The 121,896-nt window shown below is 50.8% G+C and overlaps 11 protein-coding genes across 14 annotated transcripts; 7 read left to right on the forward strand and 4 right to left on the reverse strand.

Moving 5' to 3' along the window:
- The first annotated feature begins 5,226 nt into the window (after window positions 1-5,226).
- On the forward strand, window positions 5,227-15,606 carry LPAR2 (lysophosphatidic acid receptor 2). The gene is made up of 3 exons (XM_074930074.1): window positions 5,227-5,288; window positions 9,408-10,150; window positions 13,894-15,606. Exons 2-3 carry the CDS (start codon window positions 9,418-9,420, stop codon window positions 14,193-14,195), a joined length of 1,035 nt encoding a protein of 344 aa, XP_074786175.1. The 5' UTR covers window positions 5,227-5,288; window positions 9,408-9,417; the 3' UTR covers window positions 14,196-15,606.
- An 8,998-nt stretch (window positions 15,607-24,604) lies between these two features.
- PBX4 (PBX homeobox 4) lies at window positions 24,605-38,796 on the forward strand. 2 transcript variants are annotated; one of them, XM_074929919.1, is made up of 9 exons: window positions 24,605-24,936; window positions 28,323-28,396; window positions 34,675-34,916; window positions 35,273-35,463; window positions 35,705-35,840; window positions 36,095-36,251; window positions 36,464-36,570; window positions 37,395-37,481; window positions 37,913-38,796. In XM_074929919.1, exons 1-9 carry the CDS (start codon window positions 24,728-24,730, stop codon window positions 38,003-38,005), a joined length of 1,296 nt encoding a protein of 431 aa, XP_074786020.1. In that variant the 5' UTR covers window positions 24,605-24,727; the 3' UTR covers window positions 38,006-38,796. The 2 variants fall into 2 exon arrangements, with proteins under 2 accessions (XP_074786020.1, XP_074786021.1); XM_074929920.1 differs by lacking the exon at window positions 37,395-37,481.
- A 64-nt stretch (window positions 38,797-38,860) lies between these two features.
- DSN1 (DSN1 component of MIS12 kinetochore complex) lies at window positions 38,861-43,011 on the forward strand. The gene is made up of 11 exons (XM_074929921.1): window positions 38,861-39,010; window positions 39,088-39,133; window positions 39,421-39,750; window positions 40,180-40,253; window positions 40,448-40,520; window positions 40,886-40,973; window positions 41,865-41,924; window positions 42,253-42,324; window positions 42,405-42,552; window positions 42,645-42,732; window positions 42,819-43,011. Exons 1-11 carry the CDS (start codon window positions 38,882-38,884, stop codon window positions 42,905-42,907), a joined length of 1,197 nt encoding a protein of 398 aa, XP_074786022.1. The 5' UTR covers window positions 38,861-38,881; the 3' UTR covers window positions 42,908-43,011.
- A 142-nt stretch (window positions 43,012-43,153) lies between these two features.
- MVB12A (multivesicular body subunit 12A) lies at window positions 43,154-45,128 on the forward strand. Its single transcript, XM_074930114.1, has 9 exons — window positions 43,154-43,249; window positions 43,336-43,431; window positions 43,561-43,648; window positions 43,744-43,870; window positions 43,956-44,090; window positions 44,244-44,314; window positions 44,650-44,714; window positions 44,790-44,840; window positions 44,937-45,128. The coding sequence occupies exons 1-9, from the start codon at window positions 43,169-43,171 to the stop codon at window positions 44,997-44,999; spliced, it is 777 nt and encodes a 258-aa protein (XP_074786215.1). The 5' UTR covers window positions 43,154-43,168; the 3' UTR covers window positions 45,000-45,128.
- A 304-nt stretch (window positions 45,129-45,432) lies between these two features.
- Window positions 45,433-61,966, reverse strand: ATP13A1 (ATPase 13A1). 2 transcript variants are annotated; one of them, XM_074929871.1, is made up of 26 exons: window positions 61,604-61,966; window positions 60,786-60,875; window positions 60,293-60,483; window positions 59,873-59,945; window positions 59,394-59,549; window positions 59,187-59,256; window positions 58,431-58,537; window positions 57,673-57,802; window positions 57,338-57,393; window positions 55,913-56,039; window positions 55,501-55,638; window positions 54,898-55,018; window positions 54,120-54,277; window positions 53,160-53,335; window positions 52,667-52,777; window positions 52,033-52,158; window positions 51,615-51,723; window positions 50,886-51,085; window positions 50,238-50,334; window positions 49,089-49,270; window positions 48,696-48,810; window positions 48,213-48,409; window positions 47,656-47,798; window positions 47,003-47,114; window positions 46,636-46,779; window positions 45,433-45,817 (listed from the first exon to the last, which is right to left on the reverse strand). In XM_074929871.1, the coding sequence occupies exons 1-26, from the start codon at window positions 61,964-61,966 to the stop codon at window positions 45,707-45,709; spliced, it is 3,603 nt and encodes a 1,200-aa protein (XP_074785972.1). In that variant the 3' UTR covers window positions 45,433-45,706. The 2 variants fall into 2 exon arrangements, with proteins under 2 accessions (XP_074785972.1, XP_074785973.1); XM_074929872.1 differs by having other exon boundaries at window positions 50,886-51,078; window positions 51,608-51,723.
- A 142-nt stretch (window positions 61,967-62,108) lies between these two features.
- CHCHD5 (coiled-coil-helix-coiled-coil-helix domain containing 5) lies at window positions 62,109-67,731 on the forward strand. The gene is made up of 4 exons (XM_074930122.1): window positions 62,109-62,155; window positions 62,249-62,389; window positions 62,515-62,666; window positions 63,312-67,731. Coding segments are annotated over exons 1-3 (294 nt in total). The 5' UTR covers window positions 62,109-62,153; the 3' UTR covers window position 62,666; window positions 63,312-67,731.
- A 3,304-nt stretch (window positions 67,732-71,035) lies between these two features.
- On the reverse strand, window positions 71,036-96,660 carry LOC141972232 (LIM homeobox transcription factor 1-alpha-like). Its single transcript, XM_074930096.1, has 9 exons — window positions 96,465-96,660; window positions 95,909-95,986; window positions 92,258-92,444; window positions 73,928-74,160; window positions 73,323-73,480; window positions 73,164-73,241; window positions 72,276-72,408; window positions 71,772-71,930; window positions 71,036-71,190 (listed from the first exon to the last, which is right to left on the reverse strand). Exons 1-9 carry the CDS (start codon window positions 96,658-96,660, stop codon window positions 71,036-71,038), a joined length of 1,377 nt encoding a protein of 458 aa, XP_074786197.1.
- Window positions 96,661-98,550: 1,890 nt separating this feature from the next.
- Window positions 98,551-101,814, reverse strand: LOC141972256 (hepatic lectin-like). Its single transcript, XM_074930134.1, has 6 exons — window positions 101,586-101,814; window positions 100,587-100,694; window positions 100,170-100,244; window positions 99,629-99,780; window positions 99,158-99,270; window positions 98,551-98,849 (listed from the first exon to the last, which is right to left on the reverse strand). The coding sequence occupies exons 1-6, from the start codon at window positions 101,626-101,628 to the stop codon at window positions 98,714-98,716; spliced, it is 627 nt and encodes a 208-aa protein (XP_074786235.1). The 5' UTR covers window positions 101,629-101,814; the 3' UTR covers window positions 98,551-98,713.
- A 1,945-nt stretch (window positions 101,815-103,759) lies between these two features.
- FBXL12 (F-box and leucine rich repeat protein 12) lies at window positions 103,760-106,605 on the reverse strand. The gene is made up of 3 exons (XM_074929969.1): window positions 106,501-106,605; window positions 106,353-106,425; window positions 103,760-105,437 (listed from the first exon to the last, which is right to left on the reverse strand). The coding sequence occupies exons 1-3, from the start codon at window positions 106,599-106,601 to the stop codon at window positions 104,676-104,678; spliced, it is 936 nt and encodes a 311-aa protein (XP_074786070.1). The 5' UTR covers window positions 106,602-106,605; the 3' UTR covers window positions 103,760-104,675.
- Window positions 106,606-106,656: 51 nt separating this feature from the next.
- On the forward strand, window positions 106,657-107,563 carry UBL5 (ubiquitin like 5). 2 transcript variants are annotated; one of them, XM_074930111.1, is made up of 5 exons: window positions 106,657-106,717; window positions 106,838-106,899; window positions 106,989-107,072; window positions 107,198-107,235; window positions 107,317-107,563. In XM_074930111.1, the coding sequence occupies exons 2-5, from the start codon at window positions 106,844-106,846 to the stop codon at window positions 107,358-107,360; spliced, it is 222 nt and encodes a 73-aa protein (XP_074786212.1). In that variant the 5' UTR covers window positions 106,657-106,717; window positions 106,838-106,843; the 3' UTR covers window positions 107,361-107,563. The 2 variants fall into 2 exon arrangements, with proteins under 2 accessions (XP_074786212.1, XP_074786211.1); XM_074930110.1 differs by having other exon boundaries at window positions 106,672-106,899.
- Window positions 107,564-107,837: 274 nt separating this feature from the next.
- On the forward strand, window positions 107,838-120,955 carry PIN1 (peptidylprolyl cis/trans isomerase, NIMA-interacting 1). Its single transcript, XM_074929926.1, has 4 exons — window positions 107,838-107,958; window positions 109,593-109,793; window positions 116,288-116,398; window positions 119,659-120,955. The coding sequence occupies exons 1-4, from the start codon at window positions 107,901-107,903 to the stop codon at window positions 119,766-119,768; spliced, it is 480 nt and encodes a 159-aa protein (XP_074786027.1). The 5' UTR covers window positions 107,838-107,900; the 3' UTR covers window positions 119,769-120,955.
- Window positions 120,956-121,896: the final 941 nt, after the last annotated feature.

Raw genomic sequence — 121,896 nt, forward strand, 5'->3', positions numbered from 1 at the left:
CCATGGCCTGAACACATTAAAATCAGTTACCTCATGCTTACCAATGGGCAAAGAGAATCCAGGCTCTGGTGGGGACGGCAACAAAAACTGAGTGGTTTGGGCTGCTGAGCGGGCAGCTGGGTCTGCCTAGGAGAGGCTGGTGTTAGGCCAGGCCTGCAGGACCAAGGCAGAACGGGGAAGGTTTGATAGCTGTTGCTGGAATGTGTTGATGGGGGGAAAGGTCTGTAAAGGAAGGCTTGTGCTGACCGTAACTTTTGCTCATTTGAAGTGTGTGTGTGTCTTTTTTTTTTTTTTTTTTTCCCCTGTGACCCCACTGGTGTGGGAGCTGATTCTTGAGAAAAAAAATTTAAAACTTGATTCAGTCCATTGATGAAGCAGTTGTGGGCATAACGAAACGTTCCCAGAGTGAGCTGAAATCTTCACCTAACTGGGGAAAAAGCCACGTTGCTGAGGATTTGCCTTGACCAAGACTGGCCAAAGGTCACCTCTCTGGAGGAAGTCACGTTTCTTAGAAGGGCCAGATATTCCCTTTTCTTCCTCAGAGTAGCTGTGTGTCAGTCCCTGATGCTCTTGTTCAAGATAAAGCTGCCGTTGTGCTGCATCTGCTTTCTTCTGTAGCTGGAGGCTTTTCTGAATTGGTTTTGTTTTTTTCTTTCTAGACTTAAGCAGAAAGGCATGTTAAATGCTTTTTATGACTCTCCAGCCATAAGCTGCAGGCATCTGACATTAAACCAAACGGAGACACGGGGGGAAGTGGGTTTTCGGAAATAATCCCTGTAAAAGCAAAGGCTGAGGCACACGGAGCGTGAGCGCCTGTAAAGTTCCCCGACTTTCCAGCGAGTGCCAACTAAAGAGGGAGACTTCATCTCGCTGGGTGCCAGCCAAGATCAGAGGAGTTCGGAGCGAGGCAGCGTGCGGCCGCCTTGCAACCGGAGCCCGAGCCCAGGGCTGCCAGCATGGGGTTCACAGGAAGGGAATTTCCACCAGGTTTTGTTTTTATTGACAATAGTGCGAAGTGCCAGATGAAATTATCTTTGGGTGAAGATGAGGCTGAGTCCTCCTTCACAAACACACCATCCCGACTTGATTTTAACCTCGCTGTGGCTTCTAATAATGTGACATCATTCAGGGGCCAAGCTTGTCTTTCTCTGAACTGCTGCTTCTGCCTTCAGCATTGCTTGTCTCGGGTAGGATAATCTCCTTCTTCCTGTGTGAATTAGGAGGAGCAGCAGAAGAGGGGCCCCTAGACCATCCCGACTCCAAACAAAACACCGCTGCAAATAACCCTCTTCCCTCCCCTACTCTCTTCTCTCCACTGCTGCGGAACAAATGTTTTCATCTTGGGGTGAAAAGATGGTGCGGGGGCAGTCAGCCCACCAAAACCCCTCTCCAGGGTGGTGGTTACCTGGGGAAGGTCAAAGTGCTGTTTGCCAGGACTGGGGTGTGTTGAGGGAATATTCCCAGCTATTTTTTCTCGGCTGTTTTCCCATCTGGTCTGACAAGGCAAAGGTGACAAGGACCAATGTTCTGTTTCGCTTCAGCGCTCTCCCCGCTTCAGCTGAAGGTGTTGTCCACAATATGGAAATGCTTTAATTCCAAGTGTCCAAACACAGCCAGTGCAAACCTCAGGAAGGTGAAAGGGGGAGAGGAATCTTCCAGGTTCTTTGTGATTTATTCTGGAGCAACTGATTGTAAATGGTTGCGAGCTTGTTGGAGGAAAAAAAAAAAGCCTGTTGTAGACAAGGCTGCAGCGGGCACGGATTTCTTCCTTACCTCTTTGTTGAAAAGTCTTCTTTGATGCTGAAGGCTTGCAAACAACAGCTCTGCTCCACCTCGGAGCTGGCTGCGTTTCAGCAGCAGTGGGTGTTATGAAATTCCTGCATTTTTAACGCTGATGTATACGCTGCTTCCCATCGAAAGCTCTGGCTGTTCGCTGGAGCTGTAGGAGCGGTGGTGGTGGTGTTTTGTTGTACTCCAGGGAGTGCTCCTCACTGAGGGTCTGGGAATCTCTGGGCCAGTTGGGACTTGGGAAGTATTAATTTGAGCAACTGGTTTTCTGCAGAGATCTGCTGGGGGGGGAGAGGATGACATGACTCCTTCCAGAAGGGTTTTTAACATTCCTGGGATTCCAGGAGAGGGGTCTTGGAGGAAAAAAAAAAAAACCTTCAGATTGTCATCTGTAGGAACAGTCACAGCTACGAGCCTTAAAGGAAAATATTGGCTTTAGGCTTGTTTGAAAACGCAAAATCTACTAAAACAATTAACTTCACTTTGAAAAATAGAAGTGTGATAAAGGGGAGGCAACCATCTGTTGTCTTTGGAAATGTTTCTCTACCAATTCTCTGCTGGGCACCAGAATGTGATCAGATCTGCTGGCTGCATCAAGATCAGGTTACTGGAGACTCCGAGAAGCCTTTTCTGCTTGGGGGGACAAGGCTGCACAACACCCTACGAGCCCCTTTGGAACTGGTGGAAACGGGGAACCTCATGGAGTGACTGGAGGGGAAGGGGGGAGACAGAGGGGCTGGACAGGATGGGTGTCTGGTCTCCTTGGTCCTGCCTGTAGCTTGTCCACAAATACCGTTGTGGGAAGATACCTGAGCTCAGTCTGTAGGAAATCACTCCATGGTGGCAAAAGCTGATGTGAGGCTTTCAGGTGGAATGATTTTTGACTTTGCTGGTAGCGCCCTGACAGGGCGTGTCAGACCCAAACTCATGCAGGTTGTATGGCTAGAGATGAACTAAATGGGTCTTGGTTCTTTCAAATATCCCCAGAACCTGAAAACACACAGAATCCCAAACTTCTGTTATGCAGAGAGGTCAAGTGTTGTTTTTTGGTTTTGTTTTTTTTTTTTCCTAGACAAAGGGATTAGAAAAACTGATATTAATGTCAAGACATTGAAACCTGAAATATTCTCTCCCCCCACATACACAAGCAGACACTGTTTGGGACAGGTTTATGCGAGTCTGACGGTTCTTGTATCCCCCCTTGTCCCCACTCTGGTGTGTGGGGACTGAGTTGCAAAAGTGCTTCTGACCCTTCGTCAGCCCCGGGTGCTCGGAACTCGCTGGGTCTGTCTGACGTGTGCCGAGCTATTGTGACGGACTGTTGACACTTCAGCTGAAACCAGTTATGCTGGGCTGTTTCCCTGATCGCTCTGGGTGTTTCTGTATGAAACCATCGCCTCTAAAACACTTGCTCAGAGCTGCCTTGGAACCTTAAAGAAACGAGTAAATCAAAAGTATTTTTAGACTGCTGCCATCCCAAACTGCACGTGCAGCTTTGTGACTGCCCGAAGCCTATCGAAGCCAAATGGTTGCTCTGACCTGGGTTTGACTCCTGGTGCACAGGCGTGGAGCGTTGGCTCAGCGACTTAAAACCATTGTTGGCAGCACAAGTGCTGGAGCGGCCCAAAAGCGGGGCTGGAAAAGCTGGGGGGAGCTGTTTTATTGCAGCTTGGATTTGGGTCTCTTTGGTCTCAAATTAATAATGTAACCAAAAGGATAATAAATACCTCGTGGGAAGGTGAAGGATCTGCCCTGTGTCACTTTAAGATGCTTCAAATTTGAAATGGCTTCTCGTACCTGTAATATCTGTCTAGTTGCAGTAAGGACTTCTGGCTCGCTGTGTTCTTGGGAACTTGGATGTTTTCTGTGAAAGCAAGCTTGTTAACTATAGATTTTTTTTTTTTTTCCAAGAAAAGATACTCTGGGATACCTGTTAGTACAACTTTTTGCTGCTTCTAAAAACGCATATGGAAATCCTGGGGAGGGCCCCTGTGTCTTGTGGGTGGCATCATCAGTCTGAAGGTGTGCAATTTGTAAGCGGGTGGCAATGATGGGCTCTTTCTGAGTTTTTTGAGCCCTCCTGAGCTTTCTGGTGTGACTCTGCCCTTTGGAAGGCTGCAGGGGGTAGGGGCAGAGTTTAGGGAGCCTGGTGCAATGTTCAGGTTTTGCAGGACTCTGTAGTTTTTCCCCCCTGCTATCTCAGCCTGGCCTGGTGACCCGTCTTGTCTTCTGCCCGTGTCACTGCTGCTCTGCTTCCACCGACTGCCTGCCCGGCTCTGTTAATGTGTCCTTGGCTCCTCGGCCCTATCTCCTTCCCCTTTGTGCTGGGCTCTTTGTAAATCCCCTGCCTGTTTTACATAACACTGCCGGGCTCTGCCAGGCTCTCCGGTGGATCTGACTGGCAGCAGATTAGGGTGATGCCTGGTGATAACATTGTTCCTTGGGAAACCCATGATGGTAGGAGGAGGGTGGGAGAGTAGGAAACTGGAGTCGAATGGAAATTGCTGGGGCCTTTGCAAGAGCAGCAGGCATAAATCAAAATGAAGGGATGCTGTGAACTCGATGGGTTTTTTCCTTCATAACTTGTGCAGCTCTGCTTTGTTAGCCCTAAGCACGCAGCTGGTATTTGCACAGGGCTTAGCAGGTGAGATCATCTCAGATGTCTCAAGGACTAGCTAGACTGACATATCATAAACATGAGCTCTCTTTCTAGCAGTGATACGTTTTTGCCAAGTTATAGCAGGAAAATCCTTTCTGCTCCGTGCCTCAGTTTCCCTTTGTGTCTTATGGCATCTCTTCCTCCTCCTGGTTTCTTCCCCATTTCAGGGTTTCTTGCGTGGCTGTGGAGGGCCAGATCCTGACCTGCCAGCCCACTTGAGGTGTGGGTGCTGTAGCTGGAGGCTGTGAACCAGCCTTCTGGTGCCAAGGCACGACAGCTCCTCCACCGTGGGATCACACCTGGGCAGTGGGAGGATCCACGCTCCTCCTGCGGTGGGGCGAAGGCTCTGGGGCAGCAGGCGAGCGTGGGAGAACCAGTACGGCAGGAGCACTGGGACCAGAGGGTGCCAGTTCCCACAGAGCAGCACCTTGCCGCTGGGATCGGAGCTAACTCGTTCCAGCCAGAACCGGAGATGCTCGGAAAGAGGCTCCGGCCTCCGAGAAGGCAGCGAGGACTCGGGTTACAGCTCCGGGGGCTCCGGGAAGGACCCGCCTAGGGGAGGACCCAAGGAGGGACGGGCTCGTCGGAGCCCTTGCAAACTTGCCTCCCGGGAGCCAGTGTTTCCGAGCGGTCCGTGATGGATTCTGGGGCTGGAACGCTTGTCTGAAACTTTCCTGTAAGGCACTTGGCGCTTTTTTTTTTTTTTTTTTTTTTTTTCTCCTTGGAAAGAATCTCTGCGCTCCAAAGATGGGGATCTCCTCGCTGGATAACTGCCCGGGTGTCCTGTGGTGGGGAGACCAACGCTGAGTGTCAGGTTTGGATGTGGTGCTTGTGCTTTCAGGTAAGATCAACTCTTTTTTTTTTTTTTTTTTTTTTTTTTTGAGTAAAAGGTTGTACTGTTTGTGGCTTCAAAATACAGCAGTGCTTTGGGTGTTTGGCCACGTAAATCCGTGTGCCGTGGACATGGGGAGAACAGGTTGGATTTGGGTCCCTGTGAGCCTTTATAGAGCCATTGTTCTGGCTTGATTGACGCTGATTGTGGTTATTAGTGGGAGCATAAATTCAGCCATTCATCCCCCTTCACCTCCACACTACGCTGCCTGGCGGTTTGTTAACAAGTGTTGAATGTCTTCCCGGCTCTCCAGGAGCTGACTAGCATTTTCCACTTTTGCAAGCAAGAGGAAATGGGAGAAGGGAGGACACTTACACCTTTACTTTCTGTGTTAGAGGACTCTGAACTTGGGAACCCGGGGCAGTAATTAACCGAGTAAGAAGGGAGACAGACGGTGTATGCGTATGGATAACGCTTGGCGAGGAGAAAAGATTAATTCCGTGCTGATTTTTTGTGTAGTGCTTCCTACCAAACTGCCAAAGCTGTATTTGATTTTAAGGGCTGGAGAGACTTGGGCAGAGTTTGAGGTAGCGTGATTAGAGAAGAGGTTCTCGTGTTTGTGTATTGCTCAAGGAAAGGGGCTGCCGAATTGTTGCAGCGCGTAACTAGAGGCTTGTTTTACTGAGTAAACAATGCTAGTAGGGAAAAATCTTGTCAGATCCTGCTGGGGAGTGTAAGGCCACAGAAGGGGGTTGCTCGGACACTGAACAATAGACTCATCCAGCTCCTTTGTGCATCATGGCACCAGCCTGACTTTCTATCTGCTTGCTGCTGTGGGCAGGGTGTTCCCCTTTCCCCGGCACTGCCTGGTGAATTCTGATTTGTGACATTGTCTGCCCTTGATGCCAAGCTCCAGGGTCGGTTTTCTAATTGCAGGGTAGCAGTGAAGTGGTGCAGGAGGTCCCAGAACCAGTCACCACCCTTAACCTGTCAGTCCCTCCTGGACCCCACCCAGCGCAGGGCACTGCTCGGGATCAGGTTGTAACCTACGCGCATCTGGGAGGGATTTGCAACTCTCAAACTTCTCCCTGGGCTCTGACCGGGTCTTGCCTAAAGAAGCATTTCAGACCTTGTCATTAAGGACAAATGCTGAGGGATTGTTCCTCTGGCTCAGTGTTACCCGTGCAGAACACAGCTCCTTTGTGGGTCCACCCAGCTCTAATCCCCATCCCAGTAAACTCCCATTGAACCAGTACTTGCATAATGCTCTCAAAGTTTGCTGTTTGCCAGGAGGAAGTTTATGGGACCTGTCATAGCTGTGGAATCTTTAATATATGCAACAAAATAAGCTTGGTCTCCATAACTTCGTGGCAATTTTAAAGCTACTCTTACCTGGATTAAATATGTCTTGGGTGTCAGCTCAGAAATTGGTGAGAATAAGACCTAGATCCATTCACACATTATTTCACTGTAGTGTTTTAACGTTCCTGAAAAATGCAGTCATAGTGTGAGCTTTGTGCTACACTTGAATTCTGTTACGATCTTCATTGTAGCAGTAAAACTTTTATAACTGAGGGGGGAACACTTGTGCTACTCCAGCGAAAATGTGAATGGGATTAAATGGCATTTGGCTTGTTCAGAGGCTGGACAATATTTAGAGGTCTCCAAACCCTGATACCACTTCAGATTCTCTCCTTTCCCCCTCTTTCTTCCCTGGGCATCCACAGGTGTAATCTTAAAAAGGCGATTTACCTAACTTCAGCAGCTATTTCCTTATTGCTTTGGGATTAAAGGTTTCAAAACCGTTTTGAGGAAACTGTTTTGCATGAGAAAGGCCCGGATTTGGATTTGGTGCCTGCCCAGATACACCCTGTGAAGGTGGTCACTACCTGCCTGTGATTCACAGCCAGTTTGGGCTGTTTTGGGCTTGTTTCCCTTCCTCCTTCCCCCACCACTTTCCCCTGTTCAAGCCAAACACTCCCCAGTTACCTGCCGGGTCACCACACGGTATCTCTTGGGACCCCACTTGGGTGTTTTTGGCCCCTGTTCTGCGCTTGGACCTCACGACCCCGGAGCAGCCCAAAGCTCAGGATCTACAAACATCCCAGGAGCTGAAAAGAGAGGAAAGATGGACTTGGGACATAGCACTAGCCTGCGACTCCATCCCCTGGGGCAGCATCTGCTGCCTCCTTTTCCTTTTTTCCCCACCAATATTTGTAAAAAATAATAATTCCTTATTCAGCAGACCTTAAAGCACATGTGTTCAGCTTTCTCACCCTGCTGTAGAGACACTCACGTGCCGCAGCAGGCCGATGCAGAGCCCATCAGGCAGCGGAGATCAAAAGTTCAGCTCCAGGTAAAACAGGGTTTCCCGGCACAACCACCCTGTTTGCACAACTCGGCGTGGGTGCAGGCAGCGGTGGGTGCGGTGCAGGTGAGGATAAACCCTGCCTGCACCTCCCTGGGACTAACAGCAGCCTCAAGAGCTCCTGCTGCAGCGTCCCGGAAAACTGCTGCCTCCAGAGTGGAGGAACACGCAGTTAATGAAAGGCCCTGAGCTGTGTTTTGGTTTTATAGGGGGGGTTTAAAGTGAATTGTGAGTCAGGCGTTTGGGGTTTTCTCCCTGTCTGAAGAGGACTGTGCTCTTGCTGTGTGGTCTGCGTTAAGCTCGCTCTAAAATGCGGATGACAGCCGAGCTGGTGAGAGGACGGGGAGAACCAGGGATTCCATGTGCAGAGCACACCAGGGTAAGGAAAAACTGGGTCATTTTTCAGCACCTCAGTGCCGCAGGGAAGGAGGCTCCAAACTGGGTTTGCCCATCCCGGCGGGGCCCGTGGCCAGCCCTGACCAGAGGTTTCCAGGCTCTTGGTTAGGGAAGGAACACGAACATCTGCTGTGGGGTGTAATGCTCAGGCTGCTGCTTGTCCCTCCGGTTTGTTTGCGGTGCTGTATTTTTTTTTTTATGCTGTCATTTTTTTTTTTTAGTGGACAAGTAACACGAGTCAATTACCAGGTTTAAATTCTGACTCTGTAAGGTAAAATATCCTTTAACTTAACGTGCTGCTGCATGCTTGGCTGTCTGTAGGACAGGAAGTTAGATTACCAGAGGTGCTTTGCAAATGAAGACTTCACATCGTGATCCAGGTGAGCAGCTTGTCTGGTCTTGCTCCCAGCAATGCCCAGTGTGTCAAAGAAATGTAAAAAGTCCTTCCTGAGGCATAAAGATCTTTTCCTGTCAAGTTTTTCTACTGAGTTCAGGGAGTTTTTGAATTGCAGCCTTGTTCCAGACCTGGAAGGGAAGAAGGGAGTTGCTTCCCTTGTTGCCCAGGTGAGTTGCTGGGTGACACTGGGTGCTGACTGGCCGGTGGTTGTGTAGCCTGGAAGTGCTGCCGGATTTCCAGGTGATCCCACTCTTCCAGAGATCCAGCCCCGGGGTTGTATGTGCTGACTTTGTGCCGCTGTTGACTTTTCTGGGCTGAGGAGTTTGTTTCTGCCCAGGTCTATGTGCTCTTTGCCTCTTGGCAAAGTTTGGGGGACGCTCACCTGTTGTGGAAGGATTGGGAAGAGCTGCCTGCGGAGCGGTGTTCGGAAGCAGCTGAGCATTACCCTGAGCAATAAAACTGCTGGGGAAGGATGAGCTGCTCACTGAACCAGGAGCTGGAGTCCTGGGGACTGCAACAGCTGCAGAGGCTCCCAGTCTTCATCAGAGCCTTGTTTAGTGACTGACTGATAAACCCTCTTTGCTGCCGTTTTGTTTTTACATTTCTGAAGTAGGACATCTGGGACAACAAGAATAGTTTTGTCTGCTGTCCCCATGAAGCTGCGTGGGCTGGACAGGGAGAATCTCTTATCAGATCTGGCAAACCTTATTTCTTCCCATGAACATTCAAGTCTTCGCTGCATCCTCACTATGTCTTTGAGGACAGATGAGGACTCAGCCTGTGAGACGTGTAGTTCTGTCTTTGAGTCCAGAAGTAGTTTCCTGTTGCTTGTGTGGTTGTTTGTGTGTTTCAAGCTCTTCCCCACCTCCAGCTGTGTCAAGGGCATTATCATAAGGCTCAGCACCTCCCTGGTTTGTAGTAGTTGTGTGTGCAGGCACGAGCTAACGCTACTCTCGTCCCTCTTTAGGACAGCAGCGATGAAGCACTGTTTTTACAATGAGACTGTGGGGTTCTTCTACAACAACAGCCGCAAAGAACTGACCACGTACTGGAGGACGAAGGATGTGCTGGTGGTGGCCCTGGGCCTGACGGTGAGTGTCATCGTGCTCCTGACTAACCTGCTGGTCATCACCGCTATCATCATCAACCGCCGTTTCCACTACCCCATCTACTACCTGCTGGGGAACTTGGCAGCTGCCGACCTCTTCGCTGGCATCGCGTACATGTTTCTCATGTTCCACACGGGGCCCAGGACAGCAGAGCTCTCCCTGAAGACCTGGTTCATCCGTCAGAGTCTGCTGGACACCAGCTTGACAGCCTCTGTGGTGAACCTGCTGGCAATCGCTGTAGAAAGGCACCAGACTGTGTTCACCATGCAGTTACACAGCAAAATGTCCAACCAGCGGGTGATGATCCTCATCTTCTGTATTTGGGTCACGGCCCTGCTCCTGGGGCTCATCCCGTCCTACGGCTGGCACTGCCTCTGTGCCCTGGAGAAGTGCTCCAGCATGGCACCGCTCTACAGCAGGAGCTACCTGACCTTCTGGGCCATCTCCAACCTGGTCATCTTCCTCATCATGGTGGTTGTCTACACGCACATCTTCATCTACGTCAAAAGGAAGATGACACGGATGTCCAAGCACACCAGCTTCCACCCCCGCTACAAGGAGACCATGATCAGCCTTGTCAAGACGGTCACTATTATCCTGAGTAAGTCCCCTTGCTCTTGTCAAACCTAAATGATGCTTTGGGCTGTGTGGGGTTGGTGAGGGACAACGGGGAGCGCTGGGTGGGGACGTTCTGCTGCCCTCTCTGAAGCTGCTGGGGCGGTGGTTGGGTTTGGCTGCTGAGGAGCTTGGCAGTTTCAGGACTCTGCATGAATTCCGAGTGAGCTGTAGTGGGTGGGAGTGACCTGGCAGGGGGGAGACCTCTCCTGAGTCTCTTGCCCTCTGAGATGGCCGCTCCTCTGCTCAGCAGAGCCTAGAGGATCTGTTAGTAGTGGGGCATGGTAATACCCGGCTGCTGCAAGTGCAGGTGCTTTGGGCACAGAAGTGGCTCTTTTATCTGCTCACCTCCACTCTGCTTCCTCCATGGAAGGGTGGCAGGGAATTAGGAGCTATAGCTGGGCCTTAGTCCAGCAGCACCACTTGGTACATCCTTTATTAAAGAGCTGGGAGAGGTTTGGGGCAGATGTTACAAGGTGATGGGGAAAGAATGAAGGAGTTGCCTCCAAATTCCGTGCTGTTGACTGGAACAAAGCACTGAACTCTGTTCAGATTTTTTTTTTTGAGCAGCTCAGTACCAGGGCACAATCTGCTCGGATAAATACACCCCTGGAAGCTCTCAGCTCTTAGCTCGAGCTGCTCCCTGTGAGCACGGGATCTCCAGCAGAGCACTAACTGTCTGTCAGGCTGTCTGCATCCAGTCTGTCGTGCAGATAGGGGCAGAGCAGTAACTGGAAGTGATCGGCGCTGAGGCTCTGCCTCTCCAGAATATTTAACTTTGGTTAAGCTCATCTAACAGCGGAGGCTGCTGCATCCCTTGTGCTTCCAACAGCCGATCGCTCCACGATTTCTTTAATCTGTTTTTGCCTCGTGCTTTAATGGTCTAACAACTTTTCTTTGAAGTGAAATAAATCAACACGCTCAGATCTTCCGCAACCCAACCCGACGCTGGGCTTACGGTCACAACCTCTTGCAAATCTTTCCTGATAAGCACAGAATTTGCTCCGTCAGGGAAACCTTGTGGCTGCAAACAAAGGCTACTCCCTTGTGAACTGGTGCTGACGGAGTGGGGCTCAGCAGGGGAGGGGAGCAGAGGGGTGGGAGCAGGATGGGGGGGTTGGCTTGGTGTGTCCCTGCTCGGGGCTTGCCGGCTCCTGTTGCAACTTGTGAGCGTCGAAACCGGAGTTTTCTGCCCGTTCCTGCCTTTCCTGTGATGTCTTCCCCCACCTCGCAATCTCTCCATCTCCTGCGTGCAGCTGGGAGCTCATTGCTGCCTTGGAGCTGATCAGATGCTGCACAGAGTCAGTGGGGCTGAAGAACGATTTACTTCATATATTTTGCACAGTCCCCAGTGGAGGGAAAAGGTTTTTTTGTTCCCTTTTTCTTCCTGAACAGTATCAGAGGATCACCCCGTGGTGTCGACAGGATCATTTAATTTTATGGGGCTTCACACCATCAGCTGGAAGAGGGTTGGCAGGGTGGGGGTGCTGCTGAGGACAGTTGTTTTGGGAGATCCCTTTCCTCTCAGTGTCCCCCCTCCTGGCTTGGCCTGCCTGCCTTTGTCCCCTGCCTTGGGAGGGAAGAGCTCGGCTCGGAGGAGGCTCCCAAGTGCTGCTGTGGCTTTGCAGGGAGTTGGGACTGGTGACTGAGGACGGACAGAGTGGAGAGGAGCCCAGTGTGGAGGTTAAGGGAGGATGAGGACTCATCAGGCCTCTGGGACTCCTGGAATCCGAGGGGTTTCCCCTTCCTCTGCGGAGCAGTGCCGGAGGGAAGCAGCAGTCAGTTCTGTACAGGTCCCTTGTGTGGGAGGGAATTGCTCAACTCGGGGAAAATACCTTTCTGTTCAGACTCAGCGTTCAGAGAGTCTGCAGAGGGTTTTCTCCCTCCCTGTGAAAGTCCGGGTGTAATTCCTTCTCCACCCTCGTTCCCGAGCCTTCTGCAAACTTGGACTTTGCACAGAGGAATATTTTGTGCCTTATGCATCCGAGGGTGTAGCTGGTGAGTGTGCGAGGCAGCGGAGGGTGCGGTAGGAGCTGTCTGTGGGTGCTGCTTCATCACAAGGCCAGCCTGGCTGCGGTGGATAATCCTGCAGGTCCTGGGCATTAAGAACAGGTCTAGGACCTGACCTGGAAACCAACCACCAGTCCAAGGTACATTTGGAAACTAGTAGCAGGTTTTACCACAGACCAGCTGAGTGACACAGGATGTGATGGTGACCAAACCGCGGGGCAGAGTCGTTTGTGACCATGTGGTGTTGGATTATTAAGAGTTCAGGTGGCTTCCTGAATACTTTAGCTTCTATTAAGGAGCAGGAAATCAGGTGGATTTGCAGGCGAAAGAAATTTTAGTTACCTCTTTTTGGTTTTCCCCTCTCATTTTCAGTCTGCCTCTGGCTTTACTTAGTGCTGCTGGGAGCCAGGCTCCAGAAAATCTGCCTTGCCTTGTGGTTGCTGAAAACCTGGCTTAAAAAAAATTACATCACTAAACAAGGGAGTCCCTTTCCCACAGGCTCACTCAAAATAGAAGTATTGGACCTTCCTTCATGACAGCCAGGAATCTGTTTTGTGTATTTGCTAAATTTAAACGGGGCAGAGCTGTGTCTGCAAGTGTGGGGAGAGCTGCCTGGCCCCGACGTGGCGGCTGCTGTGGTGACCACCTGGGAGCAGGAGTTGCTTAAACAAAAAGGGTTACACGGTGCAGTGACCTGAAATCAGCGGGGAGCCCTCCTGGAAACCCAGGAGATCCCTCCCACGTGTTCCTTTGACTTTTCCTCCATGCAGCATTTCACTCGGTGACAGCTTTCAATTCAGCCTCTCAGTTTTGGTGCAGCTCTTCTGGCTGTTGCTCTTTCCTGAGAGATGTTTTTCAGTGAAGGGTGTAGCTGCGAAGTTTCCCAGCAAGTCTTGTTCTCTTCCAGCCTTTCCCAGAAGACACAGCAGGGTGCAGCTCCTGTGCCTTAAGACACAACCCTATGCATGACCTCCAGCAGCACTGTTGGGCGAGTGCTCCCTTTACGTCAGCCTTCAAATCGCGACTGTAAGAAAGGGGTTTAGGAGCTGCAGGCACCTCCTACTCTGTCATGCAAACCAGTAATTACCCTTTTGCCAAGGAGCTTTGCAGGTGGTGGCAAGAATGTAGTATGAGCCCGAGTGAATCAGTGGTGGACTCTGTCCAGCTCGGGCCTGCTGTTGGCCAGCCCGTTGCTCAGCTATTTTCTGCTCAACGTTTAATTGTGTGAGAGATTTCATCAGCCTGCCCGAAGTGTTGGCCAGGATTTTTAACTCATGCTGTTAACTAAACCCCCATAAACTGTATGGGCGGTGGAGATTATTTAGTTCAAGATGTATCACTCTGACTCTTTCCTAATTTTATGGCCTGTTCCCCTTTTTTTGGAAGGAATGGCGCATAAATAGGAAACATGGATGTTTTATCTTTGCTCTCTAAATGCAACGATGGGATGAGGGGGGGAAGTGGAAGTACTTGCAAGTGTTGTTCTGAGTGAATGGGGTTGGGGGAAGCCGTTGTCTCCATTTTTACTATTTGCTGGTTGGATCTTTGGTCTTCCTCCAAAGCAGAAATACAGAGTGAAACTAGTTGTTTTTCTTTCTTCCCATTTTAACTTTTTTTTTTTTTCACAAGATAAATCACCAGTGATCCCATCTTGCTGGTGAGTGACTGGGCAGGGCCAGCAACCTGCTTTTTCTCTAACAGGGGTTCTTCTCTCCCCAGGTGCTTTTGTTATCTGCTGGACTCCAGGACAAGTTGTGCTCCTCCTGGATGGCTTGGGCTGCAAGAGCTGCAACGTTCTAGCGGTGGAGAAATACGTCCTTTTGCTGGCAGAGATCAATTCGTTGATAAACGCTATTGTCTACTCTTACAGGGACAACGAGATGCGTAGCACCTTCCGGAGGATCCTCTGTTTTGTCTGTTACAGGAATTCTAAATACACCCCCACGGTGGTGAAGTTGAACACCACAGACCGCAGGACACTTTCTCAGAACGGGCACTTTACCGTGGATTCCTCCATTTAGCTCTTGATCGGTGAGACCAGCACGGCGCTGAGCAGCGCCTGCTTGGGGTGAAGAGCAGAGGCCAGGAGCGACCTGCTTCTAAAGCAGTACAGACTTTTTTTTTACGTGCTCAAGCATCAATATTTCTCTAGAATACCCATCATGGATGAAGGACAAGATGTTTTTAAGGAACTGCTGGATGGTGCGTTATTTAGGCCAGACATACTTTTTGAGTCGCGTTGTTATTAAAGACTGCTATTTCTAATGCAAAGTTGATTTAATTTGGCAGCATCTAGGAGGATGCGATGTGCAACAGGAATCTCACGTGATCTCTCAACGAGCAAAGTATTTTCTCAGTACTTCAGTATTACTGCCTTCAGAACTAGTCGTTGCAGCGGTAGCGTACTCCAAAGAGCTCTTCAGCTTTTACGTGTTGCTTCCTAAACAGAGCTGCTTAGTGCTTCCCCAGAGAGCCTTAATCCGGTCGTGTTCCACGTGCTTCAGAAGGAATATTCTTCTTAAGGCCTCTTCCGAGAGGAATCTGTTTGAATTGCTTCCTGAGAAGCAGATTCCTGCTTTCTGAAGCGTCTGTTGTTGAATTTTAAAGTATTCCGGGCTTTTGGAGGATGCTTTAGGAGCATCCTAATTCTTTCCTAAAATGGAGAGTGGTGCTGTAACTAACTGCAGTTGTGTTTGTGTTCTGCTAAGTGATACCATGTGGGTTATTCACAAGTTCATTGCCTATTCATAAACCATCCCTCCACTCGCTGAAAGCCCTTGGGGACAGGTTTAGGTTAGATTCCAAGGCGATCAGTATTTTTGCCTTGGGTTTTAATGTGCAGTTTTGTACCTTTGCCCAAATAATGTGTTAACCGTCTGTTTTGAATGTAGTCTTGCTCTCAGCAAAGCACCATTAACAAATTAGCAGTATTAATTAATATTAGTGCACGTAGGAGCTAGTTTTCTGAGTAAGTCCACTTGCTGCATCTGACACGGTGTTAACTGTCACCCTGGATTGGGAGGCCACGGCTGGAGGGCAGAGGCTCTGCTGGTTGGAAGAATATTCACAGCTGAGAAACTGGAAATACTTCTCCAGATTTCTTTCTCTTTCACACTGTTAAATTTTAACAGCGTGAACGTGCCTGTGACAGTCCAAAATCCAGAGTGAGTTGTTTATCTTGGGCTTCTGTGAGAGCAGGGAGAGGCCAACAGAAGGCAGGTTTTGGAATATTGTCTAAATTTTTAATTTCAGAGGTTTTTATTAAAGGGCGCTGCTCTGTCTGATCAGCTGCTTGGCTGATCCCTTCAGCTGACTGTGCAGAGGAGACAATGTGCTGGAGGCATTGTAACTCAAATCTGTGTGGATGGACTTTTTCTGGAAAAAATGGTCAGGAAGTGAGTGTTAAGGTGACAGTCTCCTGATTGACTAACACAGTCTTGGAATATGGTTCCTGTCTCTGTGTCCCAGAGACTTTTTGAATAAATACTTTTTTGTCCTGGGTTTTAGAAAAGATGACTTGGAATTTTTCCCCTGTTTCCCCATTTGGAAGCCCTGGGAAAAGTGTCATCCTCCAGAGGTGTGTGGTGATGCTGGGAGGGCGGGAGGGACCCCAGTCTTGGTGCTTGTGGCCACTGTGGCTCGTGGTGCAGTGGCCCTGCTGCTGATCTGCCTTCTAGGTGGGTTGTCTCCGAGGTGCTCACAGGGCTCTACAGCTCTGGCTGGGGGGGCTGTAGCCTCCAGAAAGGCCACGAAGAGAACTGGAGGAAGTAATTTTGAGGCAAACCGGGGGTGAGACTACAGCCTCGGTCTGTTGCTGGCAAACACCAGCCATGGCTGTTGTGGGGACGTTTCACACCATTAAAGCGTACCAGGTGGTAGGGCTAAGAGAAGGCATAACGTTATTTTTATTGCCAAAGATGACTTCTGGTTACTTTTACTTTCCCTGGAAAATATCATGAAGACACAGGTACACCCTGCAGTGGGAGCAGGTGGTGGATTAGCAGGAGCTGGAGGAAGACTGGAAAGGTGTTACAGGGAGTGACGGAGGGGACAGAACACACCTGAACTTTCCTTTCAGCTTTCCTGAACATCCCCAGAGCAGGAGGAGCACGAGTCCTACTTCATGCAAAGCTGCTTTGACCATTCAATACATGCCAAGCTCTGCTTTTCTTTTATTAACAAAAGGGGAAGGAGGAAATATAAAAGTTCACATGGCTTAGGCGTGCGATTAGTGCTGGTCTGATTTGACGGGGGGGTGTGTGAATTATCTGTGCTGCCTTTGGGTGTGAATGAGTCTTTGTAGGGGGCGAGGTGACGCTTGGCTCCCAAAAGAACTGCAATTGGCTTTCAGGCCCTGTTGGGGTTTTAATAAGCTGTCCACGTTCTTCCCAGAGGGGTCTGGTAACAGCCTGACCTCTGCCCCTGCTTCTCGAGCTGCCTTGCAGCAGAGCTGCCCCGCGCCGGCAGGTACTTCATGTAAGTACCAGCAACAGGCAGACTTCACGTCACTGACAACAAACTCTGGCTGCTTTATGATCACCGTATAGAAAGGATTCTTTCTGATGGGTTTTTTTTCAGTGTTTTAAATGACTTATTTGAGTTCAGACTAAGTGCGAAACCATCGTACACAACACTGATGGGAAGCGTATCGAGGACTTGACCAGTTTGTGCCAGGCAGAACATCCTGACCCCCAGGAGGCTGTCGCCACTTTCCGTATAAAACCAGCCTCTGGATAATGGTAACAATGTCCAAATGCAGCCTGTGGGCTCCAAACTGCTTGATTTCACAAAGGTGAATAGCAACTGATTAGTGTAAGGAGAAGGGAAAAAAAAAAAAAAGTCCAAAACCTTTAATGGAGCTTGTCTGGGTGAGGGCTGGCACATGTTGGGAGCGGAGGTGGGTTGCCTGGAATTCTTCAGGGGGATTTCTCTTCCCAAGTGACCCGCAGATTTCTAGTTGTTTCTAGCTGGCTGTAACAGAGGAGAAAGCAGGAAATGAGGAGTCATCGAAAGTAGCCCATAAAGTGCTGTTTTCAGTGAGATTTGGAAAGAAACGGTGAATCAATGAGGCAGAGGAGATGGGAGAGGGACTTTAACAGCCTCCCCAGCGAGAAGATGGGAGAGGGGGAGACATAAACGGTGTTTATAGAACACGCATCCCAAGAAACAGGGTTTAGGCTGTGAAGTACCCCCCGTGACTTTACTTTCTAGTTTTATTTGGAAAGACAAAGCCTTGTCTAACTACATGGAGGCAGGAACCACGTCACACTGTGTTTTTCCACTTGTTGCGTCCTAAACAAGATGCTGCAGAAAAGGGTGTGGTGTTACCTGATTACATGTTCGTTTTCCAAAGCCTTTAAATATAACTTTTAATATTGTATACGGAGCTGGATGCTGCCAGGCTCTTGGGATAGCTTGGTTTTTTTTTAAATTCATGATCCATAACCTATGGTGTGTCCAGCTTAAATGTGGCAATATCCCTCTTTTCAGTTTGAGAAGACCCACTGCTTTTTTTTTTTTTTTTAAATCACAATATGAAACTGCCATTGAAGGGTCATTGCTGGTTTCATCAAGCTTTTATTTTTAGGAGGAAATCTCCCTGAAATTAGTGTGGGTGGGGTTTTTTGGTAGTTTTTTTTTTTTTTGAGGCATGTGAGACTGTTCTAGACTTATTGTGTGTTGGGTGGGAGGAAGGAAGAGACACCTAGGAACTATTTTAAAGGGATCAAATGTGGGACAAGGGAGAACACACAACTTGATCAAAGATCGTCCGTATGGCTCCAGGAATGAGGGGTCGTGCCTTGCTGCCTGGTTGGAATTCCTTAAGCAAGCTGCTGCCAAAAGTAATATGGATTTTGGTGTGTTCTTTGGGGAGGGTAGCACTGGAGACTAATACTGTAGGGACTGATGGACTCTGAAGGTTTATTTTATTGAAGAAAAGGAATCCAGCAAAACCCAACCTGCAGGAAGGGTAAAGACAGAATAAAGGGGGAAAGTGAGATAAATAAGGGGAAGCTGGTGATGGTGGGTTTTTTCTTTGTTTTTAAACTTCAGTTTGTCATCCCTCTGACCTACTGAGACATGCAAAATGAAAATCAAAGTTTTTGCATTGGCTGCACTTACAGTCTAGCAGAAGTTAAACTTTTTGGAATCAGTTAATGCTTTTCTGTCTAGGGCAAGAGTGGAATTTCCAGGCTGAGAGCTTATCTGTCATGCGCAAGGATGAGTGGTGTGACACCGGGGGCCCTGGTCTGCAGGATGGTATTTTAGTGCCCACCCCTACGTTTGTGTTGTGCTTCCCCAGCTGAAGGCTGGTGAGGGGAAAACAAGCACCTGGAAGCTTTTGTGGGGTGAGTTCTCCTTGGCTTAGGACACCATCAGGGCAGTCGTGAAGTGAAGCCCCATATCCCTCTGCAGCGGGTTGGCACGCAGGTACCCAAGGTAATTTAAGAAAGGTCACACTGATGGTGTAATCATGAGTTCCCGTGGTATTTCTGTGCAAAGCTTTTCTATAAAAGGCACGATGTTTAGCAGCAGTGGTTGGGTTTCCCAAGTCCATGCTCCCACACGGTATGGGAGCGTAACTTCTGTGAGCAGAAGGGAGAAGCAGCCGTGTTCCGTCTCATTCAAAAGCTCTTACAGCCCCGAGTCCAGCTTCAAACGGCGTTTCTGGAAGATGTTTCTCTTTCTGAGCTTGGTCTTGCCCAGGTTTTGTTTGTCCTTATGCTGTGGCTGTCCCAGAGAACAGAGCAGGCGCCAGAAGGAAAAGGTAAGGAGGGGATCTGACCTGCCTGCATTTCCCAGCAGGGAAAATAAAACCGTCCCTCAGTTGCTCGCACTCATTTCCCAATAAATCTCACCTCAGGCTCTCCCGTAGTGGTGACAGAGCATTCACCTGACTGCTTGCCTTGTACGTGGAAAGGAGTATTTGTTTGTTGTGTTCACCCTTTTCATAGCAGAACCAGCCTCGCTCTCTAGGCTTTTATTTGCTCACTGAAAGCAAGGAATATAAACCAGAAAAAAATACACCTAGGACTTCTCCGAAAGGATTCTTTTTTTTCAAATATACCTGTAGATACCAATAGAGCTGCAAAGTATCCCCATCACAGCCTTAATGTCCTGAGCACTACACGGGGCAAAGCCCCAAGGCAGCAGGAGAAGATCTTCCTCCACAGTTTCATAATCATGGGCTCATCCAGATTTTGGTGCCACCAACCAGAAAGAGGAGCTTGCACGCTGGATTTCGTTCTGGTATAGCCATTTTTCATAATTTTTTTTTTTTTGGTGCTACTCACCTCTGATTTTTAGCACTTAGCACCCACTTTTGTCCTGGCAGGGGTAACGCAGTGTGGTAGAGCAGAGGGCTGTGGAGACAGCGATGGCTAATTTGCTGCTGGGGTGTATGGTGGCAGAGAAACAGAAATGATTTTGGCACTGCTGCTTTTCTCGCTGTCTCTTGTGCCTTGGGGAGCTTCACTGAACTGCTGCCTGCTCTTATTTTCTCTCCGGCTGTCAGGGAAATCACACTTTTTATTGTAAATAGAGATCAAAGATGAGTCTTTATCTTGATGTTTTCTGGCAGGGGCTGCTGCAAGTATAATGCAGCTTTTGGTGCTTGATCAGTTTTATTTTATTCTTTGTTTGATCTGGCTGTAACAAGCCACTTCATTCAGAGCCCGAATCAAAGTAAAACCCATCAGTGTTTGGAAATGATAGAAATCAAGAAGTTTCCAAGAGCCACTTGACAAAGCTGAAGGTCAAAGCCAGAGCGTCCCAAGGCCAAAGCCAGAGCATCCCAGCTGAGCAGGGGTGGGGTGTCCTCGGGGTAGTGATGGGGACCTGTGTCACCCCGGTGCCACGTGTGCTCCGAGCCACAGACTGTGCGGTGGTTTCATCCCCTGTGGCAGAGCCCTGACATTCCTCAGGCCATCACAGGGGCGGCCGAGGGATATACGTGAGCAACTGGAGGTTGGAGCTGCAGGAATCACCCCAAGCAGAAGGTGGGAGCAGCACGGCTGCCCACACGATGGGATGCAGCTCTCCAGAGCCCATGGACATCTCTGCGAGTGCTGCTTGGAAATGGTGCATGGATGATTCTCCTTGGAAGTAGCTCACGAGTCCCCTTACTGGCAGGAAGACCTGGGCAGCTGCTGCGGGGATGAGGGGGGCTGTGGGGCGGCGTGCTGGAGCATTCCTCCGCCGGGAGGCAATGTAAGCCAAGCTTTTTTTTCCCTGCATGTTTCCTTGTTCTCCGCCTAATGCTCCGTGGCCCCTTGTCCCATCAGCCAGCTGTCCCGGTGCCACTTTTTAACGCTCTCATTAGCACCGCTCAGTGCCCTGTGGAGGGGCTGTGGCCCCCCGTGCTGTCACCGGTGCACGAATCCAGGAGTTGGGTGACATTAGTCGTAGCCTTGGAGCCTGTTGCCCACAGCCTCCCTGTTAGTTTGGGGCTGAGCAAAGCCTCTGACTGATCTGGGAAGCCCAGTTCACAGGCTCCAAATCTCCAGGACACCGACAGCAAGAGGTAGGTAGTCACAGATGCAAGAGCAAGGCAAGTGTTTCTGCCTCCATGAAGAGCACGCAGGTATTTTCCCACATGGACCTACAAATTAATTATCTTACGGGCAGAGGCACTGACAAATAAGTCTGGCCCTGATGAGCTCTGAAATACAGCAGGGGAGCATGCAGGCTTCGTGCCTGGGAGATCATCATTTCTGTGCCGCTGCCTCCCCCGCAAGAGCAGCAACCCTGGGTCTAGTGGTTAATTAATCCCATCACAACACCATCACTGGTCTGAGCTGTAGCTCTCGCCGTGGAAATGCCTAAAGCTAAGGCAGAGCCTACAGTGGGGGCGAACCTCCCTGGGAATTTATGCTCTGTGGGCTTCAGGCTCAGTTTATAACTTGTCAGTTGGCATCTGAAGTCCTGGGTTTAGTTTTAAAATGAACTCTTCCCCCTCACCCCCCCCCCTCCTTTTTTTTGTGCTGACAGGAGAGAATTCACTTGCTAATTATACCCCAGTCCATTTCCAATCGAAATGCAGAGGGCGATTTATCAGAGAGCTGGAGACAGCTCTCCACGTTCCCTTGGCTGCATCAGCAAGAACTTTTGCAAGACAATTTAATTTCTTGTCATCTTCTAATCCAGCTCCCTTTCCCCCTATAGTCAGCCTGTGAATGAAAAAAGATGGTTTATTAATCATTTTAGCAAAAGGCTGGGAAATACAGCGTTTCTTCAGTGGTGCTTGCTCTGTACCTCATCAGTCAGCATTCCCTGAGCCACAGGGTCATAAACATTCAGCCCTGTGACATGGGAAAATTAGTTCCCTCGTTGTGAAAACCTGACACGTGTGAACTCAGGGAGCCAGGTTTTGCTGCCTTTGGGGTCTTAAAGGCTCTTAACTCAGAATTGCATTTGGCCCCTGCCTTTTTATGCCAGAACCTGCTTAAAATAAAGCCTGAAACAGCCATGTCTGTGTTCTTTATGTTCCAAAGTGGGGATCGCTGGGTTGAGGGGGAGCTTCCAGCTCCTAAAGCCGGGCATGTGCCCAAATCAAGGTGTTAGGTTGGGAAAAAGGGAAGACCGCTGGATGCTGCAGAACTTTTCCACTAAGACGTGACACGCTCTGATCTCTCTAAAGCTGCAGGATAAATGCCACTGTCCTTATCGCTTAGGGACGAGCTGGGATAACGCAGGAGGAGCAGGGGTTGTTTGGAGCCAAGGCACAACCCTGGGACCCGCAGCGTTTCTCTGGTTCCTCTGTCACTGCTGCATTCTTCCCTGCCTCACTCTGTCTCTGTCCTCACCCTGCTTCTGCTCTGATGCATTTCCAGTGTTGTCCCTTCCTTAGGACACTTTTTGTATTATTCCACAGGAGTTTCAGTTAAGATTTCTTACCTCAAAGGCAAAATATCTAAACCTACAAGTCCAGAACCAGAATAGATCTTGGTTTTCCTTATATACAGATGTTAGAGCTCAGTTGGAATTACGCATATTTGGAAATTTTAACAAATAAGCTGCAGTTTGCTGGCCAATCCCCTAATGTGGTAGTAATGGTGGAAAGTATTAGTGTGAGCAAATGTGTGGCTTGGCCGTGCAGGCGTTGTCCCTCTAGACCCAAAGCCAGGGAGTTGAAAAGCCAGGGTTGCTTTAGCACCAAAACTTCATGATAACCCTAAACATACATACATACACACACAAATATAGGTGTATACATAAAAATAAAACAGTAAGAAGCTGTTCAGTTTCTGGGCATTAATGCTGCTTCTGGTTCAAATGTTGCCCAATGATTTTAAAAAAAAAAAAAAAAAGGAAAATATACCAAGATCGGGTCGATTGAGAGTGTTACTGTGGTTATTGTTTTCCCCTCTGATTTAAAGCTTTGGTCGGTTCAATCAATAAATGCACCAGTACTAAGAGAATAGTAATGCTCTGCCTGGAAACCAGATCTCATGATCTGGATGGAGGCGAGTGGAGTTCTGGGAACTTGGTACTTACATGTTTGTGTTCACAGATACCAGCAGTTTCTTGGACATTTTCTAATGTCACAAATTTTTGTCTTTTTTTTTTTTTTTTTCTTAACACAACAATTACCCCCCAAGCTAAGACTTCTGACCGTTGATTATGGTTGTAGCCTGGAATGTCAGTGGGTTTACGAGGTGCACGGTGTTATGGGGGAGAGAGAAGCTAAATGGGGAGAAAGATGTTTCCCTGCTTTGTATTTAGAGAGGGGCTCTCACCCGAGCTTCACCGGGACCCCCGAGGGGCCCTGCTGTCTTCCAGAGTCACGAGGATCCCCCACGTTACCATAATTGCTGGTTTTAGTAAACTTTTTGGGTTTTTTGCAAGAGTGTCAATGCGTTTGCTGCAGAGGACCCAAAAAGGCGTTTTAACTTTGTGAGAGCCCAGCAACTGCCCAATACGCTGCACCCGCTCTGCTGGGAACCCCCTTGGAGGGGAAGCTCTGGGTCAGTTTTCAGCACTTTCATCATTCATCATGTTGTCTAGTAGGGAATATTTTCTTTACAGAGATTTTGCTGAGCAGTTGGAGAAGCTGACGGGCCCGGCTGACATCGAGCCCCGGCCACCCGGCATCTGAGAGAGGGATCAAACCCATATTTTGTGTTCAGAAGCAGAAGATGAATGTCACCTGCCTGCTTTGGAGGAGGAAAGCAACATTTCCTGTTTGCAGAACTGATATTGTTATTTTAAACAGCACTAAAACTGCAGCACTGAATGTTAAATTACCCTTGCCTACGAGGTGACGGTTCAAGCGTTGGGGTGGTAGCAATCAGGAGCACAGAAGATGCTTCTACTTGAAATGCAGCTGTAAAAGCACGTAAATCCTGGCAGCACGTTACGCCGCTGGACTGTAAAACGCTGAAAGAGGTGAAGAATGATGACTGACACCGCCAGCTCTGTGCTTGCACAGAAGCATTTAAATACAGAATCTAAATTTGAGTTTTTCTCCTTTTTTAACTTTTTTAGGCAAGCCGAGGTCTAGCTGTAGTGCTGTAACTTTCAAGGAGCAGCTCAGGAATATACCCAAACTCCTTGCAAAGCTGTCTGGGTGACCCTCTGGAAAAAGTAACTTTTTTCTGCTCTGCTTTGTACCCAACAAACCTTTTCGAGCTGCAGACAGGCGAGATGCGCAGCAGGTTTGCTGTTGAGGCCTCTGCACGCTCGGAGCCACCCACGGTGACATTAAAGCATCTTTCCAAGGTGACAAAGCAGCGAGTGAAGAGGAGCTGAGCCCAGGCTGCGGTCCGTGCTGCCTGCTGATGGCAGAAGGCCGTTCTGGCACCATGTGGCACTCGTGGTGGTGTGTTTCAGGGCCGTGGCTGGGCAGAATAAATGGCTTTAGAGGTGACAGTTTCCTCAGGTTACTCACAAACACAAACAGTATTGGCAACAAAGAAAAAAGACACAGCCTTATTCTTCCTTCAGTTGTTTCTTACTAATGAAACTCCCTTAGCACCTATCTGAATAATTCTGTGCTCTTTGAGTGTAAAAAGCAGAGAATGGAGATGAAAACCGGTGTTTGTTCGTTTGATGCTTGGCCTGACATCAGGTACATGAGAAAACGCTGGCGGCTGGGCAGTACCCGAATCCCTGACCGCGTTTAGATGCGTTTTGCTGTTAAGATTGTTTATTGTCTGCCGTGACAAAACAGAGGTCAGCCAGGCGGGGAACCCCAGAACTCATGTGAGGGCAGTTTTATGAAAGGGCGTGGATTTGATCCGGTCGGTTCCTTGGGAAGCGCCCGGGGAACCGCGGGGCAGCAACCGGGAGGCGGCGGCGGCGCTTAAGACCCCGAGCGGGCGGCGCTAGGACCCAGCGCGAAGCGCCCGGCGGCCCCGCCCGCAGCGTGTGTGGGCGGGGCCTGCGGGGGGCGGGGCACGTCGCGGCGTGCGGGGCGGGGCGGGACGGGACCGGCGGCGGCGGCGGCGGCCGCGGCCGGGGGGGGGCTGCGGGCGCTGGGCCCTGTTGTGTGGGAACCGCTGGGGCCGCGGCGCTGCCCGTCCGCGGCGGACCGGCCCCGCCGCCCCCCGCCATGGAGGACCCGTCGCGGCTGCTGGCGGCGGCGCACGGCGCCGGGGTGACCCTACCCGGTGGAATCCCGCCGCCCCCTCCGCCCACCGCCGGGGATCCGGCCGCCGCGCCCGCACCGGGGCCGCCGCCGCCCGCGCACCACGACACGGGCGACGTCCTGCAGCAGATCATGGCCATCACCGACCAGAGCCTGGACGAGGCCCAGGCCAGGTACCGGCGGGCCCGGCCGCCGGGCGGGGAGGGGGCTCGGCGCGGCGGGGCTGCTCGGTACCGGCCGCCTTCCCGCGCAGCCCGGCGCCGTGACTCAGCTCGGCGCGGCGGGACACACACACACACACACACACACACACACGCACGGTCGTTCCCGGGGCCGTGGCGGGGGGAGGCGGAGCGTCCGGCGAGGAAACGGGGGGTTTTGGTGGGAAATCGCCCTCCGGAGGCGGAAAGTTCCCCGTCCGGTCCCCGGTGTTTCCGTGTCTTCCCCTCAGTACCGGCCTCCCGCAGCGGGAGGGTCCCCCCCGGTTCCTCGTCATTAATTTCCCGACTTTCTGTCCTTCTCGCCGCCCGGGTGATGTCAACACACAGAAATTGCAGCCGTCATCACCGGTGGAAACGGGATTGTCCTGCCCGATGTCACCGGGAACGGGCAGACCGGAGCGGCGGTTTCCACCGAGGGGCCAAGTTTGCTCGGGAGGGGAAGCGAGAGGAGCTGGGGGGTTCTCGGGGCACCCCCTGGCACAGGTGCGAGGGACTCTGAGGGTTTTTTTTTTCCACCATCAAGAAGTTTCTAATCACATTTAATGGCAAAAAAAAAAAAAAAAAATCGGCCTTTCCCCGGCCTGTTGACTTCGTTGGGATGTAAATAATTACACGGCAAAATCAACCCAATTCAGCATCTTCTGGTGCGTTTTTTGCCCCCGAGCTGCGTCCGGCCCTGATTGGCGCGGTGTAATTACACGTAATTACACGCTTCGCTCCCTCGGCGTGCACCAGGTGGGCAGCCCGCGCCACGAGGCGGTTGGGGAGAAGGTGCAGATTTACGGAGCGGGTTTATAAAAATCCACAAAATGGGGTTCTGGCTTTTTTTTTTTTTAATTTTTATTTTCCCCTCCTCAGTTGGATGTTGCGTGCGGTCGCCCCTCCCTGCCCGCGCCCCCATTTCCCTATCGCGGCGGTGCCGATAAAACTGTGTTGGGTGTTGTTTGGGGTTTTTTTTAATCTCTGCCCTAAAGTTTCACCAGTTTTGGGTACGCCTGTTGCTATCGTGCGCTGACAGCGAGGGCGCACCGAGGCGGCGGCGTTCCCAGGGCCAGGTACCGGATTCCTGGTGGTTGAGAGGATTCTGTGAATATGAGGAGAAACTGGGCATTCAAAGAATGTCATAATTTGGGTTTAAAGTCGACTCTTTCAGGTAACTCAGCTGCAGCCTGGAGGGCAGTGAAATCCGTGCGTGCTGTGGGCCACGTGTAGGACTGTTGCTCCTTCCCAAACCTTCAGTTTTTCTTTCCTACCGGGTGCTGTATCACAGAAAGAACTGCCCGCAGCTCCTATGGGTTCTGTAGGTGTGGATTTAGCTCTGTTGCATTAGGCCTGCAGTTTTCTCTCACAACGTCCTATTTAAGATAATCTTGAGCGGGATAAATTTGGCAGGAACTTTAGTTTCAAGAGTTGAGGAATGGGCTTTGAAAAATGGCCTGACCATTGTTTAAACTAAATTACTTTAACATTGTCTTAGAAACGCAGTCAGACTCCAGCTGGAGCACAGCAGGCTTTGAAGGCCCCCACATTTTAAAAGCAATTTTGGTGTATTTATGCATAAAAAAAGGCTTTTGTTTTCTAGACAAGAAGTTTGTGGGTTTACTTAGACCTCCCTAAGAGGACGTGTTGCTGAGGAAGTAAAACTCGGGCCTGGTTAAACCCATCACACAAGTGATACGGGGATGTGGATGGAGTGCTGGGACTTCTCACACCTCAGGAACACAGCGTTGAGTGCTGTATTTGGGGATTTTTATTCTTTTGTATTAAAAATTGCATGTTGTTGTAGGTTTTGTGTATTATTTTAATGCTGAGTGAACGTGGAGGGTTCTTTCAGTGCAGGCAATGAGAATTTTTAAAATCTAAGTTGAAAACTTGGGTGAAAGTTTCATTGAAATGAAATTAATCTGCCAGGGATGAGTTTAGTGCTGCTGTTAAACACGTTACCTTATACCTTAGTCTTCTTCATGAGAGTTCATGGCCATGTTAATTATGCAATTATCCCTGGGTCTGGTATCCACTGCCCTGTACCAAAACACTGCTTTTAAGACCCGGGTGGAAAGTACAGTCTGAAGGCTTAGGATTCATTTTCTCTCTCTCTCTCTCCCCCCGTTTTTTCCCTCATCAGGCAAGGACAATAGGCTGCACTAGGCTGTCTCCTCAGCTGCCTTTGTTCTCAGGCTGTTTGTCTTGGGCTTGATATTATCAAACATCTCCGTAGGCGAACGGGTTTTACACTTCTTGTGGCCATGTCATGAAGGAGAGTGGCCCATCGACTTCAGCTTGTGGGATTTTTGTTAAAAGCTTGCCTTCTGATACTGGCTGGCAGCTCAGCAGTAGCTGGGAGGAAGCTGAGCACCTGTATTTGTGCCGTTCCCAATAGCTGGAGAAGTGGCTGGCGAGCAAGGAGGAAGGTCAATTCGTATTTATATAAAAACCATGTTGAAACCCAGCTATAACGGCGATTTAAATATTATTTCTGAATTACAAAAGTGGTCACGTGAAGCAAAAGAGACTTTCTTGGAGGCGTGTGTTGCAGCTAGATGCTTCTTTCCACTGGAAGTCAGTGGAAGTTCAGCACCTGACTGCTGGTTGCCCCTGAAAATCGGCGGCGGTTGGGTGAAACCTCGGCTCCCACTTTTACACGGTGCTCACCACCCTTCGGATGTGTTTTCAACTCAGCAAAAGATGTAATTCTCTGGTTTGAGTAGACATTAGGATGGATTCTGTGTTAATGGTGTAATTAACATTGTCCCTTCCTGGAGAGAAGGGGGAAAACAAAGCAGCAAACACTGGAAGAGTTTCAAAAAGGCAAAATTAGGACGTGTGGTAAAACTTGTGGTAAAATGCTGTTAAATACAATGTGCTTTCCCTTGGATCCAGTGGCCACTCATGTGAACTGGGCGAGTCAGTGAGGGGTACTTGGATTCCATGTTGTTCCCACCGTTCAGGATCTATGTGCTTCAAAACCACCAGGTTTTTTTTTCTACGTTTCAGAGGGATTCCATGATTAGATTTTATAGAAGCGTACTAACTCAAGAAGGAACTTTTTATCCCCACATATAAAATAGGCTTTTGGTAGAACTGAAGGTGCTCACGGTTCCTTTAAGCAACGCAGAATTTTCAGTTTTAAGGCCTGCATATTTTTACAACCGTTTGCTCCTAGTGATGGCAGAGCGTGGCACTTAAATGAAATATATCACCAGAATTTGCACATTTCTGTCTTAATCTTATGCGCTAACCTGCCGTCGCTGAAGCGCGATCCAAGATCTCGGTAAGTCTTGGCATCTTTCGCCGCCTTTCCTGGTGGCGTTCACTCATTCTTCCTTCTTCCATTTCAGAAAACATGCCTTGAACTGCCACAGAATGAAGCCTGCTCTTTTCAGCGTGCTGTGTGAGATCAAGGAGAAAACAGGTGCGTTGGTGTCTTTTCTGGCCTCAGCTTCCCCAGACGCCCCTCCCTAGTCACTCATCAGCTTGGCTCTCCTTTAACACGGCCCCTATTTTCCCTGATAGACTCTACAATTTAAAGCTATTTTTGTTTTTTTACTTAATCAGAGAATCATTTAGGTTGGATAAGACCTTTAAGATCATCTTCTGTAAGCTGGAAATTGTTTTGATGTGTTTTTTACAGTGCTGTCTGTGTGCAGGTTTGGAGAAAACAGTGCTGCTTATTCAAAGGAGTGTTGTGGTTGTGTGTACGTAAAGAATCTATAGGTGTAGGGGGGTTGATGTCTCTAGATACCTAGAGAATCCTGAATAATCCTGCTGTTATGCTCTTTTTTCCTTTAAGGAATCAATACCCAAATTGTGGTGGTAGTAAGAGTTCAAAGTTGACAAAAAACTGTAGTACAGAGAAAAAGAGACAGTAAGGCAGAACACTGGTGGTACTGGGAAACCCTGAAGTAGCAGGAAATGGAGTTGATGCTCACGCAGCTTTTTTTGAGGAGCACTGGGGTTTGCAGTTTGAATTACCCAGTATACGCTCATACATGAACACTTAAGCAGTGTTGTTTGAATATCCAGTTTCTATAAACTCTAGTGAATTTTGATGGGTTTTTTTTAAGAGAATAACTACTTTCATTATATGTACCTAAAATGGTGGTGTGTTTTGGTTTTTTTTAACTTACAGCTGTATTAACATTTAACATCCTAAACCTACCTTTGTAGTATTTTTTTTTTTTTCTAAAATACGGAACCTTGCAGTGCTCCTCACTGTGCTGCCAAATGAGGGACCAGAGAGGTCTGTCCTCGGCGGTGCCCTTGTCACAGGAGGCAGCTTGGAGGCAGACATTACATGTTCATTTCAGGAGAGTTTGGTTGCATATATTGCCTTCTCGTGAGAGCACTTTGCTCCTGAAGAAAAATGTTGTGGTAATAAGTGCTGTCTGGGTGTGCTTTTATGTCTGTCTGTCTGTCCTTGGAGGATTGCTGTCCTTAAAGAGGGTCTTTCGTCTGTTTTTCTATACCAAAAGCTTCCTTCTGCCTTTTATTGATTGAAACTGTGACTTCTCGGAGCTAAATACACTTGCAGGAACAGACCCTGCTATGGCATTATGCTGGATTTGTTTTGGTCTCATAGGTTTTTGAATGTCTGATGGTCTGTCTATTCCTTATTTAAATTATGGGGAGCAGATGTTATGGCTTCAAGCAAACAAAAGCCTGGACATACTGTAGCACAAGGTTTTGGGCTTTCTTTGTGACCCAGGCACACAAGCTTCTTTTTCTAGCTCGGAAATCAGTTTCAAACATGTTCCTCCCCCCCCATCTTTCTTTCGTTCTTTGTTGGAGCGCCAGTATCATTCACAATAGCTCAGGATAAGCCGTGCGCTTTGCAACGGGCAGCCAGCTGAAGGGTGCTGAGAATTTCTCCCCACTAATGTTTATCAATTAAAAAGAAATGACAAAACGATTCTGTAATTTAAATAGATTTGGCCACATTTAATATTTTGGTCAAGACCTGGGTTCTGCCCCCCCTCCCAAAAAAGGTGTGGGGTTTTTTGTTTGGTTTTTTTTTTAAATTTTAAACCAGTTATGGGAAAAACAGGTATTTTATTTTCAAGTCTTAAATAACTGCCTGGAGCATATGTCACTATTTGAAGAGGCATCTAATCCAGGAAAGCCTACTTAGGTTTTTTTGGGAACCTTCAAAAGCATTTGGAGCATTTTTCATGTGTGCAGCAGATAAGGGTTGTGCTGGTTGGGTTACACTTCAGATACGACTCAAACATGGCACGATTCTATCTTAAAATCAGAATTAAACATCTGTTATGTTAAAAATGCACACTTTTGGTGCTGAATATTAAATTTCTGAGGTTTTCTTCTCGGCTGATTATACCGTGCTAGGAAGATGCACGTCTGTGATGGGCTCCAGGCCCCTTGGGGCAGGGAAAGTGTATTTCCACCCACTTTTGTGGAACGCGCTGCACAGTGGGACTCTGATTCTACATTTCTGGCCTGGGGTAGGGAACGTGTTTTTGCAGCTTTGTAACATCAAGTACCATTTCTGATTGTTTTCGTGGCGTTGCTAGCTGCAAGCCTCTGTCCTTCCTCGAATGTGCTGGCGCTCGGCTGGGTTAATTCAGCGGGCACCTTTTCATTTGGTTATAAAACTTGGCAAGCGGCGTGGCAAAGGACACGTTTCCTCTTTGTTGGGGAGTTTGTTGACATTCTTACGTAGCCGAGTCGTGTTCCTCAGTGCTCGGAGCCCCGTGGGCTTTTGTCTTCTGTTTCCATTCGCTCTCAGGATGTGCAGAGCTGTCTCAGATCTGGAGAACGCGCTCTCCGGTGACGGTGCTTTGAGACTGGCTGAGCCAGGCAGTGTGGGGCTCTGCAGTGGGGTGCTGCTGTCCCCACGGAGAAATGGGGGTGCAGAATCTGCTTGGTACTACACGAGGGGTGCGTGGGGTATTTGGGTAGCGTTCAGAAGGGATTCGTGATTGGTTTAAGTGACCTGTATTAAAAAAATAGACTCCTGCCTTCTCACCTAACAGTGGGATTTGGGGGCTGCCAAATCCAGGCAGACTTCTGTCTGACTAAAACATCAGGAGTCGGTATTTAGCGTGAGTTCTAGGATAAATATTTGCCTGTGTAACATAAGGGACAGGATCATCTGGGAAAAACTGAGATGTGGATGAGGAGGGGTGCAGGTCCACCCCGCAAGTGCCTACTTCTACTCTGCACGGGTATTTTATACATCACACAGTATGAGCTGTTCATTTCTGGGCCTAATACGGCAGGTTTTGGTTCTCATTTTGTGTATTCCAGACCCAGGAGACACATTTATCGTGCTGTTCTCCCTCTATCGTGTGTTATCGTGTGCTACTTGCTCTACGAAGGAAAATCTGGAAAGGAAAGCAAGTCTAAGCAAAGTGTGCATCACTTATTTTGGTACCAGTGATCTTGTACAGTTCATTACAGAACTGCTAATCTTTAATTAATGAGATGTAAATACATTGTAATGATTGCATTTGCATACTGAGTGAGGCTTCAGCACCTTAGGTTGTGATGTATTTTAATTAAAGATTAATTAGAAATGATGGGAATTTCATTTTGCTTAGTGTAATTATTTTACATATTTGATGAATATCTGGTAGGTGATGTGCCAGAGAATGCACAATATTATATTAGCACAGCTGACGGGAGTGACTCTTCAGTGGGGTTTTTTTTCTTAAACATCCATAAAAGTGATGGATTATGAAGGATTGAAGTGTGAAGGATTTTACTGGTTTGCAAGGACTTTCTAAATCATGCTTAAAACACTGGCTCTGCTGTAACTCCAGTTTCTCAGCCTCTTCTCTCAAAGCCTTGAGTATTAACGGAGTTGTGATATGTTCTTAAACTATTGTGGGAACTTCCAAAATTTGGTGGCCAAAATGCTACTGAGAGGGAGAAGCTTTCCAGAGGAGCATCCTCGGAGTACCAGTAGATAATAAGCAGCGTGTAAGGACGGGTGTGTGTAAGAAATTGGTGTTGACCGAGGGGCTTTTTTTTAATTGTGGTAACTTTTCTCTCTTTTGGAATCCTTTTTGTTTAATGAAATCTCGTTCTTCCAGAAGCCCCCCAGACTGCAAATTCCTGCGGGTGTAATTTTGGCAGAAATGGGTGATGCCTGACCCTCAGCGTGCCGAGAGCTGGCAGGGCAGTTGCAGTTACCCTGACAAAACTCTTAGTGCTTCTGGAATTGTTTTTTTCAGCCTGTCCAGAGACTCACAGAGGCTGGCACGAGTGCAGGGTTCCTGTAGCTGTGACAGTTTTGCTCACCCGTTGAGCCACCTTTTGAGATCAGCTGCTCTGCAGGGTTGTAGATGAGCAACTCTAGCTTTTCTCCGTGGAAATCAGAACTGGCTGCTGCTTGCAGCAAACAGAGTTATGAATTCACTGAACGGGTAGTTTTGAGTGAATCTGATGTAACTTCTTATTATCATTAGGTGAAGATACTAGGAGTAAAAATAAAGTTTAAGCAAAAAGTATCCATTCCAGGAGATGATGGCTTTAATTTAAAGATAATACCCGTGGCACTGATTTCTGTAGAACTTGCGTTCTACATGTATGAAGATGCAAAGAAGTTTAAAGTCAGCCTGATGGAGCGGGTCAAACAGAGCAAGCTTCTTGCCTGATTGATCCTTACGTCCACTCACCTTTGCAAAAGTTTATGAAATAAAACTTTGAACTGCTCGGTTGGGAATGTGGTTTACGATATGTTGATGATGGTGAAAACTCCTTTCTAGTTTCCTGTGACTTGCTCGAGCCAGCCAACCAGAGTCTTCCCTCGAGACTGAGAAGGTGCTTTCTACATGCTTTGCAGCAGTCAACTTGAGATGAGCTTATGTGTAATTGATGATAACTAATGTCTAATTACCATAATTAGACAAGTGACATAAAATTAAGCTGCAGCTGGGAGCTTGACTTCAACATGAGGTACTCTGATATGCATCATAATGTGCATAAAAAGATGTTTGGCAGAAGCACATTCAGATAAGAAGGTGACACCAAAATATCTGTTCCACTGAATTTACTCTTGCCAGTCCGAGTAGTTTAATGTGAGTTTTCTCAAAAAGACTAAGCAGCAAATGGCTTCTCTCAAACTCTCTGCTGGGTCTTCTGGAAGAAGAACTGGTGCTTTTTAAAAACAAAAAAAAAACAACAACAAATTTTAAAAAATCCCCTTTTTTTGGTTGTTCAATTTCTTACAACGTTGGCTCAGTAAAGGGTGTATGTAGTAGATGCTATTTTTTTAAAAAAATGTATTAATTTTAATTCCATAATTAGTTAGAAAAGCCACTAACTTTTAAAATAGTCAACACTTCCCTCATTGCTGTCTTAGCTTGAGCTGAGCAGTTCCCTGTGTACTACGTTACTCACCTTTTTCCGCTTGCAAAAAGGCTGGTGATGTTTTGGAGGAGGCCTGGATTCCTGGGACAGCACGAATTCAGGTCTGCAGCTGCTCCAGAGCACTCTCTTCATCAGAACTGTGTCCTAATTTCTGTATAGCCTGCAAACTATTAAGTTCAGCAATGTGACTGTAAGTTTACACTGTTCAAAATTATCATTGTTTTTTTTTAGATGAGCTATTCTTTTGCCTACAAAATGCTGAAAATGGTTACAAATGCTTATGTTTGATGTTTCTACATATTCATAGTTCTCCTGCCCTCACACTAGAATTTTTGCATAAGAGATCTTAAGTGTTTATCTTATGTGGGGAAAATAATATTCCGTTAACCTGCCAAGGACAATTTGGAAAAGGTCGTTTGAATTTTGTAGCTTCATAAGGTTAAGACCAACTGTTCATCAAACTAAAATTGTCTAAGCAATTAAAATCAAATTAGAAGCCAAAAAGCTGTTGGCATTTTTTTGTACCGACTCAGTATCTTGTGAGTTCTAATGCTTTTTAAAAAAAGGAAGTTCATAATAAATTGTCAAAAGATTTGGGAAATTAAGTTTTTAAAATAAAAATGCTTGGAATCAAACTTGAATAATTCGAGCATGCAGACTGCTGCAGACTGGGTTTGTTGAACGTAAGCTTAAGGAAATTGGTTTCTGGTGCATTTTTTCACATTGTTTCAGATTTTGATAGATTTTTAAATAGATTTGAATGGGTTTTAAAATTCAGCACCGTTAAGACTTCAGTTTGTAGCCTGCTGCTGCGGAGCACAGTGGTATCCTGGGCATGTCAAGTGGACAAGATCAGACTCAGGCCTTGGGTACAGATTCCCCCAGGATCTTGCACTCCTGTGGTGCTCCTTTCCATCCCAGCAGCTCAGGCCTTTTGTCCATCCGCCGTGGTCTGTCTGCAGGAGCTGGTGCTGAGTGCTGTGGAGGACGGGGTGAGGAGCCAGGCAGCAGGCTGATACGGGGGCATCTCCTCTCTAAAAACCTCCTCCTGATTTTTACAGGCTGCTAAAATACTTTCTGTTGTCATATAAACTAGTACGACCCCAAGGAGTCTACTACCTCCATGCATTTGAAAACTTCCCTCCTGTTTTGGTGCTTCTCAATCTAAAAGGTGTCCTGTTTGTTTGGATGTGTTGCCTCTTGGCTTTGTTAAACGCCCCCTTTTTTTTTTTTTTTTTTTCTTGAGCTCAAGACCTGCAAAAACTTCTGAAGGGCGTTTAAATGCTTTGCCAGAATTGAAGTGGATGCTTTCTCCTGTTTCGGAAATAATCTGTTGATTCCCTCTTTATATTTATCTAGTGTTAAGTATTCGTGGTATTCAGGAAGAAGATCCCCCAGATGCTCAACTAATGAGACTAGATAACATGTTGCTGGCAGAGGGTGTCTCCGGGCCCGAGAAAAGAGGAAGAGGAGGACCGATGGCTGTAGCAGCAACATCAGGTGGCTGTCCAAATGACAATAGCATTGAACACTCTGACTACAGGGCCAAGCTGTCACAGATCCGACAGATATACCACTCTGAGCTAGAGAAATATGAACAGGTGATCTTTCTGCATGGAAGAGTTTTTATCATCTCAATTAAAAATAACCGTTTTTTCCTTTGGTGTTGGTTTTAAGAACAGAACAGGAAGTATAATGAATTCAGGTGAACGCGAGGGTATCAAATTCAGTTGAAAACTTATCTCAGTGTTACGGAAGTAAGGCGAAGATAGAGGGACTGGACATCAAACTAAAGATAATAAATGTCTTGTTTATCTTTGTTGCCGTTTTTTAAGAGTAAATAGAGTAAAGCTGAAACATGGAAACTCCTCTAAAGTTTTTTGGATATATATTCGTGTTGGGGAAACGAATTCTGGGGTATTTTATGGTTTGTCGATACAAATATGTGTGTTTTCAGGCCTGCAGTGAGTTCACCACCCACGTCATGAACCTGCTTAGGGAACAGAGTAGAACCAGACCAATTTCGCCAAAAGAAATCGAGCGCATGGTGAACATAATCCATGGCAAATTCAGCACCATCCAGATGCAGCTGAAGCAGAGCACGTGCGAGGCAGTAATGATCCTGCGCTCCCGCTTTCTTGACGCCAGGTACGAGAAAAGATGGTGATTGCATCAGACATCTCGAGTCTGTCATTCCCAGTGTTGATCCAGTTTAAACGTGAAGAATCCGCTACCCATTCTGCTTTGACATCAACATCGATTTAATTCCATTTAATTCTTACATTCTCCTTCAAACCAAATGTATTTTAGAGGGGAAAAAAGCCAACAGTGTACTCCGTCCAGTCTACTCTGTAACACCATTTAAATAGGAATTATTCATATTTTTTAGGCGTAAACGACGTAACTTCAGCAAACAGGCAACGGAAGTACTCAATGAATATTTTTATTCGCATCTGAGTAATCCTTACCCCAGTGAAGAGGCCAAAGAAGAGCTAGCAAAGAAAGGTGGCATCACGGTTTCACAGGTATGGAGTGTTTTATCTGGAATTAAGCGACTTTTTTTTCCTCAAACAACGGTTTGGTTCCCTCCCCCCCCCCCCAGTTAGCAACAGACTTTAGTTACTTGTACTTTCAGTAGGATTTAGGTTATTCCAAAGGGTTTAGTAATAGATATTTTCTGCTTGAAGGCTAGTTTAAAATATCTCCTTTGCTGGCAGCTTCTGAATACGGTGGAAAATGGAATATTTGATCAGATGCTAACAGCGATATGTATCTCCAGGTTTCCAACTGGTTTGGTAACAAAAGAATTCGATACAAAAAAAACATGGGGAAGTTCCAAGAAGAAGCCAATATTTATGCTGCAAAAACAGCAGTGGATGCAACTAATGTCGTGGCTCAAGGCAACCAGGCAAATTCTCCATCTACACCAAATTCAGGTGAGTGGGAGCCAGCGAAGAGGCCGTGTGCTTGAAAGTCTTGTAATTATTTCTTGTGACAATTAGTACCACGGACTACTGGTGTTGGAAACAGTCGTAGGATTTCTTTTTCTTTTAAACTTAAATAATGTAATATTCACTGAAGAACCATTTTTGGTGGGTTTCATTTCTCATTAAAATGTTTGTTTTGTTTTGTTTTGTTTTTTTCCTAGCTTCCTCTGGCTCTTTTAAGATGACAAATTCTGGAGATTCGTTTATAAACTTGCAGTCATTGACTTCCTACCAGAGCTCCCCAGTGGGAGCCAGTGTGCAGTCGCAGGTCAGTATGGAAGAAAAAAACCCCATACTTTGGGCAGTAAAGTAAATGTTAAAATCCCATTTCTCTGTCCTTTATACTCTGTGGTTGACCAGGGAGGTTGTGGAGTCTCTGACCTTGGAGATACTCAAAACCCAACCTGCTCTAATGGTCCCTGCTTCAAACAGCAGGGTTGCATTAGACAATCTTGTTTTATTTTTTCTAATAATTTTGTTATCTTAATACCAGATAGGGATGGATTTCTCTGTCTGTAGCCAGCACTGGCTAGGATCCATGAAACAACCTAGAATCAAATTTCTCAAATGAGTCAAGAAACAAACCTGCTTCAGTGTGTATTTTCTCTTGGAAATGGAATTTTTTCTTAAAGAATTAACTGATAACTAAATTAACCTACTGCTATTCTTCCATCCCTTTAAATTTGCAATAGTAAAATGGGGTTTTCTCTTTTTAGAGTCTTGTCTTTTTCCATATAAATAGAACTTTGCTTAGGATTTGTGGTTAACAGCACTGTCAAACTCATCTTCTGCTGAATTTCTAAACATATCTGAACTGCAGAAAAGCTGTTCCTCTGTTATAAAAGCTGGAGGTGATTGTTCCTCTGTTATAAAAGCTGGAGGTGATAGGCTCTGATTCTGCCTGATAATGAAACAGCTATGGATAGCTCAGTTAATAGCAAGAAGCTGCAAAGAGAACTTGCTCCTTGCAAGAAAACCTGCCCCTTGTTTAAAGAATTTTTGGCCCAGTAGATACATAGCACATACTGCTGGTGTTTCTTTAACTTGACTTTTTTATCCTTATTGTTCTCGTTGTGTGGGATCTTGTTCTAGATGGATTCCTTACATCACGTCATACACCAGACGGGAAGATATGACACAATTGTGGGGAATCCTTTGTATACGACGCAGCGCATAGATGTAAGATGTACTGAGGTTTTATTTACTTAGAAACATAAATTCTACCTGAGATTAGTTAATAATCTGTGAATAAATGTTGACTTTTTAGTCCCTCGATGTGGGAATAGAAAAAGATGTAATTTAATAGACCAGCCTTCCCCTTCCAGAACCTTGATTGAAAATTTTGGCTTTGCTCACCAGAAGATTTGTGCCCTTCAGTTAATCCTTGCCATAAGGATGGCACTAGGAATAAGAGTAACATAAAATCTTGGGGGGGGGGGGGAAGAGGTTTTATGGGATATTCATGGATTGTGCTTTGCCAGAACCTATACATAGTTATTTCATTTCAAAAGCGCTGTCACTTGTAAGGTGTAAAAACATATAAAGGCAGATTTTGTTTGTAAATAGTTGCTTAAACATGTAATGAAACGATACATTTATTCTCCCTTCAGGCTAATGGCAGCTGGCAGGATGCTACCACCCCTTCATCAATCACTTCACCTGCTGGAGACCCTGGAAGTGTTAATTCGGATGCGTCTAATTAAGTTTTTAGGACCTATTGATGAGAGGAAAGAGGTCATTAGTGTAATTTGTCAATGTTGCTCTTTTGCCAATACTATTGTTTATACAACTTGACACACAGCTAATTACCTCAGAAAAAACCCTGGAACCAATAGACGATTGTGATTACAATGATACCTCTCTACCTCTCAGCCTCACGCAGTTGAGTTCTTTTTACTTATGCCCATTGGGATGTGAAATTGTTTTAAAAGAACTTGCTTCATTTTCCTAACCAAATTCATTTTTTTAAAATATGGATTTTATGGTAAGAATCTGAAAGTGTCTCTTCTAGAACTTGGCGTTTGTCTCAAGTTTTACAGCTTAAGAAAACTGACTTATTTTAATTTCCATAAAGTTTTTTACTATGAAATTTTTGTTCTAGTTGATAGCTACTACCAGTTAACCCCCCTGTATTGTAATTGTATGCGTTCTCTGTATTGTAATTTTGTATAGGAAAATAAGCTTTTCTTAACTAGAATTCATTCTGAGCTAATTAATCAGAACGTTGCTTTACCAAAACTCTCACTGGACTTTGCTCTCGGGTAGGACCTTCCATCCTGTGTCATTCCACATAATTCTAATTTAATGTCTAGTAAAAAAAAAACAAAAACAAAAACAAACCCAAACAACCCCCCCACACACCCAACACAAACCCACCTGACTTCCCCCATGGATAATAGGTTTTTGTGCATTTCCGCAGCTGTTAACACAGAGTCCACCCCTTTCAGTTGAGATTTTATCAAAGATAATAAACTTCCAAAGCCTTTTTTTTTTTTTATTTCTCCCCGTTTCGCTCCCCCGGGCTCGGAGGCCGCGGGGGTCCCTCAGGGGAGGGCGGAGGGGCGGGGCGGGCGCTGCGCATGCGCGGGCCTGAGGGCGCCTTCCCGCCACCCTGCGCGCGCTGCGGGCCCGTCATGGCGGAGCGGCCGGGGCTGGGCTGCGGGGCGGCCGCCGCCCCACCGGGGCCGTCTGGCGGGTCGGAGGAGGAGGTGAGCGCTGTGGGGAGGGCCCGGCTCGGCCGAGGGGGCCGCGCTGCCAGCCTCCTAACCGTTTTCCCCCCCCTCAGCGTTCCTCCGGCGGAGCCCGCCCCGCGGCTGAAGGTGAAGCGTCAGGTAAGGGCGGGCAGCGGGGAGGGCTGGGGAGTGCCGGGCAGAACCTCCCCCGGCTGAGCCCTGCGGCCCGGGGCCCGGGAGGAGGATCTCCGTGCTGGAAGGGAGAACCGGAGGCACCGGCGGTCTTGGGAGGCTGCCAAGCTGCGATCCAGCCATCGCACCTCAGCGCTGCTGTTGCTCCGAGCTAGAAAGCAAAGCGCAAAACCCAGGTTCAGTGCTTTGGAATCCCTGGAAAACTCCCTTTCTTTTTACCCTGCTAAGGCGTCCGTTATATCTGTTTTTCTCAGATCCTGACCCTGGAGAGAAAAAAGCGGATCATGAGCAGTTCCTAAAGCCACCTGGTGTACCCCCTATTAGCAAGACCAGTCCCCCAGCAGCTGTGAGGAAAAGATCCCAGGAAAGTCCCAGCCGTAGGAAAATCCCCCTCAGACCTAGTCCCAAGAGGGTGTCCCCCTGGAGGAGCAGTCCCAGGAAAGACCATACCCCGAGTTCCTTTACCTTGTCCCCGACACTGCTCAGCAGCCCTCCTCAAGACAACCGTCGCTCTTGGTGTCGTTCTAGCCTGAAGGGAACAAAACAGCGAAAATCTCTGCCTCCCTTTCACCAGGATGTCGCTGGTACGTGCTCTGCTTCTCCCCTTTATCAAGCTCTCCTGAGAAACTTGTCAGGCAGCCTGCGGCACGTTGAAATTTAATTTTGTGTGTGCCGCCTTGAGGGTGGTTGCAGCATCATTGTGTTATTCTAAACACCACTGACATCCGTGTTGGTGGTGGCCTCGGAGGTCCAGGTACTTGAAGTTAGAAGGAGATGCTGCACTAACGGCTTCTGTTTGTTGTCTCTGCCTTTTTATTTCTACAGTTGAGCCTTAAGCGTGACTTTTCCTTGGTAGGAACTTTGTTTCTTCCTCTTTTCCTTGCTCCTTCCATACTCTGGCAACTGCGCTCCTGTACAGCAACAGCTTTTAGTGTCTTTCTGGAACATTTCAGCTGTTTGTAGCTTGGTGTGAATGTAATTGTACTTAAATAATTTTACTCTGTTTTTTTCAGAATTAAGCAAATCAATTAGCCTGGATCTGCCAGAGCTTGACAGGCTTTCTGTGCTGCTGTTGTCCAGTTTCCAGGTAACATCCTCCCTTTTAGTGAATTATTTTTCTCTTGCCTTCCTTCTGCCACTAAACATGTGTTCTGATTTGTATAACTGAGCTGTGAAAGATGGGCTAGGGAAGGAAGGACTCCTCGTTCTGTAACGAATCCTCCCACAACCTTTGTCACAACCTCAGGAAAGGGTGCTAAGACCTTTTTTTCCATCTTTTAGTTTTCTGCACAGAAGCTTGAACACGTCTTGAAGCAGACAGAGGGCTTTAGCCCTGAGGCTTTCAAAGCTAACGGTAAGGTGTGGTCTGAGTCAGCAAGGGTAGTCCTCTATTTAAAAATCCTGATTCTTCCCCATTATCCTCAAAATGGAACCAATTATTGTTTTCTAGAAGGGGTGGGTGCAGGTAAAATTACACGAGTGATGTTTTTTAAGGTGCTGCACGTGACCACAGTTTCTGGGAGGGAAGGCAGATGGGTAAAGTAAACTGTGGCCATGGAGATGAAGATTATTCCTTTAGAAAGAGTCTAAGCAGTAACTAGGACACCTTCCGATAAGGAATCAGAGCAGTAGCTGCAGGTCAGGAAGCAGCTTCATTTCTCACTATTACTAATTTTCCAAGTTGTGTTTTATCCTGTTTCATTTTGTCTTCATCTCCAGCACGCTTGCTTTCAGAAGACCTGGAGCGATACCTGCAGAAGTTGAAAAGAGATGGGACACTGAAGAGCTGCATAGAAGACCCTAATGGGTAAGGACTGGCCAAGCTCATCCCTCATGGAGCTTAAGCAGGGAGTTGTCTCACTTTTGGGGGAGGAAGGGGCAGCCTGGACACAGAATTCATCTCCTGCCATGTACAAGGAGCCCTCTGCCAGCATAAACCCTCCTACCCCAGCTGTGCCAAAACGCTCTGGGTTAGTCTGAAGATTTGAATTAGCTGGCTTCCCTCTTCCAGGAAACTATAGCACAAGTGGTGAGGAAGGGCTGAGGGGCAGGTGTGCTGGAGATTTTAGTGGGGTGAAACTTTTAAGTGGGAAAGAAGTGATGGTGGTGTAGAATGATGGAATGATTGGGGGGGGGGATGTTCAGCCTGGGGAGGAGAAGGCTCCGGGTCAACCTCAGAGCAGCCTCCCAGTGCTTCAGGGGGCTACAGGAAAGGGGGAGGGACTCTTGATCAGGGATAGGGTGAGGAGGAATGGATTTAAGCTAAAAAAAGAGATTTAGACTCAATCTGAGGAGGAAATTCTCTGCGCTGAGGGGAGGAGTCCCTGGCACAGGCTGCCCAGAGCAGCGGGCGATGCCCTGGGGCCGTTCAGGGGGCTCTGGGCACCATCTTTAAGGTCTGACCCCACCCCATCCCATGATTCTATTTTTCTGGTTTTGCTTTACAACCTGCCCAGTCTAAATTTGAAGAGAAACCCCATTGCTGGTGGCTACGAGGATTTTTGGGGCTGGGGTCGCTGGACCAGCAGCACAGTGAATGCTCAGGGGGGCTTTACCTTTATGGAGGAGACTTTTCTTTTGTATATCCTGCAATTCTAAACACTTGCACGCTGACCAGCTCGTGTGATCCGCCTGTGGAACGTGTACAGACGTGGTAAATGTGTCCCTGTACCGTGCTGAGGCTGTGTCTGTGCTTCAGGGTTTTACTGGACACGGCTTTGGAAGAGTCAGTGGCCCAAGTGAAGGAATACAGTGCCAGGTAGGACCGGCTGTCTGCGCGGCCCGAGGGGCAACCCTGCCACGGTCTTGGGCACCTCTCCCTAGAGGCTCTTCGGGGGGGTATTTAATCCTTTGGGGGCATATTTAATTCTTTGGGTGGTATCTAATTCTTTTGAGGGGTGTTTTTAATTCTTTGGGGGGGTTATTTAATTCTTGGGGGGTATTTGATTCCTTTGAGTGGGTATCTAATTTTCATGGGGGGATATCTAATTCTTTTGCAGGTTATTTAATTCTTTTGGGGGGGGGTGGGGTGGTATTTAATTCTTTTGCTCTGGCCTTACAGCCCCCTCCCCACTCCTGCTCCGCAGGTTCGCTGCCGAATGTCAGGCGTGGGATCAGCTCTTGCTGCGCCACCAGGAAAGTGCTGAAGAAATGGCCAGGTTGGGATTGTTCCTCCCTGGTTTTCCTACTGTTTGGTGGTTAAAAAAGCCGATTTAAGGGCGCTCTGACGGTCTTGCAGGCGGCTGGAGGAGAGCAGGCAGACTCAGGGCCAGGCTGAGCCCCTCGGCGATCTCCAGACGTCCCAGGCCCACGTCCTCAGCACCAAACCCAACTACCAGCAGATCCTGGACGAGCAGGGGCAGGTTTTGAGGTGCCTGGAGCTTGTGGTGAGCTGGGGAAAATATTTTCTCCTGTGGGGATTGAGCGATTTTTGGTCTCTTTAAAAAATTTTTGGTGACTTAATGCTTCGGTTTTGCAGCTGGATGAGCTCCAGCAAGCGATGAAGCTGCTGCAGACCTTCAGCGAAGACAGCCGGCAGTACCTTCGGCGCTTGTCAGAGCAGCTCGGTAAGCAGGAGGCCCTCAGGGGGGTGGTCGAAGCCTCCGTGGGGGTCGGTAACGGGGATTAACGGATGTTTTCTCTCCCGTTGCAGCTGCCAGGAGCTTCCAGCAGCTGGAGAACTCCCCCGTGCGCAAGCTGCTCGCCGCCCCGCCGAGGAAGATGCCGCCGCCGGAGGGCTGAGCGGGGCGGGGGGTGCGGGCCGCGCCGCCGGGGCTCTCACAATAAAGGCGGGAGGAGCCCGGTACCGGCCCGGCGCCAGGTTCCCCCGCGCTTCCGCCTTTGAAGCCTCCCTGGGGGTTTATCGCCGCTTATTGGGCGCCGCGCCCATCGCTCAGAACGCGCCAGCCAATCATCGCCGCTCGCCTCTTGCGCCGTCCAATGGTTGCTCAGCTGGGGGGAGGGGCTGGGGCTCCGCTACTTCCGGGGTCGGAAGCGGCGGCCATGGCGGCGGCGGAGGAGGCGCCGCTCACCGGGGTGGGCTTAGCCGCCGCGCCCGAGGCGGCTCCCGCCGGCTGGACCGTGGTAGGCGCGGGGAGGGGGGCCCGGCGGGGGCAGGAGCGCCGCCGCCCGGTCCCGCCGCCGCCTCCTGACGCTCCCCGTGCCCGCAGATCACCGTTACCGTGGAGGGCGCGGCCGCCAACCTGGGCAAAGGCTTCGGGCACAAGGGCGGCGGGTACCTGTGCGTGAGCCGTGGCGGAGCCCAGGTGCGAGGAGGGGGGGAGAAACACACACCGGGAGTTACCGGAGACACACACAAACCCCCACCGGGGGTTACCGGAGGGGGGGGTCCCGCGCCCCGTCCCGGTGCCGAGCTCCCGCCCCGTCCCCTCCAGGCGCCCGTGGTGACCGACGTGCAGGTGCTGAGCGACCGGAGCCCTCAGCCCGCCGGCTACACCCGCGCCTCCGAGTTCCCAGAGCCTCGTAAGTGCCCCCCCAACTCCTTCCCGGGGCGGCGGGGGGAGACCAGCCGGGATTCGTGACGATGCCCGGTCCTGCCGCCCGTTTCCCCCGCGCAGGGCCCGGTGTCTCGCGGAAGAAGCGGGTGTACGTGAAGCTGGTGCCGCCGGGGGCCGCCGGGACGGCCCTGCTCGCCCTCCAGCTGAGCCACAAGAGCAGAGCCCTCCCCCAGCACCTGAGAATAGGGTAGGGGGGCCCTGCCCGCCCCCTGCGCTCGCCGCTGCCCTGCGCGCCCCAACCCTCTCCAGTTCTTTATTGGGTTTTTTTTCAGGGAAATAGGGAATTTCGCCCTCTGGTGTAAAAAAGGGCCAGTTCTGCACTCCAGCCCCCCGCCCGTCCCCAGCCCGCGGACGATCAGCGCCGGCCTGAAGCAGCTCTCACTCCAGGCCCCTGACTCAGACCCCAGGTACAGACACACTCAAGGATTCTTATTTTTTTTCCTCCCAGTCTTACCTGAACTGGGACTAAACCCCTGTGAGCGCTGGTGCCACCTCCTGCTTTCCCTTCCCCGGGCCTGGGGCTTGTTAGGGGCTGCATTAATTAATTAACTCTGCTCCAGGTCACCCGGTGCTCGTTCCAGCGTCAGACACGAAGCTCTCTATGACACCGCCAACATCTACGGCCTCTCGGGTAAATCCTTTCTCCATCTCCCATCAAATGCACAAAGCGAGGCTCACCCTACTTGAGGGGAACTTTGAAATAAAAATAAGCTCAGAGTTGGTTCCTACACAACTGTTTCTGCAGTTTTTCCCTTGAAAGACTCAAGCTGAGTTTTGAGAGGAGTTTCTTAACTTTCAGAAGGGCAAAGTCTTTATCACTTGCTTGAATTAAGCTAGCACTGACCTCTTGCTCAAACTGTTCTCCAGGGGCTAAGATGGCTCATCTTTAGGCAGCGATTATTAAATAATTGTGTTTTCAGAGCAGCTCCTGGCTCTTCCTCAAGCCTCTCTCCCTTCTCTTCCCAGCCATGGATGGAGTGCCTTTCACCCTACACCCCAGATTCGAAAGCAAGCTCAGTTCTGGCAGCAACGTGAGTTACTTTAAGCTGCTGTTCCAGCCCTACCTCCTAACTAGTCTTAACTAGAAATATTTGTCTTTTTTTTAGGCTGTCCTTGCTGACCTGAACATGAAGTCACTTGCTGACATTGAGGAGGAAGTAAGCGGGGCTGCCTTTGGTCAGGCTTTTGGGGTGCAGAGCAGTCATGTTCTGCTTCTCTGTGTCCTCACCACTTGTTTTTGGGTTTTTTTTCAGTACAATTACGCTTTTGTAGTTGAAAGGACGGCGGCTGCCAGGCTCCCACCCAGTGTTTGTTAGTGCTGGAGTCTACCTTGAGGATGTAAACTGTGGCGGGGCCGAGCTCCTCTCTCTCTCTGATTAAACTGCAATCGATACCTGACTGCAGGAACTGCTTAAGGAGAAAAATAAACATGTTTCTCTTCTCACCTGCCAAAATATTTTTGTAATGGTTTTGAAATACAGGGCTCGAGGGTTGGTATGTGCAGCAGCACAATGAAGTTCTTGGCTGGCGTTGTTCTCCTGCGCTTCGTCAACGCTACAGCTCTTTATTCTGAGTGTAACCTCCTGCGAGGGTGTTTTTGGGGTGTAGAACTCCCCCCTCGGCCTCACCTCTTGGGTGTTGCTGTTCTTACTCCTACCCTCGGTCCCACTGTCTATTCCAACCAACCAACAATACTTTCAGCCCCACAAAGGAAGTTCCAAACACCTTTCAAAATACATCGATTCTGATTTTAGTTACCAAATTCTGTAAACGTTTCCTGAAACGTGAGGGCAGTACAAAACTCCTGCCGGTTGGTGGTACGTCCTGGAAACATTAAAAAGTCAGGTCTTGTTTCACAGAGGTGATTTCCACATGTTTGGAAGAAAGCTTCCCCATGCCCGTTTTGGAACGGGATCAGAGTTACTGTCAGAAGAATTAAGGATGGTTCTTGTGATGGTGGAACATGGCGCCAGGGCCTGTCCTTCATGTAGCGCTGCCGGGGGCCAGGACCTCGCGCTCCGTTTCAGGAAGGCACTTTAAGTTTTGCACTGCCCAGCAGAAACTGAAGAACTCGGTCCACTAACAAGGCGAGGAAGAAGTCAGCCAGCAACACTTCCGTGATCACCATCTTGAACTAGGAAAAAACACACGCAACCCGTTAGTCCCTCTCCTTCCCCTCTTCAGTCACTCTGTCCACACCAAAGAGCCTCTCGCTGGCCTCTGCAGCAACTCCTGAACTGGACCTCAAAGTTCCTTTCACAGCGTGCTGTAACAATTGCTAAATGTAAGAAAATCACGGAAGCAGAGGCTGGGTTGGGTTGGAGGGACCTTTAAAGCTCATCTAGCTCAATCCTGCCCCAACGCAGGGACCCCTTCCCCCCGCTCAGGGTGCTCACAGGGCCAGGGCATCACCCGCTGCTCTGGGCAGCCTGTGCCAGGGGCTCCTGCCCTCAGCACGGAGAATTCCTTCCTCAGATCTAGTCTAAATCTCCCATTTTTTAGCTTAAACCTGTCCCTCTTGTCCCACAGCTCCAGGCCTGGTGAAAAAGTCTGTCCCTGTCTTCATTATAAGTCCCCTTAAGTCCTGGTAGGCTGCTCTTCTCCAGGCTGAACACCCCCAACTCCCCCAGCTCATCCTCACAGCAGAGGTGTCCATCCTCTGACCATTTCTGGGGCCTGCTCAAGCAGGTCCACGTCACAGAATCACAGAACAGTTTGGGTTGGAAGGACCTTAAAGCCCATCCAGTGCCACCCCTTTGTCTCAGGCACAGCCACCTTCCACCAACCCAGGTTGCCCAAAGCCCTGTCCAACCTGGCCTTGAACTCTCCCAGGGCCAGAGCAGCCCATCCTGCCTAACGTTCTGCTAAAAACCGTAAGATGCCTCCAGAATTCCTCAGACTCTTCTCCCTGCGTGCAGAATCCAGCAGGCATGGGAAGCACTGCCTGCTCACCTCAGTGGGGATTTCGACCAAGCCAAACTGTTCGTTGAATTCCGGTGAAGAACTCGTGAGAAGGCCCCCGATGGCCAGGCCTGAGAGGATGATGCTCCACAGCAAGGGCTTGTTCTCCCGTAGACTCTCCATAAAAGGATGGCCCTGAAACACGGCAGGAGAAACTGTAAGCAGAGGTCCCGACTAGGGGACAATTCCTGACATGCTTTGGGACACTCGGCTCCATCCAACTTGGTGCAGAGAGAGGGAGTTTTTCCCAGCAGAGCACTGACAAAATGCAGTTTGTGATTAGAGAACATAGTGGTTGGTATTACTGCATCTTAATTACAAAACTGCCGTGGGAGATGCGACTTAAAACACAGCTTGCCTTGTAGTTGATGACAAAGGTGGCCATCTGCATTGCCATCGACATGATGTAGACGGTGCTGTTCACAAGGCTGGGCTCAAACTCCTTGTACAGATCCACAAACTCCTCCTGCCTAAAGGAAAACAAAGCCAGAGATTAGCGGGGCCGACCCAAAACCACCAGGAAGGTTCAGCTGCCCTCACGCAGCCCTGCTGCCCCCACTTTATTTAAGGTTCGTTGGGCAATAAGCTTGTTCTCAAACAAGAGACCTTGCAGAGCAGCTGCAGACGCTGCAAGTGCAGGTAATCGTTGGGTTCTTTTTCACAAAAGTGGAAAAAAATTAGTTCTGGTGCGTTTTTTCTTTTTAATTTTCCACTAATCCACTTCATTAGTGTTATTTCTATCTCCCTTTTCCCTCCCAGCATGGAGAGAACAGACACGGGAAGCACAATGTTTCACAGACCGTATTCCCACTGGTCCCATCACATCCCTGACACGCTCCAGGTACAGCTCAAACCTGGTTTTTTTGACACATCTAACACATTTAACTCCTCGTGCTTGGCGTGCTCAATAAAGCACTCACAGAGTGCTGTGGTGAGGGAGGCCTCTCTCTACCCTCCTGCTCGGCAGTAACTGGGAGAAAACATTCCAGTATTGGAGGAAGAGACACTCACTTGGAGTCGCTGCGTGCCTGGGCCCCACGGTACAGGTACACGAGGCTGAGGAAATGCACCAGGAACTGCAGCAGCACCGTCAGCACCGTGTAGAGGTTAAAGATGTTGGGCAGTGGGCGCTCCTTGGAAAGCGTCTTCAGAGGCTGAGGGAGAAAAATCATAGACTTGAGTTTTAACCCGTTTTCCAGCAGTATCCAACCACTATTTGTTTTTCTCAGGAAATAGCCACAAGAATTTCACTTTGCCCGTACAGGAGACTCGCAGCTCAGCTGCTGTAATGGCCTCAACTGAACTATTTATCTGCATTATCCTTCCCACCAGCTCCTGTAACAGCAACAAGCTGCCACCCTGCCATCACAAGATGTTCCCGTAAGCACGTGCTGGCCCCAGGAGCCTCCCAAACCCCAGGGAACACACACCCCACCCCCTCCAGCACTGTGGACTGTTAACTTCTCAAAATAAACAGCATTTTTTGGGGAGGGGGAGAGGCACTCCAGTAACCCTGATATGACTGACTCTCAACCAGCCGCCGTCCCGATGCGCCTTCCTGCCCTCACCTTCGACCTGGAGATGAAAAGGAAGCAGCCAGCCAACAGCAGACCCTGCAGAGTTGCCTGAAAATCACTGAACTTCACCCCTTCCAAGTAGAGGACGCTCTGGCTGTAAGCAAGGATCAGGGCGTTCAGGGCAAGGATCTTGAACATTTGGAGCGTTGTCACTAGCGTGCAACGACCTTGCTTGATCACGTGGCAGACTGAGGAGCAAGAGGAAGCAGCGTTTGGAAACAAAACAAAGGTTCTGGGGCTTTGTCCCTCAGTCCTCTCCTTTTCTGAGGCAGAACAGAGGGAAGGGAACCCTGCACTGCTTGTGTCCCCACGCAAGGAACCCCCGTGAGGCTGCTCCCCCAGAAGAGCTGGCAAAGCCAGGAGTGTGGGGGCATTTCTCCCCAGCCCACCCCTCGGTCTGGGCTCCTTTCAAATCGAGATTATTACAGCACAGGGAGATGCAGAGCAGCTGCTCAGCTCCTGCCAGGCACTTACTGCACTGAATGGAGGAGAGCTTGGAGGTGAAGGGGGCCGCGATGCTGGCATCCCCCAACTTCACAACCTGTACCCGCTCCTCTTCCAAATCCTTCAGGACCTGACTGATCCGCTCCTGTGGGCAGGAAGAGGAAGAGACTCATTAGCACAACCCAGATGAAGGACGATCTCCCACAGCCCTGCTCCAAGGTGAGGCTGAGAAGCCTTTGTGCTCGCAGGCTGGAAAAGCAGCACCTTCTGAAACAGAATGGATTTGGGCAGAGGATAAGCAGCAAAAAAGCTGGTTATTTCCCAGTGCATCCTGCCATTTCCAGTCCTCATGAATTAGCAGTAAACCAGAGGAGGAACAAAGAGCAGGAATAAGTTAACAGGCTTTTAAATCTAGTTACCAACCCTCTGGATGGCCAGCTGTTCCTCTCTCTGGGACATGACCCTGTGCCTGGCACCACGAGAGGTGGGCTTCACGCTCCCGCTCCCCCCCGCCGGCAGCACTGGGCGCCCATCGCTGGGCCCATCGCGAGTTCTCTTCTTCCGTTCGGGCAGCCTCTCGGGGGCGTTTGCCAGCAGTGCCACTCCTGGAAGAGCATAAAAACAGGGAAAACGGGCTGTAAGTCCCTTTGTCGGCAAAGCGTTTCCCCCAAAGTAGGAACCCCAATGGTATTTACACCTGGAGTCAGGTGGGCAGGCTAGTTATGCTGGGACTTCAGAGATGTTACACTTGCTGAAGTAAAGCCTAGAAAAAAAATAATTAGGAAGGATCTTTCTTCCAGGAAATGTGTTTGTAGTCAATTCCTGCTGCTTGCTGGGGCGTGCACAGCGTGTAGCCCATGAGCACAGAGATTCCTCTTCTTTATGTTGGTTTATGCCACTGAACGATGCTGGTCATCGTCTGATCAATCATATAGTGTGGCCAGCAGGGACAGGGAAGGGATCTCACCCCTGGGCTCGGCACTGGTGAGGCCGCCCCTCGATTCCTGGGTTCAGTTTTGGGCCCCTCACCCCAAAAAGGCCATTGAATGACTTGAGCGTGGCCAGAGAAGGGCAACAGAGCTGGGGCAGGGTCTGGAGCACAGGTCTGCTGGGGAGCGGCTGGGGGAACTGGGGGGGTTCAGTCTGGAGCAGAGGAGGCTGAGGGGAGACCTCCTGGCCCTCTGCAACTCCCTGCCAGGAGGGGGCAGAGAGGGGGGATGAGTCTCTGGAGCCAAGGCCCCAGCGCCAGGCCCCGAGGGAATGGCCTCAAGCTGCCCAGGGCAGGGTCAGGCTGGCTCTGAGGAAGGATTTCTGTGCAGAAGGGGCTGTTGGGCGTTGGAATGGGCTGCCCAGGGCAGGGGGGAGTCCCCGGGATCCCTAGAGGGGTTGAAGAGTCGGGCTGAGCCAGCGCTGAGGGATCTGGGGGAGTTGGGAAGGGTCAGGGGGAGGGTCATGGTGGCACTGGAGGAGCTTCAAGGGCTTTTCCAACTGAGATAATTCTGGGTTTGTGTTTCAGAACACCAGCCAAACTCAAGACAAGGGCACAGGCGAGAGCCCTGCGTGCGGACTCACCCACATCTGCGTGTTTCAGAGCCCCTACGTCGTTGGTCCCATCCCCACACATCAGCGTGACGTAGCCCAGGCTCTTCAACGTGGTGATGACAAACTCCTGCACAAAGGAAGGCACCGTGAGAACTGGCAGCCGTCTGCACCGCGGCTCGGCCAAGCGTTTCTCTTCTGCAGGAGCTCACTGGCATCACCCCCAGACTCCAAAAGCTTCACCTGCGGGATCTGTTTTGGAGCCAGAAGAGGCCAATGGGCTCAGGACACTTTACAGTAACAATGTGGCACGTCCTGAGCTCTAGTTCTTGCTGGCTGCTGGCGAGGGTATTAGAAGTGGCTACACCACTTTGTTGAAAAACAGCTTTAGCATTAATTATGTGCTAATTTTTTTTCCCAGAAAGAGCGGTCAGACAGTGAAATAGGCTGCCCAGGGAGGGGGGAAAAAATCCCCATCCCTGGAGGGGTTTAAGGGTCATTGAGATGAGCTGTGGGGGGGATGTGGGGTAGGGGAGAACTTTGCAGAGTCGGGCTGAGGGTTGGACTCGATGATCTGGATGGGCTTTTCCAATCTGAATGATTCTGTGATTCTATAATTTCTACATGGCACCATGTGAGCCCTGGTAAAGACAGGGTTTATCAGCAGCTGAAATCTCTCACCTTCTGCTTCGGCACCACTCTGGCAAACACCTGGATGTGGGGAATGAGCTTCAGCAGCTGCTGCCTGTTGGCAGCCTGTAGGTGAGAGAGCCCTTCCCCAGTCACGCACAGGTCGTAGCGCTGCGTCAGCTCTCGCAAGGAGGCTGGCGAGTCTGGCAGCACCACAGCGCCAGTGATCGACTGCCACTGCCAGCTGCAGCCTGCAAAGAGAAGCACGAGCTCAACACGAGCACGGCCGAGGCGCCTGGCTCTCTGCCATGCTCCCAAACACCCAACAGACCCTGTTCCCCGTGTCTGCAACCCCTCAGCGCTACGGGCACGAGGCCCTCGGCTTCTCACAGCGGCATGCCCACCTCCTGTCTAGGGACAGTCTTTATGTGGATCCTCCCTCCTTCCCCGCAGCCAGTGACACGGCTCCCATTCCCTGGATGGCCTCTGAACCTGCACAGCCAGGAGGCCTTCAAGCTGCTGCTGTTTGGTTTTTTTTTTAATTTTAGTGCTCAGACAGCTTGATTTCGGAGCAGAGGAATGCACAAAGCTTGCGAGGTGCTCCAAGCCCGAGAAGAGAGGGACACTGAACAGTGAGTTATCTAGGAAGTGAGCCATCCCCACTATCAGCACCAAGCAGCAGTGCTCAGAGCACGTGGCTAACTCTGGTACAACGCCCCGGCAGGGCTTCGGCTGTCAACCTCCACAACCCAGGAGAGTTTCCTGCAAGGGACTGCTCACCTTTGCTCGCAGGAGGCTGCAGAATGAGGGTGTGCTCTCTCTGGAGGAAGTGCAGCTCCCGGGCCACGTGGCAGGCAGTGAGAGGATTGTCTCCTGTTATCATCACTACCTAAGGAGAAAGCGAGAGGGATCAAAAATCAGTTGTGGGGAGGCAAGAGGCACTTCACAGCACATCTCTTTTACACTTGAGAATGCTCCTGCCTGGCCTGGATGCCAGTGACATTCCCTGGGAGATGCAGCACCCTGCAGAAAGGCTTTTCTCTTTGTGTCAGGGCAAATCCCACCACAAAAATAACACCATATCCCCAAGGTCTTCCTGCTCCCACCACAGGGAAGCCTTTGCCCTCGCTCCACAAAAGCTCTCAGTGCAAAAACTCCCCACCCCAAGCACCACAGCGAGGCTGCTGCTGACTCTTACGTGGTGTGAAGCGTTCTGGATCTCCCTGATGACAGATTTGGAGTCAGCTTTGAGAGGACAGGAAACCACAATGAATCCAACAAATTTAAGATCACACTCCAAAGCTTCACGCTTCATCTCTCGCACCTGCCAAAGCAAATCAGCACATGGAGTGTTACCTGCTGCTCTGTAGCTGCAATTCTGTTTTCCAGCAGGTGCTTCCTCACAATCAAAGCATCACCAGAAACACAACCGGTGCTCTGAGATGCACAGAGCAACCCTGGACTGTCCCCAGCTGCTCCAGAGAAGCTTCTTTGGCACAAAGCTCCACAAAACCAGCCCTGAAGACTTAAACGTGCCCATTCCCGTGTAAAACCAGGTTCACAGCTACAAAGTTCAGTGCTAAGCCTCTTCAGTTGTTATAAGGAAAGAATTGACCCTGCTTTACGACAGTATTGAGGAATAACGCATAGAAATTCAAAGCTGGGAGCACAATGCAGCGGCTGTGATCTTCCCAGAAGACCCAGATCATAAAAACAACACGACTACAGCAGCTTTGGGCGACCACATCCCAAAAGAGACCCCCCACTTCCCCAGCACTGCTCTGTTTCCTTTACCAGGAGCTCGATTTCAAGGCTTACGCTGACAGATGTACCTGCTGGTGAGTGAGGTGCCCCAGTTCTTTGTAGCCCAGGGCCAGCACTCTTGCCCCCTCATGTGAAATTTCCGTGTGGACAGCATGATAGTTGCTTGGGCACTGAGACAACTAGAGGAGGTGCAGGGAAAAGCATCATATTAACACAGTTTCCAACACAATTCAGTAGCATATTTCACATGAATTATGCAGACAAGGGAAAAGAGGCACCTTTGGGAGGGTCCCTCACCATCACGAGCAAAAGGAGATCCCCCAGATTTAGTCCTTGGATTTAGCAACATGGCCAGCGCATGCTGAGATCTTAAGATCTCACTGGGATTAGACTGAAACTCCCTAGTGGAGTTTGTTTCCAGGCCTGGGCTCACTGTCCCGTGTTGCAGGATGAAATCCCTACATCGTTCAGGTTCCAGAGCAGGCAGGGACAAGCAGAGGAGCACAGGGACGAGCAGAGGGGCTAGAGAAGGCCCTTCCTCCCCTTGAGAGATGCGCTCACCATTTTGTGCAGCGTCTCTGGGGCCCCTTTCACAGCTGCAATGTAACAGAGATCAGTCGAGCCGATCTTCTCGTACGACGCCAAGACAGACATTCTTTTCAGGGCACTGGCAAAATGAAAGCGCTGGTGAATTTTCAGTCCCTGAGTTTTAATACTTCTGGGGAAAACTTTCTCATCTGGAAACAAACAGATCAGGAAATCCTGAAAGGTTTCTCGGTATCAAAAGCAACATCCCGCCCTTCAGGTCCCAGAGGAACCCACAGGTCACCGAGATCATATGAATTTCCTCTCTAGATACAAGCACACAAGCTGGATATTCTCATGAATGAAGGGACACAACCGATCAAAACAGTTCTGTGTGTTAGTGTGAACAGCTACGCAGCAGGTTGAAGGCACATTTATAGGATATATTATCATCACAGGTAAAAATCCAGAAACAAACCACACAACAGCGTGGGTTTCAGTGGGATATGTATGCAGTATTTCTGGACGATTTCTACTGTAGTTACCTGTGTGTGTGAAAGACAAGAAAGCAGAGCAGAAAGCCTCTGGAGAGGCTGTTTAAAACCCAGACTGTGATGTTTCCACTACCACAACCTGCACGAGTCACCCCCTGATTTTACTGTGCAATCAGAACCAGAAGGTGCCAACCGGAGCACGGCAGCTGCAGAACGCAGCACCCGCCACCCTGAGAACAGACCCAGCTCCTATCTGTCATCCCTCAAACGTGCAGGACAAAGTTTTCCACTGCCCCAAATCAGTTCCTGGGATGACACCAGATGGAATTCACTCCTTGCAGAAAGCTGGCACGAGGCACAGGAAATCTCCACAGACTAGAGAATGTCACACTCAGAACTGACAAAAATGGTGTTATCACCGTCACCCCCACAAAAAAAAACCAAAAAACAAACACTCCCCAGCTTAGGTATCAACCAGGGAGGAGCTGGAAACAAGTTTTACCTTTGGTCAGGGTCCAGTCTACAGCCGTCAGCATTGCCTTCTCCAGGGGGTCTCCCACCAGCGTCCCGTCATCCACCTGCACAAGCGAGTGGCACGTGGCGATCGCTCGGTGTGTCTCTACAGGAATGTCAGACACGGGTGTCACTTCCTTCCCATCCCTGCAGCATAAAAAAGACTACCCATGTTAACAGACCCATTCGCATTATCTCAGACAAATTCTGGAATTTCTCCCAGCCAAAAATTCCTACTCTAATACAGTAAACAGAAGAGCTTCTCATGGTGAGATCAAAGACACAGGAAATCTGGCGCTGTCTCAACTGCAAGCGGTGCCAAGGCCCGTTGCTTCTGCCAGTCCTCCAAAGCAAACTCAGTTCAAGCAGAACACTCGAGGTAGAGGACTGAACTGACAAATCTAACTAACTGTAGAACTGAAGGACTGGGATGTGTCTCTGTTGCAGCATCAAGCCTCCATGAGCAGTTTGTTATGGCAGCAGAATGAGAAGGCAGGACGCTACTGCGAGGAGCAGCAGCAAAGATCTCAGTTACACAAAAACCCTACCCAAGAACCCCCCGGGACAATGGAATTCCCCAAGTCCTCAGCCCACAGGCACTGCTAAAGACCAACGACCTTCTCTCCTCCCACTTTTCTCACTCTCTGAATCCCTGATCATCTTCTCTTCCCCACTGGAACGGGATCGCAGTAGTGCCTGAGGGGTTCCCACAGTGCCCGAAGCCCAGACCACAGCAAATCACATCACGAAAATCACCCGGGACCCACCTGAGCCCAGCTACTCCTCTCACAACAAGGTGGTCGCTGGTTAACGTGCCGGTTTTGTCAAAACAGCAAACTTGAACTTTGCCTGCAAAGGGGATGCGGAAGGGCTCTGTACAGTACACATCTGGAAGAGAGAGGAGGAAATTCTGTGAGTAATCAGCTACAATGAAGCCAGGACACGGTGCTCAGGGGCTTTAACCAGAAGACAGGAGCTATCGACAGGGTGCTCTGATAGTTAATGAAGATGAAACTCCCTGTTCTGAATTTCTGGGGCATTTGATACCAGAACAGACACCAAGCAGCAGTGATGTAGTGCAACAGAGAAGTCACCGACCTCCCCAGTTCCTACAGGAACCTGCTCAGCACAGAACACCAGGAGTGTTGAGCACACAGTTCCCTCCTACACTTGATTTAGGACCCACTTCAAAGCACACAACCCCCAAGTTCTTTGGGGTTTAAATCCCCCCTCACACACCAGCTCCAAACCCCACACTGTCACTGTGCAGAAACTGAGAACACTACAGAATTTTCACACTCATTTCCTCACAGTTCCAGGCACAAGAAACTAGTCCTAGTTTTGGTTTTGTGTTTAGGCTTAGTACTTACAGAGCTTGGCCAAGGCGATGAGGGAGGTGTTGACAGCCAGTGAGAGCTCGATGGGAAGTTCAGGTGGAACAACTGAAGTCAGTATTAAGGTACATTCCAGGAAGAGCTTGTAACGGTTCCTGCTGGGATCCTTCGTGCCTAGGAACGAGACCGAAGAGCTGTGTATCCCCTCATCCTCGGACTGTGTATCCCCCCAGAACTAAGATGAGCACCCCAAAGAAGCTCACCTACCTAGGAGGGGCTGTGGGAGGGTTAGAAAAACATCCAGAATGCCGTGTGGGCCCCTACACTGAAACACCGGCGCAGCCCAACCCAGCTATTGTAACTCTCACAAATTACGTCAACTGTGCTTCCCACAAGCTTTGGTACAAGTCCTCTGTAGAGACCTGGAAGAGGCAAGAAGAAATCTCACCTTCGATCCAGACGTATGCTGCAGCAGCAATGGCAAAGACCAGCAGGAACAGGATGAAAATGAAGGTCTCTAAGTTATTGGCTGTCACTCTCTTCACCCCAAAGAGGATTGTACGTAGCAATTTCCCCTGAGAAGAACAGCCTTCAGTGCAAGAAGCTATCTCTGCAGCATGCAGCACTTTGTTAAAAATATGTAATCACAGAATCACAGAATTGTCTAGGTTGGAAAAGCCCTTGAAGCTCCTCCAGTGCCACCGTGACCCTCCCCCTGACCCTTCCCAACTCCCCCAGATCCCTCAGCGCTGGCTCAGCCCGACTCTTCAACCCCTCCAGGGATCCCGGGGACTCCCCCCTGCCCTGGGCAGCCCATTCCAACGCCCAACAGCCCCTTCTGCACAGAAATCCTTCCTCAGAGCCAGCCTGACCCTGCCCTGGGCAGCTTGAGGCCATTCCCTCGGGGCCTGGCGCTGGGGCCTTGGCTCCAGAGACTCATCCCCCCTCTCTGCCCCCTCCTGGCAGGGAGTTGCAGAGGGCCAGGAGGTCTCCCCTCAGCCTCCTCTGCTCCAGACTGAACCCCCCCAGTTCCCCCAGCCGCTCCCCAGCAGACCTGTGCTCCAGACCCTGCCCCAGCTCCGTTGCCCTTCTCTGGCCACGCTCGAGTCATTCAATGGCCTTTTTGGGGTGAGGGGCCCAAAACAACCCACTCAGCGAGGGGCGGCTTCACCAGTGCCGAGCCCAGGGGTGAGATCCCTTCCCTGTCCCTGCTGGCCACTCTATTTCTGATGCAAGCCAGGATACCATTGGCCCTCTTGGCCACCTGGGCACACTGCTGGCTCATGTTCAGCCAGCTGTCAAATGCAGCAGTTTGTTAAAAATAAGCATGAAACCCAATTTTAAAATGGCACTTGTGTTTTGGTGCCAGAGCCTGAAAATTATTCCATCTTCTGTGATCTTCTTAATATGCATCAGCTTACAGTCACCCATAATTATCTGTTAAAAGGCCCAAACTAATTGCTAAGTCGCTTAAGTTGATGATTTCTTTGAAGCAGTCTTCAATTTGCAATTGAAAAAGCTCATGTTTACATCTCCAGTCCCTACAAGCACCCTCAAATGTCCCTTTCCAACAATTACCTTTACAGAAAAGGGGATAACCAGGAGCTGTAGCATGCACATGGTGCAGGCAGCTGCAACAGGAACCCCAAATCCTGACTCAGGGCTCCTGCATCAAACATCAGACTGCTTATATCACACCCAGAGAACAGACCTACCTTATTTATTCCTCTTCCAAACACACAAGCAATTTTAATGCCCTGATTTCTATTATCCCACAGCTACACTTCCCAAGGATTTCCCTCCAGCGAAGTGCTGAGCAACACAACCAACACCAACACCAAGACAGAGGTGAGAAGTCACGTTCACACCTTACCTGGGAGGTGTTGAAGCCAGTTCTCAGAGCATACGCCACACACCCGTTATCCACAGCTGCAACAGGAGCAGGAATGAAGACAATAAGCTTACTGAAAATCTTTTACAGGCTTTTCACAGACAGAAAACACTTGAAGCTACGTTCTCCTCTCACTTACAAGGGAACACAGTCAACTTTAATAGAATACCACAGCAGTCTAATAATCGCAGTAAATCATTAGCGACAGGGCCAAGGCAAATTGACTCAACAAATCCTCCAAAAGTCACATCAGGCTGTTTAAAATAAACCCATGAGCACACGACGCCCTCGCCGAGGGAATGTGTGCAGGTACCTACGTTTCAGTCCCGTGCTGGCTTTCTGGGGCGGGATGTGCTGCACCACTTTGGTTCCCCCAAAGATGATGTGTAACCGGGAGTCAGTCTGCATGTCCAAGACGTGCTCGGGACTGAGATCCTCCACGGGCTCCTGCGGGACAATGGCCAGGTCTCAGACTCCCACCTATCAACAAGTAACCTCCAAGCGTGCTGCTCTGTCCTTAGCCCGTGAGATGCTCTCAGCTTCACTTCACCCACAGGTAGCCTGAACTGAATCTAGGCCTCAACATGCCATTTGGCTCCTGATCGGCCTCAGTTCAGAGCCTGGTATCTGGGGAAATTCTGGTTTCGGGGGACTAGTTCACCCTTGGCACGCTGAGTTCAGCGAGGGAGGCTCTGCAAGCATTACTTTATCATTTTTAAGTCATCCACTGGCACAAAAGAAAAGGAAGAGTCAGGCTTTTGAAGTGCTTTACACTTGTTCCTCCTCCCACCTCAACCTAGCCAGAGGAATCCAGACTGGGGAATGTGTAGGAGGGCGATGCCAGGCCCACACGGCGGAGTTCAGACCCAAAGCCTGGAGCCCTCGCCAGACAAAACAGACATTTCTGTTTCTCATTTACCAGAGACCATCAATCACCGAGAGGGAGCCAGTAACAGAGAGACCAGGTTGTCCAGGCCAGTGTTCACACAAAGAAACTAATTTGCTGCAGTGCCTGCAATGTTTTTTACTTTTTCAGGTTGCACCAAAGGGACAGCAGAGGACATTTCACACACACCTTCATCTGTGGCACAGACTCTCCAGTCAGCATGGCTTCATCCACAATACACCTTCCACGTAACAGCAGCACATCACACGGCACTAGATTTTCATGAGGAGATCGGCCTGTAATTAATACATTAAACCTGAGAAGCTCCTCAAAGGCAGGAGTGACTATTCTGTGGCTATCTGTCTGGCACCCAGCAATCCTTCAGTTTGGCTGAGGTACAGGAGATTCCTAAGGCTTCAAACCAACCGTGGGGTGCCAAGCCCAGCCCAGCATGTACCCACTCAGCACTGCTGAGAACCAAAAGGGTTTGAAGGTTATTAGGTCTCTACTGAGAACAGGAAAGTTTAAAATCAAGTCATTCAGTTCTTATTGCCATTCAGGCTTCAAAGACTGGCACCACATCCTGGCGTAATACAACCTTAAAAAGGAGAGCAGGGTCGAAAGAGGTATCTGCTCCTTCCCCTTCCATTCTAGGAAGATATTGTCAGGAGGAAGAGAACTCTTTGTCTTCATAATCTGAAGAATTTGAGGCCAATTTATCTAAGTATTTAGCTTTCCTCCAGACAGCTAGCAGGTTCAAGAGATCCAGCCCAAGGATTAATCTCTTGGACCCTTGAATTGTGACCAAGGCAAATCAAAGTCCTCAAAAGCACCCAACCAACACCATGAGATTTTTACGTCTAATGCAATTCACTGCACAACTTAACGCACCGGAAGGAATCTGATTTTAAACAAGCTTTTGGTTACAACCATCAAAGTCATTACCAATGGAAACGATATCCCCTGGAATAATCTCATCACTGGAAATGGGGCGCCACTTGCGGTTTCTGTAAACCTGTAGGGAAAACAAAAAAACAACAAAACAACACTTTGAGAAAAGGATCAGAGGAAAAGGATGGGAAAAAGGAACAGCAGGTCAGCTAAAAGACAACTACATCAAAAACTTCATGCGCAATCCTCTCTGGTTATTACCTGGATCATATATGGCTTGTTCCCCATTTTTCGAATCTCCGACATGTTCCTCATTTGCTGCTGGACCAGAGAAGCTTCAAACGCGACCAACATGGAGAGGGTGAAAATACTGTAATACCAGTACTCATCCAGGCACCACAAACCCACACAGAACACCTGTGGGGAGAACAGGACAGCAACATTACTCTCATCTCCCTTGGAAGACAAAAGCTTGATTCTAGGAATTACGGGTTTTTTAAGCTAGCTTGGTACATGTTTAATTGTAAGAAGCCAGAAAAACAGAAAATCACAGTAAGTTTTTAGAGAGAGGCAAGGTCACTCCCAGAAGTAAAATCAATATTACAGTGTAAGAACATCACCTACTCCTGATTTCAGAAAGCCACCAACTGTTTTGTGGCTCTCAAGCCAGGACTGTAAGGAAATTTGTCATGTTTTAACAGGGAGAAGTATTTACAGCTCTTCTCCTTTGTTCATTTTACCTGAAAGACAAAGAACGGAGCCGTAGCTCTTTCTTTAAAGAGTTCCAAGAATTCTGGTACCACCATCTCAGCCCTGGGAAAGAAATGAGTCCTTATGAACCTCAACATTCCAGATTCTCTGCAAAAGCCCAACCCAAAAGGCACCTGCAGCCTCTGGTGTCAGACCAGGCTGTACCCCAGAACATTCACACGCTCTCTCCCTCTTTTCAATCCCAGTTAATTTGTTATACGCAATTAATTTCCATCTGTAGCCCACCCTGGAGAAAAACCCCTTGGTCCAATACTGTTCCCTGTCTTTAAGGGAATTTGAAGCAAGTGCCAGGAGTAACTGAAACGTAAAAAAGAGGACTAGGACTGTGGTTCAACACTGTTGTTCCTGACACACTTTGGCAAAGGGAGATCTGCACCTGGAAAACTTACTTGTTTGTACCATATTTCTTCTCAGCTGCTCGGATATCTTTGTCCTCCTGATAGCCTCGGGCATTCTGGTAGTAACAAAGGGGATGTTCCACAGGAAAAGCTACAGGAAGAAACTGTTTCTTGCCGTCTATCTGATACGAGTATTTGATTTTCTGAAACTCAAAGGAAAGAGCCTCCTGCCCATCTTCACCCTGCAGAGAAGGGGATAAAAAACAACCAACTGAACACAAGCCAAAGGCTTCAATCCACACATAATCCTGCCTGAAGAAGGAAAGAAACCCCAATCTCTTGTGTCTCTAGTTATTGTATGATTCTGCTTGTGGTACACGCTCCAGGAAACACTGTGCCATCTTTAACGTCGCCGTTTTCCACCAAGCACAGCTGATTTTTCTTTAATTATTTAAGTTAATAAACTGCAGGCTGAGAGCACAATGTGGCAGCTCCCCGGCACAGGACAAAATGCCAGTTCTGCTCCCAACAGCTGTATCCTTACCTGGTCTCTGTGGAGTGGCACTAATTCTACTGATCCGTTATTTGGGGTTGGCACAACTTTAGCCAATGTGGCTTTCTTAGGACAAGGTTCCTGAAACACAAACAAGACACACTAAGTAATGTGGATCACAGACCCTGAATTTCGACAAGTTGGGAGGAATCCTTGCTGGATCGCTCTAAAACACGTGGAAAGTATGGCCAGGTGCTTTTGTGGAGCCGTTGTGAGAATCAAAAACATTCCAATTATCACAATCCATCCTCAAAATCCTGCTCTGCCACCAAAGGAAGAATATTCAGTATTTCACTTGCAGTTAAGCCATATATAGCTGCCAGTAAGACACAGTTACAACAGCGACTGCAAAAATGACAACTGGCTGGTCCATCATCAAAAGACAAATGATCGACGCTAACAAAGGCAGTCGGCCCCCACCCTGAACTCATCCCAGGCTGCCTCCCCACAGACACATTGCTGGGCTTCCCCTCAGGGCTGGGGCCTACCGAACGTACACACCTTCCTTCCCCCCTGCCAGCACACAGCCACTGCCCAAGCCCAGCTAAAGGGCGACGCGTTTCCCCGCAAAGCGTCTCCTCACGCCTCTCACCCTCTCCCTCATCGCGCCCGCAAAGCTTCCTGACGTGGCTGCTGCGGCTCTGCCACGTCGCATGAAACACCCACACCCAGGAAACCGAACGCCCCCGCGCCTTCACAAGACAGAAGCCCGCGGGGAGCAGCAGGAGCCTCCCCGCGCTGCTCGGGGGCAGCCCCGGAGGACTCTCCAGCGTGGCCGGCTCTGCGGTACCGGCAGCCCCGGGACTCACCCGGACGCAGGTGAGGGCGCAGTGAGCGTGCACGGACCACAGCCCCGAGAGCGCCGTCAGCAGATGGACGACACCGATGGCGGCGAGAGCCAACAACGCGGCCTCGGGGGGCGCGGGGCCCGGGCCCGGTCTCGGGCCTTCATCCTCCGTCGTTGTCGTCGTCGTTGCCGCCGCTGCCGCCGCCGCCGCCGCCTCCCCCCATGCCGCCCACACGCGCGGTCCCCACAGCCACAACCAGGCCGGGTAGAGTCCCGCCACAAAGGGCAGCACGGTGCCGTGGAGGAGCCGCGGCCGCCGGCGGTAAAGCGTCACCGACGAGACCAGCTCGTCAACCGGACCCGGAGCCGGACCGGCCGCCGCCATCTTCCGAGAAACCGCAACCACCCACTTCCGCTTCCGGCGGGAGGCGCCGGGCGCCTGCGCAGTGGCCACGCTGAGCGCCGCCTTTAACCGCTGCGCATGCGCAGGATCCGGCTCGACGCATGCGCACAGCGGCCCAGCGGCGGCTGCGCATGCGCACAGGGCCGGCTCCGGCCCCGGTGGCGGCGGCATGTGAGTGGGGGGAGGCGGGGGCACCGGGCCGGGCCGGGCCGCGCTGCCCCCCCCCCCCCCCCCCCCCGTGTTAACTCCGGCGTCTCCCCGCAGGCAGGCGGCCCTGGAGATCACGGCGCGTTACTGCCGCAGCGAGATGGAGCAGTATGGGCGGTGCGTGGCCGCCAGCCCGGCCTCCTGGCAGCGCGACTGTCACGGCCTCCGCCTCAGCATGTCCCGCTGCGCCGCCGCGCAGTGAGTGCGGGAGGGGCGGGATGGGGCCGGGCCTGGGCCTGCCGGGTTGGATCTCAGGCCGGTTGGGCCTGGCGGCCCTGGGCCGTGCGGCTCCCGGGAGCTGAGGGCCCGGTGTTGTCTCGCAGCCCGATCGTGCAGCAGATCCGCCGGGACTGCGCGGAGCCGTTCGCTGCCTTCGAGCAGTGCCTGAAGGAGAACCAGGCCTCCGTCGTGAACTGCAGCGACCACGTCAACGCCTTCCTGCTCTGCGCTGACCAGGTGAAGCTCTCCACGTGAGGTGAGTGTCAGGGGGCAGAGCGGGGTCGCTTTCCCTCTAGACCTGCAGTCTGGAGCCCTCCCACCCACAGCCACTCCCCACGTCTGCTTGGTGAAACAGCTGGAGTGGAATAGTGCACCCCAGAATAGACATACACCTATATTTTTCTCCCACCCACCTCCCCCTCCTGTCTCAGAAAACTACACAGCACAGCTAGGAAGTTTCTTTAAGCTAAAAGTGTGGTGGTTTGTTGGCGTGGATTGTCAGGGGCTGTAAGTGATGTGTGTGTGGCTGTTACGGGTGTGAACGCAACAGCACATTTCTCCAAATATCATATCAAGCTGATACCCTGTGGCAAAAGTAGAAGGAAACCAATCCTGCTGAGGTAAAGTCGTGATTTCTGTCCTAATCTATTAACCTGGTCATCAGTTTTGCCCAGAAATACATACAGAATGGATATATTGGGGTAGGTCAGCTTGCAGCACTCTGCTAAAGACCTTGTAAACATCTGTGGAGCAACGTTCAAGTAAATAACATGTTACTAAGCATGTAGAAGTCATCTGAATGTGACATTACTGATGTAATAATCTGCTGTACCTCATAACCAGGGTGCTGCATACACACAGAGCCTCCCTGATGCTTATATTTGTGCTGTTTTTTTCATAGGGGAGCCTTGGAATTAAAATTCATCTCGAGGAGCAAATGAAAAGTCTCTGTGGAGTATCATTCCGATGTTTGGTTGGGTTGGTTTTTCCCCTCTGAAAAACGAAGCGCAGCCCTGCGATGTGGTTTTCTTGGCCCTGGTCACCTGCTTGTCTCCAGCAGACAGCTGGACTCTGACCGGGATGTCAGAGCATTCCTGATCCATCAGCACTCATGTGCTGATAGCGCTGGGGTTTGTCTGCTGAGTTACCTCTAAAAACCTTATAAAATAAATAATCTACAGAGCTGTGTTGAAGCGACACCAAAGGATCAGCAGCAACCTGCAGATGTGCTTGAATAGGAACCGAAAGCTAAAATCAGCCCTTACCTCTTTTTCTGCAGTCTGTGTTCTTTGATGGCGTCTTTGATAATTAAGCACAATATTTTCCTTCATCCCAATAAAATAAAAGAAAAAACAACACTTTTCAAGATCCAAAGCCAGCTCTGGCTTTTCCCACTGGTGATGGAAGCTGCTTTCTGAGCTGGACTAACTACAGGGACATTTCTTTGACTGTGACGGTCAGCTTGACCCACTTGAAAACATCCTGTGCAGCTCCCAACTTTGGGGGTGCTGTGAGGGGTTGTCACCCCGGACCTTCTACTGGTTTAGAACAGCAGAGGGAGTCTTCCCACCAGCAGAGACGGCAGAAAAACTGCGGATTTCAGAGCACTGACTGCTCTATCGACAGTGCAACAGGGATCTGCCAGTGCAAGGGGAAGGGGGGGCACCTCTTGTTATTACACAGGGGAACAAAGAGCCCAGCTCTAAGTAGATGTTTCTGGGCTGTAACTAGTGGGGAAAAAATGAATACAGGGAACAGTAGATGGGCTTATGAGGAGTGGGAGTGGGATTGAGACCCAGGGTCATGAGAGCACATCTGCAGGGGAAGAGCCTCGGGGTGCTGTGAGCCGGGGCTCTTGGGTCTACTCCGGTGTACCATGTCTGAAAATCGCTGTAGATCTGTTTAATTGGCCCTGAGAATCTCTCCCAGCAAAAGTTTAAACCTTGGAAAGTCCTTTGGGGTACTCGAGAGCAGGTTTGAGGAAAGAGAAATGAGCTGTTATGACCTAATTAGACAAACTCAGCTTCAGAGCAGCAGCTTTGCTGCTGTCCAGAGCAGGAACTTGGTCTTCCAGAAGAGTTACAGAGAACCATAAACTAAAATTTTCCCAAAGTGTGCAGGGAGCAGGTGACATGAAGAAACTATTGTGTATGGCGCCAGCAGAGTCTTTGTCTGAAAGTACAGCCCAGCTTTGCTAGGTCTGTGAGGGATTTTTTGTACCTCTAAGAGAGGGTGAGGCATGGACTGGGAAACTTGGCTTTGCCCTGGTTCCCAGGGGTTCATACCCCCTTCCTGGGACACATTAATCCATGTTTCAGCCAGGCGTAAGTCCAAGCATTCGCCTTTGAGCCCGTGGTGGTTGGCAGACGTCGCTTGGCATTTTCCAGTTGGGCAGAGTTTAACTCCTTTGGGGAGAGGAACAGCAGATTTAAGTTGAGCTGTTCCAGCTTCTAGCAGAGCCCAGATCAGAAAGCTGGCTGGCGGCGTTGCTGTGTGTCTCACAGAGGTGGCTGCCTTTCAGCAGTGATGGGGAGGTGGGACGATGCTGGGCTTGTGTCTGAAAACACACACACACACACACTCTTGCAGAAAATTTCTCGTTTCCTTGTATCAAATGCAAAGAGCCGTTTTATCTTCTGGCAGAAAAGTTGGGAGAAAAAGGTGACGGTAGCTTCACTTCAAAATGGATTTAGAGAGGGGGCAAGTGCTACTAGAAAAGGAGGAGAAATCTATTTTTGGTGAGTCTTTGGAGTTTTATTTATCCCAGGCAGCACCCCATTAGTCAGAAGTGTCTGTGGTGTGAATAGCTTTATTAAGGATGCCGTTACACGGGAGCAAAGGTGCTTTACATGTTGTTGACATTGTATTGAAATGTCAGCCTGTCAGCAGAAAAGCCATTTTTCATTACGTTTAAGGTGCGCTGGGCCCCCTCTTAAGCCCAGTTATGCCTCCTCCTTCTCAGGAGCCAGAGCCACTCTATTATTACTTGCTTTAACCACTGAGCTGCCGGGCACTTGGTGCTGTCACCAATGAGCCAAACTCCCATGGCGGTCAGTTGGCTGGTTACTGTGGAGAGGGGGAAGAGGAAGGTGCTGCCCCATCCTGTTTCTGTGTGCAGTTGAGGAGAGAAATGCTTTCTGAGAAAATACTAGGCAGCTGCAAGTTTTATCCTGAATAAAGAATGCACATCTTTCACTGCATGTGTAATGTAAATGGAAAATATCTTCATGTAGCTGAGAAGGGCTCATGGAGGGAAGTGTAATGGTGATGGTCACTACCTGAAATTGTTGCCTTCCTCAGTTTACCAGCTCCCTTGGGAAAGTTTCTATGTTAAATCAACTTGTAGCCCTGGCAGATCTGGCAAATTGCTTTGTGAAAAGTGAAAGGAATACCAGCAATTCTCTTTTCTTCAACTGGATGCTAGAAGAAGCCAGGGAGTATTCTCTAGCTTTCCTCTCAGCCTTGAAGGAATCTGTAGCTAAATGTGCATGATTAATTAGTTTAATTCTCACTTAGGCAGAGGGGCCTAACACCTCTTTAAGTGAGAAACCCGGAGCAGTTTTGCAGCTCTTTCACTTCTTCTTTTGAACTGCGTGGGCTACCTGCTCTTGCTGGAATCAGGTCGGGGTGGTGGTTATTTCTGTATCACTGTAGTACACGGGGCCAGCACGTGTCCCTGCAAGTGTCATGAAAAGCTGTTCTTTCCAAATCCAGCTGTTGGGTTTTTGGTCCTGTCACTGGAAACATTTAGCAATAAAGGTAAAAGAAGCATGGCTTCTTCCAGTATCTTTCACAAGGTGTAAACTGGCAAGGGAGACCTGCGAAAACTTGCGAATTAAACAAGATTTAGGAACCCAGCAAGCGTTCTCCTCATTTCTTGTACCACGGGATTGTGATTCTGCCTTGCACCTCCTGGTTTGATGAGGACAGGCTCATGGAAGCAAGCGCAGGAAGCCGTTAGGACAGTTACCAGCATAAAGCTGAACAAGGGGAAAAAGTCCTCGGGCAGTCAATCAAACTGGTAGGTTCAGCTTCATCTCCGAAAGCTGCGAAGAGATTCAGCTAAATTAATGCCAAGTGGCTGCAATCAATAAGTGAATAAGCCTGTATTTCCCGGAGTGGGAGACTCAGGGGGAAAAAAAAAAAAATTTAGAGCAGGATTTGGATAGGTTGTTCCTCTCACATCCAAACACAAACCAGACCAGAAATAAACACTAAAGCCCTGCAGTACCAAGGAGAAGAACCCAAATTAGTGTTCTAAGATGGGTGAGAGCTGGTTGTCCCTCTGTGTCACTGTAGTCCTTCTGTTTCTTATCTTCTGGCATGGGCTCTGCCATTCTCTGCTTGGTTTCCATCTCCTGGTTGTGTGTTTTATCCACTTTTAATTATTCTTGGCCCTTGTTTTAAGGCAAATGTGCATGTTGGCTGGTAGTCAAGCAAACTGGATGTCAGTTTTTTTCTGTTTTAACCTACCCTCTGTTTCTGTGTGGCCTTGGAAGCTACTTGTGACATGTTCTATGTCTGTTTACTCACCTCTGAAATAAATAACACCTACTGGGCTGGGGAATAATGAGGAATAATTAATTAATGCATGCAAGGAGTTCTGAGGTCCTTAAGTAAGAGAAAGCCAAGGATCATTAGGTTGGTTAATCCTCTGCTTTGTTTTTCCTCCATTTCTTTTTGGTTTAGATCTCTCAGAATGTGAAGTAAAGTGTGTCGGGACTTTTTTCAGCCTGTTGCTTTAACTCCTGTTGATGTCACTTTTCCTTTCAAGTGGAACTTTAAAACCAATAAGGTAAATTACACATGATCCTAGAATGAGGAACTAACAAAAACATCTCTTTAATTTTTCATCCAGAAAATATTCTCGTTTTACACTCTGCTTCTCTTACTTAAAGGAACCATAAATCAGCGTGTTCCTTTGGTGTTTGCAGTCACAGGGAGAGATTTAGTGCTGCTGGCAGGCCCAGGTCTGAAATGGGCAACTGTCGAGGGCAGAGAGCTCTGCGGAGCTACATTCCATTCACACACACGTTTGCTTTACTTGGCTGTTGTCCAGATGATTTTTTGAGTCACTCAGGAGCACGAGGGAAATTGTGTGGGCAGAGGGGAGCATTTTTCATCTCATGGTCAGTCTTGTCACCTTGACTGGCTTTTATTCACCTTTATTCTCCTGTCTGCAAAGACAGGGGAGAAACACATCGGGGCGTTTCGGAGAGCAGTGGGCATTCCCAAACCCTCCTCAGCAAACACGTTGGCGTGTCTCAGCCGAGGACTTGCACCCCCCTGCTTGATGAGAGCAATTGTTCTCTCTCTTGGCCATGCAGAGCAGAAAGGCAAAGCCAAAACTGTGGGTGTTACCCCAGGTGTGTGTGATTCTATTCTTCACTCTGCCGCGGAGCGAGCTTCGCCTCTTTCTGCTGTTTCCTCTCAAGTACACGTTTCCCAAGTGCTACGAGAGCCGTGAGACTGAATTCAGGGGTGTCCATAGGTGCTTTGGGGTGCACGTTGATACCCCTCGGTTGCCAGAGGGTCAGATCCCTTCCGCATACGTACACAAAGCTACTTTTGCCTCTTCCCAGTTGCTGCCACTGTCTCCTCAAGCCTCTTGTCACTCCAAGACAACTTCCAGCTGCGAGATACAGTTGGGAGTAAATTCACCTGCAGTCGCCGAGCTCTGATAAAGAACAGGTATCTGCTAAGCTCTTGGTGCTAAAAGCAGCTTTGGTAAGAGAAGCAGCAGGACTTGCTGGACCAGCCTGAGAGCTTCAGGGCTCTCTCAGCTGTGGTGCTGGTGTCCACCTGCAGAATCTGGACTCAAAATTGGAGAGCACTTAGAACCTAGCAGGCGTTTCTCTCCTTAGCTATAGGGTGTGGATCTCATCCCTGGCTCTTGTACTGGAAATTTCTTGTCACCATCAGGCTCCTTTGCATCAGTAGCTCCCGGTCTAGCATAGCTCTTTCACCATATTTATTTATTCATGCTGGGATTGTAGTTCTGCTTGCGACTAACCGTGACTATGGAGTGTGCTGACTCCATTAGGGACGAACAGCTGCCAGCACTGCTGCTCCTTTGCTCCAGGATACCCGGTTCCTGGGAAAGGTAACGGATGGGCCATCCTCCTGAGAAGCCCAGGCCAACCTTTATGGGTCTGCAGGGAGCCAGCAGCCTGCTGGTGTGGGCAGTTTGTCTGACCGTGCTGAGGCAAGCTTCAGATTTCCACTTACAGTTTGCTTTTTTTTTTTTTTTTTTTATTTTCAAACGTACATGCAAAAAAAACATCGGCACATCACAGCACTAGATCACAAGGAAGAGAGGGTGGGGTTGCAGTGGGTGAAGCTGGCTCTGGTATTTGGGAGAAACATCGATTTGCACATAGTTCACTGTAACATTCTCTTAAAACTTAATCTAAACTGAGACTGTTTCTAGTGCAAGAGCCTCTAAAAGTAACATACAGCTTTAGGAGCTTTTCTGGTTTGTTTCTTAGGGGTGGATGACCACACAACAAAGGTGGAAGTCACCCAACTGCAGCAGCTTGGTCTAGAACTTGTCTATCCTGGCAAAGATGTGTCATAAATAGCTGTTTCTGCGAAAGGCTCCCCCTTCCCTCGTAAAAAAATGTCAAAGTGTCTGTAAACTATGTACACGGCTGCCTTCTGGGGAGGGACACCCATACTGAGAGCAAAGACAAGTCCAGCGACCAAACCTGGCACTGGAAACGCAACGGGAAGGGACTGCACATCAGCACGTGTCACGTTCACACAGCTTTATTGAAGGTGAAGCAACGGCGGAGCCATCTGAGGGCTGTGGTTCTGTTACATGTCGTTCTTTATGTCAGTTCTCTGTAGGTAGTCGAGAAGGTGAAAAAGTCCAGATAAAAACCAAAATGCATCAGGACTGCATCTCCTTTCATTCCCAAATCCTGCATTTTTTAGTTCCTGGGAATCTTCCACCATAACTGCAGACCACAAAAATTAACCTCTTTTTTTTTTTTTTTTTTTTTCCTCATTTGGGAGGCTACACACCTTTAAAATCAGACTGACAAGCCTGTGGAGGCTTAAAAGTAAAACACCACCTACAGAAACATCAGTCAGCCAGGTTCTCAGGTTGCACCGCTAGACTCACAACTCTGGAGATCCAAGATTTAAAAATAAGTCATTATTTCCTTTTGGAGTTGTCCGCCGGTTGTTCCGTTCAAATAGACGAGGGAAGGTTAGTTCTGGAGGACCGTATTCCTCCAGCAAGCAGGCTCGTGGGAAAACCTGACCTTTCCAGGAACACCAACTATCCTTCATGTGTATAAAGAATGAAATCCCAGACTTGGGTCCTAGGCAGGAGAATAAAGAATTTCCCTTTGGTAATAATTCAGACTTTCATTCTCTGCTCTCTCTTTCTTGCCCTTTGTTTGGGTACACACGTTGGTGCCCACCTGCTTCTCATAACTCGCCTCGTGGTGTGATGATGGATGGAGAAAACGAATTATTCCTTTCCATCCGCAGCGGAGATGTGCGTTTCTCTTGGCCGAGTTCTGATACCACCCCCGGGTTGCCCTCAAAGTGAAAACCAAACGTGGCCTCTTGGAGTTAAGCAGCTTGGCAGGGCCACGTCACGAGACAGTGCAACCCGGTTCCTTTCTCTCGTTGCTGGTTGGAGGGAAGCAAGGTGCCAGGATACCCTGAGCAAACTGCGAGCGCAGCCGGGGTGGGACATCCCTCTGTGGACAGACCTGCAGAGGAAGGGCTCTCTAGCAGGAATATTTTTAGAGTGGAATTGTTTCACCTTGCTGTTTTAAAAAAAGAAACCAACAGAAATTAGCGTGGCTGGCAGCTGTCGTTTTGTGAAAGTCTTTGTCCATAAAGGGAGTAAAACTGCTCTTTTAGAGACAGACAGACATAAAGGCAATAGAGGACTCACTGTGAGGGTGTTAAACTTCTCTTGGCATCCTGGAACATGACAGAGGATAAATATTCTGTTGTTTCTTGTAGCAGATACCCGAGCATAGGCGTTCCAGTCAGGAGCCAAACTACTGTGCATTCCTGAAATGTCAAACGTTAAACAAAACTGTTCTGGGCCAGCTGATTGATGACCACCTAGAAAATCTCTGCAGCACCAGTGGCATCCATCCTCCAGGCCTTGGATTTTAGTGTTGAAGATTAATCTTGTCCCATGAAGTCTGCATCTGGATTGGGAAATGAGGCAAAGCAGCACAGCAAGAACTGAGCTGCCACCAAAACTGACATAAACTGAGTTCTTGTGGGAAGGGCACCTCCTCCTGCTTCGAGGGGGCAGCTCTGGGTAGCTTGGCCAGTCTTTGTTTGCAGGACATAATGCTCAAAAGCTTAAACACTGGACAAACTGCTAAAGTTACAGCTAAACAACATCATACCATCGATCTACTCGTGGCTAGGAAAAAGGAGAGAGGCGATCCAAAGTCCTTCAGGCTGCGGAAGGTCTCCATGAGTTAGTGCTTATATGTGTGGCGGACCTCGTTGCCTCCTCCGTTGTGCAGTGCTCAAGGAAAGTCTCTGAAGGTCTCAGTCTTGTTTCTTCTCCCTCGCCCTGGTTCTGAATTTGAAGCAGCATCCATCCGAGATACTCGTGAAGAGTCGGAAGCTTTTCTATGGTCAGGATGTGAAGTAGGAGCTCTGCATGGAGTAGAGTCGGTCAATGGGGTTGCCCACGCGGGCTTGGAGGAGGTTGGCTTCAGCTGTGGACAGCAGGCAGTCTCCCAGGTGGCTGATGCTCTCACTGTCCATATCGTGAAAAACTCCTTCGGAGTCTAGAGGAGGAAGGAAAAGGAAATGAGTGGGAACGTGGCGTGTGAGGGTGACAGCAGGGCCGTGTTTCACCCGGAGCAGTGGTCAGCAGGGCTGGTATGAGGTGAGCCCCACACAGAGGACCGGCTTTAGGTGTAACTCTTTCCTCCCTCACCCAAATCACAGAACCCCAGAATCATTCAGGTTGGAAAAGCCCCCCGGGATCATCGAATCCAACCCTCAGCCCAACTCTACAAAGCTCACCCCTATCCCACATCCCCCCACAGCTCATCCCAATGACCCTTAAACCTCCCCAGGGATGGGGACTCCCCCCCCCCATCCTTGAGCAGCCTATTCCACTCTCTGAGTTAGATTTCACGTTGGATGGAGGGAAGACCCCAGCCCTGCTCCCCGGCCCTTAGCAGGGCTCAGTCTGAGGCTCTGGCCTCCCCAAACTGCTGAGAAAGGCTCAGCCCAAAGTCTAAGTCCTGCGGAGCGCTCACTGCTGCTGGGCTGCCTTACAGCAGAGTTGGCTTTTCATGACTTGGACTGCTCCATGCAGCTTTGACACAGAGACAGGACAATCTCCCCACCGCTCTCCTACCGTAGGGGTGCAGATGGTCCCCTGGCAGCTGGGGCGGCGTCAGCCCTTGTCTGTACAAGTCTGTGCTGTAGCCGTTCTGGTCCAGGGGCAGCAGCTGCTGCTGGGGGATCCTGGGGTAGGGGACCATGAGCCCATCCAGGCCGTGAACACTCGCGCCGTCTAAAGACACAACCGGTGGGATGGGTTGAAGCAAAGGGCACGTGGCACGCGCTGGGGCAGAGCACTGTCACAAGAACATTATTGAGGTTGCTGCAGCGGTATGTGGCGCATACATGCAAAGAAAAAAACCCTCGTCTTCTCAAAAAGAGGAGATACGTGCTGCATCACGAGTGCCCAGGAGTCTGCCTGGACGTTACCAAGTTATTCCAGCTTGTACATACCAATTCAGTTACAACCCGCCTGCTTTTTGCTAAACTCTTCCTTGCACCCATTCTTGCTCGAGTCAATCCCCTCTGTCCCAGCCTGTGGCCCCCAGAGCTGTCACCGTGGGCCATGTCTCCTCACCTTCGCTGTCATCGTTGCTCTGCCGGCTGTTGCGGCCGGTCCCTCGGCCTGTCCCTAAGCGAGGGTTGCCCAGCTGGTCTTGCTCCTGCTGTTGCTGCTGTTGCTGTTGTTGCCTGCGGGCAATCTTCTTCATCTGCAGGGAGACGGAGACCCCGGGTTTGAGGGTTTGACTTAGAGAGGAGGGGAGAGGGTCACGTTTAACACAGCAGTGGCCACGGCCATCTGCCTTGCACAGAGACCGAGCCCGGCCGTGGTCCCAGCTCAGACTCCTCGGGGTGACTCCTCTGCTGTCAGCTCTGTGTGAGAAAGAGGGCTGGCAGAAAAGGCTCCATTACCTCCGTGGGAGATGCCATTTGCAGTTTAAAAACCAAACAGCTTTTTTATCACTACAAAGCGAGGTTTTCAAAGCCACATATTTTCTGGTTTCACCCTTTCCATTCTGCAGAATTAGAAATGTTTCCACTTCTAGAAGAAAGAAGTGGGAAACCCTTCTAGTCTTTCTATAGTGAGGGGGAAAAGTAGAAAAAGAGTAATGAAAAAAAAAACCCCACAACGTGGAAAATCACAGAACCATCAAGGTTGGAAAAGACCTTGAAGATCACCTCGTCCAACCACTAACCTAACCCTGACTGTTCTCAAAATGTTAAACCCTGCAAACATCTATAATGAATCGATTTTTATATTTCCCTTTAAGCTTGTGCTACTACTAGATAGTGGCCTGTAGGACCAGGGGGGACCTGTGGTTTGGTCCTGCAGAGCTGTTCTTCTGTTCTTCTAACCTTTTTTTTCTTTTCTTAAGCTATTCTACGTTTCCTTTTAGCTGAGCGAGCGTGCGGGATATCCCACAGGCAGGCAGAACCCAGCTGTGGCACAGGAACCAACACTCACCTTGGCTCTTTGGTTCTGGAACCAGACCTGAACCACCCGCACAGTCAAGCCCGTCTCAGCTGCCAGGGTCTCTCTCACCTGTCCACAAAACCCAGAGAGCTGAATCAGAACTTAAGTGGCACTTTAAAGGATCCAAGCCAAGGAGTGGCCTCCTTATACCTTTCTGCAGGGTTTTGAGGAAACCTCGAAGGAGGCCTTGAACGCCCGCCGCTGCTGCGTGGTGAGGATGGTGCGCGGGCGCTTGGAGCGCTTGTGGTCTTTGCTCTCCTCGCTGCCTTTGCCGTGCGAGTGGCTGCCATCTTCATCCTCACTTTTCACTGCAACGGAAGATCAGTAGCAGGGATTCAGCAGAGAGCCGCCCTACCTGAGCCATCTCCCAGGGCAAGGATCCAGAGGAACTTTGACCTTCCAATAACTTTGACCTCCACACACAAGCGTGGAGTGAAGCCAGGAAAACTCACGGACCGAGCTGGGGCTCAGGGGAACGCTGTCAATTCTGAGACAGCACTGATGGGCCAGGCCGGCCCCGTATCATCCCTTCTGCTACGTCTCAGCCCATCCAAACCTCTCCAGATCGGCCGAGTGGATCTCAGCAGCCTGGTACCCCCTTGGCTGCCTATCACCAGGGGGAAGAGATGCTAAAACCTCCACCTACCTCCATCTACCCCCTCCGCAGCCTTCTCTGCAGCTAATTAAGGCTTAAGCAGTACCTGCCCTCTGTAGGAACCCACCCCGGTTCCCCACCCTTGGCTCCAGCCCCTCACCAGACTCAGTGGGCGCAGGGCTGATAGCGCTCAGCATCTCCTTCTCCTTCTCGTAGTCACTGCGGCACAGCAGCTGCCCCTCTTTGAGCACAAACTCGTCTCCCCGCTGCAGGCGCCGCTCGCACTCGCAGCAGTAGAAGCAGTGAACGTGGTAGACGTTCTCCAGCACCCTCATGATGAGCTCGGAGGGGGCGATCGCCTTCAGGCAGCTGCTGCACTTGGTCTGGAACAACCTGCAAAGAAGGTCCCGGCGGTTGGATGTTGGGCAGGGAAGATCAGCCCTGGGTTGGGGCTAAGGAAGCTGAGGGAGGAAGGGGGTGGGTGTTTGGAGCTGTGCTAGCACATCCCAGCAAGGAGCGGACATCCCAGCTGTGTTTTGGGGCTTTCTGACCCTCTGTGGGACCAGGGAGGAACACAAACTTGCCTGGCCCATCAGGACAGAGATCCGTGTCCCCTCTTCCTCTCCAGGGCTGTTCACTGCCTGGCTTTGTTAGGTTGTTCCTAGTGAGAAGACTTTAGGGACCCAGGCTCTGGAGGAGCCTTATGCAGGGAGTCCCACGGGAGAGGCTGTTTGTGCCCCACGCCGTGTCCAGAGAGAGAAATAAACAACTGCTGAGCGCCCCGCGTACGGAGCAGATGGTTCTGATGAAGTAATTTGGGATCTAAACAAATGTGAGCAGTGGTGGCTGCCGGCTGACAGCTTCTATTTAGCCACTTGACAAGAGAAAGTAATAAAATAGGGATTAATTAGGCTGTTGTTTAAACACACAGGATCTTCCCCACCAGCAGGGAACTCATAAACTGGGATTGAGAACAAGACTGGGTTAATCCTCCTGGCAAACTCTGCGGAGCAGGATGAAGAGGCTTACAGGGGTGGGCTCATCCCTTCCAAATACCACCCTGGATTTGTGCTGTGCGGTGGCTTTCGGCTGAAGTGTCTGGGACATTCCAACTGGAATGGTGTGGGATTTCTCTCCTTTGTGTGAGTGTGTTTGTGTGCATGTTCCCCTCTCCTTCCCTCTCTCTCTCTCTCTCTCTCTCTCTCTCTCTCTCCCCTCTTCCTCTTTGTCTTTCTGTAATTCACACTTGAAAAATAAGAGTCGAATGTGAGTTGAAAAAGCTGGGAGTAAAGAGCAGCCTTTTAACCACAACCTCGCGCTGTCTTGACGAAGGAGCAAACCAAGAGCGTGTTCCAGGAACAATCCCAGTCCGAATCTGGGCTGAGTCCAAATCTGTCCCTTTCCTAACACCAACATCCTTCTGTTACAGCAGAAATGAAATAGTAAAAAGAATAAAAAAGAGCCACCAATAGAGCCAGCCCATGATCATGGCTATCTGGGATCAGTCGGGACCATGTGACATATTACTAAACATTAAGTTACTCATGTTCCTGGACTTTAAGCCCAGATGGAAGATCATGGTGATCTAGTCCGACCCAGAGACTCTCACCCAGGGATTCCCACCTCGGGCCTGGATGTGCGGCAAAGGGCAGCCAGCAACTCTCTGGGGGCTCTGAGGGATGGAGGATCTTCCACATCCATTTGGAAGAGGTTCTAGAGGCCAACTAGCTCCTCATTCCTTATTTCCACTTGGAATCTTACTTTTTTCCATGCCCAGCAACTAGACTTTGTCATGTCTTTCTCTTCTTGAGAGCCCCTTATAATTAGTTATGCCGATTGTGGGTAATCAAGCTGTTCTTCCTGCCAGGTTTCTGTCCCTTGTCCTTCAAACAACTGGTTTAGAAGTGAGTGCTGACTTTCCTTTGCATCTCAGCTGGGAGAATTACCGTCCCCGAAGAAAGGTCTGCCTGGCTTTGCTATTTGCTGTTGTGTAGCTGAATCTAGTGACACAAATACCACTTGACTTTGAGACAAGCCCCATGCTCCCATCTGGTCTTACCGTGTCTTTCAGAGACAGGTTTACTCCTGCAACACACCCAGGCCAAGCTGGTTCCACCCCAGAGCCCCAAATCCAGGGACAGACACATTAAGAATGTAGACTGGACAAACAGAAGCTTTACTTCAATATCCCAACCTGACTCTGAGCAAGGAAGAGGGTAGTTTAGGAAAACACTGGTAGAAAACTCTCTGTCTTGTTTTATTGTGCTTTCTTAATTATTTTTATCTGTATAGATTCTGGACATTCCCTGGGTCCTTTAATATTTCTAGCCTCAGTGATATCGCTGGTTGCTTGTGGAAAATGACCAGATTTTTTTTCTTTTTGCTTAGCCAAGGTAGGTAGAGGAAAGCTTTGAGCGTGATGTGCTCCTAACTGGGGGCAGGCTGACAGCGAGAGGGATGGAGCAGAACAAGGAAACATGGAAACAGATGTCGGAGCCGGGAAAGGAGACCTAGTCACCTGCAAAGCACCAAGCCCATTCCTCCCGCTGCTGTTGGGACGAGGCAGTTAGCAAGCCTTATTTAAAGATGCTGTCATGTGCCAGATTTCCATGAAAAGGGCTTTTTTGCAGCTATCAGGTGAGGGAAGTGCCGTTACTGCAGCGTAACTCAATAACGCTTTTGGCAGCGCAAGGCCTGCACCCTCCCATCTCCCAGCTAAGCCCTGAAAACAAATCCGCTCTGCTTTGTACTAATTGAAGAAAACATTCAGCAAGCAGCTCATAAACACGGTGTCAGCTCGCATTACACAAAATTAAAATTCTCAGCCCCTCCAACACCAGGAATTCCTAAAGAGGCTGGTTTTAATATTGCCTGAATCCGTTTAAGTCAAGGTAATATTGTTTGGGTTGCCATAGGAACAAAATACATCTCCGTTGCTGGCAGTGGGTTACAAGGAGGCTTGGGAGGCTCTGTGGATGCGGCTACACGATGTCTAGAAGCGGCTGCCTGCAGAAGCTACGCTGAGGGACAGTCCCAAAAATAAGCAGGTTCCCAGGTTCATAATGAAAAGCGCGTTCAGGCACAGCAGTGACACGAGGGAGACCTCTGCGTGCTCCTGGAGAAGAGCAGAGCCCCAGCAGGACCACTTGGAAGTGCCTGTGACTCTCAACAACTCTATCCCACGTCGGTTGGAAAGACCCTTAATGCCTCCTGAGCCTCATAGTCCACGTGCCTCCACTTGTATTTTGACCAAGTCTCCCCACATCCTTGACTTAACACCCTGGTTTCCTCAAACTCCCAGCTGAGTTTGATTTCTGTTCCAGATTCCCTGACAGGAGATGTGTTAAGGCTATCAACTTTTATTCCTGGGAATGTTCAGAAGCCATCCAGCGAGCAGAGGCAGGCGGGTTCACGCAGGTACATATCCCACGTCCTTCTTACCAGCTTGCCTCTAATTACCTTTGCAAAGGTAATTAGATAGAATGATAGAATTTGATTTTCCTGCCAGGGGAGGGCTCACCTTGATGGAAAAAGTGTCAGTAGCAGGAAGGCAGATGGGCTTACAAGTGGGAACACCTCTGGGATTTGCAAAGGCAGCGGCTCTGGAGCAAGAGGAGCAGTTACTCACAAGTCAGCATCACGAGAGAGGCTTGGGGTGACAGGGACAGGTTTTGGCAGCTGCTTTGTCACCCTGACGGACACTCGAGGCAAAAGGACCGGCGCTGGGGGCAGAAGCAGCCTGGCAGCTGCCTGACAGAGGACAAGCACATCTGTAGCGTTTGCCAACTCGGAGACAGCACGTGTCACCCAGGCGGGGATGAAGACACAGGGTATGTTCAGAGAGCTCTGGCGCTGGGCTGGAGGCCAAACCCGCTGGCTGCCCACGCTCCTCCTGCCGGGAGGTACTCGGGGCCGGCTCTGGGGCTGCACAGCTGGCACATCTGCCGAAAGGGCTGAGCGCTGCCGGCCTGCGGGACACGGGCAGCAACTCCCTGGAAGCCCCAACGTTATTTCTCTATTTATTTCTCTCTCAGCCCAGCATCTTTGTGATGCTTGCTGAAATCTTGGTCCCACCAGCATCCTGGAGCAAGGGGTTACATACTCTGTGAAAACCTATTCCTTGATTTAATCCCCTCACCCTACCTACAGCATCCCCCTCTCTTTTTTACCATTAACAATCCACTTTTCCTTTAATTACAAAACAGTTGGGGAGGGCCCAGCATTCAGTTCAATGAAGTTTCAAAGCGTGGAGCAGTGGGAAGAGGAATCACAGCGAAGCGACCACGTGTGTCTGTCCAGCTTTGGCACCCAGCTGAGGAGCCCTGAGGTCTCTCTACATCTTTTCAGCCATTTCATGGACTTAATTTATCAGACTTTAGTCCTGGTAAAACACCCCAGCGCCCAACTCTCCGTTAATCCTTGCTGATCGCCCCTGTCACCGCTCAGGGCACCGCTGGCTCTGCCGATGGCTCTGGAGGAGAAGCAGCAGCGCAGCTCCCCGCTCTCCAGATGGGGATGAGCGGAGCAGCAAGTTATTTGAGAACTTCTCTGACCTGCTGTGGCCCAGAGAAGACGCTGACCCAAGCCTGGGAAGGGTAATTTTGGGGGCATACGATGGTCTCGACGGGATTAAAAGGTGTTAATGAAGCAAGGAATAAGCTGGGAGGCCTGTGCTTCATGAAACTAGCTTATTTAGTTAGGGTTTAGTCAAAATGAAGCAGTCCAGGCTTAAGCAAGGTCTGTTTACTTAACATTGAGCTGCAAAATCCATTGTAGCCGTCTGAAATATTGAAGTGGAACTTGCAAAGCCTCTTTCCAGATTTCGGGCTGGGGGCTGAGGGCATGATGGGGAAGGGGACACGCAAGGGAAACGAGGAGGCGGCAGCAGCACAATATGCTCTTTCATTCCCCACCGCAACGGCCATTTCCCCCAATTCAGCGATACAGAGTGGCACCAGGGGATTAAGGGGGGAAAATTTCCTTCTGCTTAATTTCTGACTTCTTCCAGCAACGTCTGGGTCAGAGAGAGAAGGAGTAATTTGGGGGCAACAGTTACCTTTGCTCTCCATTCCCTCCAGAGCTCTTTGTAGGTTACATGAATAGATTTACCCCCAGAAAGGAACTTTGTGAGTGTGTAATTATGCAACTGTGCCTCTTGTCAGAAACAGCCAAGACTCAAACAGTCTCAAACTTCCTCTAATGTGAGCGTGTACACCGGAAAAGAAGTTTTCAGAAGTCAAAGCTTACCAAAGCCAAACTGCCTGCTGCATGCAAAGCTCTGCCCCGAGGAGTGGAAAAAAACAAATTTAAAATAACAGGTGTTATCATCGCACTTAAATGTTTCACTAAAAGGCAGAAGGATGGGGAAGGAGTTGAAGAGCCACTGTGGCGCTATTGCTGTTTCATCTTCATGGTCACACAGTGGAAATGACCCGACCTTCTCCATCCAGCACTGGAAATGGAAGGGTGAGGGCAGCACCACAGTCACGTAGGACAGAAGGATTTGGGGATGGAGCAGGCAGCAAAGAGATCTCCCCAGAGCTTCGCCTCTAGCACCACGAGCAGCATTTAATGTAATTGCGCTTGGTTATAAAAAGTAGCCAAAAAAACTTCATCTCATAAGTGTGGTCCTGCTTGGCTGGACCCTGTAAATGCCCTTGGCACCCACCCAGAAGGTAAGAGGTGTTACAAGCTCCGCTCCCTGGGCTTGATTCTGTTCCTGTCAGCGATGAAAACCGAGACTAACGCCCCCCCCCCAACCACTACCACTGCCGAAAACCTAAACCAGAAGCAAAACAGAAAAGCAAAACAACACCAAAGAGGTTCCCAAAGCCAGAGAGTTTCATAAATATTAAAGTGACACGAGTGAAATGCTACTGAAAGATTTAATACTGTGCTGCTGCTCTGTCCCTCAAGGGGTTAAACCCCCCACTGCGAGGATATTACTGCCAGCACGGTGGCACTGAGCCATCACCATATAATCTGATGAACTCTTTTATTAAATTTCACAGGCCTGTCTTCTTTATTAAAATCTCCCAGAATTCATAGGGCGCCTGTCATATCACTGCTGAATGCTAACAAAAAATGTGGGTTGGTTGTTGGTTTGTTTTTTTTTTTTTTCCCCCCCTTTTCCCTGAGTACTGCCAGGGAGGGATTGTGTTGCGGTGAGTGGCTCTGTCAGGTGAAGGAGAGGTGGGAGGGATGGTGCTACTGGCTAAAGTACAGTGGGGAAAGGGGGCTGCGTGCTTTAGCAAGCACGTACCCCCCCAAACCATCCCCCTCCACACCCCACAGCCATTCCCTGCTGAGACAGAGCTCAGCGGCGAGGAAAATGGGTCGGAAAACTTGAGTTTTACCTGTCTCTGTGCTTTCTTTCCTGGAGGGGCAGCTCGCAGCCTGTGGCCCTTCCCAAAGCCCGCTGTGAGTTTGCAGGGAGGGATCAGCGTGGCAGGACCACACTTTCCCCAGGAGCCAGCGTGAACTGCTGCTTCCAAGGAGGAAAAAGGAGCAGACTCCCTCCCAACCCACCCAGGGCGGCGGGTGACAGCTCAGGGTGTACCCTGAGCCGTGCCCCCCGGCCCTTGGCTTGGAGCTGCTGACACCCCGTTTCACATCCAAGCTGCCCTGTGCTCCCAGCCCCGCGAGAGCCCTCCTAAACTGAAAATACTCTGTCACTGGGGCTGTGCCACGGGGGGGAATCTAGCGCCTGCCATCACCCTCACCGCTGCGAAGCCGAGGCAAAAATGTTCCTGCTCTGCTTTAATCCCTCATGAGGCTGCCTCTGAGCTGTAGGAAGGTGGGATTCAGCTGTTGAATCTCTACAGACTGGAACTAGGCTGCAGCTTTGGTTTTATGCTCTTTAGAGTATACTCTAAATGCTTTTTTTTTTTTTTTTAATATTTCCAACAGGAGACCGTGGGAGTCCTATCCAGAGCTGAGGGGGCACAGCAGACTGCGGGAGGCCCAGAGCTGTGCTGAGCAAGTGCAGCATTTATTTCTCTGGAGCCTGTGCAAAGTTCCCACCGTAATTCAGAAGCTCTTGTGGGATCCTGCTCTTGCTGGTTTTTCAAGGATATTCTAAAAGGTGTCCGGAACGACAGAGCAAAGCTAGTGCAGGGTAGAGGAGGTGGGTCCTGCCCCAAGCCAGCCACCCCCGGAGAGCGGCATTGCCCTCTTCTTTTTGGAATTATTTTCTTTTTTAAGTGCAGACTTGGCGAGCTGACCCACTTTAGGGCTCAGGCTGGTTCTTACTCCACACAGATCTCTTAGGAAGCTCCAATCCCTAGTTCAAAAAAAATGGGAATGGCATCGCTATGGGGATTCCACCTTTTTGGGAAGAGACAAAGTACCTTCCTGCTGTCCCCTGGGAAGGGAACCGTCAGCTCCTTTCTCTCTCCTCTTGTTTTCCCCCTCCCCGCTCAACAAGACACAAACCAAAAAAAAAAAAAACAAACCAAAAACCAAACTCGCTCCAGGTCCACGGGTTTAAAGTTGGGAGTTATCAATTCATATTGATTTTGTCCTGCCTTATTGCATGGCTCCGGGAAGCCTCCACATCTCCATTAGTATGCCTGGCAGGAGAAGGGTTCCTTCGCTTAGTAGCTAGGGGTGATATTACCGATCCAGATAGTATCCAAACTCAATATCCTGTTTCTCCTTTTCTCATTTCCTGTTTGCAGGTCTGAATGCTGGCGTTGTCACAGCGAGACAGGGGAAGGCAGGGAAAAAGAGAGACAGCAGGACAGTGTGTGCACGGGAGAGGGAGGGCTGGCGGTGGGGGTATTAATGGGGGAAGTGAGGGGGAGGGAGGTAGAAGGGCTGCAGACACTTTTATTACAGATTTAATAATGACAAAAGAACATCATTAAACATTCATTAGAATTATTTAATTAAATTTTACTTTGGAAGGGGGGGGGGGAAGAGATTAGATATGATGTAAAAAGCAATATTGATTGAGAAAAGAACAAGCTTGGGAGATGTGATTTAAATTAAACTCTGCGCTCGCTCCCTCTCCTCTCTGTTTTAAACGAGGAATGGGGCATGTGGTGGCACAGGGGACGACTCGGTAGCACGCAGCAGTAAAGGGGCACCGTGGCTGGGCAGGGCTGCTGCCTGTCACCAGGAACAACATTTCCCTCATCCCATCCTAATGTGGAGCCAACTTTTCCTGGCAAAATGCCCCCAGTGCCTTGGGAAGGGTTTCAGAGCTCTGAGCTGGGCAGGTGACAAGCAGGAGGTGGGCACTTGGCAACTGGAAACTGTAGTCCCTAGCCATGCCTTGCTAGAGTTTTTCATAGCTCTGGGCATTTTCTCTTGGTGCTGTGGGGATGAGGAGTCACAGAGCATCCTCACTGCAAGGGCTGAGAGTAAGTCCTTTAAAGTCCTTTAAAGCAGGACTTGGTTTAGAAAGAATTAACGTGCTTATACAAAACAGCCATGGCCCGAGAGATGGCCGGGACAATATTTCAGCAAAAAGTCAAGCCTGCCTCAAGGACTGGGAGGAGGAGAGGTACACTTCTACGACCTCAGGAAAAAAAATGGAGTGTAAAGTTGCCTTAATGAGTGATCTGCTCCAGAGAGAGCACACCAAGCTAATGCAGTTGGCTTCTGCATCCCTCTGCGTGGATGCTCATAAGGCAGGTACCAGTGAAACATAATCCAGATTTTAAAAATCTAAAGAGATTTTTTTTAAACCGTGAAAGCTGTTAAGCTGTCACTTAACAGGAACCCACTTGTTTTAACTCAAGAAACAGTGAGGGAGATCTCCGTGTACAGACCAGCCCGCCTTGTGATGGAGGGGTAGGAATGAAGAGAAGGGAAGTTAAAAGTGAGAAGAAAGAAAAGAAGAGGAAAAAAAAAAAAAAAAGCAAGCCAAAGCCTCAGGGCCCAGGTGACAAACTGCCACGTAGACTCTCCTCGTCCACAAAAAGCCACCAGCAAGTTGTACACAGGCGGTCTGTGACCCAAAGCAGCGCGGAAGCTTTGCTGCACCTCCAAGACTAACTGGGATTACTGGTTTAAACCCGAGTCTAGATTAACAAGGCAGCTCCCGTTTTGGCAGTACCTGAGAAAAGGCTGCCTGGTCGTGCACAAGCCCTTTAAACGGGTGAGGAGCTGCGTGGCTGCTCGTTTCTCTGCTTAAACTGTGGCCCTAAATTTACCTAAAGCCCTAATTTTAAAAGCACCAAAAGTGGATGACACAGGTTTTTGTGATTAATGTAACCAGTTTAACAGCATGTTGTTAATTAATCTGTGTATCTTTTTTTTTTTTTTTTTTTTTTTTCTTTTTACAGCCTGAGCTTCTTTCTTGCTGCAACTTTCTCCTGGTACCAGCAAAACCCCATCCAGGAACAAGGAAGGGATCTGGGTGCTGCTTCTCCTCACAAGGTGTCCAGCTCTGATACACTGCAGCTGTATCAGTGGGACCCCAACAGTGGAAAAAACCTCTGTGAGCAGTCAAAGACGTGTGAAGCTGCCACCGAGATAGTTAGGATAAACTGTAATTAACCAAATTTAAGCTTAATTGCATTAAGGGTGAGAGGGAAATGAAAGCTGGAAGCAGATTATGGATCTGTCTTATAATTCAATTTGTGCATCAGTTAGGAAGGAGGGGGGCACCGGGCGCTTGAGCCCCTCGGTGAGCAGGAACAGCAGAGGGAAAGAGAGTGGGACTGGGAAGCAGAAGGTGGAAAAATACCTTGGGAGAAACAAGGGAGAAGGAGCAGCTTAACCTCTCCCAGACGGCTGGGGGGACAGGTCAGAGGGTCTCATTTTTGGGGTGCTGGGTGCCACCAACAGCACTTGTTCAACAGTGTCACCTTTAGTGCCTGGTTCCACCCAGGCTTCTCAAAGAAAAGGGAGGACGGAGAAACTGGGTGAAGGATTGTCAGTGCCACCCTTGGAGTGTTAGACAAGTTTAGAAATAAAAGAAATGTGATAATGTGGGGATGGCAGCACCTCTCTGTTTCATAAATCACTTCTCCCTAAATCCTCCCAATCAGCCCCACCAGCCCTGGGCTCTCCACGTTAGTGCAAACTCTTTGCTGAGACCGAGTGCCTCTAAAAACCTTCTAGTGGATCCTCTCTAAAGGATCTAGAAGAGAGAAGAACAGGGTCTGGGCTCCCCTTGTGCTCCAGCAATCTCCTAGTCTGGGAGAAAACTGGTTTCTTAAAGCATTAACAGTTGAGGATGCCTGTCGGGATGGTTGTGCTGCATGGGAGCCTCTCCTGCCTCCCTGCCTGCTGTCTCCAGCGCTGCAGCCCCTGGCACTGCTGGAAGCTGCCTCTCAGGAGTTTATTTCTGGCACCTTTGCCTTCGCGGCTGCCCTCTTGTGGTCCCTGGTCCTGGACTGAGAGAGATGCTGCGGCCAGAAGCAGGAGCATGGGACAACCTCCAACCCTTGGGCACTTTCAAAACTCAGAAATCCGTGTCCCGGAGCCCTCCGGCTGTGCTGCTTTAGGAGCTGGCGCTGGGAGAGTTGACAGAGCAGCGTGTTGGCTTTTCTGCAAGTGAGCTGCAGCACTGGGTGCGTGGGGAAACATCCAGCCCCTCCAGCTGCGAGGGGCCGGCGGTATTCCAGGTGTTATTCCAGGCACGGAGAGGGGAACGGAGGTGCTGGGATGAGAAAGCACCAGCACCAGGAGCTCTAACCCTGCTCCTTGCCTGCTAGCCCAGCCTTGCAGCAAGCCCCGCTCCTCACCCAGACACCATCTCTCTCAGGGCAGGAACCCACAAACTGGGTCTAAACCGAATTAATCTGGGGGAAACGCTTCCAGCCACGCTGCCCAAACCCAGCCAGGCCCTGCGTCCAGTGCAAACCCTCACAGCCACCCCTGACCCGAGCGAGACCTCCCTCTGCCTTCCCCAGCCCCAGGTGCCACGGCCAAGCCCGGAGCGAGCCCGGGGAGCTCTGCAAGCCGGGCTGGGAGCAAGGCAAGGTAAAGCTGGAGCCCGTCTGTCAGCGCCACGTTAATAAGCTCAGCCCTGAAGAGCTGCCTGTCGAAGCCCGTGCTGCTCTGAGACTGCTGGACCATGTCCACCTCCCCAGCCCCAGGTGGTGGCATCCTCGATATCTGCTTCATGCCCGAAAAGTCACCTGCAGCCTGAAAGGGATAAGAAACATCTTTCACTGGAAGCACCGAGGATCCAAAACCTTTACAACCACTCGATTGTTAAGGTACATCTGTGTCCTCTGCTTGGGGGGAGACACCGTGAATTATGGCTGTTTACTTTGATATCTAAGTCTTTTTTGGGGTCATATTTTCCTTTTTCCCCATCATAAGAGAAAGCAAATTATTTTTGCAGGCAGGCCTAGCTGATATTAGACTATGGTCACAGCGCTCCAGCACCTGGGTGGTTAAGAGAACTCTGCCCACTAAGAGTATGAAAGTTGGTGACATGGGGTCTGGGAGAGACTCAAAGCCATGGGACACAAAACATGGAAAGAAAAAAAAAAAAAAACCACAAAAAAACAGCCCAAAAGAGGAAGAGTTATCTATCAAAGTAAATTACATTTAATTAAACTAGAAAAATAATGTGCCACACAGAGAAAAAAGTTCTTCCTCCCCCAGGTATTCCCCCCATTAGAAAAACAATCCAACAGCGATGGGGAACAGACAGCACGTGGTGGCTGGGCTCTTAATCGCGCTCAAGGCGCATCTGCATATTTCTTTCATTTCGCAGTGATTATAGCGTTAGTGTTTAATTTCCTGGGCCCTGTGAACAAACCAATGCAAGGGAACAGTGAGAACTGGGGTAGGAATAGCTTTGTGTAATTAACGTCATTAATCATCAGACGGGCTTCGCTCTCAGTGGGAGACGGGGCTCAACCACCCACCCGGCAAGGCAGGAGGAAATATTTGGGATGGGGGGGAAAAAGGGATCAGATTTTGTGACTGGGTTGTTCGCCGAAGCTTTGGGGAGCTGGTCTAGTGGTCACACCGTGTCCAACAGATGTACGGCTGCAAACCCACCGTGGTTGTCCTAAAAACAGGCCCCCAAGCTCGATCCCGGGTTCAAGCTGCCCAATTTCTGCGCTACCGAGGTCATCCCGGGTGGAGCAGGGATGGCTGCCGTGACCTCCCCAGTTTGGAGGAGCAAAGTATCTCAAGATACCAGCTGGGGGTGCTCCTCGGAGGACAGGTGACAAGCACAACTCGCCCTGCTAATGGGTGCTACCGAAGGGTGACGGGACTTGGTCCCATCACCCAGCCCAGGGGAGCTGGGAGGAGCTGCCGGCTCCTTCCTTCCCACCTCCTTCGTCCCCTCGTCCCCCGTTGTGGAGGTACCCGCAGGGTCTGTTAGCCGGGCACACGGGCTCCATTCATCACTGCCTTGTCAAGGGTGCTCATTATCTCATTTATTTGCTCACTTCTCAGAGCGCTGTCACTTTTCATTACCTCCCTCCAGCCGGATGGAGAGGGAGGGCCGGGAGGGGACATGACTTGGGGGGACCCTGTTGCTCAGCAGACGGAGGAGCCCCGTGGCCGAGCAGGGCGGTGGGGGATAGATGGTGAAGCAAGATGGGACGGGCAACCAGAAGCCCCTTTTTAAGAGTGGTAGCTTTCATCAGCTTTTGCAATCCCTCACATTTTGGCACTGTTTTGCCCTCAAGTCCCTGTTTTTGGGGTTATAAATACATCTCAAGCACCATTTTTTAATATCATCATGCCTAGGAAGAACTCTGATCATTTCTGAGCTGACTACAACCAAATGTCCCAAACACAGCAAAGCGGAAGGAGAAGCTTTTATACTTAAGAGCCAAAACAATCCCACCAGAAGAATAAAAAAAAAAAAAAAAAAAACCAAAACCAAAAAACACACAAAACCCCAACAAATCCTTCTGGTTTCAACACCAGTTTCATCATTTTTAAGGCCTGACTTCTGCTTCTGGAATGCAATGGGGTTTGCACGCAGTGCCTGGGCTCATTCTTGTCCTGTCCCAGCTTCTCCTACCCGGGAGATCTTTGCTCGGAGGGGAGCCCTCCCACATGGTTTTAAACATTAACCAGCTTGCTCAGAAGAGTTGCCAAGGCGCTCGGTTTGGGTCAGTCCCTGATATTCGGGCAGGGAGGGTCACTGCCTGGTTGGCAGGGAGGAGCAGAGCTGCTGCCTACTCCTCGGCTGTTCTCTGGATGCACAAGAGACTTTTGATCCCCTTTACCCTCTCTCCACATCCCGGCTGTTGCCTGAGCCCACATCTTTAACCTGCTTACTCCGCCCGATGAAAAAAGTCAGCTCCTATTTCCTATTTTTCAAGCAACTCCGTTCGTATCACACCACCCGCCTTTTCCTAACATGCACAGCCCAGAAAATTGGCCAAAGTGGTTAAAGGTCCCCAAAGGACAATGCTGGATGTCACCCCAGGGTACCAAAATACCTATCTGGCAGCCGTGCACCAAACTCAGAGCCCAAGTTTTCCGTCTCTGCTCTCTGAACACCCCTGCTCGGCAGCAGGGGCAGCTGAGGTGGGTTTTTAAGGCAGATGAGCTTCTCCTCGTTCAGAAGGATCTCCCTAAACCTTGGCCACCCTTTCGTGGGCTTTCAGAACCCTCGTGGCTGGGAATATTATCTCAGCTTCATGTGCAGCGCTAGATTCTGCCCCTCTCACCCGGCCAGGATGAGAATAGCTCCGAGAGGACCCCAGAATGGATGGAGGCAACACTGATGGCTGCGATGTGCTGCTCAACCCCTCCTCAACCCTCTTGCCTCCACAACCAGATGGAGAAACCGCGGTGATTCAGGCAAAAAACGGGGACCGTGAGGGCACTGGCGAGGACTCGGCCTGTGCTCAGCTGTGCCGGTCACGTGCCAGCAGCCGCTCGGCAATGGAGAAGCTGCAAGTCAGGTTCGAGCTGAGTTCACCCCGTATCTCTACAGAGGACGAGCAAATCATCTCCACATGGGCAAAAGGAGAGTGTGGAGGAGAGGGGGAAGGCTGCCAGCGCAAGGCTGCGGTTCAGATCCCTCCTGACAGCTCCCCGGCAGCCCCCACATCGCCTGTCATTCCACAAAACAAACTTCAAAGTAAACAAGGCGCCCAGGACCGGGCCGTTGCAGCCACTCTATCATCGTTCAGGAGTATTTTTCCTTCCTTCCCCCCCCCTCCTCCTGAGCCATTGCATTTACACGAGCTGCCCGGAGCTGGATTTACAGGGCAGGTGCCTGAGCAAAGCGCAGGAGAGCTGGCTGGGCCCCAGGCAAGAGGGGAAGAGGAGAGTTTCACAAAAGCCTTCAGATTGTGGTTTTATATGATAGGGACTGCAGAACAACATCCATCTTCAGGCTTAACATTTCATCTCTAGATCAACAGTCCGTTCCTTCCCCCACGTTCAGCTGCAGCTGCTGGCTTATCTCTCCATTAAAGCATTTTCCTCTTATTGCACAGTTTCACATGAGAAGGAATAAATGCCAGATGGGTCTCCCCTCCAGGTCACCACGCTGCAAGCCCCGGTCTACGCCGCAGCCCAGGGCGACACTGGATTCTGGAGCCTGGGATTCATCGCTGGCCAAAACCACGAACTTTGGAAAGTCAAGGCCAAGAATGAATCCTCTGGGGGACAAGATTTCCAAACAGGAGGACTGAGAGTTTGCCTCCCTAGAAATTCCCATGCTGGAAGCACAAAGGTGCGGAGCAGAGACGCCTTCAAAAGTGCCCTGAAGCACCAACTTTCAAAAGCACTTAAGGAGTTGGAGACCCTAAGGGGTGGTTTGGAAACTGGCTGAGGTAGAGAAGCGGGATGGAGCAGACTGTGCCAGGGGGCTGCAGCCCTGCAGCTGCAGCCGAGCGCAGCACGGCGTTAGGAAAACCAGCGCGGCCACGCTATCCTGCCCCAAAATCAAAGCAGAAAAGCAACGTTGGAGCCTGAGGTCTCTCCACGTGGAAATGCCGTCACTGGCCTCGGGTCAGGCCCCCAACTGCCTGGAGGAGGAGATGCTGCTCCTTACAGACCAGTCTTGCAAACATGTTTTTATCTGGTTATTCTTAACCACAGTGGATAAACCCACTCCAGTGCCTGGCTCCTGTCTACCTGCAACGCAGCCAAAGCCACGACCTTACGGAGTCCCGCCTCCCTTGGGTCAAAGCATCCTGGGACCCTCACCCTTCGCCGGGACGGTGTGGGTGCTGCTGTGCTCGTGCAACCTGTCCTTCCTCTCCACGACAAGCTGTGGCTGTGCCTGCCCAGCTCCTTGTCCCTGCCTCTCCCAGCCACCCCAGGGAAGTGGGCAAGCCCCCATATTTTTATTACCATTCCCATCGCTGCCAAGCGCTTGCGTCAGTGGCTGGGAGGAGGCTGCACCCTCCTTTATGAAGCAAAGGGAAGATAAGATTGAACTGTTTGGTCTTTAAGAGGATGCTGCCAAACTTCAGGGAATTGATGGAGCATCTTCCTGGCAGCATCCTTGGATGTTTGTGTGTCCCATCACCAGCTCTCCCCAGCAGCACCAGCTGCAGGAGGTCACAACCAGACACAAGTTTTCTGGGCAGCAGCACTGCCCCCCCGCTATTATTTCAGGGGAAGTCTCGATACAGGAGAGATGAGCCGGGAGGGAGCGTGTGGCAGCACTTTGTGCTGTGCCCACCGGAGATGCTTATTTGGCAGAGGAGAACCGAGGAGCCACCACCGTCAGCACGAGCCACCAACCCAGCCCGGTCCTTCACCCTGGTGCTGCGGCATTAATGGCATCGCCAGCAGCCTTGGTGACAAGTAGTGATGTCAGGGAGCTGCTGAGCTCTGAGGAGCTCCCTATCCCAGGGAGGGAGAAGCTCACAGCGTTTCCTGATGTAGCTGAAGTTTGCCGGAGGTGTCACCAGGGTTATTTAGCTCTCTTGCCAGAGGCAGAAGGAAAGGCAGCAGCCTTCAAGCCATCCCCTGCCTTCGAGCCATCCCCTGCCCTGCTGCAAGGTGGACGGAGCCAGCCACCGGTGTGGCAGCAGCTCCATTTATTTACAGCCATGATTAAAGTGCTCTGTGCCAAGAGATAACCGCCGGCAGGCTCGACCCTGCCCCGGCTCCGTGGAGCGATGCCGCTGGGCTGGCGCATCCAGGAGGGAGTCTGCGGCGTTGGCTCATCCTTCACTCCCAGGAGCAGGTCCCACACTCCCGTCAGGCTCTTCCAGCTTATCTCTTGTTCCCGAGATGCTGAAGGAAAGGGGGTGGCCAGTGGATGGGCTCTCACCGCTCAGAGCTCAGGGATCAGCCTTCGGGGAAACGAGTGGCTTGTGCCACATCACCCTCCCCCCCCCCCAAAAAAAAAAAACAACACCATCTGGGGGTTGTTGGCGCTGCCAGAGGAGGGCCGAACTGAGGACACGAGGCTGTCCTGAGAGGGCAGCCCCTCTCCCTGTCCTCCTGGACTCATTTCCAGCAGCTGCTCTGCTGCAAAATGAGTCCAGGCTGCAAAAAAATGGGGGTGCACAAATAGGCTCCCTGAGCTTCCCGGTGCCCCCTAGAAAGGGATGTCACCAGAGTCTGAAGGAAAGCGAAGGGTAAAGGCTCCAATTTCCAACCAGAGCGGGTCGGAGTGAAGGGGAAAGGATCTCCCTGTGACCACAGAGCCAAAGAGTGGCAGAGGGAGGAGATTCTCCACCCCGTGTTCACCTCCCAACAGTGTTGAGAAGCGCTAAGAGAAGCACCCGAGCAGCTTCGTTAACAAAAGTGCGTTAATCACAGAATCACAGAACCCAGTTTACAACCACAGTTTATGACCACTAAAGGCAAAAAAACCCCTTCACTGCTTTAGTGCTGGGGCAGGATGCGGCCACTCCGCCAGCTCAGGCGCGGCCGCACTTTGGGGATGTGCTGTGGGAGATGCTGCTCTTTGAGTTTTGCAGACAAGGCTGAGTTTGGGATAAATCTAAAAAGCGGATTTTTTTCCCGAGGATTTCACATGCAGCAATGGTTATATTTATCAGATCACGCAGCGCAGAGCAGGTGTCTGCTTCCCCCGCGGTCCCACAGCCCCTCCAGGTACCTGCCACGCGTTTGTTTTTGGGGCTGTCTCCTTCCACAGCCCCACCACAACCCCGCTTTCACTCACAAAATGCCCTCAGCCCTCCGGCTCCGCGGGGCCCTTGGCCCTGCTCCGCTCCCCCTGGACTCGCTAACGCTCAGACACCTCATTTGAGGCACAATTAAAATTACACAAGCAGAGGAGCGCGACAGCCCCGTCTTCTCCTGGAAGCCTTGGCAAGGTGCTCAGAAGCAAATGAGGTTGGACGAGATGATTGTTGTAGGTCCCTTCCAACAAATTATTCTATTCTATTCTATTCTATTCTATTCTATTCTATTCTATTCTATTCTATTCTATTCTATTCTATTCTATTCTATTCTATTCTAATTTCTATTTTACCTCTTCTCTCCTCTCCCCTCCCCTCCCCTTTTTCCTTTTCCTTTTCCTCCTTTTCCTCCTTTTCCTCCTTTTCCTCCTTTTCCTCCTTTTCCTTTTCCTTTTCCTTCTCCTTTTCCTTCTTCTTTTCCTTCTCCTCCTTCTCCTTTTCCTCCTTTTCCTTTTCCTTTTCCTTTTCCTTTTCCTTTTCCTTTTCCTTTTCCTTTTCCTTTTCCTTTTCCTTTTCCTTTTCTTTTCCTTTCCCTTTCCCTTTCCCTTTCCCTTTTCCTTTTCCTTTTCCTTTTCCTTTTCCTTTTCCTTTTCCTTTTCCTTTTCCTTTTCCTTTTCCTTTCCCTTTCCCTTTCCCTTTCCCTTTCCCTTTTCCTTTTCCTTTCCCTTTCCCTTTCCCTTTTCCTTTTCCTTTTCCTTTTCCTTTTCCTTTTCCCTTTCCTTTTCCCTTCCCATTCTATTCTACACACACGGTGGTGTTGACCCTCCCAAGGGGACAGCGTTGCCACCCCGAGCAGAGCCGAGCCCAGCCCCTGCCCAGGGCACAGACAAGCACAACCACGCAGCGTAACCACAGACGGGGGCTCCCACCCCCCAGGAGCGGGTCCCCCCTCGCCCCCAGGAGCGGGTGCCCCACTGCAGGAGCACGCTGGGCTCCCAGTGTAAGGGGAAGGGGACATCCCGCCCCGTCCTTGCCCGAGCTGCTCCTCGCCCCGGGAGCGGGATCTCTGCTGCGAAGCGAAGCTCCGTGAGTTAAATCTGCCAGCCCACGTGTCGCAGGAGGACGAGGCACGGAGCGTTGTCACCTCCTGGGTGGCCTTGGACACCCCTCACTTCCTGAAAAGCATCACGCCAGCCCACAGCAAATCCTTTGTGCCTCCTCAGCCAACAGCTCATCCCTTCCTCCTCCTCCTCCCTGCCATGTCACCACAGTAAATCAAAGCCAAACCCCGTCCCTCTCTTTGGGCAGCATCCCTCTGCAGGACACCTCCGTGGTCCTTATCACCCTCCCTGGTCCCCACCAGCCAACCTGACCCCGACGCCACGATGCCCATTCCCAGCCCACCCTGCCTCCAGCACAGCCACGCCAGAGCCAAGAGGGAAGGAAAAAAAATTTAAAAAAAAAATCAGAGAAACTCATCGGGCACTTACTTCTCGTAGTCGTGTTTGCAGTAGAGCTGCCGGTTGCGGCAGTAGCAGGTCCCGGAGAGCGGCTGCAGGCAGACGGTGCATTTCACGCAGCCTTCGTGCCACGAGCACTCGTTGACACGCAGGAGGAACCGGTCGGAGATGGGGGTGTCGCAGCCGGCGCACACCTCCCGCATCTTGGAGTCTGAACCTGGGCAGCGGGGAAAAGACGGCGTGAAAAGGAGAATCAAGTCCTGCAGCAGCAGTGTCTGTCTTTTGGGAGGGGGTGATGCTTAGCCTCACATAAACTCCTTGCAATCATCCACTGTTGGGTTTTGCTTTTGTGTTCTTAGAGCCACGTGGCATTAGTGTAGGAGAGGGAGAAGGGAGGCTCAGCACAGAGGGTTTTTGTGACAGCCTTGGAAATAAATGTCAAAGTTGGCTCTGCGAAAGCAGCAGGTTTTGGGTTTCTCCACAGGTGGTAAATTCCTGGTGAACCCCAAGCCCACAGCTCTGGCGCTGTATAAATCACAGAGGACACACATTTGGGAACGGGAGAGGAAATATACGTGTGTCTCGATGGGAGACAGTGGGTGCTGAGCTTGGTGGAAACCTTGGTCAGGGTCAGAGGACAGACCTTGCGTCTGAATTTCATCCAGTTTCACCCCAGATTTGGTGCTAAGAGCTGCTTAAAAAGGCTCCAGAGCTTTGGCATTTTTTTCCTCCTCGGTGTTATCAACATGTAAATCTATGGCTGCTCTTCAAAGGCTTCATCGGGAGAACTTCAAGGTAAAGGAGGCAGCAATAAATACGCTATCTGGTGCGCTGGATCTGGGCTGCGGGCTGAGCCAGGCAGCGGCACCCTCTCCGATGTCCACAACCTCCACCCTGCCAAGCTCCTTGGCTTTTACGAGCGCTTATCTCCGTCCTCTCCAACCTCTCGATGCTTTTCCCCTCCTGTCAGCTTGTGGATCCCGGGGTAACACCCACCCAAGCCCCCTGGAAGGGTTGGGGGGTTGATGGCATCCCATGGACAACGCAGTGAGCTGCCAAGAGCTGCTGCACCTTGGAGGAACGTGCTGTTGAAGGGGAACACTAAGCCCAGCTCTAATTTAGGCACCGTCCCAGGGCAAGGAGACAAAGCCAACCAGTAGCGCTGGGAAGTGGCAGGAGACGCGTTCCAGCGGAGAGCACGCACCTCTGCGCCAGGCTGCGAGACCCAGAGGAGCATCTCCAGCAAAAGGGGATTTTCTGCTTCTCTGGGAACACGCTGAAACCTCCCTGCCCCCCAGATCTTCTCTCCCAGGCTCAGGGAAGCAGCACTTGGTCCTGCCTATACTCCTCTCCTGGGAAAGATCCCAGCCAGGACCGCGAATCAGCCCATCACCAACTTGTTTTCCAGCTCCTTGGTCTCCTCCAGCTCAAATTGGTGGCAGGAGGAGGGATGAGCGGGGCATGGAGCAGGCAGGACTGCCACGGTGGAGGCAAAATGCCGGCAGACAGAAAGTATCCGCGAGCAGGAAGCTTTCAGAACCCTTTTTCTGTCCAGCTTTAGCTTTCCCAAAGTCCTGAAATCCCTTGAAGCCGCAGCAAATGCTCTCTGCCGTGCAGCGCGCCGCTGCTGTGACACCAGCGTGGGAGGGATTGTTTGCGGGGAGCAAATTGGGCTAATTTGGGCTTTGTAGGCACCCAAAAATGGGGGTGTCTTGTGCTAAAGCAGCTTCTGCCCCACTTTATTGCAGTGTTTGGGTTTGGGTCCTGCATCTCCAGGCTCGCAGCCGGCGCCGCAGCCAGCTGAGCCTGCAGACATGCCCGGGCGATGCTGGACGTTGCGGCAAGCCGAGTCCTTTGCAGCTCCCAGGCTCGGCACAGGTCATTAATTAAGTGCTGGGACCTGGAAATCGGGTGACAGCATCAGCTGGAGAGGGGACCAAGACCCTGCCGGCCCTCCTTGCAGATCGGGATCCAGCAGATCAGGAGTGGAAATGAGGATTTTAGCCCAAGAAGAGGAAAAAATGAATGTCTGCCATGCTGGTGGCAGAGCGGGAGCAGCAGCACGAGAGCTGTCAGGGTGCAGCTCCGTAACGCCAGGAGTGGCCAAGGCAACAAGCAACCACGTCCCAGGGGCTGTGGGCACGTGCAGGGCTTCGGCGCAAATATTTATCCCACGTCAAGCCTCCACACCTCGCTTTTTCCTCCCTTATTAATGGCTGGAGTCAAATATTTTCAGCCTTCTTGACTTTGACCCCACAGGCTGCGTGTCACTGCGGGACCAGCCAAAGCTCCAGTGGGCTAGAGGCATCTGGGACTAAAAATCCCCAACTCCTCTTTAATTTAGGGGGAAGAAGCAGGGAATAATCTAATAGTAAATTAGTCTGAGAGCAGATAGTTAAATCGCCAGGGAGCTCCCGGAATGTGGGATCAGTTTAAAAGGGAGAGACACAAAACTTCAGCCCGGGGATGTCTGTCCCTCCCTCTGGCTCCGTGAGCAGGCAGGAGGGTGCCAGGGATTTGGGATGGCAGGAGGCAGCAAAATCCTGCCCGCTGCCTGCCTGTGCCGTGGCTCGGGATGCACGGGCAGGGCCCGGAGAGGAGGTTTCTGCCCGGAGATAAGTCACAGCTGAGTCTCGCTCGGCACAAGGCCACGAACACAGCGATGCCGTAACACAACGGGAGAGGAGCGAGCGATCCCGAGCTCCGGGGGGAAGAGGGGATGTGAAAAATCCTGGGAAAACTCTTGGCCTGCCTGAAACCCCCCACAGCCAGCCTGGGAGAAAGAGGCAAAACTGAAAGTAAAGGAGATTGTGCCCTCAAGACCATCAGGCTTGTAAAACGCAACAGTTTGGGCTTGCAAATACGTTAAGGAAGAGCAACCCCGGCCCACCATGTTGTGTCTCTGCGAAAGGGAAAAGGGACGACGAGGGGGACGCGACCCGGCACCGACGCGTGGGTGCCTCGGTCACAATTAACCCCCCGCATCCAGACACCCCCCCCATGGCCTGTGACCCCCCCGCCGGCTCAGGGGGTGCCGACATCCTCGCTGTCAGCAAAACTTGGGGTGGGCAAAGGCGGCGCTGGCCGGCGGCTGGGCTGGGCGAGGGCCGCGGCGCCGCGGCTGGGCCTGGCACGAGCTGCTCCCCCACATCCCCGGGGCACCGGGACGAACCGAGGCTCCGGTGGGGTTGAGCCGCGGGGTCGGGGCGGACAAGGGGCGGGTGTTCGCGGTGTCCCCGGCCCTTTCGGGCTCCGCGCCCCGGGCCGTTCGCCGTTAAGGACAAGCTCAGCTGCTTTGGCGTTGCCCAGCGTGCCAACATCCCACCGTGGCTTTTGCCTCCTCCGAGTTGGCAAAGCCCAAAGCCGGGCTGAGCAAGGGGGGGAGCTCCCCCCTCCCCAGGTCACCCCGACAATGCGGGGGGGGGGGCGGAATCTCCTTCCCGAGCGGGCCTAAACGCCGCAGAGGAGCAGGAGACGCCGTTGACGGCCGCGGGGATGATGCGGTTGGGAGAAAACGGGCAGGGCCGGCGGGTCCCGCTGCAACTTGCGGCCACGCCGAGACCCCCGGAGCGGCCCGGGCAGGAGGATGAGGATGGGGCGGGCAGCTGGGGGGGGGCTGAGGGGGTCCCCGCTCCCCACTCCCCGGTGTGTGACCCCGCTCCCGGTCTCGCCGGCACTCACCGAAGCCCAGGACCGGCGTTGCCTGCTGCAGGCAGGACGGAGCCTCTTCCGTCTTCATGCCGGCGGCCAGCGCGGGGGCTGCGGGCGGAGAGGAGCCGTAAGAACCGGGACCGGTTCCCCCCTCCTCCCGGTGCATCGGGGGCTGCCCGGTGCCTCCCGGTCGTTTGCCGCCTCCCGGAGCTCCGCTTAACGAACGGCAACGAAATCCCGGCGGCGGCGGCGGCCACCCGCCCCGCTCCTCCCGGTCCCGTTGGGGTTAAACCCGACCTTGCCCCCGGCATCCCCGGAGCCCGCACCGGGGGCTGCGCCGGTGGCTGCGGCCGCGGGTCTTCCCCCCCCCCCCCCCCTCCGTCCCCGAACCTCCTTCCCTATCCCGTCCTGTCGGGACACGGCGGCCCGACGGGTCCCTGCGCTGCCGGTGCCGGTGCCGGTGTCTCCGGTCACGGACGGGGCGCACCCCCGTGTCACCCCCTCCCCTGCCCTCCACGGGGCATCCCCCGCCGGTCGGTTACCGGCATCACCTCCCTGCCCGCCCCGTCTACGCGCGGGCACTTACCGGGATAACGATACCGGCAGCGGTACCGGCAGCGGTACCGGCAGGGAGGGGAAGGGAGAGGAGCGGAGCGGGGCGCGATCGTGCGCGGGGCAGAGCGCGCAGCCCCCGCCCGTGTCCGCGCCCGCGCCCGTGAGCGCCGCCGCCCCCCGCCTCCCCCGGGAGCGCGCCTGAGCCGGGAGCGCGTCGGGGGCCCCATCAAGGCGGGGACCCCCCCCCCGTCCCGGTCTGGACACCCCCCCCCCTCCCCACGCTCCCCGTTCCCCCCCGGGGGCTTGATGCCGGCAGAGCCCGGTGCGCCCTACAGGCGATACCGACGGCGTCCCCGGTGGCGGGTGTCGCGACAGAGGCCGCGCTGCTCACGACAGGGACTGTCGCAGGCAACGGGGGAGGCTCCGCGGGGTCCGGACCGTCGCGGGGCGGGGGGGGTGGACACCGGGGGTGCTCCGCGCCGCCGGTCTCGTTAATCCGCCGCCGCTCACCGCGGGGCCGCCGGGCTCTCTCACGACAGCGCTGTCGGCGACAGGGCAGGCGGAGCCGCGTCCTCCCGCCGTCGGGGCGGGCGCGGGGTGCCGGGGCTCCGCCGGGTCGGTGTCCGTGACCCTCCCGAGACTCCTCCAACGAATCTGCCGCCGGTATCGTCCGGGGAACCGGGGAGGGGGGGGCAACCGGGACCGAGCGGCGGGGCCGAGCCCCGGGAACCGGGCACCGGGCGGGACCCCGGGGCTGCCGCCGGGGGTCGGGGGTGTCCCGGGAGCTGCCTTCGGGTTGGGGGGGGACGCAGGGCCGGGGATCCCCGGTACCGGGAGGCTGAGAGCCGCTCCCGGCCGCTCCCTGCAGCGCACACGCGTGGGCACAACCGGCCCTGGCAGGGCACGGGCAGCCCCGAGTGTACACACACACACACACACACACACACGCGTGTGCACACCCGCTCCTGCAGCACACACCCACCCTGTAGTACGCACATGCTTGTGCACACCCACTCCCTACAGCACACCCCCCCCCGTAGTGCACACACATACACACACGCGTGTGCACACCCTCTCCCACAGCACATGCACACCCTATAGTGTTCACACACACACACGTGTGCACACACCCACTCCCTACGTGACACACACCCTGTAGTGCTCACACGCGCACACACACGTGTGTGTGCACACCCGCTCCCTACACCACCACACCCTGTAGTGCTCACACACACACACACCTGCGCACACCTGTCTCTACAGCACGCAGCACACCCTGTAGTGCGCACACACACACACGCGCGTGTGCACACCTGCTCCTGCAGCAAACACACCCCCTGTAGTGCACACACACGCACATGTGTGTGCACACCCACTCCCTACAGCACACATACACACCCTGTAGTGCACACACATACACACACGCGTGTGCACACTCGCTCCCACAGCACACACACCCCTGTAGTGCTCACACATGTGTGTGCACACCTGCTCTCGCAGCACACACATCCCTGTAGTGCTCACACACACGCGTGTGCACACCCACTCCCACAGCACACACACCCCTGTAGTGCTCACACACACGCGTGTGCACACACACACCTCGCAGGGCACACGCACATGCAAGAACAGGCTGTCGCCAGCGGCTCTTGCACGGGCTGAGGGCTGTGAGCCACCTGAAACCCGCGTGGGAGCTCGAGGCTTCCCAATCCGGCCCCAAACACGCTGGTTTTCACGGAAAAGGCAGGAGGGGGCCCGATCCTGGCGGGGTCCTGGAGCCCAGGGCCCCATCAGTGATCAGTTGAACCACGACTGAGTTTCACACAAGTACTGACCAATTTTCTCACATGGAATCCAAACTGAAACAGCAACAAAAAAGGAAAAGTTGTGAAAATGATGCTGCTTTTTTTTTTTTTTTTTTTTTTTTTCCTCCCCCCCTTGGTTGGAAAACCTGGGCAGCAAATCTCATATTTTATCCCGTTTAGCCCCAGCCCTGCAGGACGTTTGGCTGCAGCCCCAGCTCACCCCCACCCCGAGAAACAGAGAAGCTTCGTTAACCGGAGCAATAATCTTCCTTTATTAGGCTGAGCTCCCCACGGAGCACCCGGATTCCTGTGTATATTGCTTAGGACCATCAAAAAAACCCATCCCTGCTCTTCCTCGGGACAGCGCGGTGGAGAGGAAGAGCCGGGAGCGGGCGCTCGGATAGTATAAATTAAGAAGAAAAAGGAACATTTGCGGTGCCCGAGCGTCGGCCGTCGCCTCCGCGCGTGGCCTCGCTCAGTTGGGCAGAGGCTTTTCGCAGACGTAGTAGCACTCGTAGGTGCAGTAGACATCGTTCCACTTCCCGGAGATCCAGACGTGGGCACAATCTTCGTCGCTGCCGCTGTTGTTGGGCTCCCCCTCCTTCCAAAACCTGGGCAGAGAGGGATCAAACTGAGCGAGGGTCCAAACTCTGGGCAGAGTGGGTTCAAAATGCGGGAGGGCAGCAGGGGCAGGGAGCTGAGTGGAGCAGCTTTCCCCCGGGGCTGGGAGAAGGGCAGGGATTAGCTAAACCTGTCTGGTTTTAGATGGGTTTAGATGGTAATTCTTGCCTGTGCTGCTGTCTTCACCCCGTCCCGGGGCAGGGGGAAGAAAGGGGCTGAGGTGGGGGTGTGCAGGCAGGGCAGCTGCCTGCTCCTTGGGGGTGATGGGCACAAAGCCGCAGGGCAGGCCAGCACTCACGTGAACGTGGTTCTGTAGTCGGTGCCGTCGATCCATTCCCATTCCCCTTCGGAATTCTCATCTGTGAGCCCGATCCAGAAACGCTCATTCCTTGTCCTGAACATGACAAAATTCTGCAGCGGGGAGAGGGATCAGGAGGGAAAAGCACCAGGAAACGGGCAAGCTCAGCTCCGCCTTGGCACCGTGGAGGAGCCGGAGAGGCTCAGCTCAGGGCATTTATTTACAAGGTGGAGGTGCAGGATCGGTGCCGGTGCTGAGTTTAAGCATCCCGCACACACGGAGAAGCCCAGGCTGCAGGCAGCGGGCAGGCAGAGCAGGTCCTGCCTGCTCTCTGCTGGCTGATGCAAAGGATAACAGCACCAGCTCTCAGCTGCCCAGCGAGGTTGGGGTGAGCAGTGGGGAGCCAGGGGGGGCTCTGCCGGCAGGGTTTGGGCCAGCCTGGGCTTTCCTGCCTCGAGCTGGGCTCCGTACCTGCTTGGCGTAGCTGTTGATGACAGCCAGCTGCGAGTGCATCTCTTCGCACTGAGCCTTCGCCTTGTACCAGCTCGTTCTGGTTAGGGAGAAGTAGTAACATTTCCCATCAAAGTATTCCCATTCCCTGGATCCGGGTCCGCAGGGAAACACTGGTGAGAGAAGGATGGGGGGGGGAAATCAGGGAGATCATGGGCTGTCGAGCTGGGCCTCGCTGGGCTCATCCCAACGAGAAGGTTTTCCCAGCAGCGCTCCAGTGCCAAACTGGTACAGAAATGGCACAGCCCTGAAGCTTGCTGTGCATTGAGTTGCCACAAAGGTGGCAGCAACTGGCCCCTGAAAAAGCCTCTACCACAAGAAAAAAATTTTTTTTCTAAGATATAAAAGTGTTTGCTACTGGCAGGGCAGCAAACCCAGAAGGGGACGGATGCCCTGCACCGCCTCAGCGAAGCAATCCAGAGCAGGAACACTTCGGGGACAACTTCGGGAAACTTCAGAGGGGAAGAAAAGCTTGTGGGTTTGGGCAGCAGCCAAAACTTACAGAGAAAATCCCTGCCAGAAAAGTTCTGTTTCCGTTCCAGGCGCACCTCGTTGAGTTTAGAAGAAACGGCTGAAACTAGAGAGAGAGGGAGAGGGAGAGATGCTGCGCTATCGGTTGTGTTGCTACACATGCGCCGACCGCCTGCAAACACCCCACCCCGTCCAGGCTAAAGACATGTTTTATTTTTCCAGCAGCCTCTGGGGCAAAGAAATCCCAGGAAATTTAAAATACTGGTTTATAGCTTGGATTAGGCAGAGCTGGTGGTGTGGATGTCAGCGGTCACCACACGGGAGTGTCTGGGAGCAACTCTGGTCCTGTGAAATTAGGACCTATAGAATCCTCTAGCACATGAGCTCAGACCTCATCCATCTGCTGGTCCTACCTGCCTAATTAATTAGTTCAAAGATGTCCCAGTACCTCTGGAGAGCGACACAGCAAACAGGGTGATGATCAGCAAAAAGGAGAGGGCCAGGAGCAAATATACTGTGAAAAAGGATTGCAGCTTCTGCCGGAAGAAGTTTCTGTCTTTAAAACAAAACAAAAGAGATGTGAAAATATTCCTCTGGGATCACTGGGATTTTGTCAGAGCTCTTCAGGTTCCATTTAGAAAAGGGTTAATAAATAACCCAGAATAGTTAACTATTTGCTACAGAAGCCAAAATTTTGATGAGCATTCCTGTTCAGACCCACCTGGGGGGCTGAAAGCTCCCCAAAACAGGTGCTGTCAGGCAGTGCGTTGTGTTGGCACTGGAGTGGCCTTGCCAAAGGCAAAATAAAAAGAAATTCTAAGCTTACACCATGTATTTTAGGCTGTGACATGTTTTTAAACCCTCCTGGCTGTCTAGGAAGCCTTTTCAAAAGGGGAATGGCTCCCCAGGTGACAGTCCACGGTCTGGAGGGTTCTTTGCTGTCCCGAGCTGGCTTCAGGTGCCCTTCTCGGAGGGGCTGAACTTGGACTCCACGGCTTGACCTTGGGAGGTTTGTGAGGGCACTGGGCCACTCAAGTTGGGGAGCTCGACTTGGGAAAGCTTCACACAGAGCCTAATTTTACTGTGGCCCAGGACACTTCCAACACCAGACGCTCTCTGGTGTTGCTGGTTGGGCACCACCAGCTTCCCAACACCCACAGACCTTCACCTCAGCCCACACCCGCAGCAAAGTCCCTTTTCCCCCCCATCTTCCCAGGGCCAAGCTCATCAGGGGGAGTTCCCCATCTCAACCAATTAACCCCGTTAGAGCTGATTAGCCAAGAGGCCTAAGCAGAGGAGGAAGAAGAGCACGGACCTTCCTCTCCCTCGCAAACCAAGCACGCTGGGGGAGAAAGACTACGCTACAAGATACAGTCTCGTTACCCAATTTGCTCCTGCCTGGCTCCTCGAGGTGGGGGGCTGAAGGGCTGGCGTGGCTGAAGTTTACCTTTAAAAACGTGCAGATCGTCGTGAAGATGTTCCTCGTCCATCCTGATAAGCTGTGGCTGGGAGGAGGGGGATGAAGCTTAGGACCGAGTAGGCAGAAGCTTTTTCACCAGGGTTTCTGGACTAGAGACCTTGCAGCACCTCCAGGGATGTTCAGTCCAAAGGTTATAATTTAACCAGCAGCTTTTCAGGCTGTGTCCTATTGGTTTGTCCTCTCAAAATAGCAGCTTGGATTGTGTCCACTTCCAATAGTTCAGCTGTCTGGAGGTTTTTCCTCCAGCCAAGCAGGGTGCCCCTTTTTATTTGTCACTCTCTTCACCCCTCTGGAGTAAAAAAAAAAAAAAAGGGCAAATTCTCAAGTTTCAGAAAGTGTTTCCTCTAAGTGTGGAAATGAGAGGGTCTGGGAAGTAGGAAATAGTCTTTGCTTTGGAAACCAAAGCTGAAGGCCCAAGTGGTGCCACAACAGATGCGTTTCCCCAAGAAAATAAACCAGATCTGGGTCTGATGAAGCAGCTGTAGGAATGTGCTGTACAAATCTGTGTGTGATGGAGGCATAGGAGCAGCTTGGGGATTACAGGTCGCTCCCTGCACTAATTGGTGACCCGGGACGTTTAGGGGCTCTCTGTTTTGTTTTTCACTTTGGTGGCTGTGGACTTTTGCTCCTGTCAGCCCTGACAGGACTCTGGGAGCTGCTTCATGCAATGGCTGTGCTGAGGGTTTAGCTGGCTCTCTGTAATCTGTATTTTTAAAAAAGGTGGGCTTTGATGGTGTGATGTGCTGTAAGGCAGGTTTGGGGGAAGAACTGATCAAGTTAAAGGCTGGCAAAAGGTGAAATGGAGATAAACAGAGTAGAAACTCCCTGAACTTGGAAATTAGAAGCAATAAAGGTCTGGAAGAGCCCACATCAGTAGATGCGTGAGCAGGGTGAGCTGCTGCTCTCCCGCAGCAGACACAAACTGATGATTTGAGAAGACCCTTTCAGTCCTTTATTCCTGTAATTTGCCCGTGGTCACCCGGTATTTACAGCTCCCCTCCTGCTTCCAGACCTGAAAAGCTCACTTTGCGCCACAGAAACTTGTAATTGCTGTTCCGTGTTATTCCATGTTCAGCAATTATGTGCTCTGCGGAGATGATGGAGAACTGGCAAGTTGGGACTCTCAGATATTAAATGACGTTGCTGGGAGCGCGGCGCCATCAGCCTCGCCGGCGTCCCACTGCAAACATTGAGAGAACATTTAGGTTCTCGCCGCATCGAGCTGCGCCTTGACTGACTGACGGATTTTTACTGGCTTTAATTTTCCCTTTTGCTGTTTTACCTTCGCTCGCCGAGCCCAGAGAGTGCTGGGACAGATAGTGCTTGAAGTTTTAATAACGCTAATTACTCCAGCGTAAATCTCTGGGCCTGTGATAAACACGTAGTGGTAGTTATTAAGCTGGCAGCCTTGGGATGCTTTCCAAAACAGAGCTGGGGCATTTTACCGCTGTTTATTTGCCCCAAAGCTACACTGAGATTGTGTATAGGACCAGAAAGGAGGCCAGGGCACAAAGACCGGCTGTTGAGATGCACAGCAATGAGGATTTCATCACCGGGAGGTCACTGCCATCCAGGTCTGCCCAAAACCAAAGCACTTATTGCACAAGATGCAGCTGAATGGAGGGCAGGGGGGTGTGGGGTGAAACCAGCTCGATGCGAGGCTCAGCTCGGCCGTTAATCCTCCTGCTCTGCTTCCCAGGAGAAAGCTCTTGTCCTAAGGGAGGTTAAAAAAAAAGGAGTAATTGTGGGAAACACCAGTTGACATTCCTGTCAGCCTGGATCAGGGAGGACACGACCAACGCAGGGGAATCTCTCAGGGAGGGGATCAGGGTGTTAAGAGGATCCAAGATTTGGATGTTTGTTTGAGCTCGTTGTAACTGCCCGCATTTCCCTGCTGTAAGGGAAGAGCTTTGCCAGGACTGAAGGGTTGGTAAATCCGAGGAGAAATCAATGGGTGTCCCCAAGGGCCTCCTGTGACACAGCTGCGCCGGTCCCGCTTGTAACTTCATCCCAGGGCAGCAGCTCTGCAGCTGGTCACACCCCAGGAGGCTGCTGGGTGGCCAAAGCTGCCCAACTTCTTGATTTTAACAAAGACATTCAGTTAAAACCTTGCAGCATGAGAAAACATAAATAAAATAAAAAGCATTTTTATTAATACAATAAAATCCGATTAAATACAATATTGGATTTAAAGCCATCCTTGGGTGGCTCGAGAACCTCAGACGGGCGCTGTCACAACACTCAGGGCCGGTGATCTGGTGGTACAACGCTGCGGGGAGGAGGAAAACACTGATGATAAAAGGTGAGGAGGAAACGTGGCTGCCCCAGCAAAACCCAGAGGCAAGAGCTGCCCCAGCCTGACCGCTGCGCAAACAGGACACGTGGCTCTTAGGAGCAGGCGGTCAGGAAGCCCCATGACCAAAAGCTTTCTGGGGAGTAATTCAAAGAACCGAATTTTGAGGAAAATAGAATGAAGACAACATCCTCGGCTGGCAAACATTTGCTGTCTGGACAGGTCGCCTGAGGTCTTCCAAAAAAACAGCAGCTCTGGCACGTGTGGCTGAGGTATTTTGTCCCTGGCTGGGTTTGGAGGGTACGTGTGGGGCGGTTAAGCAACTGGAGTTAGATATTAACTGGGAGCTTGGGGTTTGGGCTGCCAGAGGGGTTTTTTGGTGGCAGGAGGGAGCTTCACTTCACTCCTCGAGTTCTGCACTTGCTAAGCCACTGCCTGATGTTCAGCAGTGGTGGAAAAGGAGCGGACAGAGGTTAAACTTGTAACCTCAGCCAGGCTTTGGTCAGCTCATCAGCGGGGTTCCCAAAGGCCGAGGGCTCCCCGGCTTTCCTGTTCCCCCAATCCACAGAAAAGTGGGGGGAATGCTACAAAAACCAAGCTCCTGACAAACCATTTTATGTGAAACACTTGCTGTTTTAGCCCAAATAGAAAGTGTGCCCCGAAAATACATACAGCAGCTCGCAGGAAAACGGGCTTTATGCAAAAAAAAGAGCACTTTGGGTGTAGAAATGAATGGCAAAAGCACCGCTGCTCCAGCCTGTGTGTCAAGGATCATGTGAAAAGCTACAGTGGGGCAAACTGGCCTGAATTTTATCCACGACTTCGTCTTCAAGGCGAGCCCCGCCTAATTTGAGGTTCCTCAGTTGGGGCAGCGCTCGGCACAAAGCGATAACAGCCCCGAGGGAAATTTTATCACAGAGATCAAGGCCCAGCATCTCCAGGTGCTGCAGGGTCGCTAAAGAAGCCAGGCCCGAGCTCGTCAGGGACCCGGTGCTGCCGATCTCCAGGAAGCGGAGCTGTTTCACGTGGCGCCCGATGACCCCCACGGCAGAGTCGCCGATGACGCAGCGACGCAGCACCAGGCGCTCCAGGTCCCCGAGGTGCGGGGCCGCGCGCTGAACCCCCGTGTCTGTGAGGCGGTAGGTGCCCCAAAGGCTCAGCGTCCGCAGGCGGCTCTGGGAGGAGACGCTGAGCAGGTGCCGGTCGGAGAAGGCAGGGACGTCGCGGATAACCAGGTGCTGCAGGTGGGGCAGGGCCCCGCAGAACCAGGCGGCGGGGATTTCGCAGTGGCTCAGCTCCAGCGTCGTGAGGGAAGCGGGGAGGCTCTCGTAGGGGAGGGGGCGGAGGTCGGTGTCGGCCAGGCAGAGGCGGCGGAGGTGGGGGCAGCGCTCCCCGAGGGCCCCCAGCAGCGCCGGGGACAGGAGCCGCCGCTTGTCGCCGCAGCGCAGCGCGCCCCGCACCCGCAGCGTCCGCAGGCTATCGCGGAGCCGCCGCCGCACCAAGTGCCACAGGGTCTGGGAGGTGATCTGGGGGGGGCAAAAGGAAAGGGCCTGTTCCCAGGGGGGGCACCCCTGCCTGCAGCACGGTGATTTCTGCCCCCCTCCTTCAGCCCCCTGCCCGCTGTGGGGTGATCCCTTCCCTCCCCCCCCCAGCCCCTGCTTGCAGTGGGGTGATTCCAACCCCCCCCGCCCCATCGCAGCCCCCTGCCCACAGTAGGGTCATTCTCTCCACCTCCCCCAAATCTCAGCCCCCTGCCCATAGTGGGGTGACCCCAGCCCCACCCTGAAATGGGGTGATCCCCACCCTCCCCATCTCAGCCCGCTGCATACAGTGGGGCGATTCCCTCCACCTCCCCCAAATCTCAGCCCCCTGCCTGCAGTGGAGTGATCCCCAGTCCCCCCCCCAAGCCCCCTGCCCATAGTGGGTTGATCTCCCCATGCCCATAGTGGGGTGACCCCAGCCCCACCCTGAAATGGAGTAATCCCCGCCCTCCCCATCTCAGGCCCCTGCCCACAGTGGGGTGATTCCTGCTCCTCCACCCCTACTTGTAGTGGGCCCCCCCCCCGTAGACCCCCTGGACCTCAGTGGGGTGACTTCCTGCCCCGCTCCCCCCTCCCTACAATAGAGTGAGCCCCAACTCCTCAGCCCCTGCCCACAGCGGGGTGATTCCCTCCACCTCCCCCAATTCTCAGCCCCCTGCCTGCAAGGAGGTCATTCCCACATCCCGCCCCCCCCCCCAGCCCGTAGTGGGGTGACCCCAGACCCACCCTGCAGTGGGGTGATCCCCGCCCTCCCCATCTCAGCCCCCTGCCCACAGTGGGGTGATTCCCCCCCCGCCCCTGCCTGCAATGGGGTGAGCCCCAACTCCTCAGCCCCTGCCCACAGCGGGGCGATTCCCTCCCCCGCTGCCCGGTACGGTGAGGCGGCCAGGCGGCCCGTACCCGGTGCGGGCTCAGATCCACATCTCTCCAGACCGTCCGGTCCAGCGCCAGCCGCTGCCACCGCCGGCAGACCCTGCGGGGAGGCGGGAGGCGATCAGCGCCGGGGCCCGGGCGGGAGGCGGCCGGTGCCGGTTCCGGGGGGTCCTACCTGGCCGCCCGCAGCCGGTCCCGCAGCGGCAGCAGCGCCAGGACCTGCAACAACACCGAATCGGGCAGCACCGGCAGCTCCCCGCCCGCCGCTTGCGCCATCTTGGCCGCCTCACACCGCTGAGGCGGGCCTTAGCGCGTCACTTCCGCTTCCGGCTCAGCCCCGGTAACTTCCGGTTCCGGCGCGGTACCGGCTGTGGGGAGTGACGCAGAGCTCGGTGGCTACCGGGGGTCTCCGGCGGCATCGGGACCTCCCTGTTCAACCCCCTTCCTTACCTACAACCTCTCCCGGTGTCCCTTCGCTCCTCCCCGTTAACCCCCGGTGTCTCGTCCCTCAGGCAACGATGATCGAAGTCGTCTGCAACGACCGTCTGGGCAAGAAGGTGCGGGTGAAATGCAAGTATCCCCGGGAACCGGGAGGGGTGGTCCGGAGTGGGGATGGGGGGGGCTCTTCCCGATTGCGCCGTTTTTCCTTAACGGCCCCGCCAGCACCGAAGACTCCATCCGCGACCTGAAGAAGCTGATCGCGGCGCAGACCGGGACCCGCTGGGACAAAATCGTGCTTAAGAAGTGGTGAGTGGAGCCGGGGGGGTCGAAGCAGCCCATGCCCCGGGGTGGGGCGGGGGAGGTTGTCCGACGGCCCCGGAGGGTTGAAGACGGTACCGGACACCCGAGAGCTGTGTTTTCCGTCCCCGCAGGTACACCATCTTCAAGGATCACGTCACGCTGGGCGACTGTATCCTTCTCGGGCGGGTGTTTTATGGTGTTGGGTGGGGGGGAGCTGCGGATCCATCTCCTCCTTAACTCCAGCCTCCAGATGAGATCCACGATGGCATGAACCTGGAGCTCTACTACCAGTAGCAGCTGCCCTTCCCTCCCGGTTACTCTCGGTGTTTTCTTCTCCGTGGGACCCGCACCCCCAATCCCCGTTCGCCGCCCCCCCCCCCCCCCCCCCCCCCCCCTTCAATCTCCCGGTATGGCCGAGCTGGAGCCATGTTGAGGCTCTAAACCTGCTGTAGCTGCCCTGGCGTGTTTAAGTCGTTTCTAATAAACGTGTTTCTCGAGTCTCTGGCTGCTGTGTGGTACCGGGAGGTGCCGAACGGGGAGAGGCGAGCGCGGCGCTATTTCCTTTCGCGTTCCTGCGACTTTTGTCCACCCGCAGCCACCGTCCGCTCCTGCATCACGTGTCCAGCACCGCTTCCGGGCTCAATGCAGCCTCCCGCCCGCAGCCAATGAGCGCCGGAAGGGCGGGCGCTTCCGCCAATGGAAGAGCGGGAAGGTTGGGCCCTGCTTTCCCTCGGACCAATGGGAGTAGGGAAAGGGCGGGTTCGCCCCGCCCCCTCCCCGCGCCAATGGGGCCGGGCCGGGCGCGGGCGGTGCGGGAGGCGCAGCCGAGGGAAGATGGCGGAGGAGGAGAAGCTGCCCGCGGGCTGGGAGAAGCGCATGAGCCGCAGCTCCGGTACGGACAGCGGCGCCGGGAGCGGAGGGGCTGGGGGGTGCCCGCTCCAGGGGCGGTGGTTGGACCTTTCGGGGGCATCGGGGGCCCAGCTCAGGCCGCGCGACGGGGGGTGCGGCTCGCTGGGCCCGGCCTGGGCCTCGGCGGGGTCTGAGGGGCCGCGGGCCGTGCTGGGGCGCTGGGAGGGGCGGGGGGCTGCGGGGTGCCTGGTGCCGGCGCTGCCGTGGCCGAGGGGCGTCCCCGGGCGGGGCGAAGATGCTCCTGGCACCGTGGTCTGCCGGGGGGCCATGCCCGGGCCGTGCGGATGGAGGGGGCTGGGGAGGGGGGGGGTTGCTCCGTCTGGGGTAACCGCCGGAGGGAAGCGGGGCAGGGCGGTAGAGCCGCTTTCCAAAAGCCCGGGTGTGAGCGGGGCAGGACGCTTTGCCCTCGGTGGGGCTGCGGTGGCTCGGGGAGGGAAGTTGTGGGCCAGGACGGCGCTTTCATCAGGGCTTTGGCCTTTGTGGCGAAAGCTTTCCACGCGTAGCAGCTCCAGAGCGGCTCCTGGGAGGTCGCGTTCTTCCACTTGCCTGCTCAGCTCGTTTGTCTGAGGTGGAGGTGATGAGCCTGGGAGAGAAGAGGGGCCCCTTCGGACCCCTTTTTGCCAGACCTACCGCGGTTGAAGCATCGTGGCGGGATGGAGCTCTCTGGAGTCAGCAGGTTTAGGCTATTGGTTGGGATTGCAGGCAGGAATTTGGGCCCTTTGCCCCTAGGTTGTATCTTCCCACCGCACAGCTCTGCTGTTGCAGTCCCTCACCTTGGTTTGCTTGGCTTTTTTCTTAAGTCTAGTCTGCTCCTAGCTTCAGTGGAGAGCTTTGGGAAGAATGATTCCCTAGAAGGAAGCAGAAATCATCTCAGTCGATGCTGCGAGTTGTCGCAGGTAAATGCACACATGGCTCTGAGCGCTGAAAGGCCTTTGAGCAGCACAATACCCTGTGTCTAATGTGTTGAGAGGTGACTTCACCAGAATTTAATTTTGTGCTACCCGGGGAACCGTGGATATCTTGTGCAGGAAGGTTTTGTTTTCTGGTAGAAAAAAAAGGTGATTTTCAGAAGGAAAAGTCTGTGCAATACAAGAGGTGATCTTTGCTAGCAGTAACTCAGGACATTTGCTGTGGGATGTGCTCAACGAAGAGATTTTACACATGTAAACAGGGCTAGAGCAAAATGTAATCTTTTTCCCAGGCCAGAAACAGGGCACCATGGGCCTTCCCGGCAGAGCAGGGTGTTGCCTGGGGGTGTTTGTGGTTCAGACTGTGTCAGTGGCTGTTTTGTCACAGATCTGGGCGAGCGCCATGAATTGGAAAGGCAGCCGGAGCCTGCTTCTGTGCAGGGCTCTTGCTTTGACTAAAAGCGCTTCCTGATGGAAACGCTTACATAGGAAATGATGTGGAGTTGTCAAGTCTTGTTTCCTACCTTGTGTGTTTGAGCAGATTGCGTGGACGTGGTCGAGCACTTGCAGAAATCCAGTCTTCTGTGCCTGCAGGGTCAAGAAGCTGATTCTTGGGGTCAGAAACTGATTCCTGGGGTCAAGAAGCTGATTGTCAGGGTCTGCCAGGAGCTTTTTTTTTTTAACCCAAGCCCCTTCTGTCTCTCTGCAGGCCGTGTTTATTACTTCAACCACATCACAAATGCCAGCCAGTGGGAACGGCCCAGCGGCAGCGGGAAGAACGGCCAAGGGGAGCCCAGCAAAGTGCGATGTTCACATCTCTTGGTGAAACACAACCAGTCCAGAAGACCCTCGTCATGGAGGCAGGAAAAGATCACGCGGACCAAAGATGAGGCACTGGAGCTTATAAATGGCAAGTAAATGCAGGAGAGAGAGAGAGAATATGATACTGTTGGAGGGGAAAAGTCATTTTAAGGCTAGAATTCGACCCCGAGCTGAGTGGTTCGGTGTGTCGTGAACTTGCTAAAGCAGAGGGGTTTTTTAAGCCAAGTGGTTTGAACATGGACTTTTGTGTGGCCCAGCCACTTGGAGAAACAATTTTACTGTATGATTAAATGACGTAAAGATAGGTCCCAGCCCGTGTGTCTTCCCCTTTGTGTTTTTTTTGTAATGTTATTTCAGAGGTTTGTTTGTATTTTCTTTGTAAATGTGTATTTTTATATTAAAAATAAAATTATTTAAAGCTAAAACAAATGTTCTTTAAACATTTCTTTTTATTTAATGTCACTTGACTCCTTGCCCTAATAGCAACTTAGAATAAGTTCTAATTAACCTCTGCTTGAAATCAAGTTGCTTGTAGGAGGCAGTCAACCTTGCATGAGGCTGTGCGGATGACCTGATCATCTCGGGCTTTTCCCAGAGTGTTCTGGCTTGTTATCTGGTCTAGGAGTGAGGGTGCTGCGTGTCTTCTGCGTTTGGTGGTGTTAATCTTTGCAGCCTAGATTTTTCCCTGCAGCCCCAGCAGTAGAATTGAATTGATGTCGTGTTTCTTCATCATCAAGGTTTTTTTTGATCTTACGGATGCAAGTTCAAAGTCCAGCTGTTACTACTGGCTTGTACCTCTCAGGATAAGGAATTTGTGGGCTTAAGTTGAGGTTTAAATCAGTCCCACTGATTAGTTGATGAAACTGAGGCCATGCTTTTTATCTTTTCTGGCAGTGAGGGTGCAAGGCTAGCTGACACGCTGCGGGCTGTGAGCACACAGATAGGTACCACCGTGCTGGGCCTGTCTTATCTTTTATGGCTTCAGCAACGATAGAGGGAAGATAATGAGGGTGTTTTGGCTATTGCCTTGGTCCTAACCAACAATAAACGTAAGGACTTTTGTCTCTGAAAGCCCTGGGAGGGGAAATTTCTTTGCTAAATAATTTGAAGCAGTGAGGCAGTGACCAGCAGGTGGTATCTGCTCACCGCCTTTTGGAAGGGGAGGTTAAATTAACTGGCACAGATGGGAATTTTTTTAGGGAATTGTCCCCTTCAGGTTAGGGTGGCTGAGAAAGTGTGACCGGAGGTGATAAAGCGAGATGCACGCCAAGTGTGGAGATCTGTGCCAAGGCAGTTGGGACTGTTGCAAAAATAACTAGATTGAAATATTCCAGCAGAGCTGCAAATTCTCTCTCTGGCTATCTCTTTAGTTTTTGGGGGGAGAATAAACTTATTCTAGAGCCATCTCTTGGCATGATGTTCATAAAAGGCCGGCACAGAGCTTTCTAGAGGCCAGAGGGTTAAGTGATGCGTGATGCTGTTGTGTGTTAATCAGGCACTGGTGAACTTGGATCTTTGTAAGAGGGAATCACGTTTTAGAAGTGTCTAGAAAGTGTTTAGAATTTGTCTCATTATCTCTAAAGAGGTATTTCAGGAGCTTGTGACCAGGTAGGCATTTTGATACTTAGATGTTCTGTAAACTGGTTATCTTTAGAAGCCTGAATAACGTTAATTGACTCAACAATTGTCATCATTCTTTGCTTGAGTGTTTTTCTTTGAGATGCCACGGTTCTTTGCTACCTGGTAAAGTGATGAAAAGAAACAGCTTAAACTTCCCTTGGCTCGAAAGAATGAGATTAAGCTTGACAGCTTCAGAGCCTTCTCACTATCAGATAACACTTTTTGTTGCATAATCTCTCTGGTGTTTGAAGAGGAAAGAGTGGTAACTAAAACTTACTTCATGTAAATGCCCTGCTTGTTGTCTTGGTAAAGGCCATTAGGGAATTAACTTCTGTGATGGAAATAAATTGTAAAAAAAAACCCCAACAAATCCAACCCCTAGCCACCTTTCTGTCCACATTAGTCCACCATAAACGCTACTCCTGGGAAGGTCATAGGGAACATCAGCTTATGGTTGATTATTTTGTGGTGGCTTCTTGAAAATTAACTGTAAATCTGGTTTCTAGAACAGCTGAAACTTACTGGGAGGGTGCTCGGCTCAGCTCAGCTGCGGCTCCTGACAGTCAGGCATCGATGAACTTCTCTGAACAGATGTACTGTACCTGCTGAATGTAATTATAGTGTAGAATTGTCTAAGTAGGTCTCTGGGGAGGAATTTGTTTGACAGGCACAGTACCACACATTTTCTTGTTTTGTTTGGAGATCGGTTATGTTTGAGATCTCCCCATCTGAATCTAGCTCTGGTGTTAATGCTTTGTGCAATAAAAATCTGAGAAAGAAATTTGATTAGGGAGCTCTCGGTCCCCACAGGAGAGGGGATGATACTAAAGATAAACGTTTTCGGTAGGTGAACTTGACTGATGTCAAATATTCCTTTTGATGGCTTTTCTCCCATAATAAGGGAGGAGAGTTGAGAGAGCTGGAGGAGCGTGTCATCTGTGGATGGTTTTTAATCCATTAAGAAAGTTGCAGCGGAGCGTTAAGTGCAGGTTAACCCACCCGCTGGGCTACAGCAGGAGTTGGAGGACTTGGCTCACCAGGTGCTTTTCTGGTAGGTGAGAACATCGCAGGGAACGTGGGGACTAGAAAGAAATTCCAGATTTGAGCCTGACCCTGATATTAAAGGTAGTGAAACCTCTTAGGCCCCTCAACAGGCTTTACCAAGCACCGTTTAAGAGGCAGTTAGGGTTCTGGCTGGATTTGCTGTGAAGGTTATTTCACACCATCTCTGCTTTGACGTGCAAAAACCCGGTTTCCAGCTAAGCACCGCTTATGATCAGTTTCTCTCCGGTCTTCCTTGCATTAGTGTTGTTTAATTACTTAATTAAATTTAATTTCTTCCTGATGTTGACCTCTCAGTGGATTTAGAGAGCCCCTCTCTTTACCAGCCTGTTTTTGCATACTGAGCCAACCAGGCTCTTAGTTTCTGGTAATGTAGGTCATCCCTTCTGCTGTTTCTACTCTTAGCCCTCCTTTGCACTTCGGTTTTGATTAATCTTTCTTGAGCGTGGGTTCATCGTGGTGTGCAATATTCCAGATTAGCTCTTGGCTGTGCCTTCCACTGTGGCATTTACTACTGCCATTCTCCCTGCTGAGGATACCATCACTTCAGTGCTGCATTTCTGGCTTTTAAAGTCAACCGGCCTATTTTGTACTTGTAATTCTGCATTTTCATCCTCTTCTTTCTGATCGAGCTCTCTGCATGTAACAAATTTTTTTTTTTTTTTTTGCTGTTGTTGTTGCATCTGTAAATGCGTGTGCGAGTTTACCTGGTGCCGTTGGTTCTTGCTTGGTCATTCAGGTCACGTTTAATATTCTGATCCTCCTTTCTGCTGCAGTAATTCCCCACCCTCCATGTTTTGTTAGCTTACCCCTGTTTCCTGTTGCAGAATCAGCTAGGATTCATCCCAAAGTTCAGTCCTCAAAAGCTTCTCTCCCCCAATACTCCCCACTTCAGCCCAATCCGTTGCTGTTCTTCCCCTTGCTCGTTTTGCACTAATCTCCCATTATCCAATCTCGCGGACACCTGGAGATTTTTAGGGGTAGTTTATTAAAACCTGGACAGTACCTAATCTGCGTCATTTGTTCTAAATGGCTGTGATCATTTGGGGAAAAGCTCGTTAATCCCACTTCACAGAGCCAGAGTTTAGACACGAGGCGCAGGTGTCTTGTTCTGGTAGAGGTGGCTTGGAACAACTACTTCAACCTTCAGCTTTATCCAGGAGAACCCTCATCTAGCTGACGGGCAGATTTTGCTCCCAGGCTTGTCACTGGCGTAAAATCATGAGGTTTTAATAACTAAATTCCATTTCGGTGTGTAGTTGACTGGTTTGCTCTGCGTGCTTATGAAACTCTTTACCACTAGGAACCTGCTGATGTGACCAGGGCAGACAGTTTAGGCTATAAATGTAAACACTCAGATCCTTAATTTGGATGCTTTCTTACTTTAACATCAGCGTATACCTTAAAGCTGTAATTCCTGACACTTCTGGGTGTGATTTGTGACGGGTACTTGCTGGGGATTGGCAGCTATATGCAATTAGATCCGTATTTATGGTGGTGCAAATATGTATTTTTAGGATAAACTCTGTTTTGTCAGCAAGTAGAGTGTTTATGCACAAGCGGCTTAGTTTAATAGGATGAACCAGTATTAGTTTCTTCCCTAAAACATGAATGCTGTGACCTGTCTTCCACCCAGATAAAGAATCATTTTTCTCATTTTAGTGCAGGATAAATAGCTGTTGTCTTAAGTTTTGTAGAGTTTCAGACCTTCATGTTAGACTTTCTCCACAGGTAACAAGCGCTGGTGTTTTCTGTTAAAGCAGGTTATGCACTTTAGGAATTAAGATAATTTTCTGTGGCTTTTGAATTATATTCAGGACACTTGTTGAATAAAAATGAAATTTTAGAAGCAGAAGTAATCCATCTCCTATTCCCTTTATTTTTTTTTTGTCAGCTTTTCCTCCTGGCGTGTCCAGCTGGAAAAGCAAACCTGGCTGTCCAGAACACCTTCCTGAATTCCAGAGATTTAGGCTAGTGGCAGCTGATTGAAAGAGATGACTGAATTTGGGAGGAAAAATGGGCTGGAGGGTAGAAGGTTAATCTGAAGACTTAAAATCCCTTAGTTTTGGTCTTGCTAGCATTAAACTGCAATAAAGGAGTTAATTCAAAAATTGATAACCTGCTTTTTCAGTTGCTGCTGGCTATGTCAACTCCTAAGAGACAACCTCCGTTCTCTCATTACGGACTATTTTCTTACCTGCCCCCAGCCCTCACAGATATTTCCTCAGGTGTATAAAAGTATATAGCATTAAAACGAGCCGGAAAATACTTACTTCCTCACCCTTTTGCATCATAAACCACCCTCTTCCTTTTGTCAGAGCATCCCTCCAAATAATAAAGCCTAGCTTTTTCATGCATGACCCTTTTTCAGGTAGGGACCTGCCACTGCTTGTGGCTGGAATGAACTATGCCCAGCCCTATTTTATTTATTTTTTAGAGGTTTATCTAGCAAAGTGCAGACTCGTTATACATGCAGGCTACAGGGCTTACATGGGAATGACCTGAAATAGGAAGTTTGGTTATCAAAACCGGGAGGCTTAATTGCTTTGAGAGAGGGAAACAACTCTTGATTTTTCTGTTAAAGTCAGTTGGTTCTCAGTATTTCTTTTTGAAGGTGGAAGACTGCTTAGGCCTAAAATGGAAGACAGTAAGGCTTTGCCGATTCTTTCAAAAGCTGACAGGAGGTTTCTGGAAAGAGGGATTTAAAAATGAAACCAATCTCTAGGGAGCAATAAGTTTAGCTGGATTTCACCTGGTACAGAGAGTTGCTTTGGGTCAGAAGCTGCAGCACCACTTCGGGGCTGTTCCTCTGCGCTCTGGGACACGCGTAGATGAATTCCTCTGGGAGATGCTCCCTCGCTTAAGACACCTGGATGAGTGATTTTCGCAATGTGGTTTAGTCGTAATTTATCCCTCGTGGTGCAAAATGCAGAAGGGAAGCCCCTCTGGCAGGAGCAGGCCTCTGTGGGAAGGCGGCGGGTTAACCAGCAGCGGATACAGCTGCTGTTCCCAGACTTGTTGTCCACGACTGTCCTCGTGCAGAAATCTGTCTTGCAGCTGGTACTAAATATGTCTTGGTGGGGGGTGGCTGCAAGTCAGGCCGGTGATGCCTTGGGATTTTGATTAGTGGTTACACTCCTTTTAACGAAGGAGCGGAAGCTGATTGAGTTGCCTGAAACTGCACGGGATTTTCTTGTCCTGAGAATCCATGAAAAGCTGCCTCAGGCAGCGTTAAAGGATGTGTACGTGGTGCTTTGCTCATCTCCGAGAGCAATCAGTATCTGTAATTAGTGGCTCCACAATCACGTTATCAAGCTGTTGACTGGAAAATACGATCTATTTTTTAGGTTTTCTCGTTATGAGTTAGCAGGGGGGTTTTCCACTGGGCCAGCAAGATTCAGAACAGGCAGAGCTCTCAGTTAAGACCACGAATATTTCTTAACTGACCTTTTCAAAAGCTGTCTTGACAAATAATTCACTCCTCGGGGATTCTTCATGCTCGGTCTTCTACCGAGGTGAGCCCTTTGGAAATCAAAAGCTCATCTATTTTCAAGCCTAATAATAAATTCCTGTGCTTCAGGGTAGTTGTAGGCGGAATCAACTTTTTTATTTGATAGAAGCTTAAACAGAAATGGAGCACAGCGCAAAGATGGAAACGTGCTCGGAAAAAAAACCCAAAAAAACAAAAAACGAGACAAGTGTTTTTGGGTTGTTATGAAAGTTTAGTTCTGGCTGTGTCTTCGTTCAGGAGGTTTGAAAACCTCACTGCGTGTGCGTGGTGTGCAGATGTGGCTGTTTGTGCCCTTCTTGCTGGGGGATGTAAAGCTTCAAGTGAGATTTTAAGGGTGTTTTGCCCCCCGTTTTTCCTTCCCCTGACTGAACTATTCCCTGTATTTACAGGCTACATCCAGAAGATAAAATCGGGAGAAGAGGATTTTGAATCCCTCGCTTCCCAGTTTAGTGACTGCAGCTCGGCAAAAGCAGGAGGCGATCTGGGTGCGTTTGGAAGAGGTGAGTTGAGCTCAGCCCGGTGGCCTCAACGCCAGATCAGGATTACAGGGTTGATGCTGATCTTGGCAGCGGGGTGGGGTTTAATAATGCACCCCGCTGCCGGGGGAACGAACATGAAAATGGATTTATATTCTAGGCAGCCTGCTGTGCAGGAAATGTAGTTTGATGCCTAGAAGTTAAACCAATTAGGAATGCAACCATAATATTATTCTAGGCAGAGAGGAGATGTGCAACCGCCCTTCATGAAATTGGCTTTTCCCTCAGGAAAAGGATTTTTCCGGCTATGCTGAATGGAAATCCAGTTGCACAGCGTAATGAGCCGTGAATAAGGAAGAAGTGGATAAGTCTTGCTAATGGCACGCCAGATAAATGATTTGGCTTCTAATCTTCAATGAGAAAGCTATTAACAAATTGTGGGAATAAGAACAATTCACAGCCCGCTGAAATAATGTTGCTGGTGAGAGATTTTGTTACAGGATTACTGATCAGTGCGGTGAGGGAGCGACAACAAAAAGCTGGTGGATGTTTCCTCATTAATGAGATTTGCTGGTGTGGGAGGAAGAATCTTTGGGATGGGGAAGTGCAACATTGAAACCTCTTTTGCTTTAACTTAATATTTTTTGCGGTAATTTCCACTAGGAGGAAAATATAAAGCAATGATGTCATGAGTACAGCTACAACAGTCAAAAGAACAAACCAAAACCTTTTTATAGTGAGGGTGTCCATGCATATTTTATTTGAAAAGAGTCAAGAAAGGTTCTTAAAATCCATCCCCCAAAGTCACAGGGACTCTCAACCATCCCAGAGGATCTGTAGTAAGAGCTGCCCACGTCTGAAATGGCGAGCAGCAGTCCAGCACCTCTTTAACAAAAGTGTTTTTTCCTAAGCTTACGCTCGGGGTTCACAGACTGAAGCATTCCAAAGCTCGTCTGGGGCTTGTACCCTGCAGCAAATACTCAGATTTTTCTGGGTTTGCACAGCTGCCTCACCGTGCCACGCTCCCACCCCACCTAGGATATCCCGGGAATATTTAACACACCAGTGGGCTCGCTGCTGCTGCAGCAGTAGCCACGGAGGGGGCTCTCAAATCACTCTTCCAGCCCCTGCTAGCTGAAGCCCACCCGCCTTTGGCAGGTGAAACTGTATTCAGAAATGTAGTTTGAGTTTGTTGGGGGTTTTTCCTATCAAAATGCTTGTTTTAATCACTGTTCCTTTTTAGGGTGCGGTGTTGCTACAGTTGAGCAACAGTTGCTTCCTCAGATCCTTTCAGGCAGGGCTAAACTGCTATTTTATGGATTTGTATATAATGAAGCATTAATCCTAGGGTGCTGTGTCTGCTATTTTGGTTTCAGTGGAAACTCAGTTCATTGTGCTCTTTGGAGACGTATGTAAAGAGATTGATTTTCTTTTCTTTTTTTTATCTGACTGCACCAAAATGTACAGAAATGTTGCAAGAACCAGTTTCCACTAGATGGCATTGGAACCACACGTGGTGGCCAAACCCCTGAGCTGTCACTCTATCCACCCTTTTTTTTTTTTTTTTTTTTTTTTTTTTCCCCTGGTTGAAAATCTAATTTGTTAGAACTTGGAACACTGATTACTTCGGAGGTGAAGTTATTAAAACATTTCAATTTGTCTTCCTGAAACCTTTCAAATAAGTCATGTTTCTGCTCAAGGAAGACCACTGTGGTGGAGAAGGGAGGCTGTTATCTCACCTGAAGTAAAGATTTCAGGCCCTAGTGGAAAATAACCACAAAATTCAGGTGACAAGGCAGGTCTGCCTGATAGTGAATGACACTGGCTTTGTAACTGGAGCTCGAGAGCCAGGCAAGCTGTTTGCCTCTCCGAGCAATTACTCTAAATGCTGAAATGAGAGAAGTGAAACTCTGGAAAGCATCAGGTCACTTCAGTAATAAAACACTTTTTCTGGAAGGGAAAATTGCCAAGCTGAAGCTATTGCTGATCCTGAAAGGGAGGAATGGAGCATCTTTTGTGGCACCTAACTGCCTTGTAAGAGAAAGGGGCGCAGATGGATGGAGGTCCTAAAGTAAAACATAAATTCCGGAGATGCTGCTGGGCTAGATGCGCTGCATCTGAGATGTGTGGTCTTTGAAGGGGTTGGGAAGCTTTAGTTTTTCAAAGAGATTAGTGTATCCCTGTAACGTCTGATGACAATCCAGCTCTCAGGCCACCTGGCAGCTTTCTGCAGCCCTCTCCTAATGTGCTGCAGAGTCCAAAGCTACAACATCGCCCCAAAGCTTGGAGACACAGGTCATAAACTTCCAGGAGATTCATGTGGTGTTTTTGGCAAGATGCTGCTCTGTACATCTCCTCGGGCACCTCGAGGCAAGCTCTCCAAGCGTGGTCAGTGCTGAGAGCAGAGAGGAAAGGTTCCCTCTGTGCCTGGGGGACTGTCACCTCCCAGCCTTCCCTCGTGGGCATCTTGTCCTTCTGCTGAAGCTTTTGCTGAGAATCCCCCGATGAGACTTTGACCTGTTGGTAACAATAAAACCTCATTATTTCAGCTGGAGTGGGCAGTTTCTCTGCTCTGACTTCTGTCACAGGAAACTGGGCAAAAATACTGTCCCCCTTGAACCCTGCTGTAGCAGGCTGGTGTCTCTCCCCTTGGCTTGAATTATTGTGGCTGAGCTCTTGTGCTGCTTATTCCTTCCCCTGCTGCAGAGCTGCGGTAGTTCTGCTCATGAATCCCCCTGTGGGGTCCTTCCTCTGAGCACCTCTGGCTTTCCTGAGCCTGGATTATTAAACCTCCTGAAAGTCAGTGACTTGGAGACGGGAGCCTTAAGAGCAATTCTTATCTAGGTCATGACATTATCCACGTGTGCCTTGTAAATTATTTAGCACAGCTTGTAATGCACACCGCATCTATCCCCCCTGTGTACCTGGAGGGCACATGAGACGGGAAGACGATCATCCACTTGTGCCAGTGAGTCTGCAGAACAGATTTCCTCAGCCTTTTGGGCCCGCAGCTCTCTGGGTGTCTTTCCTTGCTGCAGTGATGTCTGTAGGATCTAAACCAACCTCCTGTTTAAAAAGGAAAAAGCCTGTGTATGTGCATGTGTGAATGAGTTGTTTTGAATCATCTTCTGGGAGCAGATGAAAACAAACACCCCCTGCAAGTTATTAATTGGTGACTTTGTTGTTTGCCTGGAAGCTGTCTTCCATTTGAGGCTTGCTTGCTCAGAAAGATCTTCCCTTCATTGCTGGGCTTAATTGAACTTTCTGGTGTCTGCTCTCTGCAGGTCAGATGCAGAAACCTTTTGAAGATGCCTCATTTGCGCTGAGGGCTGGCGAGATGAGCGGACCAGTTTTCACAGAATCAGGGATCCACATCATCCTACGCACAGAGTGAAGTGCCTTGGTGACATGTAGAAAGGAAAGGGCGAGGGGAAGAAAGGAAAAAAAACAAAATAAAACCAAACCTACTCCAACCCTGCATTCTCCCAAATGAACTTCATATCCAGTTTAAAAAAAAAAAAAAGCTCATTTCATATCTCAATATCTTCTGTGGCACCTGACACAATGTTTTTCACCTGCAGAAATGCATGGTTAGCCAAGGGTGAGAACACAATCAAAATAAGACAGTAGCATCTTTCATAAGCAGAGAGAATGTTAAAAACAACATTTCTGGCATGCCACAGCTGCTTGAGTTATACTGACATGTCTCCTAAGCCGAGGAATTGTCAATGCTAAAGGTCACACTTCAGTGCTTCCCACATCCACCCCGTTAGAGACGCAGAGTATTTATTGCAGCGCCGTGCCGGTGATGGCGAAGCTGACTTGTGAACTCTGGTGCTATGACAGAACGAGCTCCCCAACCCTCTGCATGTTTCTTTAAACATTTTTGAAACCGGAACGAACGGTATTGGCTCCGCAGTCCTGTCTCTTGGTTTTGTAGAACTGATTCACTAAAGCCATTCAGAAATTAAGCATAAGATACCAAACGATGAGCCAGCTTAGCGTGGGGCACCCACCCCGTGGGGGCCGGCCGTAGCTTCCCTTAACGCCGCTGTCTCAGCCAGGACTGGCCCCCCCCCCGTCCCCCCTCCACTGCCCCCCTCACGTAGTGGCACCAGGAGCTCGCTCCGCTCCTGCCATTGCTTTGACTCTAAAACTTGAAGATGCCTTTTGGTTCTGAATACAAAAGAGAGAGGCTAACGGCCAGTAGTTGCCACTGCAGGCAGATCAGTAGCCAGCCTGAGCTGTGTAGCGGTACGTAGGATGCTGTGTGCTTCCCATTCCAGCCTGAAGTCACTCCGTTATTTAGAGACGACAGTGCCATTCCGTAGGGTGGACTGTATTGTGGATTTTCAGTTTTAGCTAGAAGGCTGCTGGTTTTTTTTTTTCCCAAGCTCCTCTCGATCCACTTGTGGTTTAAACACTGTAAGTCATTGTTTTCCAGTTACACTGCATTGCTTATGTTTAGTGAAATAAAAACGGAAAAAAAAATAAAAATAAAAATCCCAGCTTTGGTCCAATGCAAACCGGCTGTATAGTTCCAGTTGTCTTAAGCAGAAAATAAAGCCCTCTCCAATGAAACATTTCAAGAGCTCTGGTATTGATTATTTCTCTTCCTTTGCCTGTAGAGATCTTGTTGCTTCTATTAGAACAAACAAAAACCTCTGCAATACCTGCTGAGTTGGCTCTTGTTGGTTTGGGTTTTTTAAAATCCTGAAAGGGAAATGTGGCTTGCATGGCATTAAGAAAAACTTCTCCAACTTTGTCTTAAGTTATAAGCTAATGTTCTTTATTCTCTTTTGTCGTTGGGTTCTCCTGCTTTGCGTCGAGGCCGTGTCTTATTTCCTAAGAACCGTTTCAATCCTGGTACGAGTTGTTAACTTCAGATAAGGTAAAACCAGTGCTCCCAGTGCAATGTAATAACTCCTTCCCACCTTCCTCAGTTCTGCGGATTTAGCCGTTCCATTTGTGGTATGAAATCAGCCATTATGGAGAGTGGCTCCTCAGTGTGCTGGTTTTTTTTTTCTAAAAACTCCCATCTTAGAGCTGGGGAAAGGCAACATCTCCTACGTACTCTCTCCAATTACTGTGATCACCAAAAACAAACATCTGAATATCACTTGCAGTTCTGCTTTTTGCTGGTTATGCCGGGGAGATGGAAGGCTCTTGCGCATCAGATAGAAGTTGGTTTCCATAGCTACACATCGATTTAAAAAGAAAAAAGAAAAAAAAAAAAAATCTAGCTCAGGGTGATGAGCAGGTGAGAACTTCAAAAAGAAAAATTACCTCAAATAACTGTGTGGTACCATAAAAGCAGGATCAAGGGTAAATAAAGGCAAGCAGAGATGTTCTCTCTGTCTGGAGACGTGGTAATACAGGAGCAGCAGCAGCAGCCGTGTGTCTTTCAGTGGCCACGGTGGTTTTGCTCCCCAGCTGTCATCCTGCTGCGGCGGGGGGATCCCAGGGCCCTGTTCAGACCTTCATCAGAAGGTGGGGATCACCTCCAGCCGCAGGGACAAGGT

The sequence above is a fragment of the Athene noctua genome, chromosome 31 (genome assembly GCF_965140245.1).
Source record: "Athene noctua chromosome 31, bAthNoc1.hap1.1, whole genome shotgun sequence".
Lineage (NCBI taxonomy): Eukaryota > Metazoa > Chordata > Aves > Strigiformes > Strigidae > Athene > Athene noctua.

Bases quoted from the DNA above. Each gene is read 5' to 3' on its own strand.
- PBX4 (XM_074929919.1), top strand. From the start codon at position 24,728: ATGGAGGACCCGTCGCGGCTGCTGGCGGCGGCGCACGGCGCCGGGGTG. The intron at 24,937-28,322 runs GTACCGGCGGGC...CTTCCATTTCAG, and splicing joins CTGGACGAGGCCCAGGCCAG to AAAACATGCCTTGAACTGCC. The intron at 36,571-37,394 runs GTCAGTATGGAA...ATCTTGTTCTAG, and splicing joins GAGCCAGTGTGCAGTCGCAG to ATGGATTCCTTACATCACGT.
- CHCHD5 (XM_074930122.1), top strand. The intron at 62,390-62,514 runs GTGAGTGCGGGA...GTTGTCTCGCAG, and splicing joins TCCCGCTGCGCCGCCGCGCA to CCCGATCGTGCAGCAGATCC.
- FBXL12 (XM_074929969.1), bottom strand. From the start codon at position 106,601: ATGGCGCAAGCGGCGGGCGGGGAGCTGCCGGTGCTGCCCGATTCGGTG. The intron at 106,426-106,500 runs GTAGGACCCCCC...GCCTCCCCGCAG, and splicing joins GACCGGCTGCGGGCGGCCAG to GGTCTGCCGGCGGTGGCAGC. The intron at 105,438-106,352 runs GTACGGGCCGCC...TGCCCCCCCCAG, and splicing joins TGGATCTGAGCCCGCACCGG to ATCACCTCCCAGACCCTGTG.
- UBL5 (XM_074930111.1), top strand. From the start codon at position 106,844: ATGATCGAAGTCGTCTGCAACGACCGTCTGGGCAAGAAGGTGCGGGTG. The intron at 106,900-106,988 runs GTATCCCCGGGA...CGGCCCCGCCAG, and splicing joins AAGGTGCGGGTGAAATGCAA to CACCGAAGACTCCATCCGCG. The intron at 107,073-107,197 runs GTGAGTGGAGCC...CCGTCCCCGCAG, and splicing joins AAAATCGTGCTTAAGAAGTG to GTACACCATCTTCAAGGATC.
- MVB12A (XM_074930114.1), top strand. From the start codon at position 43,169: ATGGCGGCGGCGGAGGAGGCGCCGCTCACCGGGGTGGGCTTAGCCGCC. The intron at 43,649-43,743 runs GTAAGTGCCCCC...TCCCCCGCGCAG, and splicing joins CTCCGAGTTCCCAGAGCCTC to GGCCCGGTGTCTCGCGGAAG. The intron at 44,841-44,936 runs GTAAGCGGGGCT...GTTTTTTTTCAG, and splicing joins TTGCTGACATTGAGGAGGAA to TACAATTACGCTTTTGTAGT.
- LPAR2 (XM_074930074.1), top strand. From the start codon at position 9,418: ATGAAGCACTGTTTTTACAATGAGACTGTGGGGTTCTTCTACAACAAC. The intron at 10,151-13,893 runs GTAAGTCCCCTT...TTCTCTCCCCAG, and splicing joins GACGGTCACTATTATCCTGA to GTGCTTTTGTTATCTGCTGG.
- DSN1 (XM_074929921.1), top strand. From the start codon at position 38,882: ATGCGCGGGCCTGAGGGCGCCTTCCCGCCACCCTGCGCGCGCTGCGGG. The intron at 39,011-39,087 runs GTGAGCGCTGTG...CCCCCCCCTCAG, and splicing joins CTGGCGGGTCGGAGGAGGAG to CGTTCCTCCGGCGGAGCCCG. The intron at 42,325-42,404 runs GTTGGGATTGTT...ACGGTCTTGCAG, and splicing joins AGTGCTGAAGAAATGGCCAG to GCGGCTGGAGGAGAGCAGGC.
- LOC141972232 (XM_074930096.1), bottom strand. From the start codon at position 96,660: ATGGGGCCCCCGACGCGCTCCCGGCTCAGGCGCGCTCCCGGGGGAGGC. The intron at 95,987-96,464 runs GTAAGTGCCCGC...CTCCGCCCGCAG, and splicing joins CTGCCGGTATCGTTATCCCG to CCCCCGCGCTGGCCGCCGGC. The intron at 74,161-92,257 runs GTAAGTGCCCGA...CCTTCTTTGCAG, and splicing joins TGCAAACACGACTACGAGAA to GTTGTTCCAGACCAAGTGCA.
- ATP13A1 (XM_074929871.1), bottom strand. From the start codon at position 61,966: ATGGCGGCGGCCGGTCCGGCTCCGGGTCCGGTTGACGAGCTGGTCTCG. The intron at 51,724-52,032 runs GTAAGAGTCAGC...CTTTCTCCTTAG, and splicing joins TCCAGAACGCTTCACACCAC to GTAGTGATGATAACAGGAGA. The intron at 48,410-48,695 runs GTAAGTGCCTGG...CTTGCTCCTCAG, and splicing joins GCTCTCCTCCATTCAGTGCA to TCTGCCACGTGATCAAGCAA.
- LOC141972256 (XM_074930134.1), bottom strand. From the start codon at position 101,628: ATGGACGAGGAACATCTTCACGACGATCTGCACGTTTTTAAAG. The intron at 100,245-100,586 runs GTACTGGGACAT...CTCTCTCTCTAG, and splicing joins TGCTGTGTCGCTCTCCAGAG to TTTCAGCCGTTTCTTCTAAA. The intron at 99,271-99,628 runs GTACGGAGCCCA...TCCCCGCTGCAG, and splicing joins TCAACAGCTACGCCAAGCAG to AATTTTGTCATGTTCAGGAC.
- PIN1 (XM_074929926.1), top strand. From the start codon at position 107,901: ATGGCGGAGGAGGAGAAGCTGCCCGCGGGCTGGGAGAAGCGCATGAGC. The intron at 107,959-109,592 runs GTACGGACAGCG...GTCTCTCTGCAG, and splicing joins GCGCATGAGCCGCAGCTCCG to GCCGTGTTTATTACTTCAAC. The intron at 109,794-116,287 runs GCAAGTAAATGC...CTGTATTTACAG, and splicing joins GGCACTGGAGCTTATAAATG to GCTACATCCAGAAGATAAAA.